Genomic DNA, 130,463 nt, shown 5'->3' on the forward strand with positions numbered 1-130,463 from the left:
GACCTTGGAGAAGAATATCGTCTATATAATGTGAATTGAAATCTCACGGCGGGGATTGGATGTTGTGTAAATCGCGGGAGACAAGGCCATGGCAGATAGTGGGGCTGTGAATGTAGCCTTGGGGTAGGCGACAAAATGTGTATTGTCTGCTATCCCAAGTAAAGGCAAACTGCTCTTGGCTAGCTGAGTGCAGGGGAATGGAGAAAAATGCATTCGCTAAATCGACAACAGCGTACCAGGGTTTATGGGGACGGCCTGCGATGTCTTCAATAAGGGTGACAATGTCAGGTACAGCGGCGGCGAGGGGGGGGGGGTGCAGCCTTGTTCAATTGCCTATAATCAACGGTCATCCGCCAGGAGCCGTTCCTCTTACAGACGGGCCAAATGGGGCTATTGAAAGGCGAGGTAGCAGTTCTAATAATTCCCTCCCGTAACAGGGCTTGAATGGAGTCTGCGATTTCTTGATGCCCCCCCCCCCCGGCACTCTGTACTGACTGTTACAGATTATCTTGGGGGGGGGGGAATAACAATTGGCTCCCACTTAGCCGCCCCGACGACAATAGTGGCTTGCATGATGCCGAAGGTGAATTTGCCCCTGTTTGTTTCAAGTGATTGTCCCTTTAAAACATTGATCCCGAGAATACATTCCGGGGAGGAGGCAATAAGGACTTGTACACGTCTGGGGGAATGGTTGCCTATGGCTAGGCGAAGTGTGACCTCCCTGGCGAGTAAAAGGGAGCCCCCCAATCCCTCTATCTGCATGTCCGAACCCCTCCATAAGGCAGGATTGCCTGGGATAATCGTGTGCTGGGCGCCTGTGTCGACAAGCGCCATCCACCTCTGTGTGTTTCCCTTTCCCCAATGTACTGTGACGGGTATATGTGGCCTCAGGTTCCCCGGGCGGGAAAGGGCGAGAGAGCAAATGCGCCGGGGGCACTGTCCTTCACCCTATGGGAGGGGAGAAGAGGGCTGCCACGCTGGGGGTATTGGAGTATAAAAGTTGAAATTGTTTGCTGTGTAACCAAAACTATGTAGTCAGCTTTGAAACTTGCTATTTGCTATGCATGTATCCAAAATGAAATCTTAAGAATGTTGAAGACAATGGTGTGTTAATAAGAGGAAGCTAAGAGATGTAGATTATGTAGTCTGAGTTTGCTATTTGCTATGCATGTACCCAATTTAGTAGGAGAATGAAATCTTAAGAATGTAAAAGACAATGGTGTGTTAATGAGAGGTAGCTAAGAGATGTAGATTAGAACATGATTAAGTCAATGGGTAGAAACAATAGTGGCGGATGTATGTGTGATACGCAACTATAGACCGATTGCATATGCTAATACAACTGGACCAGGAGATTGCTATAAACAATGCTGTGTCCAAGGATCGGTGGGCAATCAGCGACTAGCTCAATGACTGTCTCAGCTTTGAATTGCAAATTAAAGTTTAATACTTCTTGAAGAATCTTCTGCGTCTCCAGGTCGTTTGTGGGGCACGAGAAACCACGACAAAATTGGCGACCGCGGCAGGACCGGAAAGAGACCCGTGGAAAGGAAACGGCAGATTGGGGACGCTTCCCAGTCCTCTAGGGAACCCCCACAAGGCTAACAGAATTAAGGGTGCACCCAAACAAAAGGTAAGCGCTTTTTGCGACAATTTGGACTAAGAATTCTGTTGGTTTTGGGGAGGTCTTGGAGTCTCAGAAGTATGGAACCACTGCCGAAGGGTCTCTCCGGTCCAAAGAATCTGGCAGAATTGGGGGTTAACAGGAGGCTCAGAGGATTGATCAAGAACACTGCAGTGAGGGTAAGTACAAATAAGTTAATAAGAAGTTAAGTTAAGAAAAATTCCACGTGGTGTTGGTAAGTCCCTGTGGATACCGCTTCGTATGAAACGAAGGTCTGAACGGGCAGGGAAAGGGAAAATAGAGAAAATCCTAGTGGATACCGCCTTAAGAGATAAGGGTCTGAATAGACAAGGTGCAAAGAGAAAGATTCTGTGGATACCGCTCTTAATAGAGGTCTGTACGGGCAGAACAGAATAGGAAACAAGGACAGTCCAATATATAGTTTAAAGCGCTGGTAGATAGACGATAGACTAGGCATAGAATTAGAGTAAATAATATTATCCAGTAAACGAACTGTGAATCTCTGAAATACCTTAAAAAGAGAGAACAATAGAGTAGAGATTCTGAGCAAAGAAAAATCCCGGTAAATAAATATGAGATCACAAAAACTTCAGAAAAATGGGAAAAAAGAGCCAAAAACCTGGTCACAAAATGGCCAAGAGAAGGAACGTTTGATGTAAGTTTGTGCGAAGAAATTGAGGCACTAATTAAAAATTACAAACCAAAAGATAAATCTAAGAAAAGAGGGCAAAAAAGAGAACGAGAAATGGAAGTGCTAAACCTCTTCAGAACGGAGGGAGAAAGGCTGAGGAGGGCAGGTAGAATATTGATTACAAGCGAGGAAGACACTAAGGTGCTGGAGAAACAGCCTGTTAGAGAGAGAGGAAGGTACAGTGAGAAGCTGGCTTCAGATCCGTACCCGGACGTGAAAGAAACAGAAAGGCCCCCTTCCCTATAATGAGGAAGGAGCCCCTAAGCAGTGCCCCCTGCTGACGGGAACAGTAAACATGCAGGGAGAAGTACAAGTTTGGGATAATAAGGAGGAAAAAAGACAATACGAGAAGGAAAAAGCGGCGATATGGAAGGAGATACAGGCAGAAAGGATAAAGGTGGAACAGGCAAAGAGAGAAATGAAAGAAGAGATTGAACGGATGAAATACTTGAGAGAGGAAAAGGAGTATGAGGAGTATCGGTTATACCATAGAAATAAACAGACTAGAAAAGAAAGTGGCTCATCAAGGCAGGAAAAGATGAGGCATTCAAGAGGAAGTGGAAAAAGGATAGAAGATGAGAGTCTTGGAGAAACACAAGAGAGAAGGGAATCAAGCACGATTAAGGATCATGAGGAGTCCCTGCCACAGGTGTACAGACACGGACAGGAAGAAAGAGAAGGTGACTCATTGGAGGAGCAAGAGTTAAGTGGAGAGAGAGAGGATGCGAGAATTTGTGGGGAAGAGGTAGGGGGCAGAAGCCTAGAAGGACAGAAGGAGGCAGTAGGGGAGCGACCCGCGGAAGTAGAGAGAGAGTCACATAAGTTACAAAAATGGGATTACCAGTAGAGATGTGAAAAATATTCAAGGGGCCAACCAGGTATTGAATCAAGACAGAAAGGAAGGACTCCACAGGGAGACCGAGGGAAGAGCAGAATCCCGGAGACATTTGTGTGGGAGGCAGTAAAGACATACCCTGAGACAGATGGGGAGTCAGGCGAGGAGGAGAGCCAGGGCAGGTGGGAAGGAGGAGGAAGAATGATGCCGTTGTTAGTTAAAGGATCAGGACAAGTGCAGTATATCCCTTGGGGATCCCAGGACCTAGAAGGGCTGAAAACCACTCTGCCCAGTCTACATGAAGGAGCAAGGAAATGGATTAGAGCCTTTGAAGAAGAAACGGCCGGACAATTATTGGCTATGGGAGATTTGAAGGCACTATTGATAAGGTTGATGGGAACCTCCAAATTTAACGAACTAATGGAAATGGCTGGCATAGTAAACTCGAATGACCCGAGAACTGATGGAGACGGGTTTGACAGAGTGAGGCAGAGGGTATGGCAGGCCCTCAGGAAGCTTTACCCACCCAAAGTGGACCCCAAAGCCTTAAAAGGGGATCCACTGGGAGACACTGAAAACCCAGCAGCCTACGTAGAAAACCAGTTGAAAAGGTGGAGACTGGAGACTGAGCAAGAGGTAGAAAATAGCTTATTTATCACCACACTGTTCCGACATAGCATTTTGGATGCAATGCCTCCGCAAGTAAAATCCAAACTGGAGGAAATGACGTCAATGACCCCACAAGAATTTACAGACCACGTAGTCCATGCGGTTGAGAAATACCGGAAAGACAAATGAAGGTTGGCTGAGCAGCAGGAAGAGGTGCAAAGACAGTTAATACAAATGCAGCTCAAAGAACTCAAAAAGAAGGAAAAAGAGAAAAGCAAATAGATGCTGCCAGCAACCACCAGTCCGAGTACAGCCATCGAACTGGATGAAGCACCACTATATGGAGGAACTGATCATACTGTAAGACAAGGGCTGGAAAACCCCATGCCAATAATCAACGTCTTTGGAGGAGCATTCCCACAAATGCCCTATCAGGAACAGACTAAATTCAAAAAGCCCAGACAGGACTGGAAGTCCCAAGGAGGGGGACAGAGGAGCTATGGGCAGAGGGGACCAGTGAGGAAACGGGGGAAAGAGAGGTAGAGAGATTGTGCTGGGGATGTAATCAGCCAGGTCACATGAGAAGAGATTGTCCGTTTACACCATGGCCTGTCACACTCCTGCAGGAACCGATAAGAAGGGAACTAAAGTTTAGCCAAGGACCAGCCCCCACAGGCCCAAGCAGACCTGTGAACCCCTATGCGAGGTATTAGGGGTGCCCCGAGAACTCGAGTGGGAAGGGACATTACCCAATGATAACAAGGGAGGCAGACGAGGAACCCATTGTTCAGGTTATGTTAGAAGGGCAACTGACACCAATGATGATAGATACTGGAGCCACGTACACTTGTGTACAGCCGTGTCAGGAAAGTTTATTAAGACGGTAGGGTTCTCGGGGAAAACACAGTTGACACAGTACACGGCTCCAGTGCAGTTGAGAATGGGAAATAAAGGAATTGTTTTGCCGGTGCTAGTATTTAAAGGAACTCCGATTAATTTGTTAGGCAGAGATGCCTTATTGAAACTGGAATTAAAATTAGAATGCACCAGAAATGGGCTGAGTGTGGAAAGAGCAGGGGCTCAATTGATAGTGCAAGAAGACAAGAAGGCTAAAGTCTTTTGGATAGGAGACATACCAGATCAGATTCAGGAAACCTGGGAAATATGGAAAAAGGGCGTGCAGGCTATATTACCCAGGGCTGTAATGCCCAAATCTGAGCTACATTGTACAGTGATTTTTGACGAGACTCAGAACAGGGAGTTTAGAGGAGAGATGGCACCTGGAGGCATGTACCCAACAGCACCTGGAACGGGAGGCTGTGATAATTGGAAAGCAAGGGGCAGCTTTACAAGTTAAGTGGAACACCTTTTTAGAAAAATGGTACAGGATACCGGAGGCTGCGCCCCATGTAACGTTGTTGGTAAACAAGGGATATCAGTCTAAAGACTTAGGACCCTTAGTTAAGAGTGCTGAAACCATAACAGTGTGGAGGAAAATCACGCCAGAGGAGTGGATATCAGAAGCCAACAATTGCATTAAAATAATGGTAAGTGTAGATATGGTAGGGACAGTAAGAGAGGTCGAAATAACTCCCCAACCACACCTGCCCTTGCTGGGAAAGGAAAGAGGCCAGCAGAAAGATAGAAGGTTAGATGAGCTGCCGTCTATTCTGTGGTCACAGCATGACACGGACGTACGGAAAATAAAAACAGCTAGTCCAGTGGAAATAAGGCTGAAAAGGGGAGCAATTCCACCCAGGAGACCACAATACCCTCTAAGACCAGAAGCAGAAGAGGGAATAGCATCAACAGTGCAGGGGTTGCTTGAAATAGGAGTGCTTAAAAGAACAAACAGTCCATGCAATACCCCGTTGCTGCCGGTCTTAAAAGCAGATACATCTAAGTGGAGATTGGTGCATGATTTGTGAGCGGTAAATGATGTGGTAGGGGACTGGCCAGCGGTAGTCCCCAACCCACGCACGCTTTTGACTAATGTTCCACCAGAAGCAAGTTACTTTTCAGTGATTGATTTGTGTTCGGCTTTCTTCAGCATTCCTCTAGCCGACCAGTGTCAGTATTTGTTTGCATTTACTTACAGAGGTGCTCAGTATACCTATACCAGAATGCCTCAAGGGTTTAAACATTCACCACATGTTTTTAATCAGGTGTTGAAGGCAGACCTAGAGGGCATACCATTGGAAAGTACATTGTTACAGTATGTGAATGACCTGTTGATTTGCTCCCACAGTAAGGAACAGTGTGAGCAGGACACTATAACTCTGTTCGAGAAGCTGGTGCACGGAGGACATAAAGTATCCAAAAAGAAACTGCAATTTTGCACGCAGCAAGTGGAATACTTAGGCAGGGTAATATCCAAGGGAGTGAAGGCGATAGCACCAGATCAGATTGAGGCAATAACTAAGGCCCCAAAACCCCAGACTGTAGGGCAAATGATGACGTTTTTGGGAATGGCAGGGTACAGCTCAGATTGGACAGGAGAATATGCTGAGATTGTGGCACCTTTGAGAAAGATAATGAAAGAAGCAGGACATACCAATTTGAAGAACAGCTTACAGTGGAATGGAGAGGCGGAGATAGCTTTCAATACTATTAAGCAGGAATTGCAGTCAGCACCAGCATTAGCTTTGCCTGACTACGAGAAGGTTTTTTGTTTGTATGCATCCAACCGACAGGAGGGTTATGTCACAGCGGTTCTAACACAGGAGACAGGCACAGGAAAAGCAAAGCAGCCGATAGCATACTACAGTACGAGACTAGATGAGGTGGCTCAGGGGTATCCACCCTGTTATCAGGGATTGGCGGCGCTGTACTATGCATATGAAAAGGCATCATCTGTAACCCTGGGCTATCCTGTGACTCTGTACACACACCACAAAGTAGCAGAATTGCTGGAAAGAGGGAAATTTGTGCTGATGCCAGCCAGGATAGCAGCGTATCAGATGCTATTGACATTTCCAGATATAACTATACAGAGATGCACTACCAGTAATATAGCCGATTTTGTCCCTTTGGGCTATGAAGGAGAACCCCAATGTTGTGTAGGGAAGACGATGGCATTTGCCAAATTGAGAGCAGATATACGGTCAGAACTGCTAGAGGATGCAGATAAAAAGGTTCTGTTCGTAGATGGCTCTTGTTATAGGGATTATGATGGAAATAATGCAGGGTTCTCAGTAGTGCAGCAGGATCAGTCGAGCTATAAGATTATTAGGATGGAGTCCTGTCCCCAACCGTGTTCCGCCCAACTACCGGAAATCAAAGCCCTGACAGCTGCGTGTGAAATGATGGAAGGTGAGAAAGTAGACAGCTATACTGATTCGGCATATGCTCATGGAGTATGCCATTTGTTCGGGGCAGTGTGGAAGCAGAGAGGTTTTAAAAAATGTAATGGAGATCCCATACAACATTGTCAGCAAATTCTAGACTTAATAAAAGCCATAATGAAACCTAAAGCATTGGCTATAGTAAAATGCCAGGCACATAAAAAGGGAAATGATGTAATAACAAAGGGAAATCAAGCTGCGGACGAGGCAGCCAGAAAAGTGTCTGGATGTACATCAGCTGTCATTGCCCCCCAGGTAAGCCTAGCTCCAGAACCTGTGGTAGAGGACCTAATTGAAATACAAGGTAAGGCAACTTTGGCAGAACAGACAATGTGGAGACGAAGGGGGGCCAAGCAGAACTTGGAAGGCTTGTGGAGCATGGAAGACGGTTTGTTGGTAGCGCCCACCCCTCTACTGACGATTCTGATTTCAGAAGTGCATGGGATTGACCATTGTGCAAGGGGGGAAGTGCTAAAGAAAATAAAGAAGGATGGTTTTTGGTCACCTTATTTACAGGCTTCAGTGGACTTTGTCTTGTCACAGTGCGAGGTATGCGCACAGAATGCAGGGTTTGGACATCAGTTATTTGACTGGTTAGAAAGTAGACTTGGAGGATGGGGAGCATGGCTGACTAAACTGGCAATAACTGTCAGTATTGTATTGTTGAGCTGTGCGCTTGTGCTGTGCTGTTTTCTTCCTTGTCTCCAGTCTCTTGTAGTGCGTGCTGCAACCAAACAATTTCCGATGCTCGTGGCAATTACTTAAGCAAACTTAGTGGAGAAAGAAACACCGAACATGTGTCGTTACAGCCTACAACACCTGCAGGATGAACAAGAGCAAAACGACAGTGTGGGAGTAGATTGTAAGGGCTTCTGAGTTTTTTTTCCCTGTCTCAGGTACAAAGGGACAGGTTTTTGGCTGTGGCCCAGGGTAACAGGGAGAGAATACTTTGAGGTCTTGGCGCAGAAAATTATAGTTTAACCCGAGATTTGGGAATAAGTGCTTGAGTTTATTGGGGCTTTTGTGCGTGGACTCTTAGTCTTTTCTCTGTGTGAGACCCTCTGGGTCTCAAAGGGGGGATATATTGGAGTATAAAAGTTGAAATTGTTTGCTGTGTAACCAAAACTATGCAGTCAGCTTTGAAACTTGCTATTTGCTATGCATGTATCCAAAATGAAATCTTAAGAATGTTGAAGACAATGGTGTGTTAATAAGAGGAAGCTAAGAGATGTGGATTATGTAGTCTGAGTTTGCTATTTGCTATGCATGTACCCAATTTAGTAGGAAAATGAAATCTTAAGAATGTAAAAGACAATGGTGTGTTAATGGGAGGTAGCTAAGAGATGTAGATTAGAACATGATTAAGTCAATGGGTAGAAACAATAGTGGCGGATGTACTTGTGATACGCAACTATAGACGATTGCATATGCTAATGCAACTAAACCAGGAGATTGCTATAAACAATGCTGTGTCCAAGGATCGGTGGGCAATCAGCGACTAGCTCAATGACTGTCTCAGCTTTGATTTGCAAATTAAAGTTTAATACTTCTTGAAGAATCTTCTGCGTCTCCAGGTCGTTTGTGGGGCACGAGAAACCACGACAGGGGTGAGGCACTTTGCTGGTGGAGGTAGGACATTTCCTTCCTGACGAGCTGTCTGAGTTCTGCTTTGAGGGCCTTCGAGACAGTTTCAGGCAAGGAAGGCACGGAGGGTGGCTCGGTGTGGGCATGGCGGTCTTTTTGTAACTAGTCTTCCCCCTGCAATGTTCCTTCCACAGGGCATATAGGTTGGGGTGGGGATGCCATCTATATTGTTACGATCCACCCCTGCACGCAGCAGGTCCGTGTACAGCTGCCTGCGTGTATATCTGACAGTGTCTAGGGCCCTTGTCTCGGTCTTGCGGACCTGCGTAGGTACCCCCCTCTGCATATATTCTAATCCCTCCAGGAGGGTGATGGCATCCCATACGGTCCTACCGCTAGCTGGTGCCATGAGGGGCAGGATTACCAACTTCAGATCGGGGCGTGTGGTAGTGACCAAGTATCCCGCTAGGGCACCGGTCACTCGTGTGTTTTCAAGGAAGTTACGGTCGCAGGCACCTTGATAGATGCCGTTGTCCAGTGCCCATTCCCTGACAACCCGGGTGCCCTCACTGACCGTACCCCATTGCGGGCGCCCATGTAGATCCCACTCCAGAAGTGTGGGATAGCGAGCTCGTACCGCGGTCACTACCCGATCCCACAGGGTTGTGCCATCGCGGATTTCTGCTTTGTGGCGCCCGCAGCGCATTGTTTATGCTCTGCTGGTCAGAGAGGCTTCCCAGGGCACTTGGCTCCTGATGGGAGAGGCTGAGGTTGGACCCCCCCTCGTCCCACAGCTGGAGCAGCCAGGCGGCCAGCTGCTCGCCTGGTCGTTGGCGGTACCGATCCGCCAGTTGGGTCAGCTCCTTGGGGGAGAAGTCCCGGGTCTCCGTGGTCTCGGAGTGACCAGGGAAAGGTCCGAGTGTCTCTCCCTCGTTCCCTTCCTCCCTGCCGTGAACCTGGGACCGCATGGTGACGGGTCGGGCATGTTGGAGCTCGGGCGAGAAGGGGGAAGGGTGGTTGTGGGACCTTGGCTCCTCGGGCACCCCCTCGTCGTCACTATCCAGCCAGATGTCGCCATCCCCCAGCCATGCGTCCAGCTTGTCGCCACACTGGACTAAGGCTCGAATCTTTAATGGATCCAGCTTCCAGCCAGACCGACGGGCTGCCCTAACCTGCTGAAGTTTTATGAGGCGACAGGCAAGTTCAGTTCCCCTAACTTCAAGGTCATTGGCTCGGGCCTGGGCAGCCTGTGCTGCTTCCTTCAGCGTGCAACAACGCTGACTGAGGTCTTCAATTTCCCTGTCCTTCTGACCACACAAGTGCTGCAGGTGATCAGTAATTCTAACCTGGCGTCTCAGCAGGGACGCAAACAACCAGAAGGCACCCCTTTGACTCCCCTTGGCTTTGGGGAACCCTGATTCCTTCAGAAGGGAGACCACATGATGGTCCAGCTTCTCTCCACGGGGCTCTAACTGCTCAGACCAGTCCACTGGTTTTCCATAGTCTGCCAGCATGCTGGCCAGACTCTCAAATCCCTCCCTTTCATCAGCCCACCTGGGGATCTTATCCTGGGTGCCTGCACTGGCTTTCTTCCCCTTATTCCAGAACATTATCCCCTGTGCTTGCGTCCAGCCAAAACCTATGAGACCCTGCTCACAGCGCCAAATGTTGTGATGGAAAATAACTGGTTCTTTGAGTCTCAACAGTAGAGGCCTGGACACACACAGTTTTAATAATAAGGAATTTATTTACAAGGGGAAGTCGGGTCAACACATGCAACTACAATATTCTAACAAAAAACGCTTAGGGTTAACACATGTGGGGAAGGTCGGGTCGGCTGTACAATACACAGAAAGAGGTGTGGGGACAGGGTACAGTTACACATACAAAGAACAAGGGAAAAGCACTACGACAGCTATCCCGCTTGACCTTGGATAGCTGCGGCTCCTTTACCAGGACCAACGATAGACCTTCCCAAACATAAATCAATGCACTTACCTTCAATGAGGTGGTCTGTAAGAGAGAGCAAGCCAGACACGTCTCACCTTTTAAAGCATGGGGCTGGGTTAGATAATCCAATTAAGGTGACCAATAATTTAGGTGTGCATTGATTAGTTGGGAGGAACCAAATGTTGATTGGCGTGTGGTGTGTCCTCCGACCAGCCAGGTGGCAGTGCGTCTGTCACATGGCCAGTATCTCTGGATACAGTTGCTGAATTAATTTTTCCCTCTACCTTCACAAGTTTCCAGGGCCTGCTGTAGCGAAGTATCCCCACAACATGATGCAGCCACCAACATGCTTCAAGGTAGGAATGGTATATTTTTGAGGATACGTCAAACATAGCATTTAGTCTGATGGCCAGAAAACTCGGTTTTGGGTTCATCAGACCATAGAACCTTCTTCCAGCTGACTACAGAATCTCCCACATGCCTTCTGGCAAACTAACCAAGATTTCATGTGAGTTTTTTTTTAAATAATGGCTTTCTCTTTGTCACTCTCCAATGAAGTTACAACTGATGCAGCACCTGAGCAACAGTTGTTATGTGCACAGTCTCTCTTATCTCTGTCGCTGAAGCCTGTAAGTCCTCCAGAGTTGTCATGGGTCTCTTGGTGACCTCCCTCACTAGTCCTCTTCTGTTACAGTCATTCAGTTCTTGAGGATGGCCTGCTGTGGGTAGATTTACAGCTGTGCCATATTCTTTCCATTTCTTGATCATTGACTTAACTGTACTCCCAGGGATATTCAGTGACTTGGAAATTTTCTTGTTTCTGTCTCCTGACTTGAGCTTTTCAATAACCTTTTTGTGGAATTGCTTGGATTGTTTTATTGTCTTCATGGTGAACTTCCAGATTCAGGTGTATTTTTACTACAATCAATTGAAACCTTGACTGCACACAGGTCTCCAAAAGCAGATCTCCATTTAACAAATTGTGTGACATCTAAAACCAACTGGCTGCACAGATGATGATTTGATGTGTCATATTAAATGGGGGGAGGGGTGAATACTTATGCAATCAATTATTTTGTGTTTTATGATTGTAATTTAGATCACTTTGTAGAGATCTGTTTTCACTTTGACATAAAAGAGTCCTTTTCTGTTGATCAGTGTCAAAAGACCAAATTATATCCACTGTGATTCAATGTTGTAAAACAATAAAACATGAAAACTTCCAAGGGAGGGTGAATACTTTTTACAAGCACTGTATATAGACAGTATATAGCATGTATATGTATTTATTTAACTATTAATTAGCACAGCTTGTCTTTTGTCAGTCTTATTTTGTGTATAGTTCTCATAAATTATATCTTTATTTTCCAGTAAATACCTACAAGAAAATTAATCTCAAGGTGATATATCTTGAGATGCTATCCACCATCAATGCTATGCTCTCTTCTTGCTGCTGCCATCAGGAAGGAGGTACAGGAGTGTTAGGTTCCTCACCAGCAGGTTCAGGAACAGTTATTACTGTTCAACCACCAGGCTCTTGAACCAATGAGGATAGCTTCACTCACCTCAACTCTGAACTGAGTCCTTAACCTATGGACTCACTTTCAAGGACTCTACAATTCATGTTCTCAGTCTTAAATTCTTACTTAATTTTATTTGCAGAGTTTGAGTTCTTTTGCACAAAGGTTGTTTGTCAGTCTTTGTTTGCTGGGCTGTACCTAGACATCATGGCCCCTCTAGTGGAGGCCCTTTCCTTGATCAAGTCCCCTTGGCAATTTCCTGCCACAGTAATCCCTGTATGCACAATTGAAACACTGAACATGAATACCACACTGGGTCATATGTCTCGCACTACCATTTCCCTGTTGAGGTCTTGGCATTTTCCTTTCCATTACCTCTCTGTTGTTGGAGGAGCTCAGCAGGTCAGGCAGTGAACAGTGAACACTTTGGCTCAAGACCCTTCAGGCCCAAAATGTCGACTGTTTATTTCCCTCCTTAGATGTAGCCTGACTTGCTGAGTTCCTCCGGCATTTTGTCCACATTGCTCAAGATTTCCAGCATCTGCGGAATCCCTTGTGTCACCAACTCTCTGTTGTCCTCTAACCCGACCTTCATTCTACGTGCAGCCTGCTTTCTTTCTTAAGTGTGAAACATTCGGGATAGAACGTAGAACATAATGCAATCTCTTGAACGGGTCCTTCAGCCCACAATGTTGTGCCAAACTAAGGACACATAATTAAACTAATCTTGTCAGACTACACACGTCCATAATCCTCCATTTTCATGCGTCTATCTAAGAGCCTCTTAAAGAGGCTCACTCAATACCTGCCCCACATTACCACCCCTGGCAGCACATTCCACACACTCACCACTCTGTGTAAAAAAAACTTACCCCTGACAACTCCTCTGTATCTACTTCCAAGCACCGTAAAACTGTGCCCTGTCATGCTAGCCATTTCAGCCCTGGGAAAAAAAACTCTGACTATTCACCCAATCAATGCCTCTCATCATCTCATACACCTCTATAAGGTCACCTCAATCACTCAAGGAAAAAATGTTTGTTTTTCTCTGCATTTTCTGTGAACTGTAGAGACTGTAGATCAGCAGTTTCAGAGATACTCAAACAACCCAGTCTAGCACCAACAGTCATTCTTCAGTCAAGTCACTTCGATTACATTTCTTTCCCATTCTGATGTTTGGTCTGAACAACAACTGAACCTCTTGACCATGTCTGCATGCTTTTATGCATTCAGTTGCTGCTAGATGATTAGCAATTAGATATTTGCATTAACGAGCAGGTACATATACAGTTGTACAATATGAAGTGGCAACTGAATGTAGATGGGCATTGTCTCTTGCTTTGTGGTGGGTATATCAGCAAGCTATGCCTGAGGTTGACTGGTTCGATTTGCATGCAGGTTTTGACTTTTTTTTTAAGGATTTGAAAATTGTCACCACATCAGTGAACTCTCCCACTGCTATCCTCTCTCTGGAAGAAACGTCATTGAGTTGTGAGTGGTTTGATGGAGAACGTGTGGTCAATGAAAAGCAAAAAGCAAATAAAGTGGTCACTGAGTGCATGAACCCAGCACTGAATCCTTACATCAGATAGATTTATCCATTCAGATTTAGATTGTAAGCTCCTTCAAGATGAAGCAATAGGAAATTCTGCAAATGCTGTAGGACATGTTCCCTATTTTGCTGTTTGCTCCAATGTAACTCTAATACAATGTCACTGCAATTAAATCCCACAACTGAAAAGTTAGCCTTCTTCATATACAGTAGTCTAAGAAACCTCCAGCCTCATTTTGGATTCTTACCGTACCCTCACTGCAATTTCTAAGGCTGAAAGAAAAGCCAAACCAAGATAATCAATTATCAATTTTCATTCTAAATTATTTCTGTATAACACTCACTGCATCAAATACTTCATGAGGACTTTGATGTGGTTCAAAGGTCCGAATTTGCTTCGCTAACCATGTGACTGAAAACGGGAACTCAGAACACACTGTTTCCTCTCATTCATTGGGAAATGAGCTCGTTATCAACATTCACAACATTCAACTTTATTTAACAGGTGTACACTGAATCATACAGTGAAAATGTGTGTTTTACATTAACAACCTACGAGGGTGTGCTGGGGGCAGCCCACAAATGTCGCCACATATTCTGGCGCCAACATAGCATGCTCACAATTCTGAGCAAAGCAAAAAAAAACCCCATCAAAACAAGACACCAAAGGCAACAAAACTACAACAGCAAAACAAGCCCTTGTTCCTCCCTCCCACCCACTTCAGTCATCACTAAAGGACTCAGTGGTACCGGCTGGAGAAGTGAAAATATTTTGCCTGGGCATTCTAAAAAACTCTCCTCATCTGCATCCAGATTGTGCCCAGTAATTTCCTCATTTAAGGAAATCACCTCTTATCAAGGTCACACATATTTGAGCTGATGTGAAGACATATTAAGCAATACCAATGTGCTGAATGATACTACCTACAAATAGTAGTGGATACAGACCAGTTCATCACAGCAAAAGCCCTTCCCATCATTGAGTACATCTACAAGGACACTGTCACAAGAAAGCAGCATTCATCATCAAAGGCCCCCACCACCATCCACCGTCCAAGCCATGCTCTCTTGTTGATGCTGCCATTCGGAAGGAGGTACAGAAACACATCCTACATCACTATTGTTATTTTTGGTTTCTTCAGCACATTGGTTGTTGGTCAGTCTTTGTTTGATCACGTTGAGTCCAGTGGGGACCAAATGTGAGTGAGCTGCCCTGGAATGGACACAAAAAGCCCCTTCGCCAGAGATGCTATCACTCACTGTGCACCCCATTCACTCCATACAAATTTTATACACTTCATAAGTTCACCTTCCACACTATTACAGCCAATGTGATTAGTTATACAGCATCTTGTCTTCATTGTTGAGGTATGTTGAGTATTAGAGTTAGGAAGTCCTACGACAGCTACATCAAACTGTAGTCAGGTGGCACTTGGAGCATTGCGCTCCATTATTGAAGTTCTCGTCCATAGATCTCACAAAGTTGCCATGCATGTTGATCGCGTGGTTAAGAAGGCATATGGATTGTTGGCCTTCATTAAGTCGTAAGGGAGTTCAAGAGCTGCGAGGTAACGATGCAGCTCCCTAAAGCCGTAGTCAGACTGGACTTTGAATATTGTGTTCATTTCTGGTTGTCTCTTTGTAGGAAGAATGTGCAAGCTCTGGAGATTATCTACCAAGATGCTGCCCAGATTGGAGAAGATACGAGGATAGGTTGAGTGAGTTAGGCTTTTACTCTTTGGAATGAAAGAGGATGAGAGGTGACTTAATTGAGGTGTACAAGACGACAACAGACATAGATTGAGTGGGCAGGCAGGGCCTTTTTCCCCAAAGAGTGGAAATGGCTAATACATGGGGGCATAGGTGTTTGGAGGAAAGTATAGAAGATAAAACATAGAATAATACAGCACAGTACTGGCCCTTCAACCCACAATGTTGTGCCGACCCTTAAACCCTGCCTCCCATATAACCCCCACCTTAAATTCCTCCATATACCTGTCTAGTAGTCTCTTAAATTTCACTAGTGTATCTGTCTCCACCACTGACTCAGGCAGAACATTCCACTCACCAACCACTCTCTGAGTAAAAAAAATTCTTCTAATATCCCCCTTGAACTTTCCACCCCTAACCTTAAAGCCATGTCCTCTTGTATTGAGACATGGTGCCCCAGGGAAGAGGTGCTGGCTGTCCACTCTACCTATTCCTCTTAATATCTTGTATACCTCTATCATGTCTCCTTTCATCCTCCTCCTCTCCAGAGAGTAAAGCCCTAGCTCCCTTAATCTCTGATCATAATGCATACTCTCTAAACCAGGCAGCATCCTGGTAAATCTCCTCTGTACCCTTTCCAATGCTTCACATCCTTCCTATACTGAGGCGACCAGAACTGGATACAGTACTCCAAGTGTGGCCTAACCAGAGTTTTATAGAGCTGTATCATTACATTGCGACTCTTAAACTCTATCCCTCGACTTATGAAAGCTAACACTTCATAACCCTTCTTAACTACCCTATCTACCTGTGGGGCAACTTTAGGGATCTGTAGACATGTACCCCCAGATCCCTCTGCTCCTCCGCACTCCCAAGTATCCTGCCATTTACTTTGTACTCCGCCTTGGAGTTTGTCCTTCCAAAAGGTACCACCTCACACTTCTCTGGGTTGAACTCCATCTGCCACTTCTCAGCCCACTTCTGCATCCTATCAATGTCTCTCTGCAATCTTCAACAATCCTCAACACTATCCACAACTCCACCAACCATTGTGTCATCTGCAAACTTGCCAACCCACCCTTCTACCTCCACATCCAGGTCATTAATAAAAATCACGAACAGTAGAGGTCCCAGAACTGATCCTTATGGGACACCACTAGTCACAACCCTCCAATCCAAATGTACCTCCTCTACCATGACCCTCTGCTTTTTGCAGGCAAGCCAATTCTGAATCCACCCAGCTAAACTTTCCTGGATCCCATGCCTTCTGACTTTCTGAATAAACCTACCGTGTGGAACCTTGTCAAATGCCTTACTAAAATCCATGTAGAACACATTCACTGTACTACCCTCATCTATATGCCTGGTCACCTCCTCAAAGAACTCTATCAGGCTTGTTAGACATGATCTGCCCTTCACAAAGCCATGCTGACTGTCCCTGATCAGACCATGATTCTCTAAATGCCCATAGATTCTATCTCTAAGGATCTTTTCCGATAGCTTTCCCACCACAAATGTAAGGCTCACTGGTCCATAATTACCTGGACTATTCCTACTACCTTTTTTGAACAACTTTCACCTCCCTCCAATCCTCCGGTACCATTCCCGTGGACAATGAGGATATAAAGATCCTAGCCAGAGGCTCAGTAATCTCTTCCCTCGCCTCGTGGAGCAGCCTGGGGAATATTCCGTCAGGCCCTGGGGACTTATCCATCCTTATGTATTTTAACAACTCCAGCACTTCCTCTCCCTTAATATCAACATGCTCTAGAACATCAACCTCACTCATATTGTCCTCACCGTCATCAAGTTCCCTCTCATCGATGAATACCGAAGAGAAGTATTCATTAAGGACCTCGCTCACTTCCACATTCTCCAGGCACATCTTCCCACCTTTATTTCTAATCGGTCCTATCTTCACTCCTGTCAACCTTTTGTACTTCACATAATTGAAGAATGCCTTGGGGTTTTCCTTTACCCTACTCGCCAGGGCCTTCTCATGCCCCCTTCTTGCTCTCCTCAGCCCCTTCTTAAGCTCCTTTCTTGCTACCCTATATTCCTCAATAGACTCATCTGATCCTTGCTTCCTAAACCTCATGTATGCTGCCTTCTTCCATCTGACTAGATTCTCCACCTCACTTGTCACCCATGGTTCCTTCACCCTACCATTCTTTACCTTCCTCACCGGGACAAATTTATCCCTAACATCCTGCAAGAGATCCCTAAACATCAACCACATGTCCATAGTACATAGTACACTTCCCTGCAAAAACATCATCCCAATTCACACCCGCAAGTTCTAGCCTTATAGCCTCGTAATTTGCCCTTCCCCAAATAAATATCCTGTCCTCTCTGATTCTATCCTTTTCCATGATGATGTTAAAGGCCAGGGAGCGGTGGTCACTGTCCCCCAGATGCTGACCCATTGAGAGATCTGTTATCTGACCCGGTTCGTTACCTAATACCAGATCTAGTATGGCATTCCCCCTAGTCGGCCTGTCAACATACTGTGACAGGAGTCCGTCCTGGACACACTAAACAAACTCTGCCCCGTCTAACCCATTGGAACAAATCAGGTGGCAATCAACATTAGGGAAGTTAAAGTCACCCATGATAACAACCCTGTTATTTTTGCACCTTTCCAAAATCTGCCTCCCAATCTGCTCCTCCGTATCTCTGCTGCTACCAGGGGGCCTACAGAATACTCCCAATAGAGTAACTGCTCCCTTCCTGTTCCTGGCTTCCACCCATACTGACTCAAAAGTGGATCCTGCTACATTACCCACCCTTTCTGTAGCTGTAACTATCCCTGACCAGTAATGCCACCCTTCCTCCCCCTCTGTCCCTTTTAAAGCACTGAAATCCAGGAATATTGAGAATCCATTCGTGTCCTGGTGCCAGCCAAATCTCAGTAATGGCCACCACATCATAATTCCATGTATGTATCCATGGGGTATGTCAGGTGTAGTTTTTGTTTTACACTGTGACTGGTAGGTGCAGGGCTGGTGGTAGAGGCAGATACATCAGGGACATTTAAAAGACTCTCATATAGGCACATGGGTGAATACAAAATAGAGGCCTATGTGGGAGGCAAGTGATCTTGCAGTATGCTAAGGGGTCGGCAAGATATTGTGAGGCGAAGGGCCTGTATTATATTGTACAGTTCAATGTCCTATACCCTGGGGTCTATAGTACGGTAAGATGGACTCTTCCCATACCCTCAGTGCAAATTCTGTGGCGGTTACATATTATTATGCATTGTTGTTGTTTTACCTTGTTCAAGCTCAGTGGACCATGTAATGATCTGATCTGTATGAACACTGCACATTTGCACAGTATCGCGGTAATAACCAACTCCAATTCCAGTACCTACCTGTCGCTGCTATACAACGCCACCCTCTGCCAATAAAGCTTCATGACCAGAGACTGAAAAATAATGGGCCCTTTCCACGGCTCAAGAATTCATCCTCCGTGGTGAGTTCACCTTCGCTGCTGAGTCAGTATAGCCTTTGACCAACAGAATAAAATTATGCTTGATAATTAAGGACCTCAAACTTTGTCCAAGGCAAAGTTGATCCCTGCCGATCTGAAAAGTTTGCATAGAACCATAGAACACTACAGCACAGTACAGGTCCTTCAGCCCTCCATGTTGTGCCGACCCATATAATCCTTAAAAAAAAGTACTAAACCCACACTACCCCATAACCTTCCATGTTTCTTTCATCCATGTGCCTGTCCAAGAGGCTCAAATACCCCTAATGTTTTAGCCTCCACCACCATCCCCGGCAAGTCATTCCAGTCACTCACATTCCTCTGTGTAAAAAAACTTACCCTTGATGTCTCCCCTAAACTTCCCTCCCTTAATTTTGTATGTATGCCCTCTGGTGTTTGCTATTGGTGCCCTGGGAAACAGGTACTGACTAGCCACCCTATCCATGCCTCTCATAATCTTGTAGACCTCTATTAAGTCCCCTCCCATTCTTGTACACTCCAAAGAGGAAAGTCCCAGCTCTGCTAACCTTGCTTCATATGACTTGTTCTCCAATCCAGGCAAAATCCTTGTAAATCTCCTCTGCACCCTCTCCATAGCTTCCACATCCTATAATGAGATGGGTGACCAGAATTGAACACAATACTGTAAGTGTGGTCTCACCAGAGATTTGTAGAGTTTCAACATGACCTCTCTACTCTTGAACTCAATCCTCCTGTTAATGAAGCCTAGCAACCCATCGGCCTTCTTAACTACCCTATCAACCTGTGCAGCGACCTTGAGGGATGTATGGATTTGAACCCCAAGGTCCCTTTGTTCATCCACACTCTTAAGTAACTGACCATTAATCCTGTACTCAGTCTTCTGGTTTGTCCTTCCAAAATACATCACCTCACACTTATCCAGATTGAACTCCATCTGCCATTTTTCTGCCCAACTCTGCAGCCTGTTTATATCCTCTTGTAACTTTTGACCACCTACAGCTCCATCCATAACTCCTCCAATTTTCGTGTCATCTGCAAACTTACTCACCCATCCTTCCACCTCTACATCCAGATCATTTATAAAAATCACAAATAGCAGGGGTCCCAGGACAGATCCTTGCGGCACTCCACTAGTCACCGACCTCCAGGCAGAATACTTTCCTTCCACAACTACCCTCTGCTTTCTTCCTTTAAGCCAATTTTTAATCTGAACAGCCAAGGTTCCACTTATCCCATGCCTCATGACTTTCTGGATGAGTCTCTCATGAGGGACCTTGTCAAATGCTTTTCTAAAGTCCATGTAGACCACATTCACTGCCCTACCCTCATCAATTTCTCTTGTTACCTCTTCAAAAAACTCAATCAGGCTCGCAAGGCACGATTTTCCCTTCACAAAGCCACGTTGACTATCCATGAGTAGACTGTATTTCTCCAAATGCTCATAGATCCTATCCTTAAGAATCCTTTCCAGTAGTTTGCATACCATCGATGTAAGGCTCTATAGGTCTATAGAGTCTTAGTTCCCAGGTTTCTCCCTATTACCTTTTTTTGTTAAAACAAGGGAACTACATTTGCCATTCTCCAGTCCTGCAGCACTTCCCCTGCAGCCAAAGAGGATTCAAAGATCATGGCTAATGCTCCTTCTCTCAATTCCCACAACAACTTGGGGTGTATCATATCCGGCCCTGGGGATTTATCAATTTTAATGTTTTTAAGAAGATCCAGCACTTCTTCCTTAATCTCCACACTGTCCAGCACACAGGCCTGCTCTACTTCAACCTCATACTGATCAAGATCCTTTTCACTTGTGAATGCTGAAGGAAAGTATTCATTTAGGACCTCCCCAACCCCCTCCACCTCCAGACACATGTTGCCCTCTTTATCCTTTAGCGGTCCCACCTTTGTTCTCGTCATCCTCCTATTCTTCACATATGCATAGAACGCCTTGGGGTTCTCCTTAATCCTACATGCCAAGGCCTTCTCATGCCCCCTTTGAGTTCTCCTAAGTCCTTTCTTTAGCTCCTTCCTGGCTACCCTATATTTCTCTTAAGTCCCTCCTACTTCCTGCTTCTTATATCTAACATATGCTTCCTTTTTCCTCTTGACGAGTTGCCTCACATGTTTCATCAGCCACAGTTCCCTTTTCCTACCATTTTTTCCTTGCTCAGTGGGACAAACCTATCCTGAACCTGCTCAAGTGGTCCCTAAACTTCTCCCACATTACTTCTGTGCTTTCCCCTTTGAACATCTGTTTCCAATTTACTCTCGCTTGTTCCTGCCTCATCCCTTTAAAGTTAGCCCTTCCCCAGTTAAGCACTTTACCATGTTGTCTGATTTTATCTGTTTCCATAGCTATGCTGAAGCTAAGGGAGTTGCGGTCACTCTCACCAAAATGCTCCCCCACCAAGAGGTCTGTCACCTGGCCAGGTTTATTACCCAGAACTAGATCCAATATAGCCTCTCCTCTCGTCAGCCAGTCCACATACTGTGTCAGGATTCCTTCTTGAACACACCTGACAAATTCAGCCCCATCTGTTCCCCTTGCACTCAGGGGGTGCCAGTCCCATAGCTACTACCCTGTATTTCCTGCTCCATCCTAAAATCTGCCTCTTATCTGCTCCTCAGTGTCCAGAGGGCTATTTGGGAGCCTATAGACTACTCCCAACACAGTGATTGATCCCTTCCTATTTCTGATTTCCACCCAGACTGATTCCATGGACACTCCTTCTGCAGCGTCCTCCCTTTCTATAGCCGTGACCAGCAATGTCACTCCCCCCCCACTTTTCTACCTCCCATCCTATTCCTTTTAAAACACCTGACCCCAGGACCTGCATCATCCAATCCTGCCCTTCATCTAACCAAGTTTCAGTAACGGCCACAACATTGTAGTTCCACGTACTAATCCATGCTCTAAGTTCATCCTTCTTGTTCCTAAAGCTCCGAGCATTGAAATAGACACATTTCAACCCCTTTAACTGGCTACAATTATGTTCTGTCCCCTGCCTGTCCTTCCTCATCAATTCAGAACTCTTAGCATCATGCCCTTGTCCTACCTTAATCCCTGCACTCCCATTCTGATTCCCACCCCCCTGCCAAACTAGTTTAAACCCTCCCCAACAGCTCTATCAAACCTGCCTGCCAGGATATTGGTCCCCCTGGGATTCAAGTGCAACCCGTCCTTTTTGTACAGGTCACACCCACCCCAAAAGATGTCCCAATGATCCAGAAATCTGAATCCCTGCCCCCTCAGCCAAACATTTATCCTCCTCCTCATTTTTTTCCTATTCCCACTGTCGCATGGCACAGGCAGTAATCCTGAGATTACTACCTTTGAGGTCCTGCTTTTAAACTTCCTTCCTAACTCCCTGTAGTCTTCTTTCAGGACCTCTTCCCTTTTCCTTCCTATGTCATTGGTACCAATATGTACCACGATCTCTGGCTGTTCACCCTCCCACCACAGAATATCTTGGACGCGATCAGAAACAACCTGGACCCTGGCACCTGGGAGGCAAACTACCATCTGAGTTTCTTTCCTACATCCACAGAATCACCTGTCTGAACCCCTGACTATAGAGTCCCCTATCACTACTGCCTTCCTCTTCCTTTCCCTACCTTTCTGAGCCACAAAGCCAGACTCTGTGCCAGAGGCACGGCCATTGTCACTTCCCCCAGGTAGGCTGTCCCCCTCCCCAACAGTACTCAAACAGGAGTACTTATTGTCAAGGGGTACAGCCACAAGGGCACTCTCTAGTACCTGACTCTTCACCTTCCCTCTCCTGACTGTGACCCATTTCTCTGTCCCCCATGGCCCCGGAGTGACCACCTGTCTGTAACTACTCTCTATCACCTCCTCACTCTCCCTGATCAGATGAAGGTAATCGAGCTGCAGCTCCAGTTCCCTAACACGGTCCCTTAAGAGTTGCATCTCAATGCACCGGGTGCAGATGTGGCCGTCCGGGATGCCTGGAGACTCCAGGACCTCCCACATCTGACACCGACCACAGAAAACTGGCCTCACACACATACTAGCTCCTTTTGCAATCAACAACTGCCTCACCTCGTCCCATTACCGCCGAAGCCCGTTGAGCCAAAGCCCTTTCACTCTGCTGCCTCTCACTCCACTGACAGCTCCCAACACCCACCCTCCTCAACCAACACTGTCACTGTGAGCATCTAGTGTCTACCCTCAAGCTCTCTGTAAAGTCAGATCATCAGTAGGAGACTGGGAAAATTTTACTACCTCAACTCTAACCCTAATGTTCATCTCTCTTACGAATTGGCCGATCCCAGCTCTAGCAACTCCTAACTCTAACTGCAAATCTCTAAATCCAAATCCTAACCTCTAACACTAACCCTTAAGCCATGACCACAAAGGTAGATTCACAGGTGAGATCAAGAGGACTGGAGAGTAACCAATGTTGCTCCTTTCTTTAAGAAAGGTATTAGAAACAAAACAGAAAATTATGTCTTACATCAATGTTCGGGATATGATTAGAGAAAGTTCTAAGTGTTAGGATCTACTCGTATTTGGAATGACATAGATTTATTAGGGAGAGTCAGCATGGCTTTGTGCAGGGACGGTCATATTTTACAAGCCTGAAGCAGTTTTCGGAGGTAGTCTTTTGAAGATGATTGATGAAGGTGTAGTTGTTTTTATTAAAGATACAGGAGTGTAATAGACACTTCTGGCTCAAAGAGCCTGCACTGCCCAATTACAAACGTTTGACACCCTTGTGACCAATTAGACTACTGACCTGTACATCTTTGGAATGTGGAGGAAACTGAGGCACATGGAGGATATTCGGTTACAGAGTGAAAGTACGAGCTCCTTACAGACAGTGGCACTGTAATAGTTTTACACGAACCACTGTGGTACCATGTCAATACATCTCTGAGATATAGGGAAAGGTTGATTAGCTTACAACTTTATTCCTGGAGTGTAGAGTGAGGGGAGTTCTTACAGAAGTATACAAAATTCTGAGAGGTATAGATAGAGTAAATATACATAGTGTTTCCCCCTCAGCTTGAGTTAGACTAGAATCAGATGTCATAGGCCGAGGGTGAAAGGTGACACCCCACCCCCTAAAAACAGAGCCCAGGAAGTAAGGGGTACTCTTATCTAGCAGGACTAGAAGGTCCAATGGTGAGTGGGGGTGATGTGGGAAGGGTCCCAGTGGGGAGTGATTGGGATGTGGGGAGGGTCTCAGTGGTGAGTGATTGGGAGGAGGGGAAGAGTCTCTGTGTTGAGTGGGTGGGACGTAGGGAGGGTCTCTATGGTAAGTGATTGGGATATGGGAAGGGTCCCAGTGGTGAGTGGTTGAAACGGGGAGGGTCGATCTCAAATACTAATGCTGTTCTCGATGTTAGTAGGCTGCAGATATTGGTACTTGAGTTCAAGATTCTGGTTTCGGTCCTCAATCCGTTGCTCGATCTCCTTCAGATCCTGCTGGAACTCTGCTATGATCTGCTTAGCATCAGGCTCGGTGAAGTTCTCATCCTCGAAAAAGCCCAGGGGGATCTGGAGGAAGGGGTAGAGATCAGATGATTGCTGACATTCACTTGCCATCTCTGGATGGTACCCATCAGCTGAGCTGACCCCCCACCGCCTGGGTAAAAAGATTATGTGTGGGAAGTGCCCACTGCCACAGGACAGGGGTCTGAATGGATGGGAAGGAGAGATGGTAGGAGAGAGAGGGAAGGGAAGGGGGAAATGGAGGGGAGGGGATAGGATGGGAGGGAAGTGAGAGTGATGGTGGGGAGGGTGGGGTTGGAAAGCTAGCAAGCAGGGCTGGGAAGGCATTAAGGGCAAGAGGGATAACAAAACCATGGTTACTTGTGCTTTATTAGGTCAAGAGAGTACAACAATTCGAAAACTGGGCCTAATTAACAAGTTTAATGTCAGGAAAAAGGACACACCTTCTCTTATATACCATGGGTCAAGAGAAGATCACGAGTAACTAAATTATTTCAGGAATGGAAGTGGCTGGCTTAGATGGTGAAAATTATTGTGCAGCTGGGGTCGGCTCAAATGCCGTCTATAAATTTACTGATGATACAACTATCACTGGCAGAATTTGAGATGGTGATGAGAAGGTGTACAGGAGATATATCATCTAGTTCATTGGTGTTGCAGCAACAACTTTGCACTCAACAAAGAACTGATTGTGGACTTCAAAAAAGGAAGATGCGGGAACTCACACCAGTCCTCATAGAGGGATCAGAAGTGGAAAGAGTGAGTAATTTCAAGTTCCTGGCTTTCTACACCTCCGAGATCTGTCCTGAGCCCAATATGTCGATGCAGGTACAAAGAAAGCACAACAGTGGCTATATTTCAATAGGAGTTTGAGGAGATTTGGTACATCACCAAAGACACTCACAAATTTCTATGGATGTACCATGGAGAACATTCTAACTGGCTGCATCATCATCTGGCATGGGGTAGGGGTTGGGTCTACTGCACAGGATCAAAAGAAGCCAGAGCTCTCAGATAATAGGATCTCAGTTTTGAACTTGGATGAGCTTTGGCAGCAGCAGTTTAAGTCAAACTTCCCTCAGTGCAGTCTGGATGAACAACCTGGTTTGTCAAGACAAGACCACAAATTCACAAAGGTGGTTGCAAATTCTGCAAAACTGGTGGATGGCCACTAAATGAGTAGTTTACCTTGGAGAAGGGAGAAGGTTAACATGGCAAATAATAGAAAGATTGCAGAACAGCATGCTTTAAATCTAAGCAGGAGGTTTATGAGGTATTTGTCATTTCACACTGACTACACAGCTTTCATGAAGGACGTCATCTCCAAAGGTTATGCTGAGAGAATGCCTAAGGAGGATCTGGAACACAGTAATGGGATAGTCTGGTATATTCTACATCATGGTGTTTACCGCTCCAGGAAAAGGGAACTCTGTGTTGTGCTTGGCTGTGGAGCGATTTTACAGGGAATATCTCTTAATGCTTGGCTCTTACAGGGATCAGGTCTTACTAGCTCACTGCTTGGTGTTATGACCAGATTCAGAAAAGAGCCAGTGGTGACCATGACAGATATTGAACCAATGCTTCATCAGGTTAAAGTACCAGCAGAAGATGCAAATTTGCTGAGGTTTCTCTGGTGGCTTGTTGGTGACCTCAGCCAAGATATGGAGAACTTTAGAATGGGGTTACATCTCTCTGGAGCAAATTCATCACCATTCTGTGCCAGTTTTACTATTAGGAAATGCACAGAAGATAATTAAGATGTTGGTGGATGCCATGCCTGAAGAGTCTAAACATCCTGTTACGCTGGCAAAGGATCTCCATATCTCAGACATCTTTTGGAGGCATGTACGTTTGTACATCGAGAGGTGGGACATGGTGCCTGTAACCACATGTTGTCCAGGTTGCACAAAAGTGCTGGATTCCCAGCATGAGTGCAGCTCCAAGAATAATCCTGCCTAAAGTGTGGTGTTTGTTGACCATTGCACACAGCTCCAGGATGCCAGCAGATGACAGATCTACCTCTGGACAGGGTCCCTCCAGATGAAATTCAGTTTACACATGTAGGAGTGGATGAATTTGCACCTTCTGAGGTGAAGAGCAGAAGGAGAACAGTGCAGAGATCAAGAGAAGGCCATGAGTAACCACAAATTTACCAGTCATATTTACCAATTTAGCCGTATGAGCTGTTTACATTGAAATGGCATTTTCATTAGATATGTTTTCCTTTGTTTATGCATTTTGATGCTTTATAGCAAGATGCACTCTGAAAATGTGACTAATGTTGTGGAGGTGAGGGTGAGTTGAGCAAAGCCATTGAAAAGTGGAACCATTCACAGATCAGTGATGTCCTTCTTCGGAAAGGAATTAAGTGGCTTTTTAACCATCAAGCTGGCTCATATCATGGGGGAACGTGAGAGAGACTGATCAGGTCTGTGTGAAAAGTTATGATGTTAGGTAGTTCACAATAATTTTCACTATCTAGGCCGGCCACTTCCAATTCTGAAACCATGAAGCTACTCACGACCATCTCTTGACCTATAGTGTGCATGTTCTTTTTCCTGTGAGATTGAACTTGTTCATATGGCACTCTACAGAAAACTGCTGTACTCTCTTGATTCAAGAAAGTGCAAGCAACTACTGTCTTGTTACCCTTCTTAGACTTCACTTGTACTGGAACATGGGGAAGTTTTACAGTCATCATCACCAGCCCCGTAAGGCCACTGGACACTGCAACACTGTCCACTGCTGTCTCTGATTCTTTCACAGCTTGTTCTGGTTCTGCTTTCCTGTCCAATGAGTGGATCTGAAGTATGCTGGAATGCTTAAAACTGAATATATTGCATGAAGGATGCTTCCTACCATCTTTGCTGATATGTCCTGTACACATTTAGCCAAAGGAGACACAATTTTCCTTCAGGAAGACTATCTTCTCACTATGAGCCCTTTTCTCCAGCTGAGGGTGCAAATCCAATATGTTCCCACTCCCAGAGAACAGACAAACCCTTTTAGCTGATGAGAACATTTCCCTTCCTCTAGTTCTAGGCTCAGTTTTAGTTTTACTTCCCACAGTGGTCACAGTAGTGGCAAAGCTGATTCCTTTAGCTCTAGAACAAAATGGTGACTTATTTTTGTTCACACCTTTGCTTATTGCCAGTGATGAAGCATCATCTCTATTCCCAAACACTGGGTCTGTTGTCATGTTTACTTGCTTTTCAGAAAATTAGCAATGTCAATGAAAGTAGTCTTATGGTTGTGTCTTTCTTGAGGTTCACAGACCATGGTTCACCATATACCCCTAAGCTTATAGGGCAATTTCTTTATAATGGTCAACACATTGGCAAGCATGTTCAGCTCATGCATGTATTGCACTTCTTCCACGGCATTGCAACAACTTCCAAGAAAAAGAATGTAACCTTAAGAGCCTTTGTGTCTTCAGATTTTATGGATACCATATGAAAGGGCCTTTTCCTTATAGGCAGAAGCAGTTTCCTATTCAACACCAAAACGTTCCTGTAGAAAAGCCTTAGCCTTGACATATCCTCTCTTAGGGTCAACATGTTGTCAACTTCTATCAAGTTGCTTAGGGTGAACCCTAGTGTACAATTCAAGGAAATAGAGACAGCTACTATGACTGTCAGTCTTGTTTTTAACACTATTTTTAAAGGCCTTTCACAAATGCATGATCCACAAATGGATCGCCGAAGATTTGAACCTCTCTTTTATGGCAAAGATTAAAGGCGTCATTGTGCCAATAAGGTTGTTATTTCATCTTGCTTCCTCATAATATTAAACATATTATCATCTGAAATAAGAGCATTTCCATGCTGTAAATGAATGTCCCCATGAGCTGTTGGATGCGACATAGGTTCAGAGTGCCTCAATAGTGCAGATTGACAGTAAACACCATGAACTAGCTCTTGGGGTTTTGTTCATGTTTCTGAGGCACTTGAGGAATGAATAAATCAGCATTGACATTGTGTTTTAGTTTTTCCCTGTGTATTTTCAATATAGGCATTCATACCATTGAACTGTCCTGTTGAGCACTTTTAGCACTCAACACACTCGAAGCTCTTAACCATATGCGTGGCAATTTCTTCCTCCATCTTAAGCTGTTCCTTCCTTTTCTGTAGCTGCTCCTCTTGTTCTTCCAGTGCATGTCTGTCCCTCATAAATCGTTGCCATTAAAAAAAAAAAATTCATTTATGGGATGTGGGTGACACCAGCTAAGCCAGCATTTTTTGCCCATTCTTAGTTGCCCTTGAGAAGGTGGTGATGAGCTGCCTTCTTGAACTGCTGCAGTCCCAGAGGTGTAGATTCACCCACAGTGCTGTTAGGGAGGGAATTCCATGATTTTGACCTGGCGACAGTCAAGGAACAGCGATCTGTTTCCAACTCAGGATGGTGAATGACTTGGAGGGGGGATTTCCAAGTGGTGGTGTTCCCAGGTATCTGCTGTTCTTGTTCTTCTAGATGGTCATGGGACTGGAAGGTGCGGCCTTAGGAACATTGGTGTGTTGTTGTTGCAGTGCATCTTATAGATTGAACAGTTTCAGCAGTGTGTACATCGATGGTGGAGGGATTGAATGCTTGTGGAAGGGGTACCAATCAAGTCGTTTGCTTTGTACTACATGATGCCAAGCTTCTTGAGTGTTGGAGTTGCACTCATCTTGTGACTGGCAAGTATTCCATTACACTCCTCACCTGAGCCTTGTATATGGTGGACAGGATTTGGAGAGTCAGGAGGTGAGTTACACACCACAGGATTTCTAGCCTTTGACCAACTCTGGTAGCCATGGTGTCTATATGGCTAGACCAGTTCAGTTTCCTGTCAGTGTTGATAGTGGGGATTCAGTGATGGTGAATGTCAAGGGACGATGGTTAGAGCCTCTCTTGTTGGAGATGGTCATTGCCTGGTACTTACATGGCTCGAATATTACTTGCCACTTGTCAGCCCAAGCCTGGATATTGTCCAGGTCCTGCTGCATTTGGGTGTGAGCTGCTTCACGAATGGTGCAGAACACTGTATAGTCATCTGTGAACATCCCCACTTCTGACCTAATGATGGGCGGAAGGTCATTGATGAAGCAGCTGAAGATGGTTGGTCCTAGGACATTTCCTTGAGGAGCTCTTGCAGTGATATCCTGAGGATGAGATGATTGACCTCCAACCATCACAACCATCTTTCTTTGTGTCAGGTATGATTCCAACCAGTGGAGGGTTTCCCCCCAATTCCCATTGACTCTATTTTAACTAGGGCACCTTGATGCCATACTCATCAAATGCTGCTTTGATGTTGAGGGTCTGGTATTTAGCTCCTCGGTCCATGTTTGGACCAAGGAGGCGATGAGGTCAGGATCTGAGTGGCCTTGACGGAACCCAAATTGGGCATCTATAAGCAGTTATTGCTGAGTAGGTGCTGCATGATAGCACTGTTGATGACCCCTTCCATTACTTTGTGATGATTGAGAGTAGGCTGATAGGGCAGTAATTGGCTGGGTTGGACTTGTCCTGTACACAAGAAACAGGACATACCTGGGCAATTTTCCACATTGCTGGGTAGATGCTGATGTTGTAGCTGTACTGGAACAGCATGGCTAGTAGCACAGCAAGATCTGGAGTACAAGTGTTCAGGACTTGGTGGGATTTTGTCTGGGACAATAGCCTTCGTAGTATCCTGTGCTTTCAGATGCTTCTTGATATCACGTGAAGTGAATCAGATTGGTTGCATACTAACATTTGGGATGCTGGGGACTTGTGGTTGAGGACAAGCTGGATCATCTATTCAGCACCTCTGACTGCAGATTGTTGCAAGTGTCTCAGCCTTATCTTTTGCACACATGATCTAGGCTCCTCTATCATTGAGGATGGGGATATTTGTGGAGCCTCCTCCTCCAGTGAGTTGTTCACCATTGTTCACAGCTGGATGTGGCAGGACTAGAGAGCTTAGACCTGATCCATTGGTTGTGGGACTACTTAGCTCTGTCTATTACTTGCTGCTTATGGTGTTTGGTTTGCAAGTTGTCCTGTATTGTGGCTTCACCAGGGCGACGCCTCATAATTAGGTATGCCTGGTGTGGTTCTCGGCATGCCCTGCTGCCATTACCTTAATGCAGCTAAATCAGCCTCTGTTTTAATGCATGGAAAGGATGTAGTTTATACAGAACAGCAGAGCTCCATCAGCTAGGCGTTCTGCTTTGACACATTGTCAACTTGGTTTTACATCATCTTGTATGACATCTGTTATGTCCCAAGTCATAACATGCATGGAAATTGAGAAACGTAATTTGTTGGAAGGTGAGGCATGTCTTCATTTATTGCAGCAGCATCAGATTGAAAGTGGCCATCAATACAAAATGCTTGAGCCAACCATTTCACATCTTCTTTGAATGCAGTGTCATGTTTATCAAAGCTTCTGAACATTGATGGAGGAAAGGTATGTGGCATAGTAGAGGACGGGGAGGGAGGTAAGGGGAGTGAGAAGTGAGAGGGTAGGTGAGAATGAGGAGTGCAAGGGGAGGGAAGAATGAGGGGGAGGGTGGAAGAGGGAGAGTGAGTGAAGGAGAGAAGCTAGATAGAGGGGAGGGGCCACAGAAAGGGAGACAAGGGGGGAGAGGAAAGAGAAGGGAAAGGAAGAGGAAGGGGAGAGTGAGGAGAGAGAAAGGAGAGGGGAAGAGAGAGCATGGAGAGGAGAAGAGGAGAGGAGAAGGTGAGGTGAGAGAGTGATAGGAGACAAGAGAGAGGGGATAGGGAAGGAGAGAGGGAGAGGAAAGAGTGGGAAGAGGGGAAAGGGGAGAGGTTGAGAAGGAGACGTGTGGGTAGCAGGAAGAGTGAGGGGAGTGGTGGGAGGAAGGAGGAGAGAAAGTTAAGGAGAGGGGAAGGGTGAGATAGAAAAGGATGAATGGAAGGGGGAGGGAGGTGGATGGGAAGGGTAGCAATGGGAGTGTTGGAGAGACTGCAGGAAGGGGGTAGTGATCACATTGATGTACCATTCCCAATTTTTTGGCCAACATGTCAAGAAGGGAGCAGACGATTGGGATGAGTGATTGAGGGTAGCCCAACCATCTCCCACAGTTCCTCTGCTCTCCCAATAAAGCCTCACAGCCCTAGAACATAATCCACGTGTTCGTACAACAGGTGTGTACCCAAAATCCATATTGTTTACACATGCTGCAGGAAATGTAGACATGCGCACATACATACACACAAGTACACACGTTACCCAGATACATATACAGCACACATAGGCAGACACATACAAATGTACAGAGTATTCATCAACACATGTAAATACATGGAGATACACACATGCACACACTCATGGATAGCAGATATACACATTGTGTGACAGACATTCACATGCATACACATGTAGAGGGAGACACGCACATTCATATATAAACACATACATGTGGATACACATTTACAGACAGACACAGTGACAGACGTGCATGTATGCAGACCTGTACGCAAACATATACACCTATAGTAAGGAAGTGAGGCGAGAGTGTGATAGGAGACAAGAGAGAGGGGATAGGAGACCATGCATATAGTAAGTATGCAGATGATACTAAGGTAGGCAGCATTGTGGATAATGAAGTAGGTTTTCAATGTTTGCAGAGAGATTTAGGCCATTTAGAAGAGTGGGCAGAACGATGGCAGATGGAGTTTAATGCTGATAAATGTGAGGTGCTACATTTTGGTAGGAATACATATATGGTAAATGGTAGGGCACTGAAGAATGCAGTAGAACAGAGTGATCTAGGAATAATGGTGCATAGTTCCCTGAAGGTGGAATCTCATATGGATAGGGTGGTGAAGTAAGCTTTTGGTATGTTGGCCTTTATAAATCAGAGCATTGAGTATAGGAGTTGGGATGTAATGTTAAAATTGTACAAGGCATTGGAGTATTGTGTACAGTTCTGGTCACCGAAAGATGTCAACAAAATAGAGAGAGTACAGAGGAGATTTACTAGAATGTTACCTGGGTTTCAGCACCTAAGTTACAGGGAAAGGTTGAACAAGTTAGGTCTTTATTCTTTGGAGCGTAGAAGGTTGAGGGGGGACTTGATAGAGGTATTTAAAATAATGAGGGGGATAGATTGAGTTGACATGGATAGGCTTTTTCCATTGAGAGTAGGGAAGATTCAAACAAGAGGACATGAGTTGAGAGTTAGAGGGCAAAAATTTAAGGGTAACATGAGGGGGAATTTCTTTACTCAGAGAGTGGTAGCTGTGTGGATCGAGCTTCCAGTAGAAGTGGTAGAGGCAGGTTCGGTATTGTCATTTAAAGTAAAATTGGATAGGTATATGGACAGGAAAGGAATGGAGGGTTATGGGCTGAGCGCAGGTCAGTGGGACTAGGTGAGAGTAAGTGTTCGGCATGGGCTAGAAGGGCTGAGAAGGCCTGTTTCCGTGCTGTAATTGTTATATGGTTATATACATACACATACAGACATGCAGACACATCGCTGCACTGCCCACCTTGTTGGGTAAAGACCGACCCAGGTGCCACGTGACTGCCATCTGTATAGTGGACTGACTCATATCGGGTAGCGTGTCCATGAGCTGCTCGATTGAGTGGTCCTCCTTGGAGGTGGGTGGAGGCTTCCTCATGGTGCAAGGCAAGTTTGGCACCCAGCAGCTCCAATCGTACTGTCAGGGCAAGGTCAAAATTCAAGGGTCAGATTGTAATGGTGGAATAGCATGAAAACTACAGATGCTGGAAACCTGAGTCAAAATAAAAAACATGCTGGAAACACTCATCAGGTCAGGTAGCATCTGTGGAGACAGAAACGCAGTTGATGTATTCAGGTTCTAATCAAAGGTCATAGAACTAATTAGCAACATTCCTCCTTCTGCAGATGCTCCGGAGTGGTTCCGGTGCTATTTGCTTTGATTAGTTTGAATTTGGAGAGAAGATGTGGGCAGGGATGGGTTAGATTTTTAACGTAAGTTCAGCTTTACTTGTCACATGTATATCAAAACATCGACAAATGCAGCAAAAGGGCATCATTTGCTACAATGACCAACACAGTCCAACGATGGGCCGCAGGCAGCCCTCAAGTGTCACCAAGCTTCCAGTGCCAACATAGGATGTGCACAGTTTGCCAATCCCAGCCCTAACCCTGAATATCTTTGCAATGTGGGAAGAAACCGGAGCACCCAGAGGAAACCCACGTGGCCACAGGGAGAACGTACAGGCAGTGGCGGAATTGAACCCAGGTCGCAGGTTCTTAATAGCATTATGTTAACTGCGTGCTACTGTGCTGGCCTATGGATGTGGGCAGGAATGGATAGGACAAAGGGGATATATGTGATAGGATAAGTAAAGTAAGTAGAAGTTGTTAGTGGTGTAGTTAGAGGGTGATAACGAAATGTGCTGTGTTGCAGATAGTGTTCAACAGGACTTGGAAATCACCAATCAAAAGGCGGAGGACGGGGGAGGAGGAATCAAGAGGCAGCAGGTGATTGGTGGACTAAGGAGGGGTGAAGAATGATGAACAGCTGAATAAGAGGGAGGAATGGAATTAGTGTACGATGTCCTGTGTATGTTACTAAAAAGGGCTTCTTTGGTTTGTTACGAGTAGGAATGCTTCTTTGTCTGTTAAAAGTTTCTCTTGCCGTTGTTTCGCTTTAGAATGGCTGATATGGTAATTGTATTCATTTGTTAATCAATGGGGAATGTTATTGTGTTTTGTGAGGCTGGGAACTTGGGGGAGGGGTTGCGCGGGCTTGGGGTGTGTGAGGAGAGTCCGGAGGGAGACGCCGAGGAAGGAGGACGTGCGCTCGGATGACCACCGGGGAGTCCGAAGTGGAAGTCGGGAGGACGACCACCGAGGAGTCGAATGGTTCGCTGGATGAGCTCCACCGAGTGCACTAAACTGACTGAACTTTGATAAGTTGGCGCCTTTTGTTTTTTTCTTGTATATATATATATATTGTATTGCCTAATACTCTTTTAATCTTAGTAAACTCTTTAAAGTGTATTTCATACCGGTATTTGTTGTGGGTTTGATACTGTTGGCGGGCGCGAGGCATAAACGCGATTCTCACAGCACCTGCGTGTACGGGAGGTGGGTTGGTGTGTGGCTGGATCTCCTTTTCCCCTAGACATATACCAGCCTGTTGGGTAAGTGTTACATTAGGGATCAGGGACAAGTGGATGAGATGGAGTCAAGGGACAGATGGAATCAAATGAAGGGAGAGTAATGGGGGAGATGGAAGTTGAGTGGATGTGATAAATGGGAACACAAATTTTACCAGTGCAAGGTAAGGAATGTGATCATGGATACCACTGATGTAGGTATAACATGTAGGGCAGTTGGAACCAGATGGGGAGGGGATGCAGTGGGTGAAATGTGTGGATGACATGTGGCTGAAACCAGGAGGGACAGAGGGCAAAAAAAATGGCTGATAATCTCCATATTCCAGCCGTAAACCTCTTGTGTTTATCCATTACTTTAAATTATTACCTCTTGGTGTTCGTCTAAGGAAGAGAAGCACCTCTCATTGACACTCTAAAGGCTTCTACTGAGGCAGGAATCCCACCCACCCCAGGACACTGGATAGCAGGCTCGAACCCTCAGCTCTGATTGACTTGTCTGTCAACAGTCTTCCCTGCAATGTGTACAAGGTGCGAGAGCAACAGTGGAGTAGTATGATGAAATGTTAGTGACGTGCAACTGACAGTGTGTGATCTATGAACTGGGCCCACAGAGATGAAAGACCCACACACTTGAAAACGCAATCAATTTACTGCAGGATGAATTGACTGCTTGTGGACTTGCCACCTTCTTGTAATTGATCCGTTATGATTCCCGGATCTTGCCCCTCGTCCTGAATATTGCTCAGTATCTACACCCTCACACAAAGGTCAACCTGGAACAGGTGATGGTCTGGACCCTTCCAGTGTGGAGAGGTTGAAGGATATTGCAAGATGAGATGGAGCCCTTACCTGACTGTTGTTCAACGCAGCGTGCTGGGCGGAGCAGATGAAGATCACCATCGTGAAGAATTTGAACAGCTCCTCCCTGGTCAGAAAGCTTGTCGGGATGCCTGAAGCCAATATGGACAGGGTTAGGTGCTGGTCATGAACAAAATGCCGCAGAGAGTCACTGTATGAACATCTGTTTGGCTCCGCAGTTTGATCAGACATAGCGGACATCGGAAATACTGCCAGTGAGGATGGGTTCAGGGGTTCTTTGTGTGAGATATAGGGATTCTGGGAGACCTCGAGCCTCCCGGATAGCCACATCTGCACCAGATGTACCAAGCTGCAGCTCCTCAGAGAATGAATTAAGAAAACGATAATGTAGCTCGATGACCTTTGGCTCATGAGAAACTGCGGAAGTGATAGATAGGAGATACAGAGAGCTGGTCACCCCTAAGTTGCAAGAGGCAGGAAGCTGGGTGGCTGTCATAACAGGGTAAGGAAATGGGGAGAGGGTGCAGAGTACCCCTGTGGCTGTTCCCCTCAATAATAAATATACCATTTTGGATCCTATTGGTGGAGGGGGGGGGGGGTTTGCTACCAGGAGGAGCTGCAGCAATCAGGTCTCTGATATTGAATCTGGTGCTGTGGCTCAGAAGGGAAGGGAGAGAGGAGGATTCCATAGTCAGAGGAGTAGACATGAGATACTGTGGATACAATAGAGACACCCTGTGATATTTTGCTTTACAGGTACCAGGGTCAGAGATACCTTGGATTGGGTCCACAGCATTCTGAAGAGGGAGGAAGAGCAGCCAGAAGTCTTGGTATAAATTGGCACCAATGACACAGGTAACAAAAGAGAGGAGTTCCAGAAGGGAGAAGTTAAGGACCCAGGTAGAAAGCTGAAAAGCAGGATCTTTAGGACAGTATTCTCTGGATTGCTGCCTGTGCCAAGCACCAGTGAGGGTAAGAATATGATGACTTGACAGAGGAATGCGTGGCTAAGAAACTGTTGCAACGGCAGGTTTCAGATTTCTGGACCAGTGGGATCTCCTCTGGGGGAGTTATGATGTGAACAAAAGGGACGGGTTACACCTGAACTTGACGGAGACCAATATTCTTGCAGGCTGATTTTCCAGAACTGTTGGGGAGGGATTACACTGATTTGGCATGGGGATGGGAAACTGGGTGATACGTTTGAAGATGGGGCATTTGGTATGCAGGCAGATGCAGTGTGTGGTGAGACTGTCAGGAAGGACAGGCAGATGATAGGGCAAAATTTCAGTCAGTGGAATGAGATTTAGGGTAACGGGGGGGGGGGGGAAATATCGACAAGTGTGATAGATACAGGACTGTAGGTGTTACATTTGGATACACACAGTATGCAAAATAAAGGGGATGATCTTGTAGCGCAATTGGGGATTGGCAGGTATGACATTTCAGACATCACTGAGTCATGGCTGAAAGATTATAGTTGGGAGCTTAACATCCATGGATTTATATTGTATTGAAAGGGCAGACAGGTAGGCGGAGAGGGGTGACGTGGCTCTGTTGGTAATAAAATAAATCAAATCCTTAGGAAGAGGTAACATAGAATTTGAAGATGTAGAATAACTGTGTCTAGAGTTGAGGAACTGCAAGGGCAAAAATAACCTGATGAGAGTTACGTACAGGCCTCCAAACAGGAGCCAGTATGTGAGCTACACCTAGAAAGGGCAATCTTACGAGAGTAATGGGCAATTTCAATTTGCAGGTAGATGGGAAATTTAGGTTTTGGATCCCAATAGAGAGAATTTGTAGAATGCCAATGAGATTTTTTTTTAGAGCAGCTGCTGGCTGAGCCTACTAGGGGATTAGCTATTCTAGATTGGCTGCTATGTAATTGACCAGATTTGATTAGGGATCTTAAGGTAAAGGAATCCTTAGGAGCCAATGATCATAATATGATAGAATTCTCCGTGCAATTTGAGAAGGAGAAGCTAAAGTCAGATGCATCAGTATTTCAATGGAGTAAAGGGAATTACAAAGTCGATTGAAAGGGGAAACTAGCAGGGATGACGGCACAATAGCAATGGCTGGAGTTTCTGGGAGCAATTTGGAAGGCACAGGATAGATTCATCCCAAAGAGGAGGTATTCTAAAGGCAGGATGATGCACCATGTCTGACAAGGGAAGACAATGCCAACATAAAAGCAAAAGAGAGGGCATATAATAGAGCAAAAAGTACTGGGAAGTTAGATGATTGAGAAGCTTTTAAAGACCAACGAAAGCAACAAAAAAATTCATAGGGCGCAAAAGGATGAAATATTAAGGTAAGCTAGCCAAAAATATTAAAGATGATACCAAAAGATACCAAAAGAGAGGTGAGAGTAGATATTAGACTGCTGGAAAATGACACACGAGAAGTAGCAAATGGGGACAAGGAAATGGCAGATGAACTGAATAAATATTTTGCATTAGTCTTCACTATGGAAGACACTAACAGTATACGGATATTCGAGAGTGTTAGGGGGCATAGTGAGTGCAGTTGCAATTACTAGGAAGAAAGTGCTGGCGAAGCTGAAAGTTCTGAAGGACTAGATGCATGAGAAATCTGAAAGAGGTAATGATCTTTCATGAATCACTAGATTTGGGAGTATTTCTGAAGGACTGGGATAGTGCAAATGTTACTTCACTTTTCAAGAAGGGAGGAAGGCAGAAGGAAGGAAATTCTAGGCCAGTTAGCCTGATCTCGGTGCTTGGGAAGATGGTGCCAATTGTTAAGGATGATGTTCAGGGATACTTGAAGGCACATGATAAAGTAGGCCAAAGTTGGCATGGTTTCCTTAAGGGGAAATCTTTTGTGACAAATCTGTTTGAATATTTGAGAAAATAACAAGCAGGATAGACAAAGGAGAATCAGTGGATGTTGTGTACTTGGATTTTCAAAAGACCTTTGAAAAGGTCCCACACAGGAGGCTGCTCAGCAAGATAAGAGAACCATGGTATTACAAGAAAGGTACTAGCATGGACAGAGCATTGGCTGATTGGCAGGAGGCAAAGATTGGGAATAAAAGGAGCATTTTCTGATTGGTTGTCAGTGACTACTGGTGTTCCACAGGTGTTGGTGTTGGGAACCACTTCTTTTTATGTTAAATGTCAATGATTTGGATGACAGAATTGCTGGTTTTATGGCCAAGTTTGCTGAGGAATACTCATTTCAATGAGGACTGAATTAGGAGAATGGTCAAGGAAGTGACAGTGAAGTGAAGTGTTGGTAGAATCTCAGGTGGTGACGAGAGGACATACAGGAGTGAGATATGTCAACTAGTGGAATGGTGCCGCAGCAACAACCTAGCACTCAACAACAGTAAGATGAAACAACTGATTGTGGACTTCAGGAAGTGCAAGATGAAGGAGCACATACCAATCCTCATAGAGAGATCAGAAGTGGAGAGAGTGAGCCGCTTCTAGTTCCTTGGTGTCAAGTTCTCTGAGGATCTAACCTGGTCCCAACATATTGATGTAGTTATAAAGAAGGCAAGACGGCGACTATACTTTATTAGGAGTTTGAAGAGATTTGGCATGTCAACAAATACACTCAAAAACTTCAATAGTTGTACCGTGGAGAGCATTCTGACAGGCTGCATCACTGTCTGGTATGGAGGGGCTACTGCACAGGACTGAAAGAAGCTGCATAAGGTTGTAAATCTAGTCAGCTCCATCTTGGGGACTAGCCTACAAAGTACCCAGGACATCTTTAAGGAACGGTGTCTCAGAAACGCAGCGTCCATTATTAAGGACCTCCAGCACCCAGGGCATGCCCTTTTCTCACTGTTACCATCAGGTAGGAGGTACAGGAGCCTGAAGGCACACACTCAGAGATTCAGGAACAGATTCTTCCCCTCTGCCATCTGATTCCTAAATGGACATTGAAGCTTTTGACACTACCTCACTTTTTAAAAAAAATACAGTATTTCTGTTTTTGCATATTCTTTTAAAGCTATTCAATATACGCAATTGATTTAATTGTTTACCTATTGTAATGTTTTTTTTATTTATTATTTTTTCTCTCTCTTTGCTAGGTTATGCATCGCATTGAACTGCTGCTGCTAAGTTAACAAATTTCACATCAAATGCCACTGATTTTGATTCTGAAATGGAATATAGTGTCGGGAAGCGTATTGTCTTGTACTTTGGTAGAAAGAATAAACGAGTAGACTATATTCTAAACGGGGAGCAAGTTAAAAGATATCCAAGGTGCAAAGGAACTTGGGAATCTTCATGCAGGGTCATGCAGGATTTCCTGAAGGTTAACTTGCAGGTAAGTCAGTGGTGAGGAATGCTGGCATCATTTTGACAACCAGAATCTAAAAATGAGGATGTAATGCTGAGGCTTTATAAGGCATTAGAGAGGCCTCACTTGGAGTAGTGTGAGCAATTTTGGGCCCTTTATCTAAGGATATGCTGACATTGGAGAGGGATTGAAGGGGGTTCATGAAAATGATTTCAGGATTGAAATGCTCATCATATATGAAGTGTTGGTTGGATTTGGGTGTCTGCTTGGAATTTAGAACACTGAGGGGAGGTCTCATTGAAAACAATCGAATGTTGAAAGGCCTAGAGTGGATGTGGAGAGAATGTTTATAGTGGGGGAGTCTTGGACCAGAGGGTACAACTTCAGAATAGAGGGATGTCCATTTAGAATAGAGATTAGAAGGAATTTCTTTACCCAGAGGGTGGTGAATCTATGGAATTAATTGCCACAGCTGGCTGTGGAGATCTGGTCATTGAGTGTATTTAAAGTGGAGGTTGATAGATTCTTGATAAGAGGGTGTGAACGGTTACAGGGAGAAGGCTTAAGAATGGGGTTGAGAGGGAAATAGATCAGCCATGATGAAATGGGGGAGCAGACTTGATGGGCAGAATTTCCTAAATCTGGTCCAATATTTTATGGTCTTATAGTTTTCATCCTGCACTTTACCGCTTAACTGCAGTGCACTCTCTGTACCCTTTATACTTTATTCTGCATTGTTATTACACATAATACTACCCATTACACCAGTGCTGTTTTGGGCAGCAATGAAGGTCCTCCATCTCAGGTGGTGTTCAGGGCTTCCTTCATCATATCAGTCACTTGGTTTTCACTATAGTCAATCATGCAAGTCTCAGGTGGAGACTCAGACATCATGCACAGATGTAGAAGGAATCTTCATTGCTGTTTCTGTAACTATTTTGTTTTACCTGTCAGGGTTGTTAGCCCTGAGCCGAACCCCTGAACCTGGAGGACTGGTGGACCACTCTTCATCTTTCTTCTACTCTTTGACCTGTTTGGCATGAGTGATCCTACCAAGAGCCAAATCATAAAGCCCTGAATCCAGCCAATGTAGCTCTCTGGGTCATTGAGGCACTCAAGCTTCCAAACCATGACAAAGTTGAGGTCCTCTTGGAGGTGCATTGTTCTATTTCAATGCACTGTGTATTGCTTTGATCTGAATGAACATTATACAAGACAAATTTTCACTCTAATTTGGTACATGTGACAATGGTAAACCAACATCAATACTAACAACACACACAAAATGCTGGAGGAACTCAGCAGGTCAGGCAGTGTCTATGCAAAGGAATTAACAGTCGACATTTCAGGTTGAAACCATCCACGACCCTAAACTTCGTCTGTTTATTCCTCTGTATAGATGCTGCTTGACCTGCTGAGTTCCTCCAGCCTTGTGTGTCTATTACTCTGGATTTTCAACATCTCGTGTGTTTACCAATACTGACAATCCTTTGTGATTTCCATTTTAATCTTCTCATTTTCCCATCAGCTTCCTGCAGATTCTACCCCTCATCAAAGCACTTGCATATGACTCCAGACCCAGCACAGTAATTTTCAGTGGCCAATTGGTCTACCAGCCCTCTAATGCTTGGGACATGGGCTGAAAACAGGACACCTTCAGTGCTGCAGCTAGTAAAGCTGCTACCTTCCAGCTCCAGAGAAGCAGGTTTGATCCCAACCTCTGCTTCTGTCTGTATGTGGAGCTCTCTCTGTAGCCATGTGGACTTCCCCCTACGTGTTCCTGTTTCCTCCCACATCCCAACAACTTGCAGGTCAGTAGGTTAATTTTCTAAACTAGTATGTGGGTGAAGGGTGGAATCTGGGGAAAATAAATTGAGATAAGTGTAAAAGTGTGTCAGCAGAAATTGTGGGACGAAGTCTTGGGTCTTGGGCAAGTTCGATCTTTGCGATTTGTGAATTATACTTGTTTTTAGAGGACTCTGCAGTTCATGTTATATGGGTTTCTGGTTACTCCTTTTCATTCCTATTCTGCGTGATTTTGACTGGGATGGACTGACTCTGCGATCGGAGTCAATGAATGGCACAATGCTAAACTGAACTGAACATTCCTAGACTGTTTCAAGGATTCTGCGATTTGATGCTTAATATTCTGTCCGCTATTCCCTCACTTTTTGCTATTTGCATAATTTGTTTTTTTTGTTGTTCATATTGGGTGTTTGATGTTTTACTTTTGAACGGGTTCCATGGTGTTTCTTTGTTGTGGCTGCCTGTGGGAAGATGAATCTCAAGGTTTTATACTGCATACATACATTGACAACAAATGTACTTTGAATCTTTGAATCCTTCCAAAGGGTTCATGTTGGTTAGCATGGACTCAATGGGTCAAAAGGCCTGTTTCAATGCTCCATGACGCATAGACACCCAAGGGAAATCCTCTTGGTCACAAAACAGCAAAACTCTACACATTGTCATTACCCAAGGTCAGGACTGAACCCAGGGTTGCTGAGACAGGGAGGCAGTAACTTTATCACCTGCACCATGGAGCTGCACTCAGTATTGTGGCTACATTTGGATCATCAAGCAGGCATTAGGTAGAAAGAAGAGAAAAGTCATGAGCCAAGTGTCTGAGTAGCTGGAATGTGTCCCACAGTCCGGTAGCTGGAAAATTTATGGCCTTAAATAAACCTACTTTAACACGCTGACCCTGAAGTTACAATGAAAACCCCAGGAACAGAGACCTGCCACTCATCCTCCTCTACCTTCTACATGACTCCAGACCCAGTACAATGGCTGAGTCCTAACCTCCCCACCCTCCCCACCCCCCCGCGCTCAGAGGGCAATGAACAATGGGCATTGCTGACAGCGTCCTTATCTCAAGAGTGGTAAAACCCTAGTGGTCACTTCATCTCTTGGATCCAGGTTCCAAACAGGAGGATATAGTGGTTCAGGACAAGATCCATTTTTTGGAGAGGTTGACAATGGGGCAACACCTGGAGCTGCTCTTTTCTCACCTGATTGCTGTCCCCCCCAACTATACCTCAAAACTAGAACTTCCACTCACCAATTTCAGGAAGCTCTGCAAATCCCTCTTGGACCACATCCTTCAGCCAAGCCTGCAACTCCACATCTTCAAGTACGTCACAGTCACTCTTATAGTACAGCCCCATGATGTTTTTCACATACCTGTGGAACAGAAACATGATTAAGCAGCCCCCTCCATCTTGCCTGTCTGCAAGACCCTTCTCTGAGAAACCCTTCTGTCTAAGCCCTCCTCTAGTCTCGGTCTCAACCTGGAAATACGTTGCTGTTCCTCCATCGTCCATGGGTCCAAACCCCGTGACTCTCTTTCCAACATTACTGTTCACCAGAGGAGTGACATTTAAGCCAGATGTGTGCAGGGGAGCAGAGATAACTGGTAAATTTGTGAATTGATAATTAGGTTCATACCGAGTGCAGTGAAAAACTTATGCTTTGTATGCAATCTAATTTCATTACATCAGTGCATTGAGGTAGTGCAAGGGAAAAGCAATAACAGGATGCAGAATAGAGTGTTACACTTGCAGAGGAAGTGCAGTGCAGACAGACAACATGGTGCAAGGGTCATAACGAGGTAGATTGTGAGGGCAAGGGTCTATCTTATTATACTGGGATATGTTCAATAATCGTATAACATCAGGACAGAAGCTGTTGTTGAATCATGTGGTGCGTGCTTTCAGGCTTTTGTACCTTCTGCCCAATGGGGGGGGGGGGTGGTGGAAGTTGGAAGAGAGAATGTTCATGGTGGGTGGAGTCTTTGATTATGCTGGCTGATTTACCAAAACAGCTACAAGTGTAGAAGAGAGAATATTTTTTTTTCTCTCACACGAATCGAGCTGTGTCCACAAGTTCACAGTTTTTTCCATGGAGTATAGAATTCTGGGTGGAAGGGAACAAAAGGCTTGTGAGGAAATATGTAGAAAAGCTGCAGAGAGTGGACAATGACCCGGGTAGTAGAAACAAGAGGCAGTTGACATTTTCTAAGGGGGAATTAAAGAGGCACTTGATAAGGAATAATTTGCCACACTGTTGTGAAAGAACAGGCATGTGGGTGTGATGGATTTGTTGTACCAGCAGAGAATTGATGGGCATAATGGCCACTTTTCCTGCTGTGACAAGTTTTCTCATCTCCTTTGCCAAACTTTAGCAACTAGGGGCCAGTAATGAGCTGCTGAAGGAATTCAGCAGGCCAGCAGCATCTCTGGAGGGAAATCAACGGTGCGATGTTTTAGACCCTCCTCTGAAGAAGAGATCCTGCTCCCTCTTATTTAGAGTGGCTGCCAGTGTGTTGGCTTCTTCCCAACATGGAAACCCTCTGCACCTGATTCCTGAAACATTGACTGTCCAATTCCCTTTACAGATGCTGCATGATCCGTTGAGTTTCCCCAGTGCTTTGTCCATGACTCTAGCTCCAAGCATCTGTTGTCTCTTGTTCAAAGTTTAATGTTGAAAGTAAATTGTTTAATCAAAGTACATATACGTCACTATATTCTACCCTGATATTCATTTTCTTGAGGGGATTCACAGTCGAACAACTAAATACAATATAATGCAGTCCAAAATCAAAATGAAACTCTATACACAAAGACTGACAAACAACATGTAATCCAGTTGTCCCTGACTTCCAAAGGAACTTACTTGTTGATTGCACCCCAGATTTGGAGTCCATCATCCCGATAGAAGTATTCCTTCAGTCCTTGGACTCCACGGTCCTGCAAGTTGTCGGGGAGACATATGGACCTGTAGGTGAACGACTTAAATATCTTCTGGACAACCGCATCCAGGCCAGGGCCACCTGAGGCTGCTAGCTGGGGGGAGAAAATATCAAAGTAGATTTCTCCATTTAGAATTGAATTATTTGTGGGAGCTATAGATGAATGAAGTGCCTCTCAAACCTCATCCAATGCATTAAGATCAAGGAAGATTTCATCACTACTTCAATTCTCTATATCCATTTATGCCCACCTCCACCCCTCCCCCACCACCACCAGCATAAGCCAACCCTGGATAATTTTCACCCCTTACTTAACAAGAACAGTAGTGTAGCGAGCAACATGGGTCCAATTCCCATTGCAGTCTGTACAGAGTTTGTATGTTCTCCCTGTGGGTTTACTGTGGGTGTTCCAGTGTCCTCCCACATTCCAAAGATGTACTGGTTAGTGGGTTAATTGGTCACAGGAGTGTAATTGGACGGGGCCAGCTCATTGGTCTGGAAGGACCTGTTACTGTGCTAATTAAATAAAGAAATAATTGCATTTACTCTGCTTAGAAAATGGAAATTGGCCTGTTAGACAACTGAGTCTGTGCTGACCCATTTGCACGAATCCTACATTAAAACATCTCTTCATCTGCCCATCACCTTCCTCTAAGTGCCCCTCTTTCTTCACTTTCTCCGATGGTCTATTCTCCTCTCTCAGGTTCCTTTTCAGTCTACCCCTCTTCCATCTAGCCTTCTTCAATCACTTCTCTACTCCTATCTCTCCATTCCTCTGTCAGAAATTTTCTTTCTCCTCTTCTTACATCATTTCATCCTTTCTGATTTAATTTTTCTCTAAATTTTGCTTTACTTTCTTTCTCTGTATCTTTCCTTCATCCTCCCTTACTATCTCTTTTGCATTCCTTCCATCTTTCTATTCATAATTCTTTGACCTTCTTTCCTCCCATTCTTCCAAATGGTCTACTCTTCTCTTCTATCAGATTCCTTATTCTTCTGTTCTAACATTTCCACCCATCAGCTGCTACCTTGTACTCCTTTCCCTCCCCTCATTCCTTATTCTGGCTTCTTGTTCCTTGCCAGTCCTGAATGAAGGCTTTTAGCCCAAAATGTCAAGTATCCTCCTCTATAGGTGCTGCTTGACCTGCTGAGTTTGCCCAGCATTTGTGAATTACATTAAAGCCATTTTTGACTAACCATATAGTCAAATTAAGAATTATAAAGCTCAATTGTTTAATTGCATATTGTGTACTGTTCGTTATTTCAAGGTACTGATTTGTAACAGGACACATTGCACAGCATCCACCCAAACAAGATTTCTTAAGTTTGGCTGGGCTGGGGGCTATCATCTCCTATATTAAGCTGTGAGCTGAAGTGAGAGTTACATAGAGCTAGGTTGCCTTAGACTTTTCCATAGTACTGTATACTATGCGATCAAGCTAAGTGGCTTAGCTGATCAATTACCAAGGGTGAATATGTCAAATACTAGAGGCATAACTTTAAGGTGAGAGAGCTTTTTTGTTACACAGGGTGCTTGGAAAGCATTGCCTAAGGAGGTAGAGAAAGTAGGAAGTTTAAGAGGCATTAGGCAAGCACACATAAACACATCAATTATGCACTGGTTAATGTTAATTTTAAATTGGTGTCATGGTTAGCACTGACATCATGGCCAAAGTGCCTTTTCTTGTGCTGTAATGTTCTGTGTTTGAGAACACCCACACAAAGAAACATAATCTTCACATCTTCCCTGGCTCCTCTGGAGCTATCCAAGGTGCTGAATTCAAGATAAGACATTAAAGGACCCCATCTTTCCAGTAGGTTGGCCGGGGAGGGGGTGGAGGGGGGGTGTGAGTGTAGAAGATTGTGGAAGACTGCTAAAAGATTCTGATGTATTGAGTGTTGGTCAAACAGATTGTGAAACCTTGCAGTAATGAATTTGAATGGCCTTGATTAAAGATTATGGATCAGCTTTATTTATCACATGCATATCGAAACATACAGTGCTATGCACTGTTTACATCAAATTAAATCAGTGAGATTGTTCTGGGCAGCCTGCAAGTGTCACCATGCATCTGGTGCCAAACAACTCACTAAACCTAACCCAGTGTCCTTGGAATGTGGAAAGGAACTCGAGCACCCGGAAGAAATCCATGTGGTCGCAGGGAGCAGGTACAAACTCTTTACAGATAGCAGAGGAAATCGAACTCCAGTTTTACAGCTGGCATTGTAATAGTGTCACGCTAACTGCTACATTACTATACAGCCCTTGAAGAATGAAATTTCAGCAGTTTGTGATCCAAGCCACAATGGGGTGACTTACTCTGGCAATGATACCATCCTTGCCCATGAGCCCAGTTCTGCTCCGCGTGTTTATCTCCAGTGTGTATCTCGTATGCGGAATCAGAAGCTGAGGAAAGAAATGATAGGTCACCAGATTAAGCAGAGCAGCCTGGGATGGCAATCAACTTCATAATTTATTTTGTTGAAGTGCAGCACTGAATAGGCCCTTCTGGTTCTGAGCTGTGCCACCCAGCAATCCCCTGATTTAACCCTATACTAGCTACAGGACAATTTACAATGATCAATTAACCTATCAACCAGTATATTTTTGGAACGTGAGAGGAAACGAGAGCACCTAGAGGAAACCCATGCAGTCACATAGAGAAAGTACAAACTCCTTACAAACAGTGGCAGAAATTTTACCCTGGGTTGCTGGTACTGTAAAGCATTGTGCTAATCACTGTGCTACTGTTCCACCCCAACTCAGACCTTTGTCTGACAAAGGAGACTCCACACAGAACTGCTGGAAAAGAGAGTGGAAAGTGAGGCTTATTGTTGGTGAACTTCCCTCTCCTTCCATTATCTCACCAGTAAGGGGCAGGGAGAATGTGTGGCCATGGTTTTAGCCACTTTTACAAATAATCCCTTTGATCTGTCCTTTTCATGGACGATCGAGGAAACTTGGACTAGAATCAGGAACACACACAAAATGCTGGAAGAGCTCATCAGGCCAGGCAGCATCTATGGAAATGGCCTTGATCCAGTAAAGCTTCATTAAACTTAGGTCTCAATGAAACTCCACGCACTAGTCCCTAGTGAAGCTCGTTCCACTATAGTCCCAATGAGGCTTCACCCTCCATTGTCATTAATGAAGCTCTGCCCACGAGAACCCAATGAAGCTCAGCCTATAATTGTCCTCAGTCAAGCACAACCCCCATAGTCCACAGTAATCCCACACACAATAGTCTCCAGTGAAGCTCCTTCTGCAGACTCATCAAGGTCTACCCACCATAGTCCCCAATGAAGCTCCACTCATAATGGTCTCCAGTCAAGCTCTACTCTCCATTGTCCCCAGTGAAGCACTGCCTACCATAGCCCCAGTGGAGTCTCTGTCCTGAGAATTCCTAACCAAGGTTTACTAACCATTGACCCCAGTGAAGCTCCTCCCATGATTGTTCCCTGTCAAACCCCTCCCACCACAGACCCCAATTGAGGCCTGTGAACCCTAGCCCCCAGTGATGGTGCTCCCACTAGTCCTCAGTCAAGGTCTACCCATCCTTCTCCCAAGTGAAGCTCCACCCATGACTGTCCCCAGTAAAGCACCTCCCACCATTGTCCCCAATCAATGACCATTTGCTATTTTCTACAGTGAAGCCCCGTTCATGGTGATCCCCAGTGAAACCATGTCTACCAAAACTTCAGTGAAACTCTGACCACCCTAGTCTGCAGTGAAGCTCCTCCTACTATTGTTCCCAGGTAAGCAACTACTCTCAATAGGGTGCAGTGAAGATGGGGTGATACAGGAAAGGAAGAATAGGAATAGGGAGGGGAAGTGTAAGAGAGGGACAAAGAAGGGAGGAACAGTAGGGGAGAGACAGAGGATAAGCACAGTGGGATATCGGCAGTAGCAGCCGATGGGCAGGGAGCCCAATGAACAAGATTGATATTTCTGGGGAATTTCACAATATGGATGGGAGAGCTGCAGAAAGCTCTCCACAGCTCGACCTGATACATAGAGATGAGAGAGAGAGAGAAAGAGAAACAATGGATAAAGAGAGAAAGGGAGACAGAGAGAAGAACGGGAAGAAAAAGACACACAGAGACAGAAAGGCAATGAGACAAGGGGAGGACATGGAGGCAAAGAGAAGCAGATGGAGCTGGAATAATAGAGGAGGAGGTAAGTGGAAGGGAGAGAGGACAGAGGGAAGGAGAGATATAGAGGAATAGAAGAAGAGTGAGGGACACTCACCTTGAAGGCAGGGTGCACGGCAGGAAGCTGCCTCAATGTGGCGATGCAGAACACTTCTCCCAGGAGGTGAGTCCCACACAGGTGGAAGCCGATCTGATGCATCTGGAAATCAGAGCTCCGCATCCAGATCTTGGCCAGCAGCCACAGGTTCTCCGGATCCGAGGGCAGGAAGATGGGATTGTTGGGCCCAGGGTGCTGGCCAAGCTGCAGGGGAGGGAAGGTGAAGATTTGAAACAGTGTGGAACGTTGGTCTGGAATAGGAGCCCCGACCCTGAGCTTCCAAAAGCACTCAACACTACTCACTCACTCTTTCTGGTTGCTGTACATTCCCAGAGAACATAGAAGGCCATTCAGCCGACTGATTCCATGCTAACTCCCTGTCACCTTCCCTCTCCCTCAGCTTCAATCTCATCCTTTCCTTTCCCCTCTCCCTGAATCAGAATTAGGTTTAATGTCACCAGCACAGTTTGTGAAATGTTGTTGCTTTCTGGCAGCCATACAGTTCAATTTCGGAATGTGGGGGTTTTCTATGGATCCTTCAGTTCACTCCCACAAAGTAGTGCAAAGGGGAGTAAAAACAACAGTGGAGGTAGAGTTCATGACTTCATTGTCCATTCAGAAATCTAACAGTGGAGGGGAAGCTGTTCCTGAAACATTTGAGTGTGTGTCTTCAGGCTTCTGTACCTTGTCCTTGAGGGTAGCAACGAGAAGAGGACATATCCTGTGTGATGGCAAATCTTAATAATGGATGCCATATCATCTTTTGATGATGTCCTCAAAGCTGGGGAGGCTGGTGCCCATGATGGAAATGGTTGAGTTTGCAACTTTCTACAGCTTTTTTGCAATCATGTGAAGTGACCCTTCCACACCAGATCGTGATTCAATCAGCTAGAATGGTGCCATTGCTCTCTGCCTCCACATCTCTCTATCTACTCTCCCATCTTCTCTTAATCTTTCTTTTCTTCTCTCTCCTATTTTCCTCCTTCTCTTCCCTCACTCCCTTGATTCCTCCCCTTTCCATCGGTCTTCCTCATTTCTCTCCCATCTCCTCCCCTTTTCCCCTCTTTCTTTCCCTCCTTCCTGCTGTTTCCTCTCTCCTTTTCTTTCTCCACCACACTCTGCCACCCCCTCTCATCTCCATCTCCCCTCTGTCTCTCTATGTCTTGTTCTCCCTCTCCATTCCTTTCCAGCCTCAAACTTCCTCCCTCCTTCATCCTCTCTGTTCCTCTCTATCTTCAGACCATTATTGGGCGGCAGTAATGGTCCTTCCATCATTCCCAGATCCCACGTGCCCACTCCCCCAGCTACCTGGATGGCTAGAGGCATCAGCCTGTTCTGGGGTTCCTGGAACAACAAGCAGAGGGGGGCTGCCACGTATTGCTGTTTCCCCTTAATCACATTTCCAATAGTTCCATCCAAGATCTTGTAGTCCACTATGTAAATGTTCCCTTTCTGTGAACAGACACAGGAAACACACACAGTCATAGACAAGAGAGAGAAACATCCTCACTACAAACAAAACAAAAAGCAATTGACTCCCAAAGTGGGGCAACAGCATAACACTTTTAATGCTTTGGTTACCCGCTATTAAGATTTTTGTGCAATTTCTCTGGAAAATCTAATTATGTCAATGGACAGCACAATTCTAAAATGCTGGAGAAACTCAGGAGGTCAGGCCACTTCACAGCTCTCACTTCATTTCCCACTCCCTACCCACCCACCTCTCCTCTCGCCTGGCTTCACCGATCACCTGTCAGCTTGCGCAGAAGAAAACTGGAGATCCATATGCCATTATTATCAGGGGATCAGAGGTTGTCAATAACTTTAAATTCCTTGGCATTATCATTTCAGAGGATCTATCCTGGAATTTGCATATAAGTGCCTTTTATGTTTACTTTCTTAGAACCTTGCGTAGATTTGACATGTCATCTAAAATGTTGACAAACCTCTAGATGCAGAGTGGAGAGTATCCTAGCCTTTAGGCTAGGGCCATCAAACATTCTTCATATGACATGCTATTCCATCCCAGAATCATTTCATGAACCTCCTTTGAACCCTCTTCAGTTTCAGCATATCTTTTCTAAGATAAGGGATGCAAAACTGCACACAAAACTCCAAGTGAGGCCTCACCAGTGCTCTATAAAGCCTCAAACTTACAACCTCGCTTTTATATTCTAGTCCTCTTGAAATGAATGCTAACGTTGCATTTGCCTTCCTCACCACAGGGTCAACCACAAGAAAGCAGCATCCATCAGCAAAGGCCAACACCAAAAAGACATGCTCTCTTCTTGCTGCCACCATCAAGAAGGAAGTACAGGAGCTCATTGTGCTCCTCACCAAGCACCACACCACAAGGTTCAGGAACAGTTATTACCCCTGCACCATCAGGTTTCTGGACCAGCGTAGATAACTTTACTCACCTCAACACTAAAATGATTTCACAACCTATGGACTCACTTTCAAGGACACTACAACTTATGTTCTCAATTTTATTTATCTATTAATTAATTAGTTTGATTGTGCAGTTTGTCTTCTTTTCACATTAGGTGTTTGTCCATCTTTGTACTTAGTTTTTCATTGATTCTATTGTGTTTTTTGTACCTACTGTGTATGCCCACAGGAAAATGATCTTGGGGTAGTATATGGTGACGTTTATGTAATTTGATCATGAATTTACTTTGAAATTTTGAACACCTTCCCCTCTTACCCCTCCATTCAGGCCTGATGAAGGGTCTTGACCTGAATGCTTATACCCCTCAATAGATGTTGCCTGACCTGCTGAGTTCCTCCAGCATTTTGTGTGTTACTCTGTATATCCAGCATCTGCAGAATATCTGTGTCTATCAGTTATGCAAAACTTGGAAGTCCTTGAGAGACCACAGATACCCATCATTCATCTGAACTGAAGTCACAGAAATGCATAAGGTCTTATTATTCTGGAAATTGTGCATTGACATTTGAAATGCAGAGTTGTAATTAATGTAAGCTTGAATGGAAGTGGCTGTCATAGTATGCTCAGCAGTTTTGTCTACTATATAACCATATAACAATTACAGCACGGAAACAGGCCATCTCGGCCCTTCTAGTCAGTGCTGAATGCTTACTCTCACCTAGTCCCATCTACCTGCATTCAGCCCATAACCCTCCATTCCTTTCCTGTCCATATACCTATCCAATTTTTTTTTAAATGACAATATCAAACCTGCCTCTACCACTTCAACTGGAAGCTTGTTCCACACAGCTACCACTCTCTGAGTAAAGAAGTTCCCCCTCGTGTTACCCCTAAACTTTTGCCCCTTAACACTCAACTCATGTCCTCCTGTTTGAATCTTCCCTGCTCTCAATGGAAAAAGCCTATCCATGTCAACTTTATCTATCCCCTGCATAATTTTAAATACCTCTATCAAGTTCCCCCTCAACCTTCTATGCTCCAAAGAATAAAGACCTAACCTGTTCAACCTTTCTCTGTAACTTAGGTGCTCAAACCCAGGTAACATTCTAGTAAATCTTATCTGTACTCTCTCTATTTTGTTGACATCTTTCCTATAATTCGGTGACCAGAACTGTACACGATACTCCAAATTTGGCCTCACCAATGCCTTGTACAATTTTAACATTACATCCCAACTCCAATACTCAATGCTCTGATTTATAAAGGCCAACATACCAAAAGCTTTCTTCACCACCCTATCCACATGAGATTCCACCTTCAGGGAACTATGCACCATTATTCCTAGATTACTCTGTTCTACTGCATTCTTCAATGCCCTACCATTTACCATGTATGCATTCCTACCAAAATGTAGCACCTCACACTTATCAGCATTAAAGTCCATCTGCCATCTTTCAGCCCACTCTTCTAACTGGCCTAAATCTCTCTGCAAGCTTTGAAAACCTACTTCATTATCCACAACACCATCTACCTTAGTATCATCTGCATACTTACTAATCCAATTTACCACCCCATCATCCAGATCATTAATATACATGACAAACGACATTGGACCCAGTACAGATCCCTGAGGCACACCACTAGTCACTGGCCTCCAACCTGACAAACAGTTATCCACCACTACTCTCTGGCATCTCCTATCCAGCCACTATTGAATCCATTTTACTACTTCAATATTAATACCTAATGATTGAACCTTCCTAACTAACCTTCCGTGCAGAACCTTGTCAAAGGCCTTACTCAAGTCCATATAGACAACATCCACTGCTTTACTCTCGTCAACTTTCCTCGTAACCTCTTCAAAAAATTCAATAAGATTTGTCAAACATGACTTTCCACGCACAAATCCAGGTTGACTGTTCCTAATCAGACCCTGTCTATCCAGATAATTATATATACCATCTCTAAGAATATTTTCCATTAATTTACCCACCACTGACGTCAAACTTACAGGCGATAATTGCTAAGTTTACTCTTAGAACCCTTTTTAAACAATGGAACTACATGAGCAATATGCCAATCCTCCGGCACCATCCCCATTTCTGATGACAATTGAAATACTTCTGTCAGAGCCCCTGCTATTTCTACACCAACTTCCCTCAAGGTCTTAGGAAATATCCTGTCAGGACCCGGAGATTTATCTACTTTTATATTCTTTAAAAGTGCCAGTACTTCCTCTTCTTTAATCATCATAGATTCCATAAATACCCTACTTGTTTCCCTTACCTTACACAATTCAATATCCTTCTCCTTCATGAATACCGAAGAAAGGAAATTGTTCAAAATCTCCCCCATCTCTTTTGGCTCACACATAGTTGTCCACTCTGATTCTGTAAGGGACCAATTTTATCCCTCACTATCCTTTTGCTATTAATATAACTGTAGAAACCCTTTGGATTTATTTTCACCTTACTTGCCAAAGCAACCTCATATCTTCTTTTAGCTTTTTTATTTCTTTCTTAAGATTCTTTTTACATTCTTTATATTCCTTGAGCACCTCATTTACTCCATGCTGTTTATATTTATTGTAGATCTTTCTCTTTTTCCAAACCAAGTTTCCAATATCCCTTGAAAACCCTGGCTGTCTCAAACTTTTAACCTTTCCTTTCAACCTAACAGGAACATAAAGATTCTGTACCCTCAAAATTTTGCCTTTAAATGACCTCCATTTCTTTATTATATCTTTCTCATAAAACAAATTGTTCCAATCCACTCCTTCTAAATCTTGTTGCATCCCCTCAAAGTTAGCCTTGAACATCTCTTCTATGTTGCCAGGTCTGGAGGACCTGAGTTACAAGGAAAGATTGAATAGGATAGGACTTTAAGGTAAGTTTGGATTGGTACATGCATGGAGAAGTATGGAGAGCTATGGTCATGGTGCAGGTCCATGGGAGTAGGTGAGTAGGTAGTTTACACGGTTCGGTATGGACTAGATGGGCTGAAGGACTTGTATCTGTGCTGTACTTTTCTATGATTCTATGTTGGATTATTTTTCTGTCTTTTTGCTTGCGTCAATAAGGGATGTGATGTTGAGACCCTATAAGGCACCTATGAGACCACACTTCGGAGTATTGTGTGCAGTTTTGGGCTCCTTATTTTAGAAAGGATATACTGACTTTGGAGAGAGTTCAGAAAAAAATTATGAGAATGATTCTAGGAATGAAAGGGTTACCGTATGAGGAATGTCTGGCAGCTCTTGGGCTGTATTCCCTGGAGTTCAGGAGAATGAGGGGGGATCTCAGAAACATTACAAATGTTAAAGGATCTGAACAGATTAGATATTTCCCATGGTAAGGGAGTCTAGGATAAGAGGGCATGACTTCAGGATTGAAGGATGTCTATTTAGAATTGAGATGCGGAGAAATTACTTTAGTCAAAGGGTGGTAAATCTGTGGAATTTGTTGCCACGAGCGGCTGTGGAGGCCAAGTCATTGGGTGCATTTAAGGTAAAGGTAGACAGGTTCTTGATTAGCCAGGGCATCGAAGGGTATGGGGTGAAGGCAGGGGAGAGGGGATGACTGGAAGAATTGGATCAGCCCATGATTGAATGGTGGAGCAGACTCGATGGGCTGAATGGCCTTATGGTCAACCTCTCACTTTGCATTAAAAAGGTTTTTGTCGGGCAGCACAATGGTGTAACACTATCACAGTGCCAGCGAACAGGTTCAATTCCATTGCTGTCTGAAAGGAGTTTGTGCATTCTCCCCAACACTGCATGTGAATTCCAGTACCCTCCCAAATTCTAGACATATACAGGTTAGTAGGTTGGATCAGATTAGCTTTCTTTGGTACAAGGTCTCTTTCAGCCTGTAGTTGAGACACACAGCTGGGAAATCAGTGTGCAGAATTAAAAGTGTATGCAGGTCATGACTCTCTGCAGTGCTCTCTACCCAGGGCCCTGAGGTACAAGGGAAGGATTGTCACAATTGCCACTGCCTAGAAATGTGTGATGGGTCAGTGTAGAGGGAGTTTTACTCTGTGTTTGACCCTGGGAGTGTGTGATGGGACGGTGTAGAAACATAGAAGATAGGTGCAGGTGTAGGCCATTCGGCCCCGAGCCTGCACCACCATTCAGTATGATCATGGCTGATCATCCAACTCAGAACCCTGTACCTGCTTTCTCTCCATACCCCCTGATCCCTTTAGCCACAAGGGCCATATCTAACTTCCTCTTAAATATAGCCAATGAACCGGCCTCAACTGTTTCCTGTGGCAGAGAATTCCACAGATTCACCACTCTCTGTGTGAAGAAGTTTTTCCTCACCTCAGTCCTAAAAGACTTCCCCTTTATCCTTAAACTGTGACCCCTCGTTCTGGACTCCCCCAGCATCAGAATCTAGCCTGTCCAATCCCTTTAGAATTTTATACGTTTCAATAAGATCCCCCCTCAATCTTCTAAATTCCAGTGAGTATAAGCCTAGTCGATCCAGTCTTTCTTCATATGAAAGTCCTGCCATCCCAGGAATCAATCTGGTGAACCTTCTTTGTACTCCCTCTATGGCATGAATGTCTTTACTCAGATTATGGGACCAAAACTGCACACAATACTCCAGCTGTGGTCTCACCAAGGCCTTGTACAACTTCAGTAGAGCCTCCCTGCTCCTGTACTCGAATCCTCTTGCTATGAATGCCAACATACCATTTGCCTTTTTCACTGTCTGCTGTACCTGCATGCCCACTTTCAATGACTGGTGTACAATGACACCCAGGTCTCGTTGCATCTCCCCTTTTCCCAATCATCCACCATTCAGATAATAATCTCTTTTCCTGTTCTTGCAACCAAAGTGGATAACCTCACATTTATCCACATTAAATTGCATCTGCCATGAATTTGCCCACTCACCTAACCTATCCAATTCACCCTGCATCCTCTTAGCATCCTCCTCACAGCTAACACTGCCGCCCAGCTTTGTGTCATCTGCAAACTTGGAGATGCCGCATTTAATTCCCTCATCTAAATCATTAATATATATTGTAAACAACTGAGGTCCCAGCACTGAGCCTTGCGGTACCCCACTAGTCACCGCCTGCCAATCTGAAAAGATCCTGTTTATCCCCACTCTTTGCTTCCTGTTTGCCAACCAATTCTCTATCCACATCAATACCATGCCCCCAATACTGTGTGCTTTAAGTTTGCACACTAATCTCCTGTGTGGGACCTTGTCAAAAGCCTTTTGAAAATCTAAATATACCACATCCACTGGTTCTCCCCTATCCACTCTACTAGTTACATCCTCAAAAAATTCTATAAGATTCGTCAGACATGATTTTCCTTTCACAAATCCATGCTGACTTTGTCCGATGATTTCACCTCTTTCCAAATGTGCTGTTATCTCATCTTTGATAACCGACTCTAGCATTTTCCCCACCACTGATGTCAGGCTAACCGGTCTATAACTCCCCGGTTTATCTCTCCCTCCTTTTTTAAAAAGTGGGGTTACATTAGCCACCTTCCAATCCTCGGGAACTAATCCAGAATATAAAGAGATTTGAAAAATTATCACTAATGCATCCACTATTTCTTGGGCTACTTCCTTATGCGCTCTGGGATGCAGACCATCTGGCCCTGGGGATTTATCTGCCTTTAATCCCTTCAATTTAGACAGATAGACAGACATACTTTATTGATCCTGAGGGAAATTGGGTTTTGTTACAGCTGCACCAACCAAGAATAGTGAAGAAATATAGCAATATAAAACCATAAATAATTAAATAATAAGTTAATCATGCCAAGTGGAAGTAAGTCCAGGACCAGCCTATTGGCACAGGGTGTCTGACACTCCGAGGGAGGAGTTGTAACATTTGATGGCCACAGGTAGGAATGACTTCCTATGACGCTCAGTGTTACATCTCGGTGGAATGAGTCTCTGGCTGAATGTACTCCTGTGCCTAACCAGTACATTATGGAGTGGATGGGAGTCATTGTCCAAGATGGCATGCAACTTAGACAGCATCCTCTTTTCAGGCACCACCGTCAGAGAGTCCAGTTCCACCTCCACAACATCACTGGCCTCACGAATAAGTTTGTTGATTCTGTTGGTGTCTGCTCCCCTCAGCCTGCTGCCCCAGCACACAACAGCAAACATGATAGCACTGGCCACCACGGCCTCACAGAACATCCTCAGCATCGTCCGGCAGATGTTAAAGGTCCTCAGTCTCCTCAGGAAATAGAGACGGCTCTGACCCTTCTTGTAGACAGCCTCAGTGTTCTTTGACCAGTCCAGTTTATTGTCCATTCGTATCCCCAGGTATTTATAATCCTACACCATGTCCACACTGACCCCTTGGATGGAAACAGGGGTCTCCAGTGCCTTAGCCCTCCTCAGGTCCACCACCAGCTCCCTAGTCTTTTTCACATTAAGCTAACACCACTTCCCTACTAACATGTATTTCCCTCAGTTCCTCCATCTCACTAGACCCTCGGTCCCCTACTATTTCCGGAAGATTATTTATGTCCTTCTTAGTGAAGACAGAACCAAAGTAGTTATTCAATTCTGTCTGCCATGTCCTTGTTCCCCATGATCAATTCACCTGTTTCTGACTGTAAGGGACCTACATTTGTCTTAACCAATCTTTTTCTTTTCACATATCTATAAAAGCTTTTACAGTCATTTTTTAATGTTCCCTGCCAGCTTTCTCTCAATCTTTTTTCCCTTTCCTAATTAAGCCCTTTGCCCTCCTCTGCTGGACTCTGAATTTCTCCCAGTCCTCAGGTGTGCCGCTTTTTCTGGCTAATTTGTATGTTTCTTCCTTGGAATTGATACTATCCCTAATTTCCCTTGCACTACCTTCCCTGGTTTATTCTTTTGCCAAACTGGAATGAACACTTGTTGTAGTTCATCCACACGATCTTTAAATGCTTGCCATTGCATATCCACCGTCAACCCTTTAAGTATCATTTGTCAGTCTATCTTAGCTAATTCACGTCTCATACCTTCAAAGTTACCCTTCTTTAAGTTCAGAACCTTTGTTTCTGAATTAACTATGTCACTCTCCATCTTAATGAAGAATTCCACCATATTATGGTCACTCTTACCCAAGGGGCCTCGCACAACAAGATTGCTAACTAACCCTTCCTCATTGTTCAACACCCAATCTAGAATAGCCTGATCTCTAGTTGGTTCCTCGACATGTTGGTTCAGAAAATCATCCTGTATATATTCCAAGAAATCCTCTTCCTCAGCACCCTTACCAATTTGGTTCACCCAATCTATATGTAGATTGAGGTCACCCATTATAACTACTGTTCCTTTATTGCACACATTTCTAATTTCCTGTTTAATGCTATTTCCAACCTCACTACTACTGTTAGGTGGCCTGTACACAACTCTCACCAGCGTTTTCTGCCCCTTAGTGTTATGCAGCTCTACCCATATCGATTCCACATCCTCCAGGCTAATGTCCTTCCTTTCGATTGCGTTAATCTCCTCTCTAACCAGCAACGCTACCCCACTTCCTTTTCTTTCCTGTCTATCCCTCCTGAATATTGAGCTCCCATCCTTGGTCACCCTGGAGCCATGTCTCTGTGATCCCAACTATATCATATTCATTAATAACTATCTGCACATTCAATTCATCCATTAATGCTCCTCGCATTGACACACAAAGCCTTCAGGCTTGTTTTTACAACACTCTTAGCCCTAATACAATTATGTTGAAAAGTTGACCTTTTTGATTTTTGCCCTGGATTTGCCTGCCTGCCACTTTTACTTTTCACCTTACTACTTTTTGCTTCTACCCTCATTTTACACTCCTCTGTCTCTGCACTTGTTCCCATCCACCTGCCACATTAGTTTAAATCCTCCTGAACAGCAGTAGCAAATGCTCCCCCTAGGACATTGGTTCCAGTCCAATCCAGGTGCAGACCGTCCTGTTTGTACCGGTCCCACCTTCCCCAGAACTGGTTCCAATGCCCCAGAAATTTGAATCCCTCCCCCTTCCACCATTTTTTAAGCCACGTATTCATCTGAAATATCCTCCTATTTCTACACTGACTAGCACGTGGCACTAGTAGTAATCCAGAGATTATTACCTTTGTGGTCCTACTTTTTAGTTCATCTCCTAACTCCCTAAATTCACCTTGTAGGACCTCATCCTACAAATTACCTATATCGTTGGTACCTACGTGCACCACGACCACTGGCTGTTCACCCTCCCACTCCAGAATGTCCTGCAGCCGCTCAGAAACATCCTTGACCCTTGCACCAGGGAGGCAACATACCATCCTGGAGTCTTGTTTGCAGCCGCAGAAATGCCTATCTATTCCCCTTACAATCAAATCCCCTATCACTATAGTTCTCCCACTCCTTTTCCTTCCCTCCTGTGCCACAGAGCCACCCATGGTGCCATGAACTCAGCTGCTGTTGCCTTCCCCTGATGAGACATCTCCCCCAACAGTATCCAAAACTGTATATCTGTTTAGGAGGGAGATGACCTCAGGGGACTCCTGCACTACCTGCCTACTGCTACGCTGTCTAGTGGCCACCCATTCCCTTTCTGCCTGTGTAGCCTTTACCCGTGGTGAGACCAACTCACTGAACATGCTATTCACGACTTTCTCAGCATCACGGATGCTCCAGTATGAATCCAATTGCAGCTTCAGACGCTCAATGCGGTCTGCCAGAAGCTGCAGCTGGACACACTTCCTGCACACATAGTCGTCAGGGACACTGGAAGTATCCCTGATTTCCCACATGCTGCAGGATGAACAAACCACGGGGCCGATCTCAGCTGACATGACCTACCCAATAGTTGCCTCAACTTTTGAAACGTTCTCCTTTTAAAGGAATTTACCCAGCCTTACCTCACTTGGAGTGAAGCTTGTCCTCAGCCTCTGCTCGTCAAAGCCTTCCTACTCTGTCTCCCTCTGCTCCGTCGCCCGCTCCATCAAACTGCTCTCTTTTAAATGCACCTGCTGTCTCACGGTCCGATTTACACGCGCTTGCGCAGTCGTGCCCCCTGTTAAACTGCCGAAGAAAATTTAAGGCTCCCGTAGAGGGAGCTTCACTCTGTGTCTGACCTTGGGAATGGGATCTCTGTATCTAAGCTGGCCAATTAATCTGCAAACCAGCACATCTTTGGGATGGGAGAGGAATCTAAAGAAACACACACATGTAACACTTACCCAACAGGCTGGTATATGTCTAGGGGAAAAGGAGATCCAGCCACTCACCAACCCCACCTCCCGTACACGCAGGTGCTGGGAGAATGAAGTTTATGCTGCGCGCACACACACCATATCAAACTCACACCAGATACCGTTATGGAATACACTTTAAAGATTTTACTAAAAGAGTACTATGCAATGCAGTATATATGAAGGAAAAGAAAATAAAGTAAAAGGCACCAACTTATCAAAGTTCAGGCAGTTTAGTGCACATCGTTGGAGCTCAACCATCGAACCATTCGACCCCTCGTCACTTTCCTTCGACCTCCACGTCCTTGCACCTGGGACCACTCTTGTGGTCGACCGAGCAGTGCAGCGCACGTCCACCTTCCTCAGCGTCTTCTTCCCGACTCCCCTGAAAAGACCGCGAAAACCCCCAAGCTCCCAGCCTCACAAGACAAAATAACATTCCCCATTGGTCAACAAATGAATACAATCCCGATATCAGCAAGTCTTAAGCTAAGTAACTGCGAGAGAAAGCACTTATCATACAAAGAAGCATTCCTACTCTTAACAAAACAAAGAAGCCATTTTGATTAACAGGGAGAATCTCTCTCTCTCTCATATTGTGAGGTAGCAGCTGTACCTGCTGCTCCATCCTTTGAATCTAGTACCTGCCACATGCACGCACCTTCAATTCCTGTGCCAGTGTAGAGCCTCCGAGAAACTGGTTGACCATGGTGTCTGTCACAGGGAATTTCTTTGGGATCTCCATGCACCTCTCGATCAAGCAGGGATTGCAACCATTTTTGAACTGGTACCCAAAGAACCAGTCTTCCTTCCAATGTTTTGCCACGTAGACTGGTAAATAATGGAAATGGAATTGGGGGGAGGGGGGGAGGTAGAGAGAAAGGAGCAATAAGAAGAAACTTATCACATGAATAATGATCTCCAGTAGAAAAATGCCTTCTACTAGGTTGTTCTGTGACCATAAAAGTACATAGAGATGGCGAACACCCTCTGCCCTTCCTTGATCGTTGGTGAGCTGTTGGTTTCTGTTTGTTTGCTTGAAAAATTTCAAAGCTCTCGTTAGCCTCTTTGTGTAGCATCCTTTGCAATTTATGTACAAAACCTCCAAAGGCGGTGTTATTGAATGCTCTGATGATGCCAAGGTGTGTGGTGGGGTGATTGGGCAGTCTGTGGGGCGGGGGGGAATAGACAGTCAATCTTTCAAGTTGAGACACATGCTGTCCAGATGGGGACTTGGTCCAAGACGTTGACAGTCCATTTCCCTCCACAGCTGCTACCTGAATCACTGAGTTCCACCCACAGACTGTAGCACCAGAATCCACCACCTTATCTTTGCAGAAGCCAGGAAGAGGATGTCTGAGGCTACAAAGAAATACAGGCAGCTTACATGAGTGATCAAAGATCTAGCAATGAAGTTTAATGCTCAAATTTGATGGGGGCAAAATTTAAAGAGAAACATGTCACCCGAACAGTGAAAGATTGCAAGCTTTGAAGTTGGTAAATTAGTTTCTAACTGCCACATGTACCGAGATATAGTAAAATGTCAGATTTGTATTCCATCCACACAGATCGTTTCACCACCTCAGTGTATTGAGGTAGTTCAAGGGAAAACATAGAGCAGAGTGAAGAATAAAACATTCTTCTTCTATTCCCCACTCTGGCCTCTTACTGCTTCTCCTCACCTGCCCAACACTTCCCCTGGTGCCTTGCTCCTTCCCTTTCTCCCATGGTCCAATCTCCTCTCTTATCAGATTCCTTCTTCTTCATCCCTTTACCTTGCCCACCCACCTGACTTCACGTATCACCTTCTAGATAATCATTCTTCCCCTCCCCACCTTTTCTATTCTGGCATCTTCCCCTTCCTTTCCAGAGACAGGGAGACATGGGAAGGCAGAGAGAGCCAGAGAGGAAGAAACAAAGAAACTGAACTCTTTCTGTCACGGGATTCAAAGTTTCTTCCTGAAATGGTGGGGGCAATAGGAATGTTTCAAAAGGTTGAAGGGAGATATTTGATAAAGCAAATGGGTGAAGGCTACAATGTGATCAGAGGTGATGTTATTAAATGGTGGGACTAAAATGGGGGCTTCTCTCACTGCCCCCCCATTTACTGAAACCTCACTTCTTGTGACATCACACACTCATAGCCAAAGAGTCATACAGCAGGGAAACAGGCCATTTGGCCCATCTGGTCCATGTTGACCACAATTCCCATCTAAGATCCATTTGCCCATATTTAGTTCATATCCCCCTCAAGCTGACAATAAGTTGGACTCTTGAGCTCACAATCTATACCCTTATTGTGTACCTGCACTGCACTCTCTCTGTAGCTGTTGCACTTTATTCTGCATTGTTATTGTTTTACCTTGTTCTACCTGAATGCGCTGTACAAGGATTTGATCTGCATAAACAGTATGCAAGCCCGGTTTTTAATTATAGCTTAGTACATTTGACAATAATAAACCAACACACACATTTATTTTTAATTGTTGTTAATGTACTTGCCTCTACCCCTTTCTCTGACAGCTCATTCCATATATGGATCACCCTCTGGGTAATGAAGTTGTTTCTCTGGTCACTATTAAATCTCTCCACCTCCCACCTTCAACTTCTGCCTCCAGTTCTTGATTTCCCAACACTGGGGGATAAGCTTTGTGCATTCACCCTGTCTGTACCCAATCATTCAAAGTTCAAAGTAAATTTATTATCAAAGTACTTGTATGTTACCATGTGCAAGCCTGAGATTCATTTACTTGCTGGCAGTTTCAAGAGATCCTTAATAGAGTGATAACCATAAAAGAATCAATAAAAGACCACACCAAACCACTCCAGTGACATCACAGGATGATTTGCCGCAATATTGAACATTGTCTCCACCCATTCAGGCCCAATGTTCCCTTATTTCCTTCTACACTGCTATCAGTGTAAAGGGTCAGGATGAGGGCAATGTGGGAAACACTCCCACACATGGGGCAGAGGTATTGGGCAGATGTACTCCTCAGGCATGCCCACAGTCTCTTGGTGTGCTCCTGATGAATGGTTTTGAGGTTGTCAATACCAGCCTTTCTCCAAACAACTCTTCCAAGAGGCCATGTAACTACACTCTATGGGCTGTGTATGAGGGAATGGTTAGAATAATTGAGGAGCTTGGTCAAAGGTCAGTGCAACATCATGAAGTAACAGGGGGTGGGGGGGGTGGTAGGTGCCAAGCTGACTTTGCACCAGGGCTCTAATGGTGAAGTTTTATATCTTTAACCAGTGATCGACCATGAAATACAGATCAGGTGGACCCAAGTCCGGAGGAGACTAGAGACAAGGATAGAATCCTCACTTGTTGATTTGTCAGTCGGGAGCACAGGCTACAACTCATGAAGCACTACTCACCAGGGTAGGTAAGCTCAAGGCTGAGCAAAAATGAATGAAAGAGGGAACTTAAATAGACAAACAAAACAAGGCACGGGTGCACTGATAACTAAAACAAGACACAGGTGAAAAATAATCGACTAATAATCGGGGAGAAGGGTTGCCAGAGCCTGGAGGTCTCCAACGCCCCCTGGTGGTCAGAGTAAGGCATGAGACATGCAGTGAAGAGCCCAGACTGTGCTGTTCTATGTTTCCAATACCCAGTGAGGTTAGAGGCCTCCAGATGGATGGCTCTATGATCAGCTCTCAGATAAGGGGAGAGATTCTGAGGGAAACAGGAAAAATCCAGAGGTTGAAGGAAAGGTCAGGGTCCTTTCCTACAGCCCTGATATAATCAGGGAGAGTTTGTAAGGCAGAAGGAAGAGGAGGATATGGAGCTGGGTGGAGGTGGAGGGGTGTGGTGGATAGCTGATCGACGGAAGGCTGAGACAGAACAAAGGGATACTGCAGAGCTGGGAATCTGGGGTGGACCTGCAGCACAGTGGCTAGAGCTACAGACTCACAGCTCCAGGAACCAGGGTTCGATTCCATAAATCCATAAGACAAAGGAGCAGGTCAGCCATTCGGCCCATCGAGTCGCTCCGCTATTTCATAATGAGCTGATTCAATCTCCCCTTTAGTCCCATTCCCCCGCCTTCTCACCATAACCTTTGATGCCCTGACAACTCAGATACCTATCAATCTCTGTCTTAAGTACACCCAATGACTTGGCCTCCACTGCTGCCCGTGCAACAAATTCCATAGGTTCACCACCCTCTGGCTAAAATTTTTTTTTCGCATCTCTGTTCTGAATGGGTGCCCTGCAATCCTCAAATCATGTTCTCTTGTACTAGACTCCCCCACCATGGGAAACAACTTTGCCAAATCCACTCTGTACATGCCTTTCAACATTCAAAATGTTTCTATGAGTTCCCCCCCATTCTTCTAAACTCCAAGGAGTACACTCTAAGAGCGGTCAAACGTTCCTCATATGTTAACCCTCTCATTTCCGGAATCATTCTAGTGAATCTTCTCTGAACCCTCTCCAATGTCAGCATATCCTTTCTTAAATAAAGAGCCCAAAACTGCACACAGTATTCCAAGTGAGGTCTTACCAGTGCCTTATAGAGCCTCAACATCACATCCCTGCTCCTATACTCTATTCCTCTAGAAATGAATGCCAACATTGCATTTGCCTTCTTCACCACCGACTCAACCTGGAGGTTAACCTTAAGGGTATCCTGCACGAGGACTCCCAAGTCCTGTTGCATCTCAGAACTTTGAATTCTCTCCCCGTTTAAATAATAGTCTACCCGTTTATTTCTTCTACCAAAGTGCATGACCGTACACTTTCTGACATTGTAATTTATTTGACACTTCTTTGCCCATTCCCCCAATCTATCCAAGTCTCTCTGCAGACTCTGTTTCCTCAGCACTACCGGCCCCTCCACCTATCTTTGTATCATCAGCAAACTTAGTCACAAAGCCATCTATTCTATAATCCAAATTGTTGATATACAACGCAAAAAGAAGCGGCCCCAACACGGACACCTGTGGTACACTACTGGTAACCAGCAGCCAAGCAGAATGGGATCCCTTTATTCCCACTCTGTCTCTTGCCAATTCATCAATGCTCTATCCACATATGCAACTTTCCCATAATTCCATGGGGTCTTATCTTGTTTAGCAGCCTCATGTGCGGCACCTTGTCAAAGACCTTCTGAAAATCCAAATACACAACATCCACTGCATCTCCTTTGTCTAGCCTACTTGTAATTTCCTTAAAAAATTGCACTAGGTTTGTCAGGTGGATTTTCCTTTAAGGAAACCATGCTGAGTTCTGCCTATCTTGTCATATGCCTCCAGGTACTCTGTAACCTCATCCTTGACAATCGACTCCAACAATTTCCCAACCACCGATGTCAAGCTAACAGATCTATAATTTCTGCCCTCCATTGCTGCCCGTGTGTCTGTCTGTGCGAGACCCCCTTCACTTGGGGTCTCCAGTTTTATCTCAGATTCCAAAGATGTGGAGAGTCAGTGAATCAGTTGGTGGCTATAAATTGTACAGGATGCTGGTGGGATCATCAGGTGGGTGTGAGGGGATAGTGAACAGGGATTTTTGGTAGAGACATTTGAAGTGATTGCAGTGAGAACTGACTGAATAGATCAAATGGCCAAATCCTTCTATATCTTAAAAAAAATATGAGGGGAAAGGATAATGGACTTGGAGCTCTAATAAAGTGTTTCTTGAAGCCCCAAGTCAAAGTAAATTTCTTGTCAAAGTATATATTACCATATACCACATAGAGATTTACTTTCTTGTGGGATTTACAGAAAATAAAGAAATACAATAGAATTCTTGAAGAATTATATACAAAGATTGACAATCAATGTGGAAAAAATATAAAAATTAAAAAAAAATAGTAATACTGAGAACATGAGTTTCAGAGTTTTAGAAAGCGAGTCTATAGGTTGTCGATTCAGTTCAGAGTTCAGGTGAGCTCATGCTGTTCAGGAATTTGATGGTTGAAGGGTAATACCTATTCATGAACCTGGTAGTGTGGGACCTAGGGCTTTTGTGCTTCCTGTCTGATGGTAGTAGTGGGAAGAGAGCATGGTCCGGATGGTGGGGTGTTTGATCGTGGATGCTGCTTTCTTGTGACAGTGCTCCAGGTAAATGTACGAGAGCTGGGATAGAATTGTATGGACAATTCACCTGCCAACCTTACCACTGTGGGCAGAATTCCTAACTTCCTAACCTTGGCATAAATATGTAGGATTCCCAGAACCTGGATGTTGTGCTAATTGGTGCACAATTTACTAAATTCTTACCTCCTACGGCACTCTTGACTCTCCAGAATATCCTCTGAAAGCTCTCCAGACTGTCCCATGAGTTTCCGAACATATTCACAAACTTCTTCAGGAACAGTTCCCTTGAACTGAGAAGAGATATCGAAGAGTGTAGAATACAGAACATAGAACAGTACAGTGTTGGAACAGGCTCTTCAGCTCATAATGTCCATCAGATATATGAGCAGAGTGAGACCATCGAGTCTACTCTGCCATTTGATCATGGCTGACTTATTTTCCCTTTCAACCCCATTCTCCTACCTTCTCCCTGTAACCTTTGACACCCTTGCTAATCAAGACCCTATTAAACTATGCTTTAAATAGTCCTGAAGGGTCTTGGCCTGAAACGCCGACTGTTTACTCTTTTCCATAAATGCTGTCTGATCTGCTGACCACCTCCTGCATCTTTTGTGTGTTGCTTTGGATCTCCAGCTCCTGCACATTTTCTAATGTCTTTAAATAAACCCAATGACTTGGCCTCTACAGCAATGAATTCCACAGATTCTCCACCCTCTGACTGAAGAAATTCCTCCTTGTGTCTGTTCTAAAGTGGTGTCCTTTTCTGAGGCTGTGCCCTCCAACACAATTCCAAATTAAATGAAATCTCTTCTGCCTGCACCCAATCCATATTCCTCCATTCCTTTCATATTCATGTGTATAATGCACTTTTGAACGTCACTATCTGCTCCAGGCAGTCCACTCCAGGCACGACAACTCTGTATAAAAGAAAATTTTGCTTTTGTGTCACAAAGTAATGTGGTGTGGAAATAGGCCATTCAGCCCAACAGTCCATGCTGACCCCAGTATTCTCCCTGCTAGTCCCATTTGCCTGAGTTTGTACCATAATCTACCAAGACCCTCCCCTCCATGTACACATTCAAATGCCACTTTAACACTGCAATGGTACCCAGCTTGGCCACTTCCTCTGGCAGCTCATTCCAGGCACTCACTGTCCTACGTGTAAGGAAGTGACCTCTTAAGTCTCTTCTCAATCTCCACACTTTCACCTTGAATCTTGCCCCGTGTAGCTCCTTTACACGTTCCTCCTCTCACCTCTAGTATCTAACATTTTGACATTGGGTAAAACATCTGACTGTCTACCCTATCTCATCATTTGATAAATTACTCTCAGCTTCTGATGTTCCAGAGGAAACAAGTTTGTCCAACCTCCCCTTATGGCTCATATCCTATAATCTAGGTGGCATCCTGGGAAACCTCTTCTGCACCCTCCCCAAAGCCTCCACATCCTTTTTGTAATGGGGCAACCAGAACTGCACACAATACCCCAAAGGTAGCTTGACCACAGTTTTATACAGCTGTAAAATGGCTTCCTTGTTCTTCCACTCAATGTTCCAACTAATGTCGGAAAGCATACCGTTCACCATCATTGCCACCTATGCAGGAAACTGTACATACATGGAACCTAGGAGCCCTCTGTACATCAAATCCTTCTGAACATTGTTAATGTCAAAAATGTTCCCTGATTTGTGATCCTGTGGAAATTATGGAAATCCCAAAAACAATAAGCCAATTTCCTCCAACCCATTCGTACTCCCAGGGACAGTAACCTCTCTCTTGGCTAATCCTGGGATCACTGTCAACACACACAAAGGAGAAACTCAGCAGGTCAGGCATTATCCATGGAGGGGAATGAATAATTAGCATTTCAAGCTGAGACCCTTCATCAGGACTGGAGAGGAAGGGGGGGGGGGGGGGGGTGGGTAGAAGCCAGAATAAGAAGGTGGGGGAGATAGGAAGGGGAAGGAATACAAGTTGACAGGTGATAAGTGAGACCAAGTGAGGGAGAAGGTGGGAGGGTGGGAAGGTGGGTGGGAGGGATGCTGTAAGATGCTAACAGATGATAGGTGGAAGAAGTAAAGGGCTGAAGAAGAACAGTGAACAATGGAAGGAAGGGAAGGATGATGCCCCCTTACAAGAAGGATATGGAGGCTTTGTAGAAGGTGCAGAAGTTATTTTCCAAGATGTCGCCTGGATTAGAGGATATGTGCTATAAGGAGTGGTTGGACAAACTTGGGTTGCTTTTTTCTGGAGGAGCAGAGGTTGGTGGGAGATCTGATGGATGCGTACAAGATTGTGAGAGGCATAGACAGTCAGAATTGTTTTCTCAGGGTAGAAATGTCAAATGCTAGAGGGCATACATTTAAGAGAAAGGTGATGGACGGGTGAGGTGAAGAAATGGGGGCAAATGGGGAATGGAGAAAGATACAATGAGCAGATTGGGAGTATTACCAGAATTTAGAGAAATCAGTGTTCATGCCACCCAGACAGAACATGAGGTGTTGCTCCTCCAACCTGAGATTGGCCTAGCCACAGCAGTAGAGGAGGCCACGGACTGACATGCTCTAGAAAGGGAATGGGAAGTTGAATTGAAATGGGTGGGCACTGGGTGATGTTGCTTATTGTAACAGGTAGAGGTAGCTCCCAACGTGCGAAGGATCTCACCGATGTAGAAGAGGCCAGGCATGGGGAGTAATGGATATATTTGATGACCCAGATAGACTCACAGGTGAAGCATCATAAGAATATTGAAATGTACAGTGAAATGCGTCAATTAGGTCAAATCAGATCCGTGAGGTTTATGATGGTGGCAGTCTGCAAGTGTTACCGACATAGCATGCCCACAACTCATTAATCCTAACTCTACGGAACAATGGAGGAAACCGGAGGAATCCCACCGGTCACGGGGAGAACATACAAATTCCTTACAGACAGCTGCGGGAAATGAGCCCCCGTCACTGATCGCTGGCGCTGTTACAGTAATCGCTGCACCACCGTGCACCCTTATTACTGATGCTCCCTTCACGAGCAGCACAGGGGGTAGAACCAACTCCAGTGACCCAGGAGGCAGGGTTGCTACGAGGTCTGTGGCCTGTGCACCTGTATTTGTTAATTGTTGTCTTATTTAGAGTCGCAAGGCCCTGTTTCTATTTAATCAGTTTGGCTCGTGTTTTCTGAGTACTGAGATTATTTAAAGGGGGCTCCCAATTAGTGCTGATCACGGGGTCCTCGTGACAAGTGAATGATTTGTCTCGCGGTGTTGCTCAGTTGAGCCACCAACATTCTGTTGGAATTCCTATGAATGAACTAGGTTTCCATCTCTACATGGGAGTCTGCTGTTTCTCTGCTACTGGGTCTAGTCGTCTGTCAGTGCACAGCATGGCAATGGCATAGTAACAGTATAGCACTTTACAGTGCCAGTGACCTGGGTTCAATTCGCACTGCTGTCTGTAAGGAGTTTTCACATTTTCCCGAGACTGAAGGGGTTTCCTCCAGGTGCTCCAAATCCCTCCCACATTGAGAAAGACATATGGTTGAGTAGGCTAATTGGTCACATACGTGTAGGTGTAATTGAGCAGTGGGTGAGGAGGGCCTGTTACTGCCCTCTATCTCTAAATGGAATAAATAAATAAATAGAATCCTGGAGGAGGGGCTCCCCATTCCCACACTCCCAGTCCCACATTGCTGCAACCACACTTTAAGGAGCGACTCAAAGCGAAAGCTGAACTCACGCCAAGTGCAGGGAGTTCTCGAAGTCGGCACGTTTGTCGTCGTCGAACTTGACGTCTGGGTGCAGATCCTCCCTGGTTTCAGCGTCAATGCACTTGCTGACACCAGTCCTCCAAACCTTCCACCTGTACAACACAAAGCGGGCTGCGTCAGCACACTGTGGGCAGTGGTGGTGGACATCCTAACCCTCACTCAAATCCCAAATTCAGGAGGTTATTCCCCCTCTGGAGACCCAAACCTGTAAATCCACACTGAGAGTCAGAGTGGACCTCTGCCCAATGAAGCAGTGGAGGCTACCTCAGTATGTAAATTTAAGGCAAGGCTGGATAGCTTTTTGCATAGCAGGGGAATTAAGGGTTATGGGGAAAAGGCAGGTAGGTGGAGATGAGTCCAGATGGGCCATGATTTTATTGAATGGTGGAATGGGCTCGACGGGCCAGATGGCCCACTCCTGCTCCTCTTTCTTATGTTCTTATGACACTATGTAAGGGCTACCCTCTCTCAGACCTTTATGAGATTCTCTTCACTATTCACATCATCAATTAGTAGCGATGCTGGCTATCAAATAGGCCAGTATTTTTATAAAATGTTGTAAAAGATTCTGCCCACTATTTACATCATCACTCCACTGGGTAGATACTGGCCCTGCAATACTAATAGATCAGTGGTCACATGTACTGAGATACAGTGAATTTTTTTGTTTTGTGTACCATCCAGACGTGCATCATTCCATACCCAACACCAAGATGTCTATCGAAGCTGGTCCCATTTCCCTGGCAAATAGTTCCATGCTTTTTATATCTCTGCACTGTACTGCTGCTGCAAACCTCACATCAGATTAGTCAGTGATAATAAATCTGACTCTAAATCACTGATTCTTTAAAAGAACTATTCAAATTGTTTTTACTATTTTAATATTCAGCAATTTAAAATACATGAACCACAATAAATAATTAAAAACTTTATAATAATGAAAGTTAAATGCATTTTAGACCAAAAGATATAGGAGCAGAATTAGGCCATTTGGCCCATCAGAGTCTGCTCCGCTATTTCATCGTGGCTGATCTATTTCCCCCTCAGCCCCAGTATCCCATCTTCTCCCCTTTTCCTACTCTGAAAATAAGGGATCCCCGCTTAACTGGATGGGGATTCCGAGCATATAACAGGTCAGGCCCCTGTGGGATTAGGGACGAAAATCCTCTGATATATCCCCACAGAATCTCAAAGCCATGATGGAAGGGAGCTAGAAGCGTGGAGTCTGGGATTTGCCTCCCTAGGTAAGGAATCACTGGGAACAAAATCTGGATGCTTCTCCTTCCCAGGGCTCCAGGCAAGCTGCCAGCCACCATTACCTGTACAACTTCTGCCTGTCCTCGAGCTCCCCCTGGCGATGCGACCGAAAGATGGGTAGTGTGTCATCAGTGGGTCGCTTAGCTGTGGTGAGAAGAGATTACATGATCAAGTTCACAGGCATGCTCAGCAGATCGTACTTACAGATGCCGATTTAACGTGCGCATAGTCTAACTGTAACTTCCACAGGGCTGCTGTTTCCTGTAATATAAAGTGGTATCTGTTCCTGATCCCTCGCCACCTCCCCAACCCTTCTCCCACAGTCTCACCTGATCCTTCCCGGAGGCAGACGCTGTCATTGTGGCACAACCATCTGTAGCAGGGGAAGACGAGGCTCTCTCCCGAAGGTAGCTGCACCATCACGTAGCGGCAGAACCAATTGTCCTCCACCAGGAACTTCTCCTTGTCCAGTTGCACCCACCAGATGCAACCCAGGTCCTTCTCACTCTCCACCTCGTATTCATCCACCTGGCCAATCAAATCAGAGGTTGCGTCACAAACTAAGATGCTTATCACGACATTATTACAGCCCAGAACATTGGAGTTCGATCTGTGTTCAATTCTGACAGTCTGTAAGGAGATTCTATGTACTCCCCATAAGACTATGGTTTCTCCCATAGTCCAAGGAAGTTAAAAGGGTAATTGGGCATGGCAAGTTGTCCTGTGATTAGGCTACAGTTAAATCGGTGGGTTGCTGGGTGGCATAGCTTGTTGGGCAGGAAGGACCTGTTTTATGCAGGTAGATAGAGAGATAGACAGGAGCGAGCAGGAACCCTGAGACGAGAATTTGGAGCATATTTAATCAGTCTGGGTTGTTCATATCTGTGTGGAATTCTCCCCAAAAATCTTCTTGGATTTTATTTCATTTTTGCAATCACTGGAAGCGGATGCACATAGCAATGCCAGCATTTCTTACCCATCCCTAATTGCTCCAGAGATTCAAATGAATTCTTCCAGAAATATATATTAAAAGAAACTGCAGATGCTGGAAGTCTGAAATAAAATCAGGAAAAAAATAGGAAGAGCTCAGCAGGTCAGGCAGCATCTGCAGAGAGTGAAACCAAGTTGATGTTCCATCAGGGTCAGTCTAAATCAGCCTTAGAATAAACAGGCATCATTTAGAACAGAGATGAAGAGAATTTCTTTAGCCAGAGAGGTGAATCTGTGAGATTTATTGCCACAGAGAGCTGTGCAGTAATACACTGTAATGTTGAACCAGGTTTGTGGGTCCGGCAAGTGAGATAGGAAATGCCGACTGCATTAATAGGTATATTAATTGTTCATTTACAAACAATAAAAAATTCAACCAAACATTCATGTTCCCCAAATTACAGAAACTACAAGAGTGAGAGTAAGCGTTCAGCGTGGACTAGAAGGGCCGAGATGGCCTGTTTCCGTGCTGTAATTGTTATATGGTTACAAAGCTGAATATTCAACAAACATACTTAGTGAAAAGCATACTTTCTCAAAGGTCATGAGTGCCATTTGCCTTAAAAAAAGGGAGAGACACAGAATATACCCAGGATATTTGAAATTGGACACCAAGCAGTAACAAATTGGAAAACAGCCGCAGTTTTTAAACTAACACAATCAAGCGGGTTTCAACAATAGAATAAGCCCCACAGGACATGCACAAGGGGCAATTTACACTAGAGTAACACACTAGAGCCAATTTACAGCAGGGGTAACTTACAACAGAGCAAACGGGAAGGATGTGGAGGCCATGGAGAAGGCGCAAAAGAGGTTCAGCAGGATGTCGCCTCAATTACAGAGCGTGAGCTATAAGGGGAAGTTGAACAAAAACGATTTGTTTTCTCTGGTGTTGCAAAGGTTAAAGGGAGGCACGATTTCAGATTTAGATTTATCTATCGAATGTACATCGAAGCATGCAGCGAAAAGCATCATTTGCGCTACACCCAAGGATGTGCTGGGGGCATCCCACAGGTGTCGCCACACATCCACATTTCTATCAAGTCACACTTCACCCTCCTTCATTCCAAAGAGAAAAGCCCAAGTGTGAAAAGCGGAGATTTTTTTTTAAACAAGGGGCTGAGTGGTCCACTGCAACTTTTATTTACAGACATAATTATTGAGTACTACAACACAAAAACAGATCATTCAGCCCATCTAGTGCTTGTCGGCTTGTTTTCTGCCTAGCTAGTCCAATCTACCTGCATCCAGATGTTTGCCCTGGATCAGGGGTCACCAACCTTTTTTGCATCGTGGACCGATTTAATATTGACAATATTCTTGCTGACCAGCTGACCAGGGCGGGGGGTGTTAATCACAACCGGAATACAGTGATATTCGAAGGGGGTTCAGTATGTCCAGTCCAGTATGTCCAGTCTATTCCGCAATTAGTAGCGCGCCGAAGGTTTAAAAAGAAAGACCGCCATATACAGCGGCCATTGTCAGAATGGACTGAGGCAGAGTGGGACGGCTTTGGCTCAAACAGGCAGAGGTGAGCTTTGAGCAGGGCACAACTGTGCAAGCACAAGAAAATCAGCCCATGAGGCAGCGGGGGAATTTAAATAGCGAGCAGAGGCAGAGTACGAGCTTCACTCCAGGTGAGGTAAGGCCGGGGAAGCTCCTTTAATTAATCTAATTACCTTAGGAGTAGGTAATGGAGGCAGCAGTTAGGGCAGTTGAATGCTCCGTTTGCAGTACGTGGGAAGTCAGGGGGAGCACAGCTGTCCCTAATGACTACACCTACAAAAGGTGCATCCAGCTGCAGCTCCTGACAAACCGTGTTAGGGAACTGGAGCTGGAGCTGGAGGAACTTCGGATCATTCGGGAGGCAGAGGCAGAAATAGACAGGAGTTTCAGGGAGCTAGTGACCCCTAGGAGTCAGGAGACAGGTAGTTGGATGACTGTCAGGAGAGGGAAGGGGAATAGACAGGAAGAGCAGAGCACCCCTGTGGCCATTCCCATCAACAATAAGTATACCGTTTTGGATACTGTTGGTGGGGACGACCTACCAGGGACAAGTTGCAGTGGTTGCGTCTCTGGCACTGAAACTGGACCCTCAGCTCAGAAGGGAAGGAGGGAAAAGAGGAGAGCAGTAGTGATAGGGGATTCGATAGTTAGGGGGACAGATAGGAGGTTCTGTGGAAGAGATCGAGAATCCTGGATGGTCTGTTGCCTTCCTGGTGCCAGGGTCTGTGATATCTCGGATCGAGTTCTCAGTATTCTCGAGGGAGGGTGAGCAGCCAAATGTCGTGGTCCATGTAGGGACCAATGATGTGAGTTGGAAGAGTGAGGAGGTCCTGAAAGGTGAGTTTAGGGAGTTAGGTGCCAAGTTAAAGGACAGGACCTCCAGGATAGCAATCTCAGGATTACTACCAGTGCCACATGCAGGTGGGTTTAGAAATAGTAAGATTGTGCAAATCAACATGTGGCTGAAGACATGGTGCAGGAGGGAGGGCTTCAGAATTATAGATAACTGGGCAGTTTTCCAGGGAAGGTGGGACCTGTTCCGATGGGACGGTTTACATCTGAACTGGAGGGGGACAAATATTCTTGCAGGTAGGTTTGCTAGAGAGGCTCCAGTGGATTTAAACTAGATACGGGGGGGGGGGGGGGAACCAGAGTGTAGGAACAGATGAATGAGAGAAGGAAGAAAAAGACAGTAAAATTCTTTGTACTGTTAGGGATAAACAGAGAGGAAGAGGTGGAGGATTTCTTAAATGCATTTATTTTAATGCTAGGAGCATTGTAAGAAATGTGGATGAGCTTAGAGCATGGATTGATACATGGAAATTTGATGTTGTAGCTACTAGTGAAACATGGTTGCAGGAGGGGTGTGATTGGCAACTAAATATTCCTGGATTTTGTTGCTTCAGGTGTGATAGAATCGGAGGGACAAGAGGGGGAGGTGTTGCGTTGCTTGTCAGAGAAAATATTACAGCAGTGCTCTGGCAGGATAGATTAGAGGGCTCATCTAGGGAGACTATTTGTGTGGAATTGAGGAATGGGAAAGGTGTAGTAATACTTATAGGGGTGTATTATAGACCACCTAATGGGGAGTGAGAATTGGAGGAGCAAATTTGCAAAGGAGATAGCAGATATTTGTAGTAAGCACAGGGTTGTGATTGTGGGAGATTTTAATTTTCCATACATAGATTGGGAAGCCCACACTGTAAAAGGGATGGATGGGTTGTAGTTCATAAAATGTGTGCAGGATAGTTTTTTGCAGCAATGCATAGAGGTACCAACTAGAGAAGGGGCAGTGTTGGATCTTCTGTTGGGGAATGAAATAGGTCAGGTGATGGAGGTATGTGTTGGGGAGCACTTCAGGTCCAGTGATCCCAATGCCATTAGTTTCGATATAATTATGGAGAAGGATAGGAATGGACCAGGGTTGAGATTTTTGATTGGAGAAAGGCTAACTTTGAGGAGATGCGAAAGGATTTAGAAGGAGTGGACTGGGACAATTTATTTTATGGGAAGGATGTAATAGAGAAATGGAGGTCATTTAAGGGTGAAATTTTGAGGGTACAGAATCTTTATGTTCCTGTTAGGTTGAAAGGAAAGGTTAAAAGTTTGAGAGAGCCATGGTTTTCAAGGGATATTGGAAACTTGGTTATGAAAAAGAGATATCTACAATAAATATTAGGCAGCATGGAGTAAATGAGGTGCGAGGAGTATAAAGAATGTAAGAAGAATCCTAAGAAAGAAATTAGAAAAGCTAAAAGAAGATATGAGGTTGCTTTGGTAAGTAAGGTGAAAATAAATCCGAAGGGTTTCTACAGTTATATTAATAGCAAAAGGATAGTGAGGGATAAAATTGGTCCCTTAGAGAATCAGAGTGGGCAGCTATGTGTGGAGCCGAAAGAGATGGGGGAGATTTTGAACAATTTCTTTTCTTCGGTATTCATTAAGGAGAAGGATATTGAATTGTGTAAGGTAAGGGAAACAAGTAGGGAAGTTATGGAAACTATGACAGTTAAAGAGGAGGAAGTACTGGAGATTTTAAGGAATATAAAAGTGGATAAATCTCCAGGTCCTGACAGGATATTCCCTCGGACCTTGAGGGAAGTTAGTGTAGAAATAGCAGGGGCTCTGACAGAAATATTTCAAATATCATTAGAAACAGGTATGGTGTCAGAGGATTGGCGTATTGCTCATGTGGTTCCATTGTTTAAAAAGGGTTCTAAGAGTAAACCTAGCAATTATCGGCCTGTCAGTTTGATGTCAGTGGTGGGTAAATTAATGGTAGAGATGGTATATATATTTATCTGGATTTACAGGGTCTGATTAGGAAAAGTCAGCATGGATTTGTACGTGGAAGGTCACGTTTGACAAATCTTATTGAATTTTTTGAAGAGGTTACGAGGAAAGTTGACGAGGGTAAAGCAGTGGATGTTGTCTATAAGGACTTGAGTAAGGCCTTTGACAAGGTTCCGTATGGAAGGTTAGTTAGGAAGGTTCAATTGTTAGGTATTAATATTGAAGTAGTAAAATGGATTCAATAGTGGCTGGATGGGAGATGCCAGAGAGTAGTGGTGGATAACTGTTTGTCCGGTTGGAGGCCAGTGACTAGTGGTGTGCCTCAGGGATCTGTACTGGGTCCAATGTTGTTTGTCATATACATTAATGATCTGGATGATGGGGTGGTAAATTGGATTAGTAAGTATGCAGATGATACTAAGATAGGTGGCGTTGTGGATAATGAAGTAGGTTTTCAAAGCTTGCAGAGAGATTTAGGCCAGTTAGAAGAGTGGGCTGAAAGACGGCAGATGGACTTTAATGCTGATAAGTGTGAGGTGCTACATTTTGGTAGGAATACATACATGGTAAATGGTAGGGCATTGAAGAATGCAGTAGAACAGAGTGATCTAGGAATAATGGTGCATAGTTCCCTGAAGGTGGAATCTCATGTGGATAGGGTGGTGAAGAAAGCTTTTGGTATGCTGGCCTTTATAAATCAGAGCATTGAGTATAGGAGTTGGGATGTAATGTTAAAATTGTACAAGGCACTGGAGTATTGTGTACAGTTCTGGTCACCGAAAGATGTCAACAGAATAGAGAGAGTACAGAGAAGATTTACTAGAATGTTACCTGTGTTTCAGCATCTAAGTTTGGAAAGGTTGAACAAGTTAGGTCTTTATTCTTTGGAGCGTAGAAGGTTGAAGGGGGACTTGATAGAGGTATTTAAAATAATGAGGGGGATAGATAGAGTTGACGTGGATAGGCTTTTTCCATAGAGAGTAGAGGAGATTCAAACAAGGGGACATGAGTTGAGAGTTAAGGGACAAAAGTTTAAGGGCAACACGAGGGGGGATTTCTTTACTCAGAGTGGTAGCTGTGTGGAACGAGCTTCCAGTAGAAGTGGTAGAGGCAGGTTCGGTATTGTCATTTAAAGTAAAATATGGATAGGAAAGGAATGGAAGGTTATGGGCTGAGCGTGGGTCAGTGGGACTATGGTTAAAGTTACCGTTCGGCACGGACTAGAAGGGCCGAGATGGCCTGTTTCCGTGCTATAATTGTTATGTGGTTATATTTAGTTTTCGTGGCTCTCAGCACTTGCTTCTGTCTCGCTTGCTCACATTTTTTCCGCTCAAAAAAACTCAACGGGTTTGTCTTTAAGTGCAGGGCGCTTGGACTCAAGGTACCGAAGCAGTTCTGAGGCTTCATTGCCTCATTAGACAGCCTCCGGGCCCGAGCTCCAGCCACCCGCCCGCTGCCTTGGCCAGGTGCGGCTGGGGTGAGAGGACGAGGTCAGGGCCGGAGGTCCCCGTACCGGGGCCGCAGCGATCGCAGTCCGGAGCGAGCGACCGACCGAGCGGGGAGAGCGGCAGGGCGCCCGCCCGCCTCGCTTGTAGGATCTATCGGCCGAGGGATGACTTTCAGTCCATCGCAGCGAGGTAGCTGCTCTGCTACTTCCGAAACCCTGAGCCCGAATTAGGTCGTCTGCGAATATTTTAGCACCGGGTTCCCCACGAGCATTCGGTGTGGTGAACAGGTTTAGAGGCGGCGCCATCCGTCCGCGCTCCGGGCCGGTACCAACGGCGCTTCCCGCCGGCCGCGCGAGGCGCCGGTTGCCCGAGGCCGACCGGTGATCCTGGCGCGAGGGTGTCGCTGCGGTTAGGCGGGTAACGACCTGGCGTGACCGGGAATGAGGGAAGGTGTTGCTGACTCATATCGTTTCCTCGCTGCCCGGTGGTTGGGGACCACTGCCCTAGATAGCTATCCAAACTTCCCTTAAATGTTACAAATGAACCCATCTCTACCAGTTCTGCTGGTAGCTCGTTTCACACATTCAACGTCCTTTTTTAAAAAACTTTTTTTTTATTGAGTTTTCAAATGATTACAGAGAAACAAAAAAAATATATACCCTTCCCCCCTCCCCTTAACATCCCTATAGAAAAAAAGAAAAAGAAAGAAAGAGTGCCTGGATATCGGAAGATCCCCACATACTTCACAGAGTTCGTAATAACTTTAGTGTATATATATTTATTTCTTTCCCCAAATAACCAATTATTTTATCTTTGGAGCACCTATATATTTAATCCTGTCTTTTGTAAATAAGGGCGCCAAATTTTCAAAAATGTTTCATATTTATCTCTTAAATTATAAGTAATTTTTTCAAGTGGAATACAGCTGGAAATTTCGTTCTTCCAACGATCTATACTTAAGTATGAATCCGATTTCCAAGTAACTGCAATAGCCTTTTTGGCTACTGCCAGTGCAATTTTTATGAATTCTTTCTGATATTTATTCAATTTGGGTTTCGATTTTATCCCTTCAATATCGCCTAATAAAAATAATATTGGGCTATGTGGAAGTTGTATTCCAATAATTTGTTCCAATAAAACTCTTAAATTTGTCCAAAAAGGTTGAATTTTAGAACAAGACCAAGTAGAATGTAAAAAAGTACCGATCTCTTGGTTACATCGGAAACACTGATCAGATAAATTTGGATTTAATTTATTTTTTTTGTGGTGTAATATATAATTGATGTAAAAAATTATATTGCACTAATCTTAACCAGACATTTATTGTATTTGTCATACTATCAAGACATAGTTTTGACCAATTTGTTTCTTCAATTTTAATATTCAAGTCACTTTCCCATTTTTGTCTTGACTTATGGATTCCTTGTTTAATTGCCTGTTTTTGAATCAAGCTATACATACAAGAAATAAATTTTTTAGTTTTTCCTTTTTGAATTAAAGTTTCTATTTCATTAGATTTTGGCAATAACATTGTTTGACCTAATTTTTCTCTTAAATAAGCCCTTAATTGGAAGTAACAAAAAAGTGTTGTTTGATACTTTATATTTATTCTTTAATTGATCAAATGACATTAATATACCTCCTTCAAAACAATCTCCTATATATCTAATCCCTTTTTGAAACCAATTATATAAAAGCTGATTATCCATTGTAAAAGGAATAAGTCTATTTTGAATTAAAGATCTCTTTGCTAATAAAGATTTCTTTGTCTCATCATCAACATTTATCTTATTCCATAAGTCAATCAAATGTTTTAATATAGGAGATTCTTTCTTTTCCCGTATCCATTTAGATTCCCATTTATATATAAAATCTTCTGGTGAATTTTCTCTTATTTTATCTAGTTCTATTCTAATCCATGCTGGTCTATCTTTCTCAAAAAAAAAGATGCAATAAAACTAAGTTGATTTGCTTTATAATAATTCTTAAAATTTGGAAGTTGTAACCCTCCTAGATCAAATTTCCAATGATATTCTTGACATCTTACCTTTCCAAAGAAACTTCCTCACATATTTATTGAACTCTTGAAAAAACTTCTGGGGTAGTTGTATTGGTAGTGATTGGAATAAGTATTGTAGTCTAGGGAATATATTCATTTTATGGTATTTACTCTACCTAGTAATGTTATTGGTAATATCATCTATTTATCAAGATCTTCTTGAATTTTTTTCAATAATGGTAAGTAATTTAATTTATATAATTTCTTTATATCATTATCAACTCTTATACCTAAATATTTTATACCGTTTGTCGGCCATCTAAATTGAGTTATTAATCGACATTGACTATAATCTCATTTAGTAAGAGGTAAAATTTCACTTTTATCCCAATTTATTTTGTAACCTGATATTTTCCCATATTCTTCTAATCTAGAGGATAATTTATGCAACGAGTGCAATGGGTTTGTTAAATAAAGCAGAACATCATCAGCAAATAAGTTAATCTTGTATTCTTCCTGGTTAACTCTGAAACCCTTAATATCTGGGTCCATTCTAATTAATTCAGCTAATGGTTCTATCGCCAACACAAATAAAGCAGGTGATAATGGACAACTTTGCCTAGTTGACCTTGTTAACTGAAATGGTGTTGAAATTTGACCATTTGTCACTACTTTAGCTTTGGGATTAGTATTTAAGATTTTAATCCATTTTATAAAAGATACTCCTAATCCATATTTTTCCAATACCTTAAATAAAAAATCCCATTCCAATCTATCAAATGCTTTTTCTGCATCTAAAGCAACTGCCACACTCATTTCCTCCCTCTTTTGAGCCAAATGAATTATACTAAATAACCGAGTTACATTATCTGCCGATTGTCTATTTTTAATAAATCCTGTTTGATCCATATGTATTAATTTTGGTAAGTATTTAGATAATCTGTTAGATAAGATTTTTGCTATTATTTTATAATCAGTGTTTAACAAAGAAATAGGTCTATATGATGTTGGCTTTAAAAGATCTCTATCTTTTTTTTGGCAATACTATTAAAATAGCTCTCGAAAAAGATTCTGGAAGTTTATGCGTTCTTTCCGCTTGATGTATTAACTCCATAAAAGGAGGAATTAATAAATCTTTAAACTTTTTATAAAATTCAGGCGGAAAACCATCTTCTCCTGGAGATTGAAATGATCCTAGAGCTTCTTCGACCTCTTTTAATATAAAAGGCATATCTAATCCCTTCTGTTCTTCCGTATTCAATTTTGGAAGAGTTATTTGTGATAAAAACCTTTCTATCTTGACATTATCATTTTGTGATTCTGATTTAAACAATTCAGAATAAAAATTCTTGAAAGTTTCATTAATTTCTAAAGGTTTATAAGTAATTTTATTTACTCTTGTTTGAATTGCATTTATTGTTTTAGAAGTCTGGTCTGTTTTTAACTGCCATGCAAGGACCTTATGTGATCTTTCACCTTGTTCATAATATCTCTGTTTAGTTCTCATAATTGCTTTTTCTGTTCGATATGTCTGAAGTGTATTATATTGTAACTTCTTGTTAATAAATTGTCTTCGTTTTTCTTCTGTCATATATCTTTGAGATTCTTTTTCTGATTTTGTAATCTCTTTTTCCAATTGATCTATTTCTATCATATATTCCTTCTTAATTTTAGTATAACTTATTATCTGACCTCTCAAATATGCCTTCATTGCTTCCCACAATATAAATTTATCATCAACTGAATGTGAATTTGTATCTAAAAAAAACTGAATCTGCTTTTTCATAAAATCACAAAAATCTTGATGTTTTAGTAATATTGAATTAAATCTCCATCTATAAATTGATTCTTTATCTATCATTATCATTATCAAAGGAGAATGATCTGACAATATTCTCGCTTTATATTCCATATTTTTCACTCTGTCTTGAATATTCGTTGATAATAGGAAAAAAATCTATCCTTGAATATGTTTTATGTCTATTTGAATAAAATGAATAATCTCTTTCTTTTGGGTTAATTCTTCTCCATATATCAATCAAATTTAAATCTTTCATCAATGATAGAGTTAATATTGCTACTTTTGATTTTGTGACAACCTTTGTTGATCTATCTAAAACTGGATCTAGACAAAAGTTAAAATCTCCACCTATTAATATTTTGTCATGTGCGTTAGCCAAATTCAAAAAGACCTCTTGTATAAATTTTACATCATTTTCATTTGGTGCATAAATATTCATAAGAGTCCATAGTTCTGAAAAAAATTGACAATATATAATTACATATCTCCCCGCCAAATCAATTAATACGTTTTGTATTTTAATTGGTAAATTTTTAATAACCAAAATTGCAACTCCTCTCACCTTTGAATTAAATGAAGCTACAATAACATTTCCAACGCAGTCTCTTTTTAATTTCTGATGTTCTATCTCTGTTTTGTTGTTTTTCTTGTAAAAAAGCTATATCTATTTTCATTTTTTTAATGTATGTTAAGAATCTTTTTCTTTTCACCGGTCCATTAAGCCCATTAACATTAAAACTTTAAAAATTCAGTAAATTAGTCATTATTTTTAATTATGTTACTCCAATCTATAATAATACCTAATCTTTCAACTTTCGTGGTATCTTGGGAAATCTTTAAAATTCTCCATGTTGCTATGTGTGTCCCCACCGATCATCCAGGCAAAAAGATAGAAAAATAAATAGATGATAAAGAAAAAAACAAAATACCCCCTTACTAATGTTGTGAAAAAAAAGAACACAACATTACCCCCCTCTGTTGTACGGGTCATGGCAATCGCCATGATTACACACGTGAATCCCGCAGTAATCGATCCAAAGCTCCCCAGCCCCCCCGCAACATAAAAAAGTATATATATATATATATAATAAGAAAAAAAATACTATTCTCAATTAGTATTTCTGAAATTTTGCCTTTCTCCCCTGTATCATCCTTAAATGTCCATCACTTCCATTCACTGTCTCTGTCTTCATCCATTACGCTTGGAAATCTCTATGTGTAATTAGTGAATAGTTGGGAGTTTTTGTGCGAACTCCTCCACTTCTCGATAATCGGTAAAAAATCTTCTTTTTCCATCCTCCAAAAAAATTATCAGTGTTGCTGGGTGATGCATTATAAATTTATAACCCTTTTCCCATAAAGCTTTTTCGCTGGGTTAAATTCCTTCTTTCTCTTCAAAAGGTTATAACTTATATCAGGATAGAAAAGAACTGCTTTCCCTGCTATCATCAATGCCCCGTTCCTCTTTTTGGCACATTGGGCAGCTGCCTTCAGGATCTTTTCTTTATCTTGGCATCTTAAGCATTTTATCAAAATTGATCGTGGTTTTTGATCAGCTTGAGGTCTTGACCTTAAGGCTCTATGAGCCCTTTCAATTTCAATTAGAGTTTCTCCTTCCATTTCCAATTTTTCAGGGATCCATTTTTGAAAAAAATTTATTGGATCTTCTCCTTCTATATCTTCTTTAAGTCCAACAATTTTAATATTGTTTCGTCTACTAAAATTTTCAAGCTTATCCATTTTTTCCAACAATTGTTTTCTTTCTGATGTCCAGGCAGTAATATCATCTTCCATTTTATTTATTCTTTCAACTATGTCTTCCGTTGTAGCTTCCAAATCTATAATTCTCTTTTTCATTTTTCCTGTCTTTTTCTCATTTTATCAAACATAATCTCCATATTTATCATTTTTTATTTTTTTTAATGCATTTAATTTTTCTAATTTACGCATTATTTGCGTCAAAGTCTTTTCTATATTTCCAGAAAAACTTTTACCTCCATCTTTGTCTGATTTTTCCAGGGAATCTGAATCTACCTCAGATTCAGTTTCACTTTCGGTTTCAATCGTAACTGGGATTTGTAGTTCAGGTTGTTCTCGTTTGCGCAGTTCTCGTTGGTCTTTTTCTTTAGAAATGGTCGATGTTGCCGCTGTTTCCTGTTGCAACTTGTGTTGTCTTCACGATAGTAGTTTTCTTCATCTTCGGTTTGTGAGGCATAACTTGAAACAATCCGGAGTAGTTTATAAGTAACTTTTAGAAAGTATTGACTAACTTTTCTTTACTTAAACATTAATTTACTGATTTTTTTACGGGAGAGCTGGGTTCCCGCGTCTCGATCCTACGTCATCACGTGACGTCCCCCACATTCAACGTCCTTGAGTGAAGAAGTTACCCCTCAGATTCTCCTGAAATATTTCACCTTTCACGCTTAACCTATGACCTCTAGTGGTAGTCACCCAGCCCGAGAGGGAAAAAGCCCTCAACATTTTGTATTCCCTGTGAGATCTCCCCCACTCTCATGCGTTCCAGGGAATACAATAAAATACTGGAGGAACCCAGCAGGTCAGACAGCATCAATGGAGAGGGATAAGCAGTCGAAGTTACTGCTTATCTGGGAGTCTGGTAAATGATAGGTGAGACCAGGCGAGAGGAAAGGTAGGTGATGTGGTAGGGGAGAAAGGGAAAAGTTGAGAGGAGATCGTTTGAAATGTCGCGGTCTGAAGAAGAGGAATCTGATAGTGGGCTATGAAGGAAAGGAAGTTAGAGAAATCGATGTTCAAGTTGGAGGCCATCCAGACTGAAGATGAGGTGTTGCTGCTCCAATAAATTTCTGTGTCCTTAGACATCCCACCGTTGCTGGGGGTCGACCTGGCTCCCTCTCCACCAGGATGGTCAGTGTCACTGGACACGTTAATAACCAGCCCTCTCCGCGCTCGCTTGATAAACAGACCCCAGGGCTCGGGAGCAAAACTCAAGGAGCGGCGGGGAGACGTGCGCGCAGAGAGCGGTAGAGATCCTCATTCGTTCACACCCACTGTTAGTGTTGTCAGTGCCTCACAGGTAAACTGCAATAGGGGGTGTCACTTCCCGCAAAACTTTTTCCAAGGATGATTATTGCCAAGGGAAAACTTTGTGGCCAGTGCTGGGGTTATTATTGTTACCCCCCCCCCCGTCTTTACAGACAGCCACGCCCTCTCCCCCATTTCTCTCCACACGAACATCACGATTTGCAACCCCGAGATTCATTTTCTTGCGGGCATATCCAATAATCCGTAATATAATAACCATGACAGAATCAACATGAGTGTTCAACCAGCGTGCAAAAGACACCAAAGAAAGGAAAAATAACAATAATTAAGCAACAAATATCAAGTGCATGAGATGAAGAGTCCTCCACACTCACTCTCGACATATTTTCCCCTCACACAGTACTCTCTCACTCTCTCCACATATTCTGTTCTCTTACCCTCTCTTTTCACATTCTCTTTCCATGCTCTCCCACCTCTTCCCATTCCCTCTTTCCATTCTCTCTCCCCACGTGCACACGCTCCTTCACATACTCAGTTTCTCTCTCACTCACTCTCTATACACACACATAAGTCTCCATCTCTCGCCATATACAAACTAACTCCCACACACTCTCACAATGCACATTTTTTTCTCTGCGCTCACACATACACTCTGTCCTCAGGTACACACCCTCTCAAACACTCCCCTCCTCTCCTCTCCACACTCTCAACATTCCTCCTCTCAAACGTTTACGATCTCTATTTCTTCCTCGGGTCCTCTCTTCCCCTCCCCCTCAGACACACAACCTCATATATCCTCACTGGCACTCATATATTCTTCTTTCCCTCTCCCCCGTCCCTCACACTTACGCTCCCCCTCTCCAGGTCATTGTACAGCCACTTGTCGAGGAGAGTTCTCTTGCTGGACCCCCTCTCTCCCACTAGGGTGACATAGACGTAGTCGTTGGTTCCCGAGTAGTCTGACGTTCCAGTGGCTACCGTGACCCTGTAGGTGACCATCTCTCCTGTCGAGGTACGGAGACTCGGAGCCCAGCTGCAGAGAAATACTTTGCAAGGCAGGGGCGGCGCACTTTATGTAAATAACAGCCGCATTCATGTTGAAACGAGTGTTCCGAGTGCCGCCTGGTTGGCTGGGGTGTGGTTGGTGCTGATCAGGGGCTGGTCGGGGAGTTGGAATGAGAGAGCTGCTGGCTTTTTTTTTGGCTCAGGGCTTTTTTTTGATGTTTGATCAGTGGTGGTTTCCCTTACTTTTGGTTGGCCAGTTTGTTTAATTTTACGTATTCTATTTATTTGTTTTCTTCCCCTTTTGATACACCATCAATAACTCTCTGAGAAGTGAGGCGAGATATCGGCTTTCATAGACTAGAAGAAAGAACAAGCAGCAATTGACCACCATGCTACATCCTGGAGACTGAGAGGCAGGGCTCAGGCCCCAATCGCCTTTATACCGGGGTCTGTGGGAGGAGCCACGGTCAGTGGGAGGAGCCACAGGAGCAGCCAGCGGGGGGGCGTGTCCAGACAGGTATATGTAGGTCACCCGCACCTTTATTCAGCCTAGTAATTTGAAAGAGTTAGTTTGTAGCCTATGGCTGGGAAGGGAGGGTTGGGATTGAAGGAGGAGGGAGAGAGACTGGAATATTCAGGAAGTAAGGGTAGCCAAAAAAGAGGTACATCAAGTGAAAGACCCGATGTAATAGGAGACAACAAATTGAGGAAAATGAGTGACTTGGAGGAATTTGTAGATCCGTATAAAATGAAAGGTCAGAAGGAAGGGGAAGGAGGATTTAGAGCCCTTAATCCTTTGAAAGTGGCAGCAGCATTAGAGAACCAAATAGGTAAAGGGTTCCAGGCCAGGATTTTGTATAATGTATTGCTGAAAATTTGTTGCAAAGATGTTGACTAATATAACAGTGCTAAAACAGTGGGAAAATTGGCTGTGAAAGTGGAGTGTATTACTCCGAAAGAAAAGAAGGGAATTGGGGGTTAGTGTAAAGTATTTGGTCTGGCATGAATGAAAAGGAAATTTTGGACAATATCAAAGGTGGTAGAGTGATTGAAGCCAAGTGATTAAAATTAAGAAAAGGAGGTGATTGGGATTCTCCTGTCCTACTGGTTTTTGCAGGTGATGTTCTTCCAATTAGAGTCTATCTTGGGAGCATGTCTTAACAAGTTAGAGAATATATTAGACTCTCCTTTATGCTGTTATAATTGCCAGAGATTTGGACACATTGCTGGTTCGGGTTGAGGTAAAAGAAGATGTGTGAAATGTGGAGAGGATCATGATATAAGGCAGTGGCACCGAAATGCAGTAACTGTGGAGGGGACCATGTAGCGCCATTCAGAGGATGTGAGTATTTTATTAAGGCAAAGCAGATTCAGGTTGTTAGTAACCAACCAAAAATATCATATGCTGAGGCAATAAAGAAAGTTGATAGAGAGCAAAGGGTAAGTAAAGATTGGAATGATGGGGAGTCAGCACATTCCGTGTTCTCCAACTGTGGTTCCTTCAGACATGTTGTTGATGGCTAAAGAGTCTGTTTTGGCGTTTGTTGTTGATGTACTGATTGGGGCTAAAACTGCAACCAAGAAGTCGTATATGATAAAAGTAGTTGTTGGAGCTGCAGAGAGATTCCTTGATAAGAAACACGTTGATGCACCATCAATAATTCTCTGAGACGTGAGGCGAGATATCGGCTTTTATTGACTGGAAGAAAGAACAAGCAGCAATTGACCACCATGCTACATCCTGGAGACTGAGGGCTGGGCTCAGGCCTCAATCGCCTTTATACCGGGGTCTGTGGGAGGAGCCACGGTCAGTGGGAGGAGCCACAGGAGCAGTCAGCGGCGGGAGGGGGGGGGGGGGGGTGTCCAGACAGGTATATGTCGTTCACCACACAGGTTTTACCCGAAAAATTACATGAGTACATGACAGACAAACAATCACTGAATACTTCCCAGTTGCTGAGGTCAGAAAGTATGGGGGAGGTGAAGAATTTAAAAGGTTTATTGGATCTTTTAAAGCTAAGCCTGATTTGATCTGTATACAGGAGACATGGTTAAAGCCTCATTTAGATTTTGTGATCCCTGGTTATGATAGTTTGAGAGCTGACAGAACGGGTAAATCTGGTGGAGGGTGTGCAACTTCCATAAAAACAGGACTTCAGTTTAGAAGACTTGATTTTAAATCTAACCTTGAAATTGTGGCTGTGGAGGTTTGTAGCCCTCGTGGTCAAACAACTTTGATTAACTTCTATAATCCATGTAATATGATGATGTTATCAGATTTTGATGGAATTATGAATAAGGTAAGATCCCCAGTAATCTGGGTTGGAGATCTCAATGCCCATAATCCTATGTGGGGTAGTGAAAGTAATGATAGTAATGGAGCGGTGGTAGAGGAGCTTCTAGATAAATACAACATGTTACTTATAAATGACAGAAGGCCTACAAGATTTAATATTGTAAAGAATACTTGTAGTCACTTAGACTTATCAATCACTTCCTCAAACTTAGCCAGGATTGGGGAATGGGATGTTATGGACAGGTACACACTAGGAAGTGATCACTATCCTATATTATGTAGATTTGGTAGAAATTTGATAGTAGAAGTTGAGGACAGGGCTGCTCGGCATACTTTTTCATTGGCCCGGTGGGATGAGTACCAGAAGAAAGCTGTGGATATAATAGAAGAGATTGATAGCGAGGGCTCCATCGACAAGTGGAATGAATCCCTCTGTTCTATAATTCATAAGGTTGCTCAGTTGACTATTCCACTACGGAATGTTCCTAAGGCTTGAGCATTAGTTCCATGGTGGAATAAAAATTGTGATAAAGCAGGAAGAAACAGAAATAGAGCTTACAGGAAATTAAGAAAGTACCCAGTGTTAGATAAGTTATGGAGTATAAAAGGGAAAGAGCAGTAGTAAGGAGAGTAATTAAAAATGCAAAGAGGGATAGTTAGAGAACCCTGGGCCCTGAGACACCTACAAAGCAGCTATGGATGATCATTCACAGAATGTCAGGGATATATAGAAGACCATCTATCCCAGCTTTGCTGGAAGGAGATATTGAAGCTGTAACCAACAAGGGAAAGGCTGATATGTTTGTAGAGGTGTTCCAAGCATTACAAAGTTCTGGAGAGTCGGGTGATTTGAGAAAGGAAATTATGTTAAAGGGAAGTTGGAAATTGGACAGGAGCCTGGATGATAACAGCTCCATGAATTTGTTTTTCTCCCTTCAGGAATTGCAGGAAGCTGTCCAATCAGATTCAAACACTTCTCCTAGTAGAGATGGACTGTGTTATGAATTGCTTAAGCATTTAGATGACTCTGTATTAATAGAATTGCTAGCTTTGTTTAATTCAGTGTGGAAAGAAGGAAAATTACCAGTAGAATGGAAGCATGCGGTGGTAGTTCCAATTTTAAAGCCAGGTAAAGACGTGACTAGTCCTAGTTCGTATTGGCCTATAGCTTTAACATCAGTGCTTTGTAAAACTATGGAATGAATGGTTGCCAACAGACTTGTTTATTTTTTTTAGAAAATAAGGGACATTTTGCTGCCTATGAAAATGTTTTTAGAACTGGAAGGTCAACAATGGAATCTGTTGCCCTTTAGACCATGATATTAAAAAGGCGTTTCAAAATAGAGAAGTAATGGTAACTGTATTTCTTGATATTGAAAGAGCATATGACTCACTATGGAAGGATAGTTTATTAATTTAACTCTATGATGTGGGAATTAGAGGTAGAATGTTTAATTGGATCAAAGATTTTCTTAAGGAAAGGACAATTCAAGTAAGAATAGGCAGAACAAGCTCCAAGTCAGTTAAAATAGATAATGGTACTCTTCAAGGAAGCGTCATTAGTCCAGTTCTTTTTAATGTCATGATAAACAATATCTTTGAGCAGGTAGGGACAGGTTTTGGCAAGGCGTTGTTTGCAGACGATGGTGCAATCTGGAAAGAGGAAGAAACGTCAAGTATATATTAAAACAGGTACAAAAGGCTTTAAGATCAGTTGAAATGGGGTTTCAGGATTTCTGCTTTTAAGTCCAAATATATGATTTTTGGCTTTAGCAGAAAGATTCCTGATTGTGAATTGTCTCTGTATGATTCTCCATTAGAAAGAGTCAAGGTATTCAAGTTTTTAAGTGTCTGTTTTGATGAAAGACTTACTTGGAGGGTTCATATAGATAAAACAATTGGAAAGTGTGAGAAAGTTTTAAATGTTATGAGGTATTGCTGGATGTGACTGGGGAGCAGGGCGGGAAACTATGTACTTAATATATCTAGCTATGATTAGATCAGTAATTGATTATGGTTGTATTGCTTATGGTTCCGCTGTTACAGCAGTGCCTGGAAAATTAGACACTGTGCAGTCCAAAGCACTTAGACTCTGCTGTGAAGCTTTCAGAATAACATCAGTCCCTGCATTATGTGTGCAGATGGGAGAAGCACCTCTACATTTAAGACGAGTTAAGTTGGGCCTGCAGTATTGGGTAAAACTAAATGGCTTCAATCACAGCTGTCCATCAAAATGTCTTTTGCAGGAGATGTCGGAGTGCCAAAGTAAAATTAAAAGATATCAATTTTTAGATTTGGTTAATATCTGGGCTGTGAAATTGAAACTGATTGAGGAAGACATAGTTGACCAAATTTATTTGCCACCCATTGCTTTTTGGCTTTTGCCAGAACCAGGAGTAAACCTATTCCTCCTTTTTCAGCTTCAAGGAAGCAGAGCAATTTCAACAGCGTCGATCATAAATGAATATTTAAACAATAAATGGTGATCTTATCTGAAGATTTTTACAAATGGCTCAGTGGACCCAGACAGCAGTAAGGCAGGATTTGGGATGTACATATCTCAACTTGGAGTTGAGATTAGTCACCGGGTTTCAGATGATGTTTCTGTCTTTGCAACAGAATGATTAGCAATCTTCTGGGCCTTACGGGGACAGAAGACTCTCGACCATGCAGGGTTATCATCTGTTCAGATTCTGCTGCTGCCTCAGAGGCTATAATAGGGAATAAATCAAAAGCTCGTCCTGACATACTTATTGAGATTCTCTTAGTTTTGTTTAGAGTGGGGAAGATGCGTTGTGAAGTTAGATTTACATGGATACGTGAGCATGCTGGGGTGGAGGGAAATGAAATTGTGGATGGCATTGCAAAGTCTTCCCTACAGAGCGGGCAATTAGGAATTAGAATACCCTTAGGCAGAGCAGAATTGAGAAGTAGGATTAAAAAAGGCATAGAGAAGAAATGGCAAGCGGATTGGAAAAATGAATTAAGGGGAAGGCATTTCTTTTCTAGTCACCCTCTAGTTAAAAAGGTCTCAGACTGTTACTCTTTAAATCATAGAGATATGGTGAAATTAACAAGACTTAGGCTGGGGCATTGTGGGCTAAACTATTACTTAAAGATAATAGGAAAACATCCAACTGGATTATGTGACTGTGGTAGTCCAGAGACAGTTCAGCATGTTTTGCTGAGTTGTAATTGATATAAAATTGAAAGAAGAATATTGTTCAAGAGGCTGCCTGATTTAAAAATGTATTTTGTTTTTCTATTAAATCTTTGTTTGGCCACCAAGAGAACCACCATCTGATTGAAAAGTTTATTATTCTGTTTCTATGTGTGACTATATTCAAGAATTTGAGTTTCTTGAAATTCTGTAATTAATTGTACATCCTGCGGAGGGCAGTAATATGCCTAGATGCATCTAAACTGCTGGAAATAGAAGAAGAAGAAGAAGAAGAAGAAGAAGAAGAGTGCCGCCTGTTGGGACACTCCCAGTGAGTGTGGTTTGTGGGCTCGGTTTGCGTTGCTTTGGAAGCTGCCGCTATGCGTTCCGACTCCGACACCTTCAGCAGGGGTCTGGAACCAGACAGCTTCCCCGCCGCCGAACTGAACCGGTGACTCCCGCAATGACAGACCAAAAAGGGTAGGTCAAGGAAAGGGCAGAAAGTGGGCACAGCAATTGGCGCTGCTGTCTCAGATCTCCAGAGACGCATGTTCGATCCCCACTTCCGGCGCTGTGTGTGTATGTTTGTCTTTATCCCTCTTTGCATGTGTGTGTTGATTGTGTATGCCTGTTTTGTGCATTTTCTGTGTGGCTGTGTATGTGAATTGTGCGTTTGTTGTGTGTGCATGTGTGTGCGTGTGTGTGTGTGGTGGTAGTGTGTGTATGTCTTTGTGTGCCTGTTTGTGTGTGTCTGTTCTGTCTTTTGTGTATATGTATTGTCTGTTTTGTGTGCGTATGTCTGTGTTGTGTTTTTGTGTGCATAAGTCTGTGTTGTGCATTTTGTCTGCCTGTGTATTGTGCATGCATTGTATGCATGTGTTGTCTGTGTGTAGTGTATGTGTGTGTGGGGTGCATGTTGAGTGTGTCTGTGTGTGTGTGTGTGTGTGTGTGTATGTCTGTTGTGCGTACGTTGTGTGTGTGGGGGGAGTGCATGTTGAGTGTGTCTGTGCATAGGCATGTGTGTATATTGTGTGGTGTGTTTTGAGAGCATGTATGTGTGTTTGTGTAACAGTATGCAGAATACAGTGTTACAGTTACAAAGAAAGTGCGGTGCAGGCAGACAATAAGGTACAAGGTCTATAACAAATCTTTTTATTTATTACGTATTTATTTATTGAGATACAGCGCAGATTACGATCTTCTGGTCCTTCTAGTGCCAGGCCACCAGCAATTCCCTGATTTAACCCTAGCCTAATCACAGGACAATTTACAATGACCAATTAACCTACCAACCGGTACATCTTTGGACTATGAGAGGACACTGGGTCACAGGGAGAACATTCAAACTCCTCACAGGCAGTGGTGGGAATTGAACCCGTGTTGTTTGTACTGTCAAGTGTTGTGCTAACCACTACACTACCATGCTGACCCAGAGTACACTGTGAGGTGAAAAGCCAATCTTATTGTACCTGTGAGCAGTTCAATAGACTGGATAGAAGCTGTCCTTGAGCCTGGTGGTACGTTTTCCTGAGGCAATGTGAAGTGTAGACAGAAGTAGCAGTAGTTGTGTGATCAGTCGAGTTGAGTACGATCTTCTCCTAAGGGGTTGTCTATTGGCGGATCCTCAGGTGTCTGTGGAGGCTGAGACAGATCTATTGCCCCACTAACTACCCTCCACCAGAAACTGTAGGTACATAAGCCCTGTGTCTATTGTCCTTCATCTCAACCCGTGAAGAGGGGATGGAGGAGCAAATGGTCACAGCATCTACAACCTCTCTAACTACCCTTAGTAAGTACACATAGAACCAGAGCCTGTTACTCCTAACTACCCCTGGTGGGGTCACATCTTGGAATCACTAGCCCAATATGACACTCCATAACTCCATTCATTCTTGCTGGGAAGATAGATAGATAGATAGATAGATACTTTATTCACCCCCATGGGGAAATTCAACTTTTTTCCAATGTCCCATACGCTTGTTGTAGCAAAACTAATTACATACAATACTTAACTCAGTAAAAAAATATGATATGCATCTAAATCACTATCTCAAAAAGCATTAATAATAGCTTTTAAAAAGTTCTTAAGTCCTGGCGGTTGAATTGTAAAGCCTAATGGCATTGGGGAGTATTGACCTCTTCATCCTGTCTGAGGAGCATTGCATCGATAGTAACCTGTCGCTGAAACTGCTTCTCTGTCTCTGGATGGTGCTATGTAGAGGATGTTCAGAGTTTTCCCATAATTGACCGTAGCCTACTCAGCGCCCTTCGCTCAGCTACCGATGTTAAACTCTCCAGTACTTTGCCCACGACAGAGCCCGCCTTCCTTACCAGCTTATTAAGACGTGAGGCGTCCCTCTTCTTAATGCTTCCTCCCCAACACGCCACCACAAAGAAGAGGGAGCTCTCCACAACTGACCTATAGAACATCTTCAGCATCTCACTACAGACATTGAATGACGCCAACCTTCTAAGGAAGTACAGTCGACTCTGTGCCTTCCTGCACAAGGCATCTGTGTTGGCAGTCCAGTCTAGCTTCTCGTCTAACTGTACTCCCAGATACTTGTAGGTCTTAACCTGCTCCACACATTCTCCATTAATGATCACTGGCTCCATATGAGGCCTAGATCTCCTAAAGTCCACCACCATCTCCTTGGTCTTGGTGATATTGAGACGCAGGTAGTTTGAGTTACACCATATCACAAAGTCCTGTATCAGTTTCCTATACTCCTCCTCCTGTCCATTCCTGACACACCCCACTATGGCCGTGTCATCAGCGAACTTCTGCACATGGCAGGACTCCGAGTTATATTGGAAGTCTGATGTGTACAGGGTGAACAGAACCGGAGAGAGTACGGTTCCCTGCGGCGCTCCTGTGCTGCTGACCACCGTGTCAGACCTACAGTCTCCCAACCGCACATATTGAGGTCTATCTGTCAAGTAGTCCACTATTCAATCCCATCTCCGTTAGTTTGTGCCTAACAAACTCCCCCAGGCCTCTCCTCCTTCCCTTTCTCTTATGGTCTGCTTTCCTCTCCTATAGGATTCCTTCCTCACCGGCCCTTTACCTTTCCCATCCACCTGGCTTCACCTATCACCCTCTATCTAGTCTCCTTCCCCATCCCCCATCTTTGTATTTTGGTGACTTCCCCCTTGCTTTCCAGTCCTGAAAAAATATCTCAACCCAAAATGTTGACTGTTTATTCATTTCCATAGATGCTGACTGTCCAGCAGAGTTCCTCCAGCCTTTTGTGTGTGTTGATCTAGGCTTCTCTTATCACTCGGCACCGACATCTGTTTAACAGGACATCTCCTTGGGATTTCTAACGATTAACAGGATGTTCACCAGTTGCTGGGCTGTCAACAATTCCATACTTTAGAAATAAACACTGAATAACTTTCCTCCCAACATGTGAGAGGAAGCACAAGAGGCTTCAGCTGATCCAGGGATGGGGTCCTGCTTCACATCTGCAGGTGTTATACAGACCCCAGGAAGTATGCTGCCTGTGCACAGCAGGATCCCACAAGCAACTCGCCCATCAAAATGCTATGTCTGCTTTGGGACTGGCCATCCAGCCAGTGTGACCTGCTCCCAGTACTAATACATGTCTTCGTACAAAGCCTTAACCATCCCCGCTCCTCCACACTCCATATTCATAACTGTAAGTAAATTTTTAAAATTTATGTTCATGTCACCATATGCTACCCTGAGATTAATTTTCTTGCAGACATTCGCTGAAAAATAAAGAAATACAGTAGAACTTATGAGAAAAACTCTACATAAACAAAGACTTACAAACAACCAATGTGCAAAAGACCCTTCAAAGACCCTCTGCATCTCTGACGTTTGAAACCTTTCCCATTTAGATAATAGTCTGCATTATTGTTCCTTTAACCAAAATGCATTTTCATACATTTCTCAACACTGTATTCCATCTGCCACTTTTTTGTCCATTCTTCCAATTTGCCTGTTCTGCTGCAATTGCATTGCTTCCTCAGGACTATGTATCCCTCCATTTATCTCTGTATGATCCGCAATCTTTGCCACAAAGCCATTAATTCTATTATCCAAATCACTGACAAATAATGGTAGTGGTCCCAGTACTGACCCCTGAGGAACAGCAGTAGTCAATGGCTGCCAACCAGAAAAGTCTCCCTTTATTCCGACTCGCTGTCTCCTGCCTGTCAGCCATTCCTCTGTCCATGCCAATATCTTTCCTGTAATGCCATAGGATTTTATCTTGTTAAGCAGCCTCATGAGTGGTACCTTATCAGATGCCTTCTGAAAATCCTTTTTTCTTTTTCAATCTCTTTATTATTATTAATAATATTATGAACAAAATACAATTGATATATTAATAAAGGGATTACAAACATACAAATTCCCATTACACATGAAAGAATACATAAGCAATGATTGCAGTATAAATGAGTTTTCCCAAAACATGGACCATACAGTATATGTATGAACAGGGTAAATCTAGGTATTTCATAATATATGATATAAAAACAGAAAAAAGAAAAAAAAATTGCAAAATTGACTAAACTACTAATCTAATAACTAATGAAGAAGAAAAAAGAAGCAAAAAAAGAAAAAAAAAGAAAAACTAAAAAGGAAAAAAAAGGGCTGTTTATAATATCTCACAAGAATACGTAATCATCAGTGTCGTCAACTCCGATCCTCTCAACATAAATAAGATTAAAGCTGGAAAATCCAATAAGCTTGGAACAGGGTCGTATTACATCATATGAAAATATTGAATAAATGGTCTCCATATCTCTTCAAATTTAATAGAAGTATCGAATACACCACTTCTAATTTTTTCTAAATTTAAACATAACATAGTTTGAGAAAGCCAATGAAATACCGTGGGAGGATTAATTTCCTTCCAATTCAACAAAATAGATCTTCTAGCCATCAAAGTGAGAAATGCAATCATTCGACAGGCGGAAGAAGATAAATGAAGTGAGTTCATCATTGGTAAACCAAAAATTGCGGTAATAGGATGGGGTTGTAAATCGATGTTCAATACCGCAGAGATAATATCAAAAATATCTTTCCAATATTTTTTCAAAAGCGGACATGACCAAAACATATGAGTTAAAGATGCGATTTCAAATTGACATCTATCACAAATAGGGTTTATATAAGAATAAAAATGAGCTAATTTATCCTTGGACATATAGACCCTATGCACGACCTTAAATTGTATTAATGAATGTTTGGCACATATAGATGATGTATTAACTAATTGAAGAATTCTATCCCAATTCTCAATAGGAATAATAAGATTAAGCTCTCTTTCCCAATCATTTTTTGTCTTATAAAGGGGCTCTGAACGTATCTTCATAATTATATTATAAAGTTTTGATATAAGCCCTTTTTGAAAAGGGTTTAATTCGAACAAACTCTCCAGAATATCTGAAGAGACAAAATTTGGAAATGTAGGAAGTACCGTACTTAAAAAATGCCTAACCTGTAAATATCTAAAAAAATGAAATCTGGGCAAATTATATTTATTAGATAATTGCTCAAAAGACATAAAACAATTGTCCAAAAATAAATCAGAAAATCTTAGTAAACCCTTAGTTTTCCAAGCCAAAAAAGCTTGATCTATAATTGAAGGGTGGAAAAAACAATTAGATACAATAGGAATATTTAAAACGAATTGAGTCAACCCGAAAAATTTCCAAAATTGAAACCATATACGTAAGGTATATTTAACTATCGGGTTGTCAATTCGTTTAGGCAATTTAGAAAGAGCAAAAGGGAGAGAAGTCCCTAAAATAGAACCCAGAGCATAACCTGGTACCGATTTAATTTCCAAACTCACCCAATGAGGGCCAAAAGAACCATCCCAGTCTTTCAACCAACATAACAAATATCTAATATTAACTGCCCAATAATAAAATCTGAAATTAGGTAATGCCAACCCACCTTCCTTCTTTGTCTTCTGTAAGTATATTTTACCTAACCTGGGATTTTTATTCTGCCATATATATGAGGAAATTTTTGAATCAACATTAGTAAAAAAGAGATTTCGGAATAAAAATTGGTACCTGAAAATCCAAGTAAATGATATCCACTGCCTTTCCTTTCTTCACCTTGCTTATTACTTCCTCAAAGAACTCTAACAGATTTTTCAGGCAATATTTCCCTTTGCAGAAACCATGCTGACTTTGATTTTTTTATCATTGTTCTCCAAGAACCCCAAAACCTCATCCTTACTAAAAGACTCCAACACTTTCCCGACCACTGAGGTTAGGGTAACCAGCCTATAATAAGTTAGTAATCAATCCAGGAGGACCACAGACCACATCACCATAGAAACAGCAGAAAGCATTCTGATTGGTTGCATCACGGCCCAGCATGGGAATTCCAATGTACAGGAATGCAAGAAATTCCAGAGATTGGTGGGAGTCAGCCAGTTCCATCTTGGATACAGTTCTTCCCACCCCACAGGGAGGACAACTACAAGATGTGACAATTCAGGAAAGCAATGTCCATCACCATGGTCCCCCATCACCTCGACCATGCCCTCTTCTCAATACTGACATCAGGAAGGAGATACAAGAGCTTGAAGACCCACAACTCAAAGTTCAACAGCATCAAAGTCCAAAGTAAGCATGTTTTTAAATCACATATACTATAACATCAAATCACAATATACTATCCTGACAGTCGATTTCTTCCTGGGACTCACAGTAGAACAAAGAAATACAATAGAATCAATGAAAAACTACACCTTAAGACTGACAAACAACCAATAAATGTCTGTTAATGTTTCCTTTTTATTTTATTTTACCGTCTCTTACTGTACAATTTAAATGGCTGTAGTGTGCTTTTTGTGCCGGATGTTGGAGATCTGGGAGTCTCCCGGGAACTATACCTGTGTGAAGTACATCCGGCTGCAGCTCCTTGAAGACCGCGTTAGGGATCTGGAGCAGCAATCGGATGATCTTCGGCTTGAACGGCAGAGCGAGGATAAAGGTGATCAAAGTTACAGCGAAGTAGTCGTCCTGAAGTTGCAGGAGACGAGTAGCTGGGTGACCGTCAGGAGAAATGGAAATAGGCAGTTAGAGCTAAGCAGTCCTGTGGCCACCTGCCTCAACAATAATTACTCCATTTTGAGTTCCGCTGGAAGGGGGCGACCTATTTGGGGGAAGCAACAGCGGTTGTGCCTCTGGCACTGAGTCAGGCCCTGTGGCTCAGAAGGATAGGGAATTGAAGAGACTGGAGCAATAATAGGGGACTCTATAGTCAGGGGGAGAGATAGATGATTCTGTGGATGTAAAAAGGAAACACGGATGGTAGTTTGTCTTCCAGGTGCCAGGGTCTGCAATGTTTCTGAATGCATCCACAAGATCTTGAAAAGGGAGGGTGAGCAGCCAGAAGTCATGGTACATATTAGTGACACGGACATAGGTAGAAAAAGGAAAGAGATCCTGAAAAAAAGAATACAAGGAGTTAGGAATGAAGCTGAGAAGTAGGACCTCAAGGGTAGTAATCTCAGTGTCCCATGCGACAGGAAGGATAGGAATATGATGGGGTGGTGGATAAAATGCATGTCTGAAGAATTGGAGCGGGGGCAGGTATCTGGATCATTGGAACCTCTTCTGGGGCAGGTGGGACATGTACAAAAGGGATGGGTTGCACTTGAATCCAAGGGGAACCAATATTCTTGTGGGTGGATTTACCAGAGCTGTTGGGAGTGGTTTAAACTAATATGGCAGGGGGATGGGAACCAGTGTGATAGAGCTGAGGATGAGCCAACAGGTTTACAATTAGAGGATGGATATAACTTGAACGTAAGGAAGGACAAGCTAATGATTGGGTACAAATGCAGACAGAACAAAGAGTTACATTGTATCCCAGAGGAAAAATTCAACAGTACGAAGAATGCAGGATTGAAGGTGCTGTATTTAAGTGCATTTAAGTGTTGTATTGAAAGGACAGGCAGGAAGGCATAGGTGGTGGTGTGGCTCTGTTGGTAAGAGATGGAATTACATCTTTAGAAAGAGGTGATAGAGGGTTAGAGAATGTTGAATCTTTGTGGGTGGAGTTAAAAAACTGCAAGGGTAGGAAAAAAAAACTTTATGGCAATCATATATAGGCCTTCAAATAGTAGCTGAGATGTGATTTTGAGATTGCAAAGGGAGCTGGAAAAGGCATGTAATTAGGATAATGACACAATTGTAATGGGGGACTTGATTATGAAAGGGGATTGGGAAAATCAGGTTGCTGTCGGATCACAAGAGAGGGAGTTTGTTAAATGCCTACAAGATGGCTTTTTGGAGCAGCTTGTGCTTGAGCCTACTCGAGGAAAGGCTGTCTTAGATTGGGTGCTGTGTAATAACCTGGATTGTATTAGGGAGCTTAATATAAAGGAACCTCTAGGAGGCAGTTATCATAATATGATTGAATCCATACTGCAATTTGATAGGGGGAAGCGTAAGTCACGTGTATCAGTATCGCAGTGGAATAAAGGCATGAGAGAGGAGCTTGCCCAGGTGGATTGGAGGAGGATACTGGCGGGGATGACGGCAGAGCAGAGATGGCTGAAGTTTCTGGGATTAGTTCACATGGCGCAGGACAGATATGTGCCACAGAAGAAGTTCCCAAATGGTAGAGAGAGGCAACGGTAGCTGACAAACTAAGTTAAGAACTGCATAAAAGCCAAGGAAAGGGTATATAAGGTAGCACAAGCGAGTGGAAAATTGATGATTGGGAAGCTTTTAAAATCCAACAAAAGGCAACTAAAAAAGCTATAAGAAGGGAAAAGATGAAATATGAGGGCAAACTAGCCTCATATTTATAAAGCAGGATACTAAAGATTATATAAAGAGTAAGAGAGAGATGAGAGTTGATACTGGACCACTGGAAATGATGCTGGTGAGGCAGTAGTGGGGGACAAAGAAATGGCAGATGAATTTAATAAGTACTTTGCATCAGTCTTCACTGTGAAAGATACTAACAGTGTGCCAGAGGTTCATGAGTGTCAAGGAGCAGGAGTGAGCGCCATTGCTATTACCTAGAAGATTGTGCTAGGCAAACTCAGAGGTCCTAAGGTAGAAAAGTCACCTGGCCCAGATGAACTGCTTCCGAGAGTCTTGAGAGAGATTACTGAAGAGATAATCTCCGTGTTGGTCATGACCTTTCAAGAATCTGAAATAGTCCTTGAAATTCCACTCCACTCCACTCTTTAAGAAGGGGGGATGGCCAAAGAAGGGAAATTATAGGCTAGTTACCCTAACCTCAGTGGTTGGGAAAGTGTTGGAGTCTTTTAGTAAGGATGAGGTTTTGGAGTACTTGGGGACTAATGATAAAATAAGTCAAAGTCAGTATGGTTTCTACAAGGGACATATTGTCTGGAAAAATCTGTTAGAATTCTTCGAGGAAGTAATAAGCAGGGTGAAGAAAGGAAAGGCAGTGGATTGGATTTTCAGAAGGCATCTGATAAGGTAACACACTTGAGGATACTTAACAAGATAAAATCCTATGGCATTACAGGAAAGATAATGGCATGGATAGAGGAATGGCTGACAGGCAGGAGGCAGTGATTGGGAATAAAGGGAGCCTTTTCTTGTGGGCAGCCAGTGACTATTGCTGTTCCTCAGGCGTCAGTACTGGGACCACTACCATTGTTTGTCGATAATTTGGATAACAGAATAGATGGTTTTGTGGCAAGGTTTACAGATGATAAAATATAGGTGGAGGGATACGTAGCCCTGCGGAAGCAATGCGATTGCAGCAGGACAGGCAAATTGGAAGAATGGACAAAAAAAGTGGCAGATGGAATACAGTGTTGGTAAATGTATGAAAATGCATTTTGGCTAAAGGAACAATAATGCAGACTATTGTCTAATTGGGAGAATTTTCAAACGTCAGAGATGCAGAGGGTCTTTGAAGTCCTTGTGCAAGACTCCCAGAAGGTTAATTTACAGGTTGAGTCTGTGGTAAAGAAGGCAAATGCAATGTTGGCATCATTTTCAAGGTGAACAGAATATAAAAGCAAGGAGATAATGCTGAGCCTTTGTAAGACAGTAGTCAGGCTGCACTTGGAGTGTTGTCAACAACTTTGGGCCACACTCAAAGGATGTGTTGTCATTAGAGAGAGTTCCGAGGTTGTTCGCAAGGATGATTCCAGGAATGAAGGGGGTAATATATGAGGAGCGTTTGGCAGCTTTAGGCTTGTGCTCACTGGAATTTAGAATAATGCAGAGGGGATTTCATTGAAACCTACTGAATGTTGAAAGGACGAGATGTGTGGATGTGGAGAAGATGTTTCCTCTGGTGAGGTATCCAGAACTAAAGGGCACAACCTCAAAATTTAGGGGTGACCTTTTAGAACAGACGTAAGGAAGATTTTTTTAGTTAGAGTGAATCTGTAGAATGCTCTGTCACACACTATGGAGGAGGCCAAGTCCATGGGTATATTAGGGCGGAAGTTGATAGTTTCCTAATCAGTCAGGTTATCAAAGGATATGGCAAGAAGGTAAACAAGAGAAAATTAGCAGATGCTAGAAATCTGAGCAACACACAGAAAATGCTGGAGGAACTCAGCAGGCCAGGGAGCATCTTTGAGAAAAAGTACAGTTGACGTTTCAGGTCGAAATGTTGTTTGTACTTTTTCCATAGATGCTGCCTAGCCTGCTGAGTTCATCCAGCATTTTAATGTGTTGGCGAGAAGGGAGGTGTATGGGTTTGGGTGGTATCCGGGATCAGCCATGGTGAAATGATGGAGGAGGCTCGATGGGCTGAATGGTTTAATTTGCTGATATGTCTTATGGTATTATGGTTTCAGCTGATCCAGGGATGGTGTAATTGCTTCACATCTGTAGGGGTTATGTGGGCAGCAGGAGGCATACTGACCATGCACATCTGGATTCCACAAACAACTCACCAAGGGCAACCAATGCTGGGCCTGCTTTGGGACTGGCCAGCCATCCAGTGCTCATTTAGGGATCGGAGTTAGAGAGTGACAGAAACTTTAATACTTTGCATCAACACATCAGACAATCTGTTCTGGGACCAGCGTACAAGTGGCCCCACAAAGAAGGTATGGCAGTGCCTCTAATTTATTAAGGTTTACATAGATTTGCATGGCAAACTTCTATAGATGCCCAGTGGAGAGTGTCCAGACTGGTTGCTGCGTTGTCACAAGAAAGCAGCATCCGTCAAAGATCCCTATCATGTAGGTCATGCCCACTTCTTGGTACTGAGGTGAGGTGAGGGCTTCCACTGGTCAGAGTTGACCATGGATATTGCGTCCTAGTTGTCTAGATATGCAAGCCTGGACAGCATGATATGGAGAGCAAGATGTGGCCTATGTAACAACCTCCCCCTCTCCAGGCAACTGATGAACCCAAGGGAACAGTAGAGATCAATACCACCATCTTGGTTCTACCATCGAGAATAATGTATAGAAGGCTTAAATCCCACATCACCAAGTTCAGGAACAGTTATTACCCTTCAGTCATCAGGCTCGTGAATTAGTATGGATGACTTCAGTCACCTGCACCCTAAACTGACCATATGACCTACAACCTCATATTCAAAGACTCCACAACTCATATACTGACTTTTATTTATTTATTTAATATTCAATTTGTCTTCTTTTGCACATTGGTTGTTTGTAAGTCTTTGTTTATGTAGACTTTTTTCATAAATTCTATTGTATTTCTTTATTTTCCAGTGAATGTCTGCAAGAAAATTAATCTCATGGTAGCATATGGTGACATAAACATAAATTTAATAAATTTATTTAGAATTATGAATATGGCAAGTGGAGGAGTGGGGATGGCTTAGGCTTTGTATGAAGACATGAATTAACTAGACAAAAAATTTTTCAAAAGTGTTGCTTCTTCAGAATTTTTTTTCTTTATGATAGACTGCTTGAAGATGAACACAAATATAATTTCAAAATACTTGTATCATGTAGGAATTTGGAGAAACAACAAATTAACTTTTATTGAATATATGTGTTTAATTACATAATGGTTCTGATGCTTTGCAATAGTCCAACTAAGATAAAAATATTTTATTGATGATTTTTATTTGTACTCAGTGTCTGAGGCTTCTTGCTTAAGTGTCCAACAATAATTCACCAGCATTGATGGATTCCAGTTGCTCTGCTATCTCTTCTCGATGACCACAATGTCCTGGTGAAACCTTTCACCATGCTCGTCACTAACAGCACCAAGATTTGCAGGGAAGAAGTCTAAATGGGAATGCAGAAAATGAATCTTTAGTGACATGTAGCATTTCATGTTTTTTTTTAATGCTTGAAGCATGCTTTCAACCAGCTGCATGTAGTTTGGTGCCCTGTAGATGCCGAGAAAAAAATTCAACAACTTCCTTGAGTGCTTTCCATGTGATTTTCTCTGGTCCCACTAGAAATTCTTCAAATTGCCTGTCTGAATTTTGGGCCAACAAAAATCCTTTCCTTAATCTTGGCATCAGTCATTCTGGGAAGCATCTGTGTCAAATATCAAAATCGTTCATAGAAATTTTTGTGCCTGGTGATAGCAAATTCCATCCTTACAGTCCTGAACCCAATAATTAATACTAAAACCTGTCCTGCTATGCAGCAGCCATGACACCTAAGCATGCCCAAGCATACCTGGACAAGATAAGAAACTTTCCAGCTTACATTGTAGGCAACATTTTAATTGACTTGAATTATGAATTGAAATAATAGACATAAGTGATTTCAAAATATGGTGCATGATAGGGAAATTTCATGGTGATTTTCATGATCAGTAGCCTAAAATTCAAAAGATACACCCAAAGGTATTCAGGAAGCAAAATCTTTGTTGTCCAGTGATTAGTACTGGGAGCAGGTCACACAGTCCCTCAAGACCACTGGAGATCAATGAGATCACAGCTAATGTGTTTGTAACCTCCATTACATACCCTGAAAACATGTACCATCAACTGAAGAGCATCTTCTGTTCACTGTTAGCAGACTGTTAAACAGACTCCTTGTAGAATAGGATGGACTCTTGAGCTTACAGTCGACCTCGCTATGATCCTACACTTTATTGTTTACCTGCATGCACTTTCTCTGTAAATTTTACACATTATTCTGCGTTGTTATTGCTTTATCTTGTTCTACCTCGATGCATTGTGTAGTGATTTGATCTGTATGAACAGGATATTAAACAGGTTTTTCCACTCAGTACATGTGACAATTAGAATCCCAACCAGTACCAATATCATACTGCTCCCGACTCTCTGTGACCTTTTCATCTTCTTTCTAAGACACATTGACTTTATTTGTCACAGTTGCATTAAAGCATGCAGTGAATTGCGTTGTTAGTGTGAAATGAATTCAGCGAGGATTGTGCTGGGCAGCCCACAAGTGTCGCCACGGTTCTGGTGTCCACAACTCACTAGCCCCCACCGTACGGCTTTTTTTGTGGTAATGTGGGAGGATCCAGAGGGAGCAATGTGGTCATGGGACAGATGTACAAAGTCCTTCCAGAGAGTGGCAGATTTCATATACCAATCTTACAGCTAGTGCTGTAAAGCTTTGCGCTAACCACAACACTACCATGTCACGTGTCTATCTTATCAAGAGTCTGTTTCCTTTTGCCATAAATATGTTCCAAAGCCCTTTATTAACAGAATTCCCAAGATTCTGGGAGACAAAATATTCACCTCCTCTCTGCATTAAATGGACTCTAGGAATTTAATCCTTTTGCTGTAAACTTCCACGAAAAATGAAATGTCCAACCTGTTCAGGCTTGGTGTCTCAATGGCAACAGAGAAGTCTGAGGACAGATGGGTTGTTGTGGGAATGGGGAAAAGAGTTAAGATGACATGCAACGCAAACAGAGGACCACCGCTGAGGACAGAAAGAATGTAGAATGGTAAAATGGTCAGCAGTGGAGAGGGGGCCACACCATGACCACAGACTGCACTCAGCCTAGTTGGAAGAGGTGCAGGTGGACCTTGTGGTTGTCGGCCTCACTCTGAAGGGTTGCTTAGGTCCCCTGGAAGGTGGTGAGGGAGCTGGTGAAGGAACCAGGTGTTATGTCGCCTGTAGTGTCATGGGTAAGTGATTGGGGATTTGGAGGAGGAGAGCGTTCCCTGCGGTAAACAGAAAGGCAAATGGGAGGGAGATGGTGGTGTCACTGCATAAGATCGATAAATCTTCAGCTGATTGTTCACTCCCTTTCCAATATTTTTATTAGATTCTACATGGAAGAATACAGAGTACAAGAAAGTATATATAAAAAGTCAAAGAAGATAAAAAACTAGCAATTACATTATATCTGTCCATAATAACAATTTCATTATCCCTTATTCATGTAAGTTGATCAATAATTATATTGAAATATACTAATTTATTGCAAAAAAAAGAATCTAACCCCTACCAAGACCTAAGCTATTTATTAAGGAGAAAAAAAGGTAAAATATCTTCTCATATAAATAAAGATTAATAATAGCCAACATCTGAATTTAAATGAGTTGAAGGTTTTGAAAATAATTCAGAAAAGGTCCCCACAATGTTTGAAAGTCTTGATAAGATTCAGAAATTGAACAACGAATCTTCTTTAAATCTAACCATGATATAATGTCGCATAACCATTGAGCATGAGTAGGAGGAAAAACGTCTTTGCATTTAAAGAAAAGTGCCCTCCTAGCTATAAGAGAGCTAAAGGCCAAAATATGTAAATCAGATGCCTTCAGCTTAATATCTTGTCCTGCAACAATACCAAATAGGGCCGTCAGAGGGTTAGGCTTAAAATTGACTTTAAAAAGTAAGGAAAAAGTTTGAAAAATTTCCTTCCAATATTTTTCAAGATTTGGACAAGTCCAAAACATATGAATTAATGAAACTTCTCCAATATTACATCTGTCACAGTAGGAAGATCTATCCGAATAAAAACAAGATAGCTTATCCTTAGTCATATGAGCTCTATGTTTTACCTTAAACTGTATGAGGGAATGACGAGAACATAGCGATGAAGTATTAACCAGTTTAAAAATTTCATTCCAAGTTTCCTTAGATATTGATGTCTGTAAATCTTGTTCCCAGAGATTCTTAATTTTGTCTAAAGGAACATTCCTCATCTCCAATAAAATACCATAAATATTAGATATTGAACCATTATGAAAAGATGTCAAACTAAAAATTACATCTAGTAAGTTCTTATCTGAGCTTATAGGAAATGTGCATAATTGAGATCTTAGAAAGTCTCTGATTTGTATATATCTAAAAAGTGAGTTTTGGGTAAGCTATATTTAGCTGACAATTGCTCAAATGAAAAAAGGTTTCCTCCAACAAACAGATCCCAAAAACATTTAATACCTAACCTGTCCCATTCTTTAAAAACTAAATCAGTCATGGAGGGTTTAAAAAAATTAGAATCAATGGGACTTGAAAGGGAAAATCTCAATAAACCAAAGTGTTTTCTAAATTGTATCCAGATCCTCAGAGTATGTCTAACTATTAAATTATCAGTTAGTTTACTTACAAATAAAGGAAGTGAGGATCCAAGAAGAGAAATAATAGAAAATTTATTAACAGAGTTAGCTTCTAAAGAGACCCATACCAGACAGTCCACACGATTAATATAATATATCCAAAATGTAAGATACTGTATATTAACTGCCCAGTAATAAAACCTAAAATTAGGTAAGGCTAAGCCTCCAGACTTTTTAGATTTTTGAAGATGATCTTTATTTAAACGAGAATGTTTATTTTTCCATATATAGGAGGATAAAGTAGAATAAAGAGAGTTAAAAAAGGATTTAGGAATAAAAATGGGTAAAGTCTGAAAAAGATACATAAATTTAGGTAGAATATTCATTTTAATAGAATTAATTTGTCCAATCAATGATATTGAAAGAGGTGACCAATTTAATTATATCCTTTTTACATGGTTAAATAAAGTAATAAAGTTTTCTCTAAACAGGTGTTTGTAATTCTTAGTGACTTACACCCAAATAAGTAAATTGATTCCTTACAATTTTAAAAGGGAGATTAGTATTAATTGATACCAAATTATTTAAAGGAAATAATTCACTGTTATGTAGGTTCAACTTATATCCTGGAAACTGGCTAAAACGGGAGAATAAAGAAAGTACGCAAGGTAATGAGGTTTCAACATTAGAAATAAAGAGCAATATATCATCAGCGTAAAGCGAGATTTTGTGAGTAATACCTCTCCTTAAAATACCACAGATATCATTAGATTCTCAAAATGCAATGGCAAGGGGTTCTAAAGCTAGATCAAAAAGCTTTTTTTTGATGGTTGGTCTAAAACTGGGTCTAGCCAACAGTTAAAATCTCCTCCCATCTCCAAAGAATAAAGACTCAGATCTTTTAAAAACGAAAAAAAGCTCAAAGAATCCTGGATCATCTACATTTGGGACATACATATTGGCAAATACTATTAATTTATTATCTAGTTTCCCTGAAACTATAACAAAACACCCATAAGAATCAGACACTACTTTATGTTGAACAAAGGGAAGTGTATTATCTATAAGAATCAAAACTCCTCTAGATTTGGCCTGAAAGGAAGAATGAAAACGAAGTCCATTCCAACGACTAAATAAACGTAGATGATCACATTTGCATATGTGAGTTTCTTGTAAGAAAATAATAGGGACCTTAAATTCTCTAATATAAGCAAAACTCTTATTATGTTTAACAGGGTGATTTAACCCTTTCATGTTAAAACTGAATAAATTAATAGTTTGGTCCATTTTTAATATTATTTAAGGGAAGGGTTAAAACTTCAGTTAAAATTAATCCATAAACTTTGAGAAATGGTAACCAAGCTACAAGTTGGCTAAAAATTCAAAAACAGCTTCTGAGAAACAAAAAAAACCCCGCACACCTCCCAAAGAAAGAAGACCGACCAATAGAAAGCCGGCATCTACAACTACGGACAACTCCCCAAAAAACATGGTGATTGCTCCAATTAATTTCAAGGTTATTTATATTCCAACCTAGACTAAACAATATCCAAACAAGAAATTCAATTCTCATATATCAAAAATACAGTATTAAAAATACAAAAGGAAATTAGTTACAAAGGTTTATCAAAAGCAAAAGATACAATTATTCATACAGAAAGACATTAAACATTTAATCTTATATCTTCTTGAAAAAACAGACTAAGCAGGTAGCCTTCAAATTTAAAAAATCTTTGTGCTTCAGCATTCAAACGAAGCCATTAGAAGGATCCATCTTTAATGAGATTCTCAGTCAGACTGGGTAGCCAAGGGACGGGTTGAAACCCTTGTTAAAAAAAATCCACAAAGCTTGTTTAAACTTAGCATGTTCCTGCATAACCTCAAGTGAATAGTCTTCGAGAATCTTAATATTCTACCCTCTAAACAATCATGCCCCTTCAACAGAATTTGCGAATTAGAAGTTTCTCATTTATTCTTGTGTCTTCACGTAAGGAAAAACTAAACAGCTAGCCTTTGGATTTTAAAAACCTTTGTGCTTCAACAGTCGAATGAAACCATTCAAAAGATCCATTTTTAAGTGTGATTCTGAGTCGAGCTGGGTAGTGAAGGGAATACTTGAAACCCTTGTTAAAAAACTTGGACATAACTTCTTTGAATTTAGCACGTTCCTGCACAACCTCAGGTGAGTAATCTCCGACAATTCTAATCTTACAACCATTATAGTCAATCATGCCACTTTGATGAGATTCGCATATTAACAGTTGCTTTGTTTTAAATTCATGAAAACAGATTATTACTGATCTCTCTTAGGAGGTCTAAACATGGGAGACCTGTGAACTCGATCAATCATAGGCAAAGATGCCAAAATTTCTGGAAATAATTCTTGCAAAAAGTTTGAAAAAAATTCCATTGGATGATTACCTGTGGTTAATTCTTCGAGACCCAGAACCCATAGGATGTTCCTTCTACTTCTATTTTCTATGTTGATAATCTTCGGTCTTAACTTAACGTTGGACTTCAATTGCTTTTCACAAAGCTTTTGAAGTTCAGCCACTTCCGTTTCCAAAGACGACAACATTGCTTCATTATTTTTTATATCGTGTTCATTAAAAGTTTGTTGAATAGAATCCAATTTACCATCTATTTGTTTAAATTCAGAGCTGAATTGTTGAAACTTCTCAGAGGCTTCTCGTGTATGACTTTGCAGCAAATCCATAATAGAATCTAAAGAAGCAGGGAGATCATCCTTTTTAATACCTCTGACACCCCTTGTAGCCATAATGAAAGAATATCACACTTAAAAAAGAAGTTTCAAGACAGGTTGTAAATAGTAAGATAATTAGAGTTGGAGCAATGGCAGATTAATGTTACTCCATCAGCCGCCACCAGGAAATCCAGGTGTTTGCAAACTCAGTCAGTTCCATCATGGGAACTAGCCTCCCCACCATTGAGATAATATCAAAAAGGCAGCATCCATCATGAAGGACCCCCATCACCCAGGACATGCCCTTTTCTCATTGTTACAGTTATGGAGGAGATACAGAAGCCTGAAGACACACACTCAACATGTTAGGAACAGCTTATTCTCCTCCACTATTGGATTTTTAAACAGACTATGAACTCATGAACACTACCTCACTATTTTTGCTCTCTTTTTGTGCAACTTATTTAATTTATTTCAAGGTATGTTTCTTATTGTAAGTTGTATTTTATTTTATGCATTGCACTGTACCAAAGTCTTAAAACAACAAATTTCAATGCATACACTGAGTCCAATGGTTCAATTTAATACCAGAGAATGTATACAGTATACAACCTGAAATTCTTACTATTGCAAAACAGAATGAAAATATGACAGAATGAATGACAGAAAATGTTAGAACCCCAAAGCCCCCCTCCCCTCTCCCACACACAAAGAGCAGCAAAGCATCAACCTTCCCCCTACTCCTCCCATTTGCTCCAGCAAAAAGATCAACTCACCTTCCCACCACCTACCGTAGAAGCAATAGCAAAGCTCCCAGAGGCCACGATCTGGAGTCCATCAAAAACTACTGTCCATCCTAACACTTCGTCACAGGCTCTCTCTCTATCTCACAAACGAGGGAGAGAAAGGTTTCACTCCTGCCATAGTGAGGGTGGGGAACAGCTCGCTGTTTTACAGTTATAATCTGTAGTGTTGCTTATTTTGCCAGCAGTGTACACTGCTGGCTCGATGTTTCAATCACCCTGGAGGCTTCAGTTGGTGACAGCGATGAGCAACCCAGATATCTACAGGCCCACACCCTGAAGGTGCAAGTCTTTCTGGCTGCTCCAGGAGATATCTAAAATGCTAGGCCACTTGGCAAGTTCTGAGAATGAGAAACTACCACTGTGAAGAACTGCTGATGAGTGCAGCTGTAGATCATGGACTCCGACAGGACCCCAGCCACCTCAAAAAGGAAAGAAAAGGCAAACATTAAAGAGAAGAAATCTAACTACTTCATGAAGAAACTAGAAGATATCACCCTCTGGTGCTTTCTTTAGCACTTCCTCTGATTGCTACTTATTAGGAATCTCCCTAATACAATGGCAACTGTGATAGTTTGTTGTCTTCTGCTGTTGTAGCCCATCCACTTCAATGATTTGATAGAGTCGTAGAAAAGCACAGCATAGAAACCAGCCCTTTGGCCTATCTAGTCAGTGCCATAGATAGAACCATAGAACATTACAGCACAGAAACAGGCCTTTGGGCCCTTCTTGGCTATGCTAAACCATTTTTCTGCCTAGTCCCACTGACCTGCACCCGGCCCATATCCCTCCATACCCCTCTCATCCATGTACCTGTCCAAGCTTTTCTTAAATGTTAAAAGTGAGCCTGCATTTACCACTTCATCTGGCAGCTCATTCCACACTCCCACCACTCTCTGTGTGAAGAAGCCCCCCCCCATGTTCCCTTTAAACTTTCCCCCCTTCACCCTTAACCCATTTCCTCTGTTTTTTCTCCCCTAGCCTCAGTGGAAAAAGCCTGCTTGCATTCACTCCATCTATACCCATCATAATTTTATATACCTTTATCAAATCTCCCCTCATTCTTCTATGCTCAATGCTCAATTGAAACTGCCAACTTCCATCGACCTGCACTGGGACCATAGGCCATACCCCTACCATCCATGTACCTATCCAAAATTCTCTAAGCATTGAAATTGAGCTTGCATGTACCACTTGCACTGGCACCTTGTTCCACACTCTCACCACTCTCTGAGTAAGAGGTTTCCCCTTATGTTCCCCTTAAACTTCTCACCTTTCACCCTTAACCATGACCTCTAGATGTAGTTTCATCCAAGCTCCGTGGAGAAAGCCTGCTTGCAGTTAGCTATCTATATCATTCATAATTTTGAATACCTTTATGTCCAAGGATAAATTAGCTCATTTTTATTCTTATATAAACCCTATTTGTGACAGATGTCAATTGGAAATCGCCTCTTTAACTCATATGTTTTGGTCATGTCTGCTTTTGAAAAAATATTGGAAAGATATTTTTGATATTATCTCTGCGGTATTGAACATCGATTTACAACCCCATCCTATTACCGCAATTTTTGGTTTACTGATGATGGACTCACTCCATTTATCTCCTTCCGCCTGTCGAATGATTGCTTTTCTCACTTTGATGGCTAGAAGATCTATTTTGTTGAATTGGAAGGAAATTAATCCTCCCACGGTATTTCATTGGCTTTCTCAAACTATGTTATGTTAAAATTTAGAAAAAAATTAGAAGTGGTGTATTCGATACTTCTATTAAATTTGAAAAGATATGGAGACCATTTATTCAATATTTTCATATGATGTAATACGACCCTGTGCCAAGCTTATTGGTTTTTTCAGCTTTAATCGTATTTATGTTGAGAGGATCGGAGTTGACGACATTGATGTTTATGTATTCTTGTGAGATACTATAAACAGCCCTTTTTCTTTTTTTCTCCTTTTTTTAGTTTTTCTTTTTTTTCTTTCTTTGTTTCCTTTTTTTTCCTTAGATACTAGATTAGAAAAAATAAAAAAAAGTTAAAAAAAAAATTTTGAATACCTCTATCAAATCTCTCAACCTTCTATGTTTGAAGGAATAAAGTCCTAACCTATTTACTCTTTCCTTATAATGCATGTGCAAGAATCTTCTCTGCATTCTTTCAACATTATTGTTATGTACCCATGGGTATCTTGTGCCTGTCACATGACCCTGATATAATTGAGGCTATGCTGGGCATGAGGTAATGGTCTTGTGATGGTGGAGTGACATCATTTTCCCACCAGTGAGAGGTCATGTGATAGTTTTTTTCAACAGGGTATAAAAGGAGAACCCCTCCCTGTGAGGTGGGGCAGTTCGTAGCTGAATTCGCTACTGACTCCATGTTGATGCATATTTCGATGTTATGACGCAGTTTCGTTTAAAAGTGGAGCTTTATTTTCTGTCTTAAGTTTCAAAGGTTATTGCCGGTAGTTTTGCTACAATACTACCAGTTAAAGTCCAGTCGGAGAGTGAAGATTCATTGAAGTTCGGAAATCTGAAGGATCGGGAAAGTTGGTGTTGACGGTACGACCTTATTTGATCTTCGTACAAGGAATTAGTAACCTGCAAGCCAAGATAATTCCTGCTAAAAGGGGCAGAAAGAGTTGGATGCAGAGTTTCACCAAGGAAAGTTCAGTGCCTTTAAGCCATTTCATTTTCTTCAATCGTAAATGCCTCGGCAAAGCATACTTCGGCTGGGATCAGCAGTAATGTCGTGAAAGAGGATTTAATTCAAGGAAAGTCTCTCCTTTAACTGACTGTAAATCATTTTGGACTTCTGGCAATACTATTTTCAAGAACTGAGTTCGCATTTCTCGCTTTAAGAACTGTTCGAGCTTCCGTATTTGCAGCTGACTTCTGGTTAAGTTTGTCGTTTGTTTACTAATGGTGTTTTTTAGCAGTGTTTAATAAATGTTTTATTTGTTATGAAAAAACCTGTCTCAATTATATATTCACTGTTGCTGGATCATAACAATTGGGGGCTCGTGTGATCTGAATCCTTTTTTGAGTTTAAATGCTTGTTTGATTTTTAATTGGTGTTTTGGAAAAGAAGAATACTCGATTCTTTTGTTTGATTGGCTTGTGAGTGGTTTTCGGCAACAATGAATATTGATGACTTCCTGGCTTCACCAGACGCAGAGTTATTAGAGAAGGCAAAAAAAAAGATGTATTGGAGATTGCTAGCAGGTTGGAACTTAAAGGTATTTCAAAAGATACAACAAAGCCTGTAATTCAGAGAAAAATCGCGGAACACTATATAGATTAGGGTGTGTTTGATGTATCGGTTTTAGATCGGTTTCCTGTGAGTAAATCAGCTATTCAATTGCATTTGGAACAGGTAGCATTAGAAAAGTTAAAAATAGAAGCTGAATTAAAACAGAAGGAATTGCAAGCTAACTTGGAATTAAGTCAATTAGAAGCTGAAAATAAAAAGAAACAGTTGGAAGCTAATTTGGAATTATGTAGGTTAGAAGCTAAGGATAAACAGAGGGAATTTGAACTTGCGATGGCAGAATTAAAGTCTGAGGGTCAGTCTTCTGGTTCTAGAAAAACGTCTGTTATTAGTCAGGAAATTAAATTGGTCCCTCCATTTAGTGAAACAGAAGTAGAAAAATATTTTCAACATTTTGAAATGATTGCTCTGATATCAGAGTGGCTGAAAGAGAAATGGTCAGTGTTGTTACAGAGTGTAATTAAAGGCAAAGCACAAGTTTATACAGCTTTAACTGCTGAGCAAGTGCTTGATAATGAAACTGTGAAAATGCATATATTGAAGGCATCTGAGTTAGTCCCAGAAGCATATAGGGAAAGATTCAGAAATTTGAAGAAATCTGTGGAAAAAACTTATATGGAATTTGCCTATGATAAAGCTGAGTGTTTTGAGAGATGTGTTTACTCTAAAAATGTAAATGGGGACTATAATAAATTGAAAGAGCTGATTTTAATGGAGGAATTTAAAAGGAGCATCCCTGTTGAAGTAAGGACATACGTAAATGAGAGAGACATTGCTACATTGCAGGACTCTGCTAGATTAGCTGATGAGTATGCTTTAATCCATAAAAATAAATTTCCTCAGGGCAGGACTTTTAAAAGGAAAAATAACACAGAGACTCAAGGTAAATCAGAAGTTAGTGAGAAAGGTAAGGAGGAAGGAAAACCTGTGAAGGAAAGACAATTTGGTCCCATTTGTAATTATTGTAAGAAACCTGGTCATGTAATAGCTAACTGATTCCGATTGGAAAAAGAAGGAGAAGGAAACAGTGCCAGATGCTTGTGTGCAACATACTGAAACACCTGGAAATTCACAGGGTTTAATAAACACAAATGAAGTTTTGTTAGAGTCTGACCAAGTTAAAAAGGGATATGATCACTTTATAATTGAAGGGTTTGTAACCTTGGAAGAAGGATCTGCTCTGGTGCCAATAAAAATCCTTAGAGATACTGGAGCTTCTCAATCACTGATGTTAGACAGTGTGTTAAAGTTTAATGATGAGTCTGATACTGGTGAGGTAAACTATATACAAGGTGTTGGGAGTGCCCTTATGCCTATACATTTACATAAAATGAATTTAAAATCAGGGTTAGTTACGGTACTTGTTAAAGTAGGAATACAGCCTAGCTTACCTGTGAAGGATATTTCTTTATCGTTAGGTAATGATTTGGCAGGTGGACAAGTTTTCCCTGAAGTGCATTTGACAATAGAGTCAGAGGAACCATGGATGGATTCTAACACAGATTCCTCCTGTGTTGTAACTCGAGCTATGGCTAAAATGTTTGATGTGCAGAATGAGGTTGTTACTCATGACTGTTCAACTCAGGATTTGAGTTTTGAGGATGTGTCAGAAACTTTCTTACCCTCATTGTTTGAACAAGATTCTTGGAGTAAGTCTGACCATGAAGATTTGTCACTGTCTCGGAAGGAGATGATAGCAGAGCAGAGTAGAGATCCTGAGATTATCAGATTAAAAGACCAAACTCTTCTGGATAGTGAAATTGATAAGGTGCCAGTAGGATATTATTTTGAGAAAGGTGTATTGATGAGCAAGTGGAGACTGCCTACAATTCCTGCAAGTGATGAATGGAATATTGTTCACCAGGTAGTTGTTCCTAAAGTTTATCGAAATGAGATTTTAACTTTAGCCCATAGTGTGCCCTTGGGTGGACATCAAGGCATAAGGAAAACTGTGGATAAGATATTAAAACATTTTTACTGGCTTGGTTTAAGAAAAGATGTGATAATGTTTTGCAGAACATGCCATACTTGTCAAATTGTGGGCAAACCAAATCAAGTTACACCAGTGGCTCCATTGCAACCTATTCCAGCATTTGGTGAACCATTTTCTAAAATTATTATAGATTGTGTAGGTCCATTACCAAACACAAAAACTGATTATCAGCACTTGTTGACTATGATTTGCACTGCGTCTAGGTTTCCAGAGGCAGTACCCCTTAGGAATATAACAGCTGAAACTGTAACAAAGGCTCTTATAAAATTCTTTACTCATTTTGGGCTGCCTAAGGAAATACAATCTGATCAAGGCAATAATTTTATGTCTGGATTGTTTCAACAGATAGTTTATAAATTGGGAGCTAAGCCAATCACTTCATCTGCATACCATCCAGAATCACAAGGTGCTTTGGAGAGGTTTCATTCTACCCTCAAGACTATGATTAGGACTTATTGTGTGGAAAATGAAAGTGATTGGGATGAGGGTATATACTTACTTCTATTTGCAGTAAGGGAGTCGGTCCAAGAATTATTAGGTTTTAGTCCATTTGAACTTGTATTTGGGCATAGAGTTAGGGGACCATTAGCTTTATTAAAATAACAATGGATTAATAAAGAGGTACACACTAATCTGTTGGACTGTGTTTTAAAATTTAAGGACAGATTACATAAAGCTTGTAGTTTAGCTAGGGATAATTTAAAATTGGCTCAGGAGAAAATGAAAACCTGGCATGATAAAGATGCTGGGATGAGGATGTTTAAGCCTGGAGATAAGGTGCTGTTCTTTTCCCAGTGCAAATGAATCCTTTACAAGCTAAATTTCATGGTCCTTATGAAATAGTGTCTAAAATTAATGATGTGGATTACATGATAAAAACTCCAGATTGTAGAAGGCCAACTCAACTTTGCCATATAAATATGATAAAACCATATTACGAGAAACAGTCTGCTACTGTGACTGTTGTGGTTAATGATAATGAGTCTGATCTCACTAGGAACATAATAGATGAGTCATCTGAAACTCATTCTAATCCTAATGTTGTTTCTGTCAGATTACCAAACTCAACCATTCTGGAAAATATTAATGAGAAATTAGCACATTTACAGCCAGAACGGAAGCACCAGATGAAGCAATTTATTTTTAAATATAAGGATTTGTTTCCAGACGTTCCTAGAAGAACCACTGTAGCTTCAACTGATGTAGATGTTGGAGATGCCAAACCCATTAAACAACATCCATTTAGGATGAACATGGAAAAATGTGAACTTGCTGAGAAAGAAATTAAGTATCTGCTAGAGAATAATATTATTTGACCTTCTAACTTGAATTGGAGTTCACCTTGTGTTACGGTGCCAAAATCAGATGGTAGTATTAGGTTTTGTATGGACTATGGGAAGGTGAATGCTGTAATGAAAACAGATGCATATCCAATTCCTAGAGTAGATGATTGTGTAGATAAAGTTAGAAAAGCAAAGTTTCTTACAAAGATTGATTTATTGAAGGGGTATTGGTGTGTTCCATTAACGGACAGAGGTAGAGAGATTTTTGCGTTTGTAACTCCATCTGGGCTATATGAGTATAATGTTCTTCCATTTGGGATGAAGAATGTCCCAGGTACTTTCCAGTAGATGATTAACTCTGTGATTCAGGGATTGAAAGATACAGATGCTTGCATTGACAATTTGGTGACAGGACATTACTGCAGTGGAGAAATTATTTGAAAGGCTTTCAAAAGCTAACTTAACTATTAACTTGGCTAAAAGTGAATTCGGACATGCCACTGTAACTTACCTTGGTTATGTTGTGGGTCAAGGTAAGGTAGCTCTGTTCAGGCAAAAGTTTGGGCAATTTTAGAGATTCCCACTCCAACTGGGAAAAAAACTCTCAGAAGATTTCTGGGAAAGGTAGGATATTACCGAAAATTTTGTAAGAATTTTGCTAACATTGCCCTTCCATTAACTAACCTCTTGAAGAAGAATGTAAAGTTTGTGTGGACAGTGCCTTGTCAAGAAGCATTTGAAAAATTGAAAACTATGATATGTCAACAACCTGTGCTCAAGACTGCACACCGGCACCAACGAGGAATTGGGATTGAACCGTTGTCTCTGGAGCTGTAAGACAGCAGCTCTTCCAACTATGCAACTCTACTGTTTTAACCCATCCTCCTCTCAACCTCCTTTCTTCTGAGGAAACTACCCCACCAATTTCTCAGTTCCAATAAAATTCCCACCTCTCTGGAATCACAATGGAAAAAGTTCTCTGCTTCAGAGACTTTGTGAAGGGAAAGAGGATGTTGAAAGATGTGACCAGCAGGGGGCAGCAAAGACCAGGCATGTCCCTCACACGTGCACAACTTCCATTGATGTAAAACTTGTAACCTCAGCTTCACCAGAAGTCCTTAGGCAGAGGTGTCGAACTCAATTGCACATGGGGCCAAAACTCAAAGCACACTTTAGGTCGCAGGCCGAACAGGATAAACATTTATTGAACACACTAAAACTAAACATTTTTTGAACATAAATATGAATAAAAACAGACAGGAATATTATTCCAGAAAAAATAAACTAAAACTTTAAATAACTTAAATATTTTGCTCTCCATAAAAATATCTCCTGTCAGTATTATACAAGTTAGAAATATGAGCATGCTGCAAAAAAACCCTGAAAATATAAATAAAAGTTGTGCTTTTCAGCAAAAGTTAAAACAACAACAAATCAAAACACTCAGTTTTCTTTGCTCTTATGCCGTTTTGTCAGAGCTGGATGCTTGGCATCTTTTCTTGGCAATAAGTTTGTTTAGGTTTGGTGTAAGGTTCTGTGTTGTGGAGATTCTCAGGATGGACTGCAGGTGTTCATCAGTGAGACGACTCCTGTGTGATGTTTTGTTAATCTTCATCGCTGAGAAAAGCTTCTCACACAGATATGTGCTACCAAACATGCACAAGGTTCGAGCCGCATGTAGACGGAGCTGAGGCATTGCTTCAGGAATGGAGCGAATAAACTGTACGGGCCCTGCAGTGTCGTACTTTGCCTTTAGTGTCCCATTACACTGCAGCTTTGACTTCAGAATAGCGTTGTATACAGCAACAGACGCTTGACGCGGGAATGTTCCCGGGTAGCCTATCGGCAGCTGTTGCGCTGCATTATGGGATCTGTAGTTTGCGTGTTATCATCGCTTCATATTGCTGGGCCATTAATAATTAAAATAATAGATCTATCTAAAATGATCTCGCGGGCCGGATATAATTGTACGCCGGGCCGGATATGGCCCACGGGCCTTGTGTTTGACACCTATGCCTTAGGGAGATGGCCAAAGCATTGTGTCATGGAGGTTAATCTTAATGAGCTTCCGAAATGAGGAGAGAGAAGAGAGGTTGAGGGAGATGAGAGATTGAGGAAGATGTCTTCTTATGAAATTGGACAGATTAAGAGAATGGGCAAAGAAGTAGCAGATGGAATACAGTGTAAGGAAGTGTATGGTAATTCACTTTGTAGAAAGAATGAATGGGGGCAAATTCAGAGAGTGGAGATGCAGATTGACTTGGGTGCCCTTGTGTAGGATTCACTAAAGGTTAACATGCAGATTGAGTTTGTAGTAAAGAAGACAAATGCAATGTCAGCATTCATTTTGAGAGGATTAGAATAAAAAAAAGCAAGGGTGTAATACTGAGGCTTTATAAGGCATTGGTCAGAGCACATTTAGAGTACTGAGAGCAGTTTTGGGTCCCGCACCTATGAAAAGACATGCTGGCATTGGAGAGGGATTACTGGAGGTTTACAAGAATGATCCCAGGAATGTAATTGTTAACGGAGGAGGAGCATTTGATGGTTATAGGCCTGTACTTGTTAAAGTTTAGAAAAAGAAGGGGGATCTCATTGAAAGGCCTGAAAACAATAGATGTGGAGGCGATGTCCAGTATAAGAAGGCAGAGACTCAGAATATAAGGATGTCCCTTTAGAACAGAGATAAGGACAAACTTATTTAGCCCCAAGGTGGTAAATCAGTGGAACTCATTGCCAGAGAAGACGGTGGAGGCAAAGATACTTGGTATATTTAAAGTGGAGGTTGATAGGTCCTTGATTACTAAGGGTGTCAAAGGTTATGGGTAGAAGCAAGGGAGTTGAGATGGATAATAAACTGTCTATGGTGGAATGGTGGAGCACACTCGATGGACCAAATGGCCTAATTCTGTTCCTATGCCCTATGGTCTCATGGGTTGCTATATCTTAGGGCTGGGCCCCTTCACTAGAAGGGACTTCAGTGGGTTTTACCTGGCCTCAGTCTGTAACCTCATTCTCAGCAACCTTACTCAGGTAAGCTTTCACCACTTAATTCTGACCTTCCAGACACGTTGACTTTCATCCTCAATCCTATGCTCATTGTTTCCTCTTTCCTTATACTGTTGCAATGAAGTTCAAGGAGCAACATCTCCTCTTCTGTTAGGGCAGTTTAGAGCCCTCAAAGCATACTTTGCCAATTTCAGATAGCAAGCCACTCCAGTATGTGCCTCTTTTTCCTGGTGTTTCAGATTTGCCGACACCTTCTCACTATTCACCAGCCCTCACCATTTTCACTTGTTGGCACGTCCATTTCTGAGCAGATTCCCTCGTGGTCTCTTATCACTTGTTCTCAACCCACCACTCGCCCTCTCCTCCACCAAGCCCACCCATACTCTCTCCTTCACAAAATCTGTTTATATTTGTAAAGTGTCTGTGAAATTTAATATAAACAGATACATTTCTGGGAAATGAAGAAAGCTTGGCTCAGTCCCAATAACTCTGAAGACACAGTATTTCGTTAACATCTTTTCTGTTGTTTTAGATTTTGAAAGATAGTTTTCATGCAAAGTCAGCACAAAAAGAGGCCCTTTAACCCAACTGGTTCATGTGGAACAAAATGCCTTTCTAAACGAGTACAATTTGCTTATATTTGACCTATATCACTCTAAACCTTTCCTATCTATGTATCAGGAACATTTATTACCCTACATCCATCAGGCTCCAGTACTGCCATGTTTAACATCACTCATGTTATTGGCCATGAAATAATTCAAATATGGGGAGAAACATCAAACTCATATGAGCCAAGGACAGTGACTGTGGACCAAAAACCGATTGTCTTTGTTCCTGCCTTGTGGTTGAAGGAATGAAGGCTGCCGTTTAGTGAAACTGCTCTGTAACCTCCATTTTGTGAGCTGTCCTTTAAATTGGTTTTGCTCAGGTATAGCTTTATCAAGTGCTTTAAACTGGACACAATGATGGTCCTGATAATATGCTAAAGTAAGTAGAGATAATTTAAAAGTAAGGATTTGTTTGCAAGGAGTTCTTTAATATGACAGGACATTCAGGATTATGAGTAGGGAAGTCTGTGTCTGACCTGACCAGCCTGAATCTAGTAGATAGTTGGGTTTGCTCTGAATCAGAATCCTTTATAATCGCCAAGTATGAGGACACATACAGGGAATTTGATGTCGGTTTCCCTGAGCTCTCTCGGTACAGAATTAAAAGCAAACAAAAACAATAGTGCAAATAATCATAAACTATATACAATGAGGTCCACCTCATTGAATGTACAGGTGGACTTGATTTATAATAGACTAACATTCAAGTGTTCATAAGACTGATGGCATATGGAAAGGAACTGTTCTTGTACCTATTTGTCCTGGCAAATTCAGAACAAAAAACAAAGCTGTTACTTGTGAGAAAAGCAAAAAGTGATGACACCAGAGCCAAATGGGAAGCTGACTCACGTTAGCCAGATAGGCCAGGGCCAACAACATTGAAATAAAACATCTGAAGTGATAAAGAGAGTCTATGAATGAGGGGCATTGAGTGCAAAGCAGTGAGAACTCTAGAGATTAACAATTGGAAGGAAGGCCCCTCTACCAGGGGCAGGGAGAAGAAGGATCAGTCATTTGAGCAATGGAAGATCCAGTTTCAGTGTTATAAATTCGATAGGTGGTCGGAGTGAATAGTGATGCAGAGGGACCAGTGGAATTCATTTTTAAGTTGTTGTCCTGTAGTCAACGTAGTTACATTGACATTTGAGCAGAGACAATAAAGTGGTAGATTTGATTGATTAAGAGCTGTGTAGTGAATTGTCTAACCCAGATCAGTTGATGGGTGCCATGAACCTGAACTCTGAACTTGATTCAACAAGCTACAGACTCACTTTCACGGGCTCTACAACTCATGTTCTCAGTATTCTATATTTTTATATTTGTACAATTCATCTTCCTTTGCACGCTGGTTGTCAGTCTTGGTTTAGGAATTGTATTTCATGAATTTTCAGTCTTTGCTCATGAATGGGACTTAATGAATTTTATGGCATTTCTTATTTTCCTGTAAATGCCTTCAAGAAGTTGAATCTCAAGATAGTATTTGGTGATATTTAAGTATTTTGATTATAAATTTAGTTTGATTTTGACCTGTCCATATGTTTTTAATGTTGTTAATGCACCTGCCTTTGACAGCTCATTTCAAATGTTAAAAACTGTCTGAATGAAAAATGTTATCCTTCAGGTGATGATCAAGTTTCTCCCCTCCACCTCAAAACTATACCTTCTGGTGTTTGATTCGCTATCTCTGTAAAAAAGAGTGTGTGCATTCACCCATTCTGTACCACTTGATGATGGGAGCTGTTTTCTTGTGGCAGGGCACCTTATAAACGTGCCCCATGATGGGGAGGGCTTTGCCTGTGATGGGCTGTGCTGTATATACCATATTCTGTAGACTTTCCCATTGCTGGGATTTATGTTTCCATACCAGGCTGTGATGAAAAAAATGGGTATCCTTCACTGCTATGTCTACCTGTGGTGCCACTTTCGAGGAATCTTGTACCTATACTCCTTGGTTTCTCTATTCTACAATACTCCCAAAGTCCTGACTTTCAGTGTGAGAGTCTTTGCAATATTTCACACTTAACCAAGCTACACTCCCTTGGCCATTCCTCAGCCTGATTTACCAGCTGATCCTCCAAAAGTCTTGGTAGACATCTTTACTCTCTCTGACCACTCCCATTTTAGTTGTTGATTAACAGCAAGGATGGAATGCTAAGGCTTCATAAGGCATTGGTCAGACTGCTCTTGGAGGAACGTGAGTAGTTTTTGTCCCCTTACCTGAGAAAGGATCTGTTGGTGTACAAGAGGGTCCAGAGATTATACATAAGAACATCAGGAATAGGAGCAAGAATCGGCCATCTGGCCTGTCCAGCCTGCTCTTCCATTCAATAAGATCATGGCTCTTCTGGCCACGGACTCATCTCCACCTACCTGCCTTTTCCCCAGAACTCTTAAATCCCCTACTATTCAAAAATCTATCCAACCTCATCTTAAGTATATTTACTGAGGTAGCCTCCACTGCTTCATTGGGCAGAAAATTCCACAGATTCACTGCTCTCTCAGAAAAGCAGATCATCCTCATCACCATCCTAAATGTACTCCCCTGAATCTTGTGGCTTTACACCCCAGTTCTAGTCTTACCTAACAGTGGAAACAACTTTCCTGCCTCTATTTTATCTATCCCTTTCATAATTTTATATGTTTCTATAAGATCTCTCATTTCTCTGATTTCCAGTGAGTACAATCCCAGATGATTCAATCTCCCCTCATAGCCTAATCCCCTTATCTCTGGAATCAACCTGGTGAACCTCCACTGCACTGCCTCCAAAGCCAGTATGTCCTTCTTCAAGTAAGGAGACCAGAACTGCATGCAATACTCCAGATGTGACCTCAGCACTACCCTGTACAGTTCCATCATAACCTCCCTGCTCTTAAATTCAATCCCTCTAGCAATGAAGGCCAACATCCCATTTGTCTCCTTGATAGCCTGCTGCACCTGCAAACCAACCTTTTGTGATTAATGCACAAGCACTCCCAAGTCCTTCTGCACAGTAGTGTGCTGCAATTTTTTACCATTTAAATAATAATCGCTCTTTCCTTTTTCCTTCCAATGTGGATGACCTCACATTTACCAACATTGTACTCCATCTGCCAGACCCTTGCCCACTCACTTAACCTTTCTATATCTCTCTGCAGACTTTCTGTATCTTCTACACAATTTTCCACTCAATTTATTATCAACAGCAAACTTAGATGTTCTACACTCGGTCCCCTCTTCCAGATGGTTAATGTATATCATGAACAGTTGCAGGACCAGCACATCACTCACCACAGATTGCCAACCAGAGTAACACCCATGTATCTCAACTCTCCTTTCTATTATTACCCAAACCTCTATCCATGCTAATACATCACCCCCAACTCAGTGCATCCTTATCTTATGGATAAGTCTTTCATGTGGCACATTATTAAATGCCTTCTGGAAATGCTAGTAAATAATGTCCATCTGTTCCCCTCTATCCACTGTGCTAATTATATCCTCAAAAAACTCCAGTAACTTTGTCAAACAGGACCTGCCTTTGAATCCATGCTGCATCTGCTTGATGGATCCATTTCTCTCCAGATGCCTCACTATTTCTTCTTTAATGATAGCTTCAATTATTTTCCCAACTACAAAGGTTAAACTAACTGGTCTATGGTTACTTGCATTTTGCCTACATCCTTTTTTGAACAGTGGTATGACATTCACCATCTTCCAGTCTGTCAGAACCTGCCCAAAGTCTAGACAATTTTGGTAAATTATCAGCAAAGTCTCTACTATAACTTCTGCCATTTCTTTCAGTACCTTGGGATGCATTTTATCTGGACTAGGGGACTTGTCAGTCTTCAGGCCCACAAGTTTGCTCAGCACTACCTCTTCAGTGATAGCTATTGTATCGAGGTCCTCACCTCCAATTGTATCCATAACATTTCTCTTTGGCATGTTAGACATGTCCTCCATCATGAAGACTGACACAAAATAGTCATTCAAAACCTCTGCCATTTCCTCATTACCCAATATCAATTTCCTCTTCTCGTCCTTCAAGGGACCTACATTCACTTCCACTTTATATAATTATAAAAACTTTTACTATCTGTTTTTATATTTGCACTAGTTTATTTACATAATCTATCTTCTCATTCTTTATTGCTTCCTTTGTGGTTCTTTGTTACTTTTTAAAGTTTTTCCAGTCTTCCAGTTTCCCACTACTCTTGGCGATTTGTACGCTCAAGCTTTTAGTTTGATGACTTCTTTTATTTCCTTAGTTATCCGAGGCTGTCTGTCCCCAGCGTTACTGTCCTTGCTTTTAACTGGAATATACTTTTGTTGAGCACCATGAAAAATCTCTTTAAAATTCTTCCACTGTTTCTCAATTGTCCCACCATATAACCTGTGTTCCCAATCTACACAGGCCAAATCCTCCCTTATCCCATTGTAGTCTCCATTGTTTAGGCATAATACATAGGTTTTAGATTGAACTATTGCACCCTCCATTTGTATGAGAAGCTCAATCACACTGTGGTCACTCTTTCCAAGAGTGCAAGATCACTAATTTTACCTGTCTTGGTGCACAGGACCAGATCTAGGTTTTGAAGGTTCAGTAACCTGCTGTTCAAGAAAGCAATCATGGATGCATTCTATGAAGTCCTCCTCAAGACTGCCTCGACCAACTTGATTCACCCAATCAATGTGCAAGTTAAAGTCCCCCATGGTAACTGCCGTTCCATTCTTACATGCCTCAGATATTTCTCTGTTTATTGCCTGTGCTACTGTAATGTAATTATTCGGTGGCTGATAGACAACTCCCAGCATTAATTTTTTTCCTACGACTACTCCTAATCTCTACCCAGGTGGATGCAACATTCTGCTCCTTAGATCTAATATCATCTCTCACTATCACCCGATCTCATCTTTAATTAAGAGCACTACCTCACCTCCCTAACCTTCCTGCCTATCCTTACGTAATATCTGATATCCTTGGATACTTAATTCCCATTCATCTCCACACTGCAACCACGTTTCTGTAATGATCACTAAATGATACCCCTTTGAGCTAATTTGTGCCACAAGTTCACTGATCTTGTTTCAAATACTATGGCATTCGTATAAAATGCCCTTACACTCATCAAGAATGCCTACCGTGCTATCCCATGCCCTCACTTCGGAAAGTCTGATCACCTCGCTGTACTTATACTCCCCTCCCCGCGTATAGTGTTATTATCCAGCAACAATGAATATATGATTGAGACAGGTTTTTTTATAACAAATAAAACATTTATTAAACACTGCTAAAAAACCCCAAAAGTAAACAAACGGCTAACTTAACCGGAAGTCGGCTGCTGTGTGGCAGCTTGAACAGTTCTTAAAGCGATAATGCGAAAGCAGTTCTTAAAGCAAGAATGCAAAAACAGTTCTTAGAAGTAGTAATGCGAAAGTCCAAAGTTTATACAGACGCTTGGGAGAGACTTTCCTTGAGAGTAATTTAAGTTCTCCTTCGTGGCGTTACTGCTGAACCCAGTCGAAGTAAACTTTGATCGAAGGATTTACGATGAAGAAAATGAAATGGCTTAAAGGCACTGACCTTTCCTTGGCGAAACTCTGCATCCAACTCTTTCTGTCCCTTTTAGCAGGAGTTATCTTGGCTTGCAGGTTACTAATTCCTTGTACGAAGATTAAATAAGGTCGTACCGGTTTCACCATCAACACCAACTTTCCCGATCCTTTGGGATTTCCGAACTTTGATGAATCTTCACTCTCCACTGCTGAACTGGCAGTATTGTAGCAAAACTTCCGGCAATAACCTTTGGCTTAAGGCAGAAAGTAAAACTCCACTTTAAAATAAAACTGCGTTATAACATCGAAATACGCAGCATCATGGAGTCAGTGGCGAATTCAGCCACAAACTGCCCACATCACAGGGAGGGGTTCTCCTTTTATACCCTGTTGAAAAAACTATCACATGACCTCTCACTGGTGAGAAAATGATGTCACTCCATCATCACAAGACCATTACCTTATGTCCAGCATAGCCTCAGTTACACCACGGTCACGTGACAAGTACCAGATACTCACGGGTACGTAACACCTCCCTCCAAAAAAAAATTTTGATCTGTCACAAACAAAATTTTAACAATTAATTATGTACAAATGAAAAAAAAACAGATATATAAAATTTACAACATACACAGTATATAGTATTATCATACATCAGCTGACAAATTATTACACAGGACTGTTACAAATGTTAAAATATCACTCCATAAAAAAATTACATTGTACATTTAACATCGAGATAGACAATCAGCAATTACATTATCTTTACCTTTAATATGAGTTATTAAAATATTGTACTCTTGTAACATTATGCTTGTAACAAACTGCTAATGAAAAAGGTTTTTCAAAGTCAGGTGCCTTGAGCACAGGTTGTTGACATATCATAGTTTTCAATTTTTCAAATGCTTCTTGACAAGGCACTGTCCACACAAACTTTACATTCTTCTTCAAGAGGTTAGTTAATGGAAGGGAAATATTAGCAAACTTCTTACAAAATTTTCAGTAATATCCTACCATTCCCAGAAATCTTCTGAGAGGTTTTTTCCCAGTTGGAGTGCAAATCTCTAAAATTGCCCGAACTTTTACCTGAACAGGAGCTATCTTACTTTGACCCACAACATAACCAAGGTAAGTTACAGTGGCATGTCCAAATTCACTTTTGGCTAAATTAATAGTTAAGTTAGCTTTTGAAAGCCTTTCAAATAATTTCTCCACTGCAGTAATGTATGCTTCCGAAGCATCATTTCTTGTCACTAAATCGTCAATATAAGCATCTGTATCTTTCAATCCCTGAATCACAGAGTTAATCATCTGCTGGAAAGTACCTGGGGCATTCTTCATCCCAAATGGAAGAACATTATATTCATATAACCCAGATGGAGTTACAAACGCAGAAATCTCTCTACCTCTATCCGTTAATGGAACACACCAATACTCCTTCAATAAATCAATCTTTGTAAGGAACTTTGCTTTTCCCACTTTATCTACACAATCATCTACTCTAGGAATTGGATATGCATCTGTTTTCGTTACAGCATTCACCTTCCTATAGTTCGTACAAAACCTAATACTACCGTCTGATTTTGGCACCATAACACAAGGTAAACTCCAATTCGAGTTAGAAGGTCAAATAATATTATTCTCTAGCATATATTTAATTTCCTTCTCAGCAAGTTCACATTTTTCCATGTTCATCCTATATGGATGATGTTTAATGGGTTTGGCATCTCCAACATTTACATCATGTAAAGCTACAGTAGTTCTTCTGGGAACATCTGGAAAAAAATCCTTATATTTAAAAATTAATTGTTTCATCTGCTGCTTCTGCTCTGACTGTAAATGTGCTAATTTCTCCTCAATATTTGCCAGAGTGGTTGAGTTTGGTATCCTGACAAAAACAACATTGGGTTTAGAATGGAATTCAGCTGAATCATCCATTATGTCCCTAGCGAGATCAGACTCATTATCATTAACCAGAACAGTCACAGTAGCAGACTGTTTCTCATAATATGGCTTTATCATATTTATATGGAAAAGTTGATTTGGCCTTCTATGATCTGGAGTTTTTATCACGTAATCTACATCATTGATTTTAGACACAATTTCATAAGGACCGTGAAATTTAGTTCGTAAAGGATTCGTTTGCACTGGGAAAAGAACCAGCGCATTATCTCCAGGCTTAAACATCCTCATCCCAGCATCTTTATCATACCAGGTTTTCATTTTCTCCTGAGCCAATTTTAAATTATCCCTAGCTAAACTACAAGCTTTATGTAATCTGTCCTTAAATTTTAAAACATAGTCCAACAGATTAGTGTGTACCTCTTTATTAATCCATTGTTCCTTTAATAAGGCTAAAGGTCCTCTAACTCTATGCCCAAATACAAGTTCAAATGGACTGAAACCTAATGATGCTTGTACTGACTCCCTTACTGCAAATAGAAGTAAGTATATACCCTCATCCCAATCACTTTCATTTTCCACACAATACGTCCTAATCATAGTTTTGAGGGTAGAATGAAACCTCTCCAAGGCACCTTGTGATTCTGGATGGTGTGCAGATGAAGTGATTGGCTTAGCTCCCAATTTATAAACTATCTGTTGAAACAATCCAGACGTAAAGTTACTGCCTTGATCAGATTGTATTTCCTTAGGTAACCCAAAATAAGTAAAGAATTTTATAAGGGCCTTTGTTACAGTTTTAGTTGTTTTATTTCTAAGTGGTACTGCCTCTGGAAACCTAGACACAGTGCACATGATAGTCAGCAAGTGCTGATAACCAGATTTTGTGTTTGGTAATGGACCTACACAATCTATAATAATTTTAGAAAATGGTTCACCAAATGCTGGAATAGGTCACAATGGAGCCACTGGTGTAACTTGATTTGGTTTACCCACAATTTGACAAGTATGGCATGTTCTGCAAAACATCACCACATCTTTACTTAAACCAGGCCAGTAAAAATGTTTTAAAATCTTGTCCACAGTTTTCCTTATGTCTTGCTGTCCACCCAAGGGCACACTATGGGCTAAAGTTAAAATCTCATTTCGATAAACTTTAGAACAACTACCTGGTGAACAACATTCCATTCATCACTTGCAGGAATTGTAGGCGGTCTCCACTTGCTCATCAATACACCTTTCTCAAAATAATATCCTACTGGCACCTTATCAATTTCACTATCCAGAAGAGCTTGTTCTTTTAATTTGATAATCTCAGGGTCTTTGCTCTGCTATCATCTCCTTCCTGGACAGAGACAAATCTTCATGGTCAGATTTACTCCAAGAATCTTGTTCAAACAATGAAGGTAAGAAAGTTTCTGACACATCCTCAAAACTCAAATCCTGAGTTGAACAGTCATGGGTAACAACCTCATTCTGCACATCAAACATTTTAGCCATAGCTCGAGTTACAACACAGGAGGAATCTGTGTTAGAATCCATCCGTGGTTCCTCTGACTCTATTGTCAAATGCACTTCAGGGAAAACTTGTCCACCTGCCAAATCATTACCCAACGATAAAGATATATCCTTCACAGGTAAGCTAGGCTGTATTCCTACTTTAACAAGTCCCGTAACTAACCCTGATTTTAAATTCATTTTATGCAGATGTACAGGCATAAGGGCACTCCCAACACCTTGTATATAATTTACCTCACCAGTATCAGACTCTTCATTAAACTTTAACACACTGTCTAACATCAGTGATTGAGAAGCTCCAGTATCCCTAAGGATTTTTATTTGCATCGGAGTAGATCCTTCTTCCAAGGATACAAACCCTTCAGTTATAAAATGGTCAGACTCTAACAAAACCTCATTTGTGTTTATCAAACCCTGTGATTTTACAGGTGTTTCAGTATGTTGCACACAAGCATCTGGGACTGCTTCCTTCTCTTTCTTTTTCCAATCGGAAACTGTTAGCTATAATGTGACCAGGTTTCTTACAATAGTTACAAGTAGGACTAAACTGTCTTTCCTTCACAGGTTTTCCTTCCTCCTTACCTTTCTCACTAACTTCTGATTTACCTTGAGTCTCTGTGTTATTTTTCCTTTTAAAAGTTCTGCCCTGAGGAAATTTATTCTTATGGATTAAAGCATACTCATCAGCTAATCTAGCAGAGTCCTGCAATGTAGCAGTGTCTCTCTCATTTAAGTATGTCCTTACTTCAACAGGAATGCTTCTTTTAAATTCTTCCATTAAAATCAGTTCTTTCAATTTGTTATAGTCCCCATTTACATTTTTGGAGGAAACCTATCTCTCAAAACACACAGCTTTATCATAGGCAAATTCCACATAAGTTTTTTTCCACAGATTTCTTCAAATTTCTAAATCTTTCTCTATAAACTTTTGGGACTAACTCATACACCTTCAGTATGTGCATTTTCACAGTATCATAATCAAGCGCTTGCTCAGCAGTTAAAGCTGTATAAACCTGTTGTGCTTTGCCTTTAATTACACTCTGTAACAACACCGGCCATTTCTCTTTCGGCCACTCTGAAATCAGAGCAATCGTTTCAAAATGTTGAAAATATTTTTCTACTACTGTT

The 130,463-nt window shown here is 42.4% G+C and overlaps 1 protein-coding gene across 2 annotated transcripts; it reads right to left on the reverse strand.

Moving 5' to 3' along the window:
* Positions 1-17,014: 17,014 nt before the first annotated feature.
* LOC140729283 (polyunsaturated fatty acid 5-lipoxygenase-like) lies at positions 17,015-85,856 on the reverse strand. Of its 2 annotated transcripts, XM_073048885.1 has the most exons (14): positions 85,663-85,856; positions 71,579-71,777; positions 71,312-71,393; positions 69,962-70,084; positions 66,414-66,520; positions 60,841-61,010; positions 49,900-50,043; positions 48,592-48,795; positions 46,663-46,749; positions 44,267-44,436; positions 42,654-42,775; positions 35,342-35,442; positions 32,869-33,039; positions 17,015-24,432 (listed from the first exon to the last, which is right to left on the reverse strand). In XM_073048885.1, exons 1-14 carry the CDS (start codon positions 85,810-85,812, stop codon positions 24,253-24,255), a joined length of 2,010 nt encoding a protein of 669 aa, XP_072904986.1. In that variant the 5' UTR covers positions 85,813-85,856; the 3' UTR covers positions 17,015-24,252. The 2 variants fall into 2 exon arrangements, with proteins under 2 accessions (XP_072904986.1, XP_072904987.1); XM_073048886.1 differs by lacking the exon at positions 32,869-33,039.
* Between the last annotated feature and the right edge of the window lie 44,607 nt (positions 85,857-130,463).

The sequence above is a fragment of the Hemitrygon akajei genome, chromosome 6, assembly GCF_048418815.1.
Source record: "Hemitrygon akajei chromosome 6, sHemAka1.3, whole genome shotgun sequence".
Lineage (NCBI taxonomy): Eukaryota > Metazoa > Chordata > Chondrichthyes > Myliobatiformes > Dasyatidae > Hemitrygon > Hemitrygon akajei.

Excerpts from the sequence above, each read along its gene's own strand:
- LOC140729283 (XM_073048885.1), bottom strand. The coding sequence starts at position 85,812 with ATGGTCACCTACAGGGTCACGGTAGCCACTGGAACGTCAGACTACTCG. Across the intron at positions 71,778-85,662 it reads ATGACCTGGAGAGGGGGAGC|GTGGATGAATACGAGGTGGA; the intron begins GTAAGTGTGAGG and ends TTGATTGGCCAG. Across the intron at positions 71,394-71,578 it reads CTGCCTCCGGGAAGGATCAG|CTAAGCGACCCACTGATGAC; the intron begins GTGAGACTGTGG and ends TTCTCACCACAG.